Here is a 141,092-nt window from a genome sequence, read left to right on the forward strand (position 1 = left end):
GGTACATTAATTCAATATACTATATTTCGATACATACATTTTGGTACGTACATTTTGGTATTGACGTTTTGTTACATTAATCGGTACATACATTTCAGTACATATATTTCGGTACGTACATTTCGGTACTATATTTTGGTACATACATTTCGGTACATATATTTCGGTACATACATTTCGGTATTGATATTTGGGTACATTAATTCAATATAATACATTTTAGTACATATATTTAGGTTCATTATAATATATTTTGGTACAATTATGTAGGTACAAAAAAGTCAATTATATATATTTCGGCACAGTACAATCATGTATTTATATATTTTGTATCACCAAATTTCTTTTAATATTTTCTCATTTATGTTCATTAATAATTAAAGAACTAAATATGTGGCATATTAATAAAATTAAAATTTTAAATGGAGAGATTAAATAAAAATGCACATTAAATAACAAAAATTGAATATAAATTTTGATAAAAGTACACTTGAAGGGATTAAATTGAATATGTGATCTAGCACCAGATTTTTTTAAAATTTTTTAATCTTTTGCAACGACTAATGTTCAAAAACCCCTTATATTTTCTAGAATTGTGGTTTGCATGTATTTTATGGTTCTCTTATAACAAAATAAATGAAGGAATTCAAAAATTGCATGAGCTATAATGAAAGGTTCTATTTAACTTATTTATGTGTTTGCTTACGTACAATAGCATCTTAGGCGGAATCCTAATTGTAACTGGGTTATATAATGATGATGATGATGATGATTCAATTTCCACAATCACCCACCAAGAGGGTCCCAAGACCCGATCTGTTCCATCCAATCCGTCAACGTGACTGTCATAGAGATGCTGGTCCTAGTGAGCTTTCAATCTCACTTGCTGCTATGGATACACAAATTAAGAAAAGATTAATATTTTTTCCAAAAAATAAATCAATAATGAAGGGATTGAAAAAGAGGAAAGGTGTTTCCAAATGTGTAGTTATATATGCCTGCCTCTGGGTTAAAGGAGGAACTCCTTTTTGAAAACTTACCTGATGCAAAGCCAGTGTAGAATGTGAACTTTATGAGATCATTTTCCTGTAATGCTTTGTGTAATTGGGTCCTTACATTTAATCACACCTTTAGGTTTAGTCTAAGGAAGGCTTTAATACGCGATAGGTGAGAATCCTGCCGAATAGTTATGAATGCATTCACACATTTAAAGAGTTGATTATGTCTCTCTGCACTAAAAAGGAGCCAACATCGGAAGGTTTTAAAAAGAAGGGGCATTTAGAATTAGATGCCTCATTGTGCTATTTGTTAGATTAAACATCTATAGCTTTTAAATTTTTTATTAAACATTTTATTAATTCAAAATTACACAATTTTTCATTATATATAATGTACCAATTAATTAATAATTATTATATTAATATTCCAAATCTCCTAAAATCTAGTAGACATATGTTTTAAAAATCTAAGAACTATTCAAATTTGATCTATTTCTACTTCTAACGTGATATATATTTCTGCCATTTTCTTCCACGACCATTCAACAATCTTTTCGTGCCATTTCTTTGCTCAGGTCAGTTTACACTCTTCCGTTCTCCCTTGTCAGTTATATTCATTTCCTTTGTATTTTCATTTTATGCACCTCTTTATTTGAGTATCCGTACCATGGTACATTTGGGAAAAAGATTATAGTGGTACATGGTATTAGGTATGTTTCAATTTAGCATTGTACATTTGAGGATCCTTACCATGGTACATTTAGAAAATAGAGTCTAGTGGTAGATGTTAAAAGGTAAGTTTCAATTTAGCATTGTACATTTCTAGCCAATATGTTGGTACGTTTCAATTTGGCATGGGTACATTTTTATAAGTAGTGGTACATTTCAATTTGGCATTGGTATATTTTAAGCCAATATTGGTTCGTTTCAAATTGGCATAGGTACATTTCTATCAGTATTGGTACGTTTCAATTTGGCATTGATATGTCTCAAACCAATATTAGTACGTTTCAACAGGACATGGGTACAATTCAAATTAGGCATATGGATAGACGGAGAAACACACATTAACCATATATGCAATCCTCTTCTTTATGGAACCTCCTCTTTGTTCTTCATGAATCCATTTTGAGAGACTCCTTATTTGGGAAAGAAATCAAGATATTTTTTTTCTTCCAAAGAATCAAGATGTTTGTAGTGTTCAAATGGCATAGTAATCGTAAAGATCACAACATGCAAAGCAAGAGTTCTTCTTTCAACACTAAATGAAACAATGATGGATTCTTCTCCATCAGCAAATCCTTAATGCTCTACTTGAACCAATATTTTTATGGTTACACCATTCCTTAAAGCAGCATAACCGATTATTAGGTATACTTGTTGAACCATGAAACGTACCTCAAGTTTTGCAAATCTCTGTTGGAGATAAACAGCATGAGGTACAGATAATATACAAGTGAAAGTGAGCTGTAACAAAAAAAATAAAAATAAAAGAAAAAAATTGTTCAAAATTCAGGAGATAATATTGATGATTTAATAGTTAATATCCATTAATAATCCCTTAAAAAGGGACAGATACTTTTGATGATTTAATAGTTAATATATCCCTTAAAAAGGGGCATAAATTCTGACACGTAAAAAAAAAAAAACTCCATCGACTAAAAGATAAAGTGGGAAATCAACATATAATATTTTTCATTTAAAAGAAATAAACTAATGATATGTAAATAAAAAAAAAATTAAATGCTTAGGTGGCCATTAGTCCAAGCGTTTTGATCAAATCTTTAAAAGACACAAAAGTTTAATTAAAAAAAATGTAGAAAAAGAGCGGGGCATTCTAAGCATTTCTTATCCCAAAGGTAGCTAGACCAGCTAAAATGATGTAGTTTCGTCCTATTTCATTGTGTAATGTAATCTATAAGGTGATATAAAAAATAAGAGAGTATCCTTAGCATTTCTTTAAAAAAATGAGAAGCCGGCTTAAGAGGATCATGCCAACTAGGGGTGGAAATTTTCCCCTTTAATTCGCCAAATTTAATTAGGGTTTGGGATTCTGAAATAGAGATTAGGTTTCAAATTAGGGTTTTTTAAATTGGGGTTTTAATTAGGATTTTCATTTGGGAATTCTCAAGTAGAAGCACATTTTTGTTTATAGATGTATTAACTAACTGTTTTTGTTGTATCGTTGATTGAACATTGTTTGGAAATTGAGAAAATCTTTTCAGACCACGTAGCAATAATTTATGATGGTTAATTATTAATTATATTTCGTGGGTAACGTAATATGTTCTGACTTTTTAGTGACTAATGGAATATTATTGCTGGTGTAAAACATTGGTCTACACTAAACAGTTTGATTCAAATCTGTTTTGTAGGAATTTTCTTATTTAAACTTTCAAGGGGACAAGGTGCAAGAGTCGCCTAGCTATCAAAAGTTTTTCCCTCAAAGTGGTACTGTATTAGCAAGGACTAGGATCTTGATTTGTAGTAGCTTTGTCACAGCTTTAAGACGGTTAAGCAGAAAGAAATAACATTTTGTTCGATTGATTGATTTAGCTCGGCTTTGATTTTTAGGAAAACTAATGAAAATGGCTTGCAAACTTTGAGTTTTAACGATAAGGACGAAATAAATGGTAAAGTGAATAGTATCAGAATTGATTTTTTAGTGTAAAAATGTGATTTTTCGTTAAAATGAATAATACCTGGAGTTTTTCGTTAAAGTTTTTTTTCGTTGGTTTTATACAAAGTAATAATATTCTGACTTCCACATACCTAGGCTTCAAAACTATTGCTCTTGCATTTAACACTTTTACTTTGGTTTTTTCTCTGTTATAAGCAGAAAGAACTACTTTAACTTAGATGTGGATGAGGGAAGGTGGTTCATATATATATATTTTTTATCTTGTAAACTTTAACATCGGATTTTGTTGGAATCAAATTTGCACATCATCGTGTTTAGTGGAGATGTGCAAACTCGACTATCTGTAAAATAGTAAACAACCCAATTGACACTATAGGGGTACAATCAAAAGCTCTCCGACGGTCAAATTAGTAACAACCTAAAACTCAAGTAATTGGTAAGAGAATAAGCAAAGTACGTAAATCCCACTATAAATTGTTTATCTCGTCATCATTCTGTCTCATCTTTTACCAAGTAATTAGGTAAACATGCCCTCAAACTATAAATACTACCTTTCCACCTAGCTGTAATGGCCACTTATCTCTCTCTTCGGCAGTGGTCACATTATACATTTATCTGAATTACTATCATAACACATTAGATAAGAAGATTTAGGAAACCATTGAGGAGGATATATATACGCATTTACCTGATTATGCACGTCTTCTAAATTAAACTCCAAAAGCTATCTTTATATGGGCACCAGAGACAACGTGAAAAAAGAAAGAAAAACCCCCAGTTCAAGTTATTATCGTTCACTAGTTTAAATTGAATCTTATAGATGAAGACCTTCCAAATTTGACAGAAGGGTATTCAAATTATTATTTGTCTCTGGAAAGGTTTTTCCAAATTAAATTAACGCAAGTTAAGAAACCTTCTCAATTATTACGATTGGAAAATGGACGAGTTGAAAATTCATCCAACACAAAAATTTATGAAATCATCTTGTATTTCGAACATACTAAAAATTTTCTCTTATAAAAAACTTTAATATGATACTACGAAAAAATATAAAGTTGTTACACAACGTAGAAATAACCGTGACCGTCAGTGTAACACACGCGCAATCTTTGACAAGGAATTCACTTTGCATGGTTCTTTCAACAGTACAAGTGGGTCCAACACTGGCATCTGCCACATAATTCACCCTTATAACACAGCGCTAGCCGGCCAGTTTTCACGACTCCAATACTCTCATTTCGGAAACTTACTAGTGGTCCGACACTGAATATTGTACCCTATCCTCAATATACACGCGCAATCTTTAGTAAGGAATTCACTTTGCATGGTTTTTATTGAGGATCATATAATGCACCATATCCTTAGTATTGTACTTTTTCCTAATACTACAATGAATATCGTACATTTTCTCAAAAACAATATAAGTGGTCTGACACTGGAAATGTATATAAATAAGGGAAAATTTGATGTGAGTTCAATTTTGCGAACCTTTATGTGGTATAGTCCAATTTTGCTTGATTATTGACTTAGGTCCAATGTCTCATTGTACACATCAACTTATTTTTATTCTCTTGCCAAATTTATCCTTAAATTGACTAATTAAGTAATTAATATATTATTATTATTTTTGTTTTTCCTTAAATAATGGCTAGACTGAGGAATTCGAAGATTCAAATTTTGAAATTCAAATTTGAGTAAATAATGCATAAATTAGGAAATTTAAATATATATTTATTTTTACTATAAAGGGCAAAACGGGAATAAGATGAGATCAATTAAACCTAAACTGGTAAGAACATCTAATTGGATTCAATCCAAAAGTAGCTGATTTTTTTGGATCTGGATCTAAATTGGACTATACCACATAAAGGCTCACAAAATTGGACTATACCACATAAAGGCTCACAAAATTGGACTCACATCAAATTTTCCCTTATTTATATACATTTCCAGTGTCAGACCACTTATATTGTTTTTGAGAAAATGTACGATATTCATGTGGTCTGATCACACGTTATTTGTGAAACGGAAAAGTGGCAAAGTGGCGGCCTTAATTATTTATGTGGATGACATGATAATAATGAGTGATGATTCGGAGGAGATGATGAAATTAGAACAAAGTCTTGCCGCTGAATTTAAGATGAAGAATTTGGGAGACTTGAAATATTTCCTTGGAGTGGAAGTCGCCCGGTCATCTAGAGGTATTTTCTTGTCTCAACGTAAATATGTTCTGGATTTACTAAAGGAAATAGGCATGCTGAGATGTAAGCCTGTGGACACTCCCATCATAGAGAAACATTATTTGGGGATTTATCCAGATCAAGAACTGGTTGACAAAGGTAGATATCAAAGGCTAGTGGGGAGGCTGATTTATTTGTCTCACACTCGTCCGGATATTGCCAATGTCGTAAGTGTGGTTAGTCAGTTTATGCACTCACCAAGTATGGATCATATGGCGGTAGTAATGAGAATCTTGGCATATTTGAAGTCTGCCCCGGGAAAGGGAATTTTGTATGAACATCATGGACATATGAGGATTAAGGGATTTACTGATGGTGATTGAGCAGGTGATGTGACTGACAAACGGTCTACATCTGGGTATTTGACATTTGTTGGAGGTAATTTGGTTACGTGGTTGAGCAAGAAGAAGAATGTGGTGTCACGGTCCTCTGCCGAAACCGAGTATAGGAGTGTGGCACATGGTGTGTGTGAGATCCTTTGGCTACGAAAGTTGCTTTGGGGTCTTGGTTTTAAACAGAAGGAGGCGATGAAATTGTATTGTGACAATAAGTCTGCTAGAGCAATAGCTAAGAATTCGGTACAGCATGACAGGACTAAGCATGTTGAGGTTGATAGACATTTTATCAAAGAAAAGCTAGAAAAGAAGATTGTGTCAATACCGTTCGTGAACTCAGAGGAACAACTTGCGGATATCCTTACTCATGTCATGTGTAGTAGGAGGTTCGATGACTCACTTAGCAAGTTGAGCATGTGTAACATCTATGCTCTAACTTAAGGGGGAGTATTGGTGTAAGTCTATATTTTAGGAGAAAATGAATGTAAATATTTTGTAATTATTAGAGTCATGTTGTAGGAAGGATATTGTGACCTTTAGTTTTGTTTCCTTTTGTAACAAGGATTGTATGTACTTTTATTCAAGATTATGGAACACAAAAAAGTTAAGCCGTAAAAGGGTAGGAAAAAGATTCCTTAGCCTATAATAAGAAAGCTAAGTAATTAATTAGTTGATGGTGAGCCTTGGAGCAATAGAAAGGTTGCTCTGTTGTGACTGAAAGATCACGGGTTCGAGTTGTGAAAATGGTCTCTTTGCAAAGAAAGGGTAAAGTTTGTACCATAAATGTTCTCCCCCTTCCCCCATCCTTTTTCAAAGTGGAAAGCTTTGTTGGCTTGGAACACCTATCTTGATTATATCTCTCTTGTCCTATCCACCCTTATTAGTAGGCGAAATTCAGTGGCTTTATACATGCCACCTCTTTTTTGGTTCTTATGAAAAAGGTTTTTGTTAAGGATGGGGTTGTTCCTGTGTCCATATTTTATGCCAAATAATTTGACAAAATAAGATACTTATATTAATTAACTCCCAATATCCACAACAAAACAAGCTAAGATACTTATATTAATTAACTTCCATAATCCACAACAAAACAAGCTAAGAATCAATTTTATCATTGGTCCATATTGTATGGTAATATAGAATCTTTACGTCGCCAACTAACTACAACATTGAGTTCGCTTACATTTATAATTATATTTTTAGAAAACTTCATTTAATCCTTAAAAAAGATGAGTTTTAGATTATAACTTTGTGTAAGATTAAAATCCAATTTTAGTCCCTAGTACATTTAATCATCTCATTTATTAGTTATATTTTGATGTTTTATTTATCTTTTTATTCCTATTTAATGTATTAATTACATTGAAATTTAATTTTCATTTCATTTATCATAATATGTTAATGTCTACATTTAGGCAACTAATTTTTTTTTTTTTTATAATATATAGTCCGATAACAATTTTGTATGTTCTTCATCTATACAAACATATACATGCATTTCCGTACATACATTTTGGTATACACATTTGAGTTTATTTATTTATTTATTTTAATACAACGATATATTTTACACTAAGGCGAGGAGGGTTCGGCTAAGCTACACAATAGACAACTTAATTTGGTATCGAATTCACCATCTACGAGATTCGAACCTAATACCTCTCATTTGAGTATTGACTTTCAGGTACATTAATTCAATATACTATATTTCGATACATACATTTTGGTACGTACATTTTGGTATTGACATTTTGTTACATTAATCGGTACATACATTTCAGTACATATATTTCGGTACGTACATTTCGGTACTATATTTTGGTACATACATTTCGGTACATATATTTCGGTACATACATTTCAGTATTGATATTTAGGTACATTAATTCAATATAATACATTTTAGTACATATATTTAGGTTCATTATAATATATTTTGGTACAATTATGTAGGTACAAAAAAGTCAATTATATATATTTCGGCACAGTACAATCATGTATTTATATATTTTGTATCACCAAATTTCTTTTAATATTTTCTCATTTATGTTCATTAATAATTAAAGAACTAAATATGTGGCATATTAATAAAATTAAAATTTTAAATGGAGAGATTAAATAAAAATGCACATTAAATAACAAAAATTGAATATAAATTTTGATAAAAGTACACTTGAAGGGATTAAATTGAATATGTGATCTAGCACCAGATTTTTTTAAAATTTTTTAATCTTTTGCAACGACTAATGTTCAAAAACCCCTTATATTTTCTAGAATTGTGGTTTGCATGTATTTTATGGTTCTCTTATAACAAAATAAATGAAGGAATTCAAAAATTGCATGAGCTATAATGAAAGGTTCTATTTAACTTATTTATGTGTTTGCTTACTTACAATAGCATCTTAGGCGGAATCCTCTCTTTTCGGAAACGTGGAAAGGATTTGAAACTCGGTTGGGTTAGCAGGATATCTTAGAGAGAGAGAGAGATACGATGGGGCAGAAACAGATGTGTTGCAGTACTAGTATAGTGCAAGGGTTGAAGCCAGTGATGATGATGCTGGTGGTTCAGGCGGCATATGTAGGGATGAATATATCTTACAAACTGGTAGCAGAGGTTGGAATGAATTTCACCATCCTTGTTGCCTACCGTAACATGTTTTCTGCAGCCCTTATGCTTCCTTTTGCCCTTATATTTGAAAGGTTCGTCAATGATCATGATCTCTTCGAAATTGATATATGATAATATGCTTTCTGTCTCTGTCTCTGTCTCTCTCATCTCTCCCTCTCTCTCTCTCTCTCTCTCTCTCTCTCTCTCCTCATTTCATTTAGCTAACTCTTGTTATTTAACTTAGGGCGCTTTAGATTTTGGCCCTTACAATTCATTATTTTTAGATAAAAACCCATCTATATTTAAAGATCCAGTTTAAGTCCTAATTTAAAATTTGCAAACATATAGGAGCACTATTGACCTATTAATGCAATTTATTTACACTCATGCCACTCATACTTTATGGTCCCTTTTTCAAATTCCTAAATTTATGCCAAATTAAAAGTAGTAGAAAAAGTGAAATAAAATGAAAAAAGTGTTTGCATTAACCGTATCTATGTTAAACTAGAAAAGTAGTCTTTTTTTTTTTCGTGATATATTTTGTAGAAATTTTATCCATATTAATTGGTAGGTAAATTAGTTTGTTCCAATTATTTAAAAAAAAAATTGCTACACCTATATTATATATTTTGAATCAAATAACATTCCTCTAACTTGTAGGTAAACTATTTTCTATGTATTGTTATATATGTTAGACACGTTTTGTTGTTGTATAAACATGAGTGGAACATAATATTGTTGATTTTATACATCAAACTGCATTTCTTTTGTTATAGGTAAATTATTTTCCATGTACAAGTACTTATGTTAGGCAGGTTTAGTTGTTGGTACGTACCTACACCCATGGTATAATTGGTGTAGGTAAATTATTGGAAATTAATTTGTAGTTAGGTAATGAACATTTTGCATCATTGGAAATGAACATTTCAAAGAGTAGGTAGGTAAATTAATTTGTTCTAATTATATAAAAAAAATTACACGACACCTAGTTATATTTAATTTTTCCAATTATTAAAAAAATTTATGCTACACCCAACCAAATAGCATTTCTCTAACTTGTAGGTAAATTATTTTCCATGTATTGTTAGATATGTTAGGCAAGTTTTATTGTTTTATAAACATGGGTGTAACATAGTATTTTTAATACTATGCATCGAACTACATTCCTTCTTAATATAGGTAAATTATTTTCCATGTAATTAGTACATATGTTAGGCACGTTTTGTTGTTGGTATATTATTTTGCATCATTGTAAAAATGAGATATTATATTACACCCATGGTATAATTGTTGTAGGTAAATTAATGTGCATGTAGATAATGAAATACAATGTTCTAATATATTAATAAAAATGGATAAATTCAAAAGTATTCAAGAGTAGGGTGAAAAAACTAAATCGAATAGTTTTATGAAAATTCAAAACCTTTCTAAAAAATTAATATGCAATAAATTTTTAACATTAATGTCTTTTCTTTCTTGTTGCAAAATCATTTACTATTTCCTTACAATTAATTGTCTACATCAAGTATGTAATAGGGGTATTTTAGGAATGTGAAAAATGTAAAATGTGTGAATTAATATGAAGTTAATGAATTTGCTTATGTGGATCCTAGTCATTGGGTTTTCTTTGAGTAAAAAAGTTATGTAGGGTTTTATATGAAGAAAATTGAGTTTGAAGGGCTAAAGTCATATTTTCATTTTAACTTATAAAATAACAGGAACAGGCCCAAACTTACCCTGGGTATCCTGTTTCAAGGTTTTATCTCCGGATTATTGGGGTAAGAATGCTAAAACATATTCAAAAGTTATTGATTTCCCTTTTGCATGATTTTTTTTTTTTTTTTTTTTTTTTTTTTGCTCTTTTATAATATACCTCGGAGATAAACAAGAATTTCTAACATTAAAGTTTAGTTTGATGTGTTTTAGTCATAATTAGTGTATTTCAGTTTTTATTTTTATTTTTACTTCTGTATACGTTGAATTATTGCAGGGCAACCATGGCACAAAACTTTTACATAGAGAGCTTAGGCTTAACATCGGCAACATATGCCGTAGCCTTCAATAACCTTATTCCAGTCATCACGTTCCTCGTAGCATTATGTTTTAGGTACGTAGTTGTACAGAAGTAATTACTTAATTAATTAAACATACTTGTACATAAGTATTTACTTAATTAATTAAACAGCAGTTTCAGATTCGAACATGTAGATTTAGACTAATATGTAAAATTAATTCTCAGAATGGAGAAGTTAGCCCTTGGGACACGCACGGGAAGGGCAAAAATTGTGGGTACATTGGTTTGTGTAGGAGGCACAATGATCTTCACTTTCTACAAAGGCCACGAGATTGTCATTTGGTCGACGGACGTAAACCTTTTACGTAAATATTCCCACCAAAACAGCCACGTCTTGCACAGAAACACTCGCACTCAGTTGCTGGGCTCCGTCTTAGCACTCTGCAGTAGCATCTCTTTTGCACTGTGGCTGATATTTCAGGTTATTAATAAATTAATATATATAATAGTAACCAGCCATGCATTCATAAATTAATCCGTATGATTTGTTTAACATTGTGTTGTAATATTAACTTGGTGTATATACAATAGAGAAGAAAATGACTAGGGATTACCCTTGCCAGTACTCAAGTACGGCCCTGATGTCTATCATGGCATCAATGCAGTCCACTGTGTTTGCCCTCTGCAGGGAGAGGGACTGGAGTCAGTGGAAGTTGGGCTGGGACATCAAACTTTTCACGGCAGTGTATTCGGTAATATGACTGACTAAGCTCTTTGCACCATCTGTATTTAGCTTAGCATGCCCTGCCTTATCTGTATTTAGCCATAAGCAATTTTCTGCTGCCGAATCCTTGTGAGCTACAGTTTCTCCATATCCTGCCTTATCTCTGTATTTAGCTTAGCATCCTCAGTTTGTCAAGACTATAGGTTGAGCTGTTCCACACCTGTGTTTTCTATGATGTAGGGAGTCATTACTTCGGGATTGGTTCTTACTCTGACCGCATGGTGTGTGCGCATGCGAGGGCCTTTGTTTGTGGCTATTTTCAACCCTCTTGGCCTTCTGCTGGTGGGCTTAGCTGCGACGTTGTTGTTAGATGAGAAGTTACACTTAGGAAGGTAATTTACTTTGGTCTTTTTTCTGGTTAAATTATAAGGGAGAAAAAAAACAGAAAACTGCATGAGAAATATTTCTAATATCTCTGTTATGCCCTGCAGCATATTAGGAGGGGTTTTTATCATCTGTGGGTTATATATTGTTTTGTGAAGTAAAAGAGAGGAACTGAAGACGATGACAGAACAGCCACCATCAGTACTTGAAGAGTCCCATTCATCGCCAGTGAGCAGTGAGAGTACTTGTGATGAAATCAGTTAGTTTTTTTTTTGTTAAGTGTGATTATGTTAGTTGGTTTTCCATTAAGAGAGGTTATGTTAGTTTTGTGTTAAGAGAGATTCTGTAGCAACTCTTGGACAAAAGTTTGTAATGCTCATTCAGTTGAGCTTAACGTGGATGATAAACAACTCTTTCTCCTCTACAATCCTTCATTTCTTTTCTTCTGTTGTTCATCTGCTTTTCTAAAGCTTCCACCTCTACTCCTCCTATTCAATTCAAGACAGGTGTTCTCTAAAGCTTGCACCTCTACTACTCCTAGACCCTTGGTGGCCGAACCGAAAAGTATAAACCGAATACCGAACCGATCCCTTTTCGGGACTACATTTCTAAAACCAAACTGAAATAAAATTTGGTATTCCCGATTCCAGTATTCTCGAATTTGTTTTGAATTTTTCAGTACGATTTTGTAAACTGCGGTGGTAGCGATGGCTGGTTCATCGGTGGCTGATTCGTTGTGGTGGTGATGATGGCGGAAAGGAGGGTCAAGAGGGAGGTGAGTAAAAGGAGAGGAGATAAAGGGTAAGTCGAGCCGGTGGCGATGAAATGGTATAAAAGGAAAAGATGGTTGGCGGCTTGTGTCTTAATTAGTCCTAGCCTTTCTGCACGCGCTTTGCGCATGCGAAAGGCTTTTTTTACATCACGGCGCACAACGCGCGGCATTCAGTTTTTTTTTTTCCTTTCACATCTATGCATACGTAAGGATATCTTTACTACAAAAAAAATTCATACGTGTTCTTTATGCCTTGCCATGCGAAATGCCTTTTTTACATCACTGCGTGCTACGCGTACGTAGCATACATAGTTCTTTTTTCCGTTCCACAATTGTGCATGCATAAAGACATCTTTACCATAAAAACTTCAAAAGGCATACAAATTTCGTTTGAAAAAGCTTGGTTATGGTTCGTTATAACATCAATTCATATTTTTTTGTAATCCAATTATTCAACCAATTTAAGGTTGTCAATAGAAGGTTGTTGACTGAAGTCAACTGGGGAAGAAAAACTAATTAGATTTTATAAGACAAATATCAGTACACTGCAATATTCACCACATTGATTTTTGTTTTGTTTAGTGAGATGAATAAGTCAAACAAAAACATTAGAGTTGGAAGTCCATACTCACTCCGAAACCCACTAATTGACCTTACGAATATGAAATGTTGGCTAATTCTACAGATTTCCAAAATGCCATTGGGCTTGTTGACTTCTGAGGATGTTAATCCACACATATATGTTTAGAAATTCACCACTTATGATAAACAAATACCTGCATACTTGAAAAACACCAAAGGAACAAACATAGAATCAACAATTGAGCACTAATTGAAGAAGAAATTGGTCCGGTTAGAGAGAATCACCATTCTTAAACCGAATTGCGGATGTTTGCCCTGCTTTTTCATCGTACTCTTTGTTTGGCTCTTTTATAACTTCAATCAATGAACCTCCTCCTGATCCAAAAAAGAAAGATTTTTTTTACTCAAAAAACAAAATGGTCGCTTAATTCGAAGTAGTAACCTGGAGAAAACAGAGTCATAAGTGTTGTGCTAAAACAAATGACAAATGTTTAGGGCCTGTTTGGTATCCTATTTGAAAATTTTTATCATTTCTCAAAACATTTTTTAAGAACATTTCTTGAAAACAATTTTCTTTAAGACTCAAAAATTTGATTGGTTTGCAATTTAAAATTTTTAAATCTTACGACTTAAAGTAGAACAAAGAGATCTAAAAAGACGGGGGGTTGCAAGAGAGGTAGAAAGAGAAGAGAAGAGGAAAGAAAGTAAGAGATGATTGAAGGAAAAAAGAAAGAAGAAAGAGGATCGGACGAGATAGAGAGGAAGATCAGTGAGAAAAAGAACCTAAAAAATGAAGAGAGCGGGTTGGAGGAGAGACAAAAAAGGTAAAAAAAAAGAAAAAAAATGAGGAGAGAGAAAGAAGAAAAGAAAGAGATAGATTTGAATGAGGGAGAGAAAAGAAAGGAGCGAGTTTAAGCTTAAAAACTCTAAAAACCCACTTTTTATGTTTTCAGAAAATAGACTATATTTTTGAGTTAATCTTGAATTCAGTTTTTTAAAATAGTCTTATCAAACAAGTTTTTAAGACCTAAAACTTGAAAATTGTTTTTAAGTTTAAAAAGTTGGATTCAAGTACATTACCAAACAGACCCTTAGTTTTTTAACCTATTTACTCTTTTACAGTAATAATTGGCAACAAAATATATAACTTGAAATGAAGAGTATTCACAATAAAGAAGTAAGGATGATTGTCTAGCTTTCGAAGGGCTGGCTTAAGTTGTGGTCATAAAAAGCAAGAGGATCGATACATAAGAAAATAAATATGGATTCAATTTGCTGAAGCTCTCAATATGTCAAAATTTGACAAATTAAAGAATCAGCGAAAGCCATAGAAACTATACATATAAGAGGAAAGAGTTATGTATTACGCTTACCACCTCGATGAATAAAAGAAACGACAATGGCCAAAAGAATATCTAACCTAGGTGCTAATCTTCAGCTTCCTCCGCATCCTAGGTTTTGACAGAAAATTTGGCGCCCATAGATAAGCATGCAATGGTTACTTTTAAAAATCATTCAGCAATTCCTTGTGAATTCTACTTCCATTGAACCTCAAAATCAATTAGCGGTCAAGGGTAAAGCAATTAAATAATTAATTAGTCTGAACGATTGTATTAGAAATTTGAGGATATATTAGGTACTGAACCCCACTTATGAAACTCTGAATAAAATTACATGCGCAGATAACCCCATTCCATTCCATACAGATCAAGCAAGCATCTTACTGGTTGTTCTCATAATCTGGTTGCGCATAAGATCACCAACAACAAATAACTCCTCCATTGACGGAGGAGAGACTCCCACCTTTTCTACACAAAAATTATCAACATTAATTAAAAAAATCAAAGAGAGTAACAATTCTAACTTTCGCATGATAAAACCAAAAAAATAATCTGAATGCAATGGCAACTTAAAAGATTAAAAGGGTCAATTTGGTTACCTCTAAAGTCTAAGAAAATTTGAACATAAAGTCATTATTTCCGTATCATCACAACTATACAAATTGAAGAGAACTACGCAACCATTGGCAATATAAAGCTTTAAACTTGAAATCACAGGACTCGAACTTAAAGCGTGGAGCTAAGGCTAAACATACCAAAATACTCATAACACACTACCCCTCGCCATCAATCTTCAGTAACTCATCTCTCTAAAACTCCTCAAGTCCTTCCCACTGCCAAGAACCAGAGTAACCTTCCTCCGCCGCAACCAGAAACTTCACTTCATCACTCCAGAACGCTGACTTTCATCCCTATACGCCAGTATCCGTTCCCTGCGAGTAAACAATAGTTCAGAACAGAACCTCAAAAACCATATATCTCGGGTCAGCTCATAATTATAAGAGTAAAAAAGTAAACCCAAGTTCTGAACTATTACACTTGGAATTTAATACAAACTAAACCCAAGTTTTGAACTAATTAAAACTCAACAAATATCGGGAAAAAAAAAATTCACTTTACGGCAATGCAACAATTTTGCATAATACTACTTTACACAATGAAAAAGACTCAAAATTTCGCTTTTTTTTCCTACATTTTCTCAGTAACCAATCAGGCCAAACACCCCAAAAAATCACAATGAAAAACCAATAACAGGCTAAATTTCTTCACAAAAATTCAAGAAAACTTACTCAATCTGCAGAAGAATTTTCTGGTGATCCGGATGGAGATCCGCCCACTTGGTACCATAACTCGCCGGAGTCTTGTCATTAGTAAACAAAGACAATTGATGTTGCTGCTGCTGCTGCTGAAATCGCGGCTGTTGAAACAGCAGCGTCTTCTGCTACTGCGGTGGTTGTTGGGAGAAGAAGGAGCTGCTTTGCTGAAAGGGCTGCAAGGGCTGTTGAGTTTGAAACGGCGATTGCTGCTGCTGCTGTTGACAGTTGTGGCTGCGGCGTAGAGAATAACGATGTGAACGCCATTGTTGTCGTTACTGTGGGCTGGTTTTGGGATTGAGGTTCGAAAATTGGGAAAGACTGCATAATATTCTTAGAAAAAATAATCAATGACTTGAATTTTGACATAGTCTAGAATGTTCAAGAATAGCAAATCAACCATGAATACTTGGCGTTGGATTCATGGAAGCAAAATTGAGAAAGTAAATGAAATAATTTAAACTGAAACGATAAAGAAGAACTTACAAACCAAAACGTACGGACGATTTCTCGCTAGATTTCCAAGGAAGCAAAATCTTCAGCTGATGCAAAACCTATGTCGTTTGGCTGGTTTTAATGAAACTGTCCTTGATTAAAAAAAAAAAAAAAAAAAACTGAAGTAAGTGGAGCGGTTGTATTGAGGAAAACATGGGAGCGGTTGTGTGTGTAGAGAGACGAAGAGGAAGAAGAGGGGGGTGGGGGGTGGGGGGTGGGGGATTTTTATTTCTTTTTTTAATTTCTTTTTCTTTTTTCTCATTTTTAATTCTCTTTTTGTTTAACATATTTTTCTTTTTTGTTTTTGACAAAAGTATGCCTGCTATTTTGTTTCTATTATTTTCACTTAGTTGTGGATTTTTTTTTGTGAAGCCTTGAGACACCAAACTCGCTTTCTGGCTTTCTAATATTAAAGATTAAAGATTAAATATATATGTTGCATTATAGTTTCTCACTATCAAGATTGCTCGCGCAATGCTACGGATTTTAAAGCTATATAAAAACGTGGCAAAATCCTAAATATAAACATATACTTATAATGAGGAACAACATAGGTTTCCAGGAATGGAGTACTTAAATTTATTTATAATCTTATTTACAATGAGGAACAAAATTGACCAAGGGTGGAGTAATATTTACATGAGTAACAAAATGTGTCCATGGGTAGGGTTGCATTAGGTAGAGCTTTCTCCTTTCTTCTCACATGTAGGTTTTGTTTTGTCAGTTACATAATTGGAAAAAACAGAAAGTTGAACAACGAAAGGAAACAATTAAGGTTTCATCCAAACAAAAGAAAAAGGATAAATAAATAAAAATAAATAAATAAATAAAAAAACCAAAAGAAAACGATTATAAAATATACCTTAGTCGAACCACACTTGTCCCACAGCCACGTGAAAAGATGCCACCCTTGAAAAGAGTCGTAAATCAAACAAAAACCCAGCCACAACCCAGAAATCTCAAACGGATAAAAAGGACAGACAGCAGGAAAGGCAACGAAGAAAGAAGGGGCAAAACGGAAAGAGCAAAGCTGAAATTAGAAAAGGCAACGAAGGAACAAAACCCTAACACGGTAAGAAGACTCTGGAAGTAGAGAGAATAACGAAGAGCGATGCGTGGAAACCAGGGGCAAAATCGTCTCTCCAACGCACGAAGCAAGCGCGAGAAACAGAAGAAAGCAGAGAAGCCAGGGGCATTTTCGCCCTTTTACTATTTCTGAACAGTGCCGGGTTTAACTGAGTTTTAGTATATATAATTTGGGGTTCGAATCTCTCCAGCCTCATTTGTGAGGTAAATTATCTTGCATTATATTTTAATATAATAAATTTATCAGTTTGGTTCATATTAAATCTTTTTTGTTTTTGAACAAACAATATTATTATACTAAGAGAGGGGCTGGCCTTAGACTTATACTGAGTTAGCAATAATATGATTCAAATTCGTCTTTGACGAGAATCAAGCCTAAGACCTCTCATTTACAAGTGACAAGAATCGTATTAAATCTTAAACTCACAAATTCTTTACCGAATTCGAAATCGAACTGGTCGGTTCGGGATTTTCGGGACTTTTTTCTAGCCCCTAGTCCTTTGACATCGATATTGGTTTATTAATTGTTCAATAAGATTTTCTAGTATGGTTGAAGCAAATTTTGTAAACTTCATCAGTTCCATGTTAATCAAAAGACATAACTTTATTTACTTGGAGAAGTCAACATGATGAATTGTTGGATGAACAAGCTCCAATGACTCGGTCGTCCTGTAAATGAGTTTATATTCCCTGTTCCGTTATAAATATCTCATTACTCTTTTTCATACTCTTTTTCATAAATGAGTTTATGAAGCTTGTGAGATCAAAAAATACTATTCATTAGGCTTGTTAGCTTTATATATAAGATAAGATTCTTACAAAACACTAGACGAGTCCAGATTCAGAGACCAAGTTGTAGCCACAAAGTTAACACAACATATTTCCTAAAAAGTGAAAATATAATAAAATCCCAAACAATTGAGTTGTACACTTCTTTTGGTAGGTTCCTGGCTCGAACCTTCACGCTGATATGTAAGATGCTTTCTTATTATTTCACACAAATAATACAAACTTCAACAACTAATGACTTTATTTGCACAAAGAGAAATTTTATTGGAACCCATATAATATGAGAAATTTTATTTGAATCCATATAATATTTTATGCATTCAACTTACTCTTTACACTCATATTACTTTTAATTAAATTAGCAATATCTCTTTATATCTAAATTCACTATCAAAACTACCCTCACAAACCCAATTTAATTTATAAATTTATCTATATACTCATTTTGAAAATAAAAACCCAAAATTTGCAAACAGAAATCCATTACAAGTTAGGACTACGAAAAAATGGACAATTTCTTAGTCTAGGCAATATGATCGTCCTTGCAATCATATTGTGATAGGGTTTCAATCAATAATATTTCAACTTCTGTTTCACTAAACTAAATTGTGAAACTATAAGAATCATGCACTCTAGATTTATTAACCTTTGTCACTTGTATAATCTTTCTAGTAAAACAAAGGTCTCAATTTTCACGGGATGACGACTTATTCATGAAAGGTCAGTGATATCACATCAACTAATACCTGCTTAATATGTGAGGACAAATTGTAATGCCAAATAAACATGGCATGAAACCGGGTCAACCTGACCCAAACCCTCAAACTTAGATCTAAATCTATCCCAGAAACCGGCCCAAACCTTTGGGCCAGGCTACCAAGCCCAAACCCACTAAGCCTAAACCTATTAACCCAAAACCCAGCTACCTAGCCCATTTACCCTAGCCCAGGCCCAACTCTTCAACCCAAAACCCAACCCGAACCAGATCCCGGAACCCAAGCAGCGCATGGGTCTACGCATAGGCCTAAGTGTGGGCGCACGTGTGCTCCTGTCTTGACCGGCGTGTGGAGCACACGCACCTCTACTAGAGGTCCATCCATGGCGATGCCGACGATTTTTCTAGCCAACTTTCCGGCAACCCAACTCGACGCGTGCGGTGGCACGTGACCGTCCGGGCCGTTGCCATATGGCAGCGCATAAGGGCACGTGCGTTGGCTCGTAGGGGTACACGAGGTCCCCCCTTATGTTTTTCGACGTCCTGAATCCGTTTATAACGTCCGTTTCCCGAAATTTAACCGTTTTAGCATAATTTTATTTATTGGTCCCTTTATGTGTTTAGGTGCGTTTGTTAGTGGCGTTTCCATCCATCCTTGTTTGCACGGCTCTTCGCCAACAATGTAAGGTGAGTGAACCCCTTTTAAAATGCATGATTTTATGGCTACGTTTTATGAAATGTTTTTGAGTAAGTTGGTTTCATGCTTTATCGATTTTACGTTCTCTACGGTATATATGATTGATGACTATATACCTACTGATGAACGTGGTTTTATGATATTACGTTTTAGTTACTGAGCTCCAATTTGAGATTGATATATATATATATATATATATATATATTATAAAAATATTATGTTAATGTTTTTATGTGCTTATTCAGTGATCACTTATACAATCTGCCCACGGGTGAATGATACTGCCTACGGGAATGATATTGCCTTCGGGCGAGCGACGTACTGCCTTCGGGCGATTATGATACCACTACTTAGCACATTATATATAATATATATTTATGAAGTTTTATGGCATGCTAGGGTTTTCGGAAAAAGTATTACTTATTATACTATATGAGTTTTCATAAACTTTGGGGGTTAGTATGTTGATGAATAATTGTTTTAGTATTACTTATATATCAACTTGGTCCACTCATGTTTTGTTTTGCGCCCCCTCAGGACTTAGAATCGAGGTGTACAATTCCGGCATCAAGGCACTCCCACATCGGCATCGTCAAGTCCTCTCGATGTAGGACCCATTCTTTTGTTCATTCAATTTAATATTATTCATTTTTAGTGTCTCGGATTGGTTGTATGTTCTGAACACGTTCCTCAAGTGTATAATCATTCCATTTAAATTTATAAGTTTTAATTATGTTCGTTACTTCTTATGCATGTTAGTATGGCTTTGTCACCTTCGAGTGTTAGCCAACACGTGTCTACCTTGTTGTTTGGAGGATATCAGGGTTGGGCATGTCATTTAAAATTCATAACTCTCGGAATCTCTACATGGATTCCAACTTTCATTCCAATTTTTCGGAAACTAATTGGATTTGGAGTTTTCAAATTTGAATTCGAAAGTTTTATTGTTAGAATCGGAAACATCATTCAACTTGCACTTCTAGCTGGAACGATTATTTGTCAGTTTAAATAATATAAAGTAAGCAGTAGTTACTTTTCATATTTATGAAAACATGAGAGAACTTTAAAAACAATGTCTAGTTAACTTTAATTTTGGATTGAGGAAACTTTTAAGACTGTTATTAACACTTTAAAAAAAATATTTTACAGAATATTTACTCTTCATATTTATGAAAACATGAGAGAAAATATATATGGAGGAGTCTAGACTCTAGAATGACAATTTTAAAGTAACAATGACATCTCCCAAACCTTGTTTGCCTATTGTCAGTTGATCATTTTTGAGTTTGAGTTCATTCCGGTCGGACACATTTATTTCGGCCAATAAATTGCCAAGTAATGTGTATTATTTTTATTCAAGTATTTACTAACAACAAATGAATGAAAAAATAAATAAATCCCTTTACGAATTTGTTTATCTCATAATCATTCTCTCATATCCTTATACCAAGCAATTAGGTAAACACAAACTATAAATACTAGCTTTCCACCTAGCTGTAACGGCCACTTCTCTCTCTCTGCGCATTGATCACATTATACTTTCTTAATTACTTTTAGGATAATATTAGGGAGACTAAAATTTTAAACTAAATTTACAAACCAAATGATAGGTTACCAATAAGAAACAAGAATGTCAATCCCAAACCATTTGCCTATTTAATTATCAAGATCAAATTTCATTTTTCTTATATAACAAAGTATTCGTTCATTTCTTTGAACCCAATTAGATGTCTTAAATATTTTCGATTTGGCTAATATTTTGTAAGGATGATCTATGATGTACAACTTGAAAAATAAACAATTCAGATCGTTAAAATTCAATGTGGTGTGAACTCCACAACTAATCCCCATTTTTATAAAAATATAGAATCCCTACCCTTAAAGGCTTCTGTGTGTATATATATATATATATATATATATATATACACACACACAGAAAGCATCTAACTGACTATTGACAGTTGTAACAAATCCTAACCATCTAACTGACTAGCTATTAACAATTGTAACAAATCTAACAGATTACAATACAAGCTAATTTTATCTTTTACATTTTGATCCTTAATAAGAAGCACCGAGAGCTCTAAAATCTCTCAATTTCAATCAATTCCATAATTTATTTCTTTTACCACTCAAACCCTCTCTCTCTCTCTCTCTCTCTCTCTCTCTCTCTCTCTCTCTCTCTCTCTCTCTCTCTCTCTCTCTCTCTAAGTGTGTGTGATATTGGTGATCGATGGAGATGGGTACTGGTCGGATATGTAATGCTCTGCATGGGTTGAAGCCAGTGTTGTTAATGGTGGTGGTTCAGTTTGCATTTGCAGGAGTTAATGTTCTCTACAAACTGGCCGCTTACGATGGAATGAACTTAAGGATTCTTGTTGCATATCGCTTCATTTTTGGAACCGCCTTCCTTCTTCCAATTGCTCTTTTCATTGAAAGGTGATCATTTGCAATTTTGCACCTCTCTCATTTCTTCTTATACATAACATAACTTATTATTTTTTGTTTTTCCATAGAAATATCCATGCCATATAATACCTATTTTTTGTTATTTTGTGAATCTTTTTTCTCCTTACAGAAAAATCATATTATTGTCTAGTTATTAGTTCTCTCTCTCTCTCTGTGTAAAGTAGCTGCATAATCTTCTAATGTATTTACAGTAATGTTTGAGAACATTCAATAAGTTCATCATATATGCACGTACGAGAGGTATCATTGACTTTAAACGCTGTGCAAATTCCAAAATAAAAAGGAGAAAAGAGAGATAGCAAGCAAACCCTATCTGCTACTTTTTAAAAACAGTTAACTGGTGTTTATTTTTGCATGCAGGAAGAACAGGCCAAAACTCACATGGATGGTACTCCTGCAAGGATTTTTATCTGGCTTGTTCGGGTAAGAACCGTTTCCATGTGCAATTGTCTTTCTTCCAAATCATGATCTTCTCCTACGTTAGAATTGGACATAATATTTGTTTGGGGAGTAAGTAATTGTAATCGTACGTATAAGCTATATTTATATTTATTGGTACGTATATATTGGTTGTGCATGCTGTAGATATTAGTGATTACAGGGGTGGTCCACTATAAATGGAAAGGGTGTGATATCCACACACTCCATTTTACTTCTCACACACTCTTCTAATTTTCGACCGTCGAATCAGATGAATTGAAGAAGATCAACGGATAGAAATTAACAAGGATGTGTGAGAAGTAATTTGGGATGTGTGGATAGCACACCCCTAAATGGAATTGCCAACTGTTTATCTCTGTAAATACGCATGTCCACAACGTTTTTACGTAACTCTTGCGCCAATATATATTTGATCTTTCTAGGGCTCATAAGGCAGCATCCACAGTTTTTCCATTTTCAAAAAATAAAAAAAAAAAAAACGAAAAGAAAAGAACTTATCTGGTATATACATACACTACAGCAGTGCCGTTCCATGCTAATAAAATAAAAATATGCGTTAATTGTTTATTTATGTCCTTATTTCAATGAAATGAGATGCCACGCGTGTTCTCCAAATAAATAGAGGGAAAAAAGGCAAGTAATACTATTCATATCATATTTTTATACCACATTTTTATACTACCTTATGTGGCATCTGATGTGGACAGCCACATCATTTGAAAAATTTGCAAAACCTAAGGAAATGAAGGAGAAAGACTCCTCATATACCACAATCATCATTTAATTAAGTATATTTTCTTAATTATTAGTTTATTAAATAATGAACTAAATTTAAAAATCTGATTAATTCAAATGATGTGGTTGTCCACATCAAATATCACCTAAGGTGGTATGAAAATGTGGTACAAAAACATGGTATGAATAGAAGATATGCTAAAATCGTCTTTAATGACTATATATTTTTTTTCCATGTATTTAAATGACTATTAATTAATTAACATTAATTTTGCAGTGGATCGTTATCACAAAATTTGTACATTGAAAGCTTAGCCTTAACATCGGCCACATTTGCTTCTGCCATATCCCAACTCATCCCAGCTATTACCTTCATCTTGGCCATCACCTTCAGGTAAATACATATATATTTTCCAGCTTTATTATTATTTTGAAAAAAAAAAAATTATAGTATTAGTTTTTGAAGTTAAACCTAATTGAAGCTTTGGCCTTCAATTTAAAAGTTTGTGAGTATCTAAAACAATCACCAGATACAATGACCTAAATGGATCGAGGAGAATGAGCAATGAAACTAAGAAAAGTAATATGAAAAGTCAAAAGTACAATCAAGGAGAATTGAAGGCAAAATTAAGCATGAAGATGTAGATAATTGATGATATTTAACATTTTTATTATTAACATTAATCATGATCATTTTTCTTAGGCTGGAGAAGTTGAATTTGAGAAGCCTAACAGGGAAGGCGAAGGTGGTGGGAACATTAATGGGAATAGGTGGAGCAATGCTTCTGGCCTTTTATGAGGGTGTGGAAATCAAAATATGGTCCACGCATGTTGACCTTTTACGTTCAAGTCATCGACAACACAGCCACTTGGCATCATTACCGCATACACATTCTGGTGATCGACTACTGGGTTGTCTACTGGCCTTCGGAAGCTGTATTTGTAACGCTATATGGCTCATTATCCTGGTGATTCTCTTACCAAAGTTTTTTTTTCTTGACAGCATCTTACTAAAGCTTCTAACCCACCATTTAATTTTGGCTATATTTTTAGGTAACCTTTAACTAATGAAGGTTTTTTTTTTAATTTCTAAAAATTTGAGTTTTCCCTTTGAAACTAATATTTTTTCACCTTTACTTAATCCTTCTCATTGCCACTTAGTACTATAATTTAGTGATATTCCTCTTCACTTGTAAGTAAGAGATCTTAGGTTCGATTCCTGCCAAAGGCGAATTTGAACCATATTATTGCTAGCCAATTGTGAGGCTAATCTCATCCCCTCAAGCCCCTCTTCTTAGTATAGATAATATATTTTGTTCAAAATAATAATAATCCGTCTCATTTCTTTTTCTAAAGTTAAACCCAATGACTAGAATCCAACTAAGCAAATTTTTATTTATGGCTTAGTGACTCGTATTGTTACATCCCACATCACTCAGAGGAGTGGATCATGTAAGCCTTATATGTATATTCTCATCTCTACCTAGCACGAGGCTTTTTGAGAGCTCACTAACTTCGGGTTCTGTAGGAACTCCGAAGTTAAGCGAGTAGCGCGCAAGAGCAATCCAATGATGGGTGACCCACTGGGAAGTTCTCATCTGAGTTCTCAGAAACAAAACCGTGAGAGTGTGGTAGGGGTCCAAAACAGACAATATACGGTGACGTCGAGCCCGAGTTGTGGTGGGGGGCCCGGACCAGGATGTGATACATATTCTATAAACTTTTCATCCTAAAATGCCCCTCATTATTTTAAAACAAATTTGGTGGAATATATTGCAAATCTGGTAACGATTTCATAAATGGTGTTTAAATTTTTTAATTGATTGGTCTGTGTAATCTCATCCTGTGGGATGATAGGTCCAGTTTTTTTTCCCTTTTTCTTCTAACAAATTTCAAATTTTATAATTGATTTTTTTTTTTAAGACAATACTACACGTTGCTGCTCTTTTTAACATGTTCTTGCTCTTTACATATGTTTGTGTTTGAAAATTAATTTACTTGTATTTTCTTGAAGCTAGGTAAATTATTGTACAAGCAAATATAGATAATTTAATATACATTTAAAGGCAGGTGATTAGTATAAATATAATCATAGGTAAATCAATTATATCAAAAGAATGTAGATAAATTATTGAATTTTTAAAATATAGGTAAATTAATCTATATGTGGATATATTATATAGTATAATATATTAGTAGTTATAGATATTATTTATATTTGTAATACGTGGTTTTAAAACAGAAGCTCATTGCTCATGAGTGCTACTAAACTCACCTCATTGTCTTATTTTCCCACCCACTTTATAATTCTATTCACTATAAGAAGTTTAAAAATTAAAATGTTATTTCTTCACCCATTGTTATTCCTAAAATATCCTCTATTTTTTTTAACAAACGATATTATCTACACTAAAGGAGAATTTATAAAGTCAAAGCCAATGTCTATGCAAGAGATTTGCAATTCAAGTAATTAAGAGCACTCATCATTGTATCTTGTCTTCCATCGAATTTCTCCTTCTTCAACATCTCCTATGAACAAAAACATAAAAACAAAACTCGTCTTCCCATAAATAAATTAATTAAGAAGAAGCTTTTCATTTATAAATAAATTAGCATTTGTCTTCCTATTAATTTCCGTTTCATCCTTCCACAAGATGATGATAGTAGCTAGTATTTACATTTGGGATTTATTTAGCTAATTATTTGTTTTGTGCAATTCATAGACTAAAATGAGTGTGTCATACCCTTGCTATTATTCAAGCACTGCTTTAATGTCAGCAATGGGGTCAATCCAGGCCGTTGGTTTTGCCCTCTGCATGGAGAGGAAGTGGAGCCAATGGATGCTAGGTTGGAACATTAGGCTTCTAACAGCGGCATACTCGGTACGTCACACCCTTCTTTTACTAGCTATTTATTGTTTTAACATTTTCTTCATCTTTATCTAGAGTACTTGAATTTATAGTCAATTATTAACTAATTTAATCTATCTATATCTATATATTAATAATTGGATCTATCTATATATGTTGGTGACTTTATGCTGTAGGGAATTATGGTCACTGGGCTATGTGCTACATTTATTGCTTTGTGCATAAGCATGAGAGGCCCTTTGTTTGTATCTGTTTTCAACCCTCTTATGTTGGTGCTCATTGCCATCGTTGGGTCTTTGGTATTAGATGAGAAGTTGCATCTTGGAAGGTATGTACGTACTCTTGACTGAAAAACTCGATTTTCGAATTCTAACATGGTCATCTTGCATTTTCTCGAATAATAACGGTTTTGTTAATTGATATAGCTCTAATTTATCATTGATTATTCTCTAAAATATGTATATTGTTGAGAATGAATTATACATTAATGGAAAGAGGGATCTTACATGATTTGGTCCCTCACCTTTAATGTGGAACTTTGTCGTCGCATTCTCACTTATATTCTTAAATACACATGTCCTTGCTTGTCTTTGATTTTAATTATTTACGTGGTATTTGTTTAACTGGAAAATTATAACAGCGTTTTGGGAGCAGCGTTGATAGTGTGTGGCTTATATGCGGTGCTGTGGGGTAAGGGCAAAGAAATAGAGAAGATGAGTAATTCAGTACCGTCGACAAGCTTTCATCATCAGGATTCTGGCTCAATTGATATTGTGATAATGCCTCTAGATAACAATAAAGGTAACAGCAACAACATTGAGAGCCGTACAAATAATAATGCTTCAAAGGCTACTAGTTCTGCAGTCAGCATGATTCATTGATTCAAGGAGACGGGAGGAATAAAAGAGGGAGTATGATTCTCTCCCCTCTTTTTTTTCCTCCTCTTCCCTCCCCTCCTATTTGAACAGTCACAGTTAAACCACGTCAACATCTTATATTAATTTTTTATAGCAAGAGAAAGACAAAATAAGAGAATGTGAGAGGAGGCGATGAAAGGAGATGGAAAGAGGAGGGGAGAGAATCATAGTCCATAAAAGAGACTTTTAAATTGAACTAGGAAAAACAAGTGATAAAGGCATTTATAATTTTGATTATCTTTGGACGACATTGTATATAAATATTCATATACATGTATGTAGTCCAACATTCTAGCGGATAGGATGTTGAGTTTCTACTCAAGTGTCCCATGTTCGAAACTCTTTCATCCCTTAAATTAATGTAATAATTTTAAATTCTCCCCACTCTCCATTGCGTATCTTCAAATTAAAAGGCATAACTTGTATATTTTCTTTTTTATAGAAAACTTTATTTTAGTACTTAGAAAAGATCATGTTTTCAATAATACCATGTATAAGATGAAAAACTAAAAATAGTCCTTTGATTCGTCCACGTCACCTTATAAATTATTTTTTTATGAATTTATTGTATTTTTAGTTTGTCTATATTACCCTTAGGGAGAATTGCTTTAGGGAATCAAACATAAAAAAAAAAAATTGAAAAGCATTAGGTTTGCAAATCATAACTAACGTATGAGGCTTAATGAGTAATAATGTAAAAATTATCGGACCTAATAAACTAAAATATAAAAATACAAACCGTACAAATTGACCCTACCTAATGAACTTAAACATTAAACATACAAACAGTAACGATCAACGTACCTAATGAACTAAAACATAAAAATATAAACTATACCAAATTGATCGTATTGAATCTATTAGACCTAATGACCTAAATGTTAGAAAATACAAACTGTATCGATTTGATCATACTTAATCGATCAGGCCTAAACTATAAAATGTACCTAATTGAAATCACAAATTGATTGTATTGAAACTATCGGATGTAAACTAGTACAAAGTACCTAATTGTTATTTACAACACATAACCAAACGTATCGAACCAACCGACTGAACCAAACAATGCAAATCCCCACAAAGGCCTTTCAACAAACACATGGTATGCATCGTAAAGTAATCAAGTCTTTGGCAAGATAATTTTTGGACCTAAATTAGTGCATTTTCCGCCCAATATCATTATGAGAGCTTTCAAAAGTATGACAATGAAACTGGTTATACAATATTCCAAAGTTGAATACGTATCAAAACAAAATAAAAAAATAGGCACATGATGTCATGCTTTTAGACAATGATGATGGATGTGACGCTGATTGTTAATAATGAATTTATGGTTACATTTTTAAAACTTTGATGGTGGAGGTTACATTGTAGACAATAAATATGGCATTCTTGTAAATAGTACTAAAATATATGATTTTGTTATAAGTGATATGTTATGGTGCATTATAATAAAGATCTATTTAGATATATAGAAAATGGTCCTTAAGATTTGCATAACTCATCACTTTGGTCCCTGAGATTTCAAATCAATAGAAGTGGTCCCTAAGAATGTCCACCATCCATCATTTTGGTCATTTCGTTAAAAACTCCGTTAAGTGTCCCAGAGCTCTTGACCAGAAGTTTGGGCAATTTTTAAAGTTTCATAACTCAATCGTTTCTTAACCAAATTCAATCCATAATATATCAAAATAAAGATATGAAAGTGTAGAATAAGATTATACCTATTTGAAAGCCCAATGGTTGCTGGAGATGGCCGAAAAATAACCTCAAAGTTGACTGGTCCAAGGGAAAACTGGAAAGCTCACCAGAAACTGGGTAAACTTTAAATGTTCATAACTTCTTCAATACTCAACGAAATCAAGTGATTCAAAAACGAAAATCATACTTCTCGACAAGATGAAGAGAATGGTACCTTTTTCGATGGCTAACTCGTCGTGGTTTGTAGGGAAAACGGCTCAAAAGTGGCTGTCTTGGTCTTGAGTTAGCCACTTTTGAGCCATTTTCGCCCTTCACGTTCGTAAATCTGTAAAATCTTCATCGTAACTCCAAATGTGATTCTGCTTGCGCCTACGCATTTGTTTCGTTGAGTATTTCTAGAATACGGTAAAACAGTAGCTCGTACGTGTCCCAAAATAATGGTCACTTGAACTAATACATTTTTGGTATTGAGAAAGACAGATATAACTATTAACCATTAATGGGGAATTTGGTACCCAGTGGGTATGGTTATGGATAATCCCCGATGGTTAATTTGCAGTTATAGATATGGTTAATTTTCATAGTTATCGGGATGCATATGACATTTTCGTCACCAAACCGAACCGTTGTCATCCATAATAACAAGATTAAGGAAACCATTGAGCACGATACCCAATATACCTGATTATGCACGTCTCCCAGATCAAACTCCAAGAGCTATCTTTATATGCGCACCAGAGACAATGTGAAAAAGAAAGAAAACCCCCAATTTCGATTTATTATCGTTTTTTTTTTTTTTTATGTCAAACAATAGATTTTGTTAGATTAGATATTAGATTAGCCACCAATAAGGTTCAAACTCACGTCATCATGTAAAAGCGCAACACCTTTCCATCACTGTGATAAAGGGTCACTTGCTTCCATTTATTATCGTTCACTAGTTTAAATTGAATCCTATAGATGGGACTTTGAGTGCAGTATACATCCTTCCAAATTTGAACAAAGGGTGTTGAAATTATTACTTGTCTGGAAAGGTTTTTTCAAACTAAATAAATACAATTTAAAGAAACCTTTTCAAATGCCTTGCAAATCATGGTTCCTCTTTTATTGGTTTTGTTCGGTGGGAGTCTCCTCTTGATTTCATTTTTCTATATTATCATCGTCATTATGTAGGGTTTCCACACTACCACTTTAGATAGGTTATCTTTTGTTGGGCTTCTTATATCTTGTATTGGTTATTGGAGATTTTGTTTTTATATATATGGTGGTTAGGTTTTATGTCTCCCTTAACATATTGTATTTTCTTTCTTTTTTAATAAAGCTACATCATTGTCACTTCCTATTATAGCAACGTTGAAGTGAAATTGGCTTTGTGATTTTACCAGAAAAAAAGAGAAAAGAAAAGAAAAAAAGAAAAACCTTTTCAAATGTTAAGATCGGAAAATGGACAAATTGAGAATTCGTCCATCACATGAACCTACGGAAGGCTTTAATATGCAACTACTAAAAACTAGAGAGTTGTTACCCAACGGTACAATACACGCGTAATCTTTGAGAAGGAGTTCACCTTGCATGGTTCTCTCAGCCGTACAAGTGGGTTCGACTGAGGCATCTGCCAGCTAATTCACACTTATAACAGAGCGTTAGCAAGCTTGTTCTCACGACTCTAATTACTGTCTTTTCGGAAACGTAGCCAGGATTTGAAACTCTGGTGGGCTAGCTGGATATCTTAGATAGAGAGATCATACGACGGGCCGCAGAAACAGATGTGTTGTAGTACTAGTGCAGTGCAAGGGTTGAAGCCAGTGATGATGATGCTGGTGGTTCAGACGGCATATGTAGGGATGAATATATTTTACAAACTAGTAGCAGAGGTTGGAACGAATTTCACCATCCTTATTGCCTACCGTAACCTGTTTTCTGCAGCCCTAATGCTTCCTCTTGCTCTTACATTTGAAAGGTTCATCAACGATCATGATCATCTCTTCCAAATTGATATATGATAACGCTGTCTTCTCTCTCTCTTTCTCTCTGTCTCTCTCTCTCTCTCTCTCATTTCTTTCTCTCTCGTTCATTTAGCTAACGATCATGCTTATTTAACTCATAAACTAACAGGAAGAGCAGACCCAAACTTACATTAGATATCCTTGTTCATGGTTTTATCTCCGGATTATTGGGGTAAGAATGCTAAAACGCATTCAAAAGTTATTGATTTCTCTTTATGTTTCTTTATGAATCAGATATCTCAATCGTTTTATTGGATTTATTTCCTAGTATGTTTTTTTTTTTTTTTTTTTTTTTTGCTCTTGTATATATAAGTACCTCCGAGATAAACAAGAATTTCTAGCATTAAGTTTTGACGTGTTTTAATTAACTAATGTATTTCAAAAACGATGCATTTTTAATCCAATTTTATAAAATCTTAGCTTTTTAGTTTTTTTTTACAAACACCCACAATCGTAACTTCTCATCTGATCATACTTGTACTAACCAAAACATTCAAAGAAAAAAATAAGGCCATGATTTTCGCACTCTCATTTTCGTCTTCTGTTGCAATTATCTACTTTTTTTTTTATTGTCCCTTGAGTTTTTTATTTTTATTTTGTTATTTTAAAGAAATGTACAAATTAACACCTTTATATATGTTGAATTATTTGCAGGGCAACATTGACACAAAACTTTTACATAGAGAGCTTAGCCTTAACATCAGCAACGTATGTTGTAGCCTGCAGCAATCTTGTTCCAGTCATCACCTTCATTATAGCACTATGTTTTAGGTACTTGTACACAGAAGTAATTAAACCGCAACTTTAGATTTTCGAATGTGGCTCAATCATGAATTATTTCTGAAAAAACTCATTTAACTTGACTAAAATGAAAATTTTGGTAAAAATTAAATCTCAGAATTGAGAGGTTAGCACTTGGGACACATACAGGTAGGGCAAAAGTTGTGGGGACACTCTTGTGTATAGGAGGGACAATGCTCTTCACCTTCTACAAAGGCAAACATATTGGCATCTGGTCAACACACGTTAATCTTTTACGTAACTATTCACATGAAAACAGTCGCGTTGCTTCATTGCACAGACACACTCGCACTCAATCGTTGGGCTCCTTCTTGGCACTTTGCAGTAGCACCTCCTTTGCATCCTGGTTGATATTTCAGGTTCAAATTTATTAATTAATTAGTATATATTATGTATATCTATATAATAGTAGCCGTGCATGCGTAAATTAATGCATGTGATTTGTTTAATTTTGTGTTTTAATAAAACTTGGTATATACAGACGAAAATGACTAAGAAATACCCTTGCCAATACTCAAGTACGGCTCTGATGTCTGTCATGGCATCAATCCAGTCTGTGGCTTTTGCCCTTTGCAAGGAGAGGGATTGGAGTCAGTGGAAGTTGGGCTGGGATATCAAACTTTTTACTGCTGTGTATTCGGTAAATATGACTAATCTCCCATTACAATATTCCTTGCTATCTTTTATTAAGTGAAAAGCCACGTTAACTTTGTCAGCTATAAGCACTTATTTCTTCGCACCATGCATGCATGCATGTACCAGTGTGTCAGGCTAGGTTGAGCTGACAACTAAATTGTATTCCACACCTGTGTTTTGTGATGTAGGGAGTCGTTACTACTGGATTGGTACTGACTCTAACCGCATGGTGTGTACGAATGCGAGGGCCACTGTTTGTGTCAATTTTCAACCCACTTGGCCTTTTGCTGATAGCCCTAGCAGCGACCTTCTTGTTAAATGAAAAGTTATATTTAGGAAGGTACGTGGCTATACCCCCAATGGCGGAAGTTTCTTCAACATGCTCACTAATCCTTGTTGAAGAGTGCATAGAACTTCTATGTCAATATATACGACACACAAGTGAGGGTTCACAAAACTCACACGCGTATATTTATATGATTATTGATTATTTTGTTATCCTTGTGCTGGTCAAATTATAAAAGGAGAATAATAAAAAACTGAACGAGAAGTTGGATTTTTAATGTCTCTATGTATGTATTTTGTTATGCACTGCAGCATATTAGGAGGGATTCTAATTGTGTGTGGATTATACATGGTGCTGTGGGGTAAAAGCAAGGAGATGAAAATGATGACTCAACAGACACAACAGCCACCGCTTGAAGATCAGTCCCATTCCATTGACATGGCAGCATCTCCAGTTAACAGTGCTGCTATTTGCGATATCGCTGCTCCATCGATCTCAACTCCTCCGATAAACAGACTCAAGGGAAACATTGAGCATGAACTAGTTACAAAATAATAATAATTAATGGGATGTTGAGACGTAGTAAGAGGATCGGAAGAATACTGATTCCAGTTGTGTACTATTTTACGTATCGATTAATAAACAACAGAAACAAAAGTGATAATATGCTATCCTTATGAATCCAACCTAGTAACTCCTTAATCGCCTTAGCTTCGTATATAAACAGGCCATATACTGCACGAGCGTACGTGCCAACACAAAACTAGAATTTTTGTTTACAACCAAAACTAGAGATTTTGGTAGAATGACAGAAATATAAGATTGATATGTGAATCAAGAAAAGCTTCATGGAATGATAAAATCGAATAGGAATATGCCCATCAAGAATTCCGAACTTTAAGCAGCTGCACACCGTCATACTTTAACAGGCCAAGTGTTTGTGGTTACGTTCTGAAGCTTCCACCTCTACTCCTCCCAGTCCTTTGACTCCGATATTGGTTTATTAATTGTTCAAGAAGATTTTCTAGTATGGTTGTTGCAAATTATTAAACTTCATCAGTTTCCATGTTAATCAAAACACATAACTTTACTTGGAGAAGTCGGCATGATGAAGTATTTGACACATTCCGACCCTGATAGACATCAAACTAGGAGGAGAGATATGGTGGCCATCACCAACTTGATAACGTAACATATCACCAAAATAATGACAAAGTCATAGGTAATAAATTAAAGAAGTGAATAAATTTGAAATGAAAATCTCGATGCTACTTGAACACGAAAAATTATCCTACACGTCACTACAACAACCTCCTTACTTGGGGACACACTCGGGGTTCAACCCCCTTATTATCACATCAATTGAGAGCATAACATTAGTGCATACAATAAAATAGGTGCAACTTGTTCATCTTCAATTATGCTTTGTTGCAGTGTGTTTATTGTATTTTACATGTATATACAATACAATTAGAGAATTTATCAAAATTCATCACTTACATTTTTTTAGTCACTAATAGACAGTGATATTGAGACCGAAAAATTAATCAGTCGATCGCTAAAAAATTTAATCGAACTGTCTCGAGAAAAAGTGGGCCGGTCGAAAATTGTGGCATGACTAATTAAGTGGCAATCGTGGGAAGGTTGATTTATAATAGTATTTATAAAATTGTTTTGGCTGATTTTTTTATTGACACCTAAACTAAAAAATTTCTTAGAATTCGTATATAAACCACAACATCCCTTTTATATATCACTTGATATATCGGTATTACCTTCTCATTGTCAGTTTTACAAGAAAAACATCACTCTTGTTGAGAGTTGTCACACATCGATGAGAAACAAGGTTTGCTATATGCTTATATTATATGATCTTGGGCTACTTCCCATATTGCCAATTGATTTTATGGTGGAACCTCAATTTTATCATGGTATCAGAGTAAGGTTGTCCACGTGTGAAAAGGCCAACGGCCACAGATGTTCCACGTCACCCAATTGTTGTCCACGTGTAGGCTTGAAAATCCACCACACGTGCGAGAGCGTGTTGAGAGTTGTCTCACATTGGTAAGGGACAATGTTTGCTATGTGCTTATATGATCTTGGGCTACTATCCATATTGTCAATTGGTTTTATGGTGGAACCTCAATTTCATCAACTCTTAGATCATCATAAATCTGGTATTTTCCCATTATATATATATATATATATATATATATATATATATATATATATATAACTATCTGCCGTTATAGTTTTTTGTTTTCTTCGTTTGCAGGAATGTTTAGTTGTTGGACTTTCAGGCATGAATACAGAATTAAACTTTAAGCCTAAAATGCTGCGTATGAAAATTCGAGGAAGGCTGCAGATATTTCCTACATCTCATGTCACGAACGAACAAAAGTGACATGAAGAAAGGAAATAAAAGTGTACACAAGATCAAAAAAGGAAATAGAGAAGTCAACTTTTCGAACCATGTACTTTGTAACCGAAATATAAAATATATAGTTTACTATTTTCTCTGAAAAAACGAAAACTATATATGTAATCTTGAAATAAATGGTGATGATTCGTTTTTTTTTTTCCTTTTTCTTTTTCTGATAAGTGATTTTCGTATTTTATCTTGATAATTAAAATAGTTTTATTGAACGAATAATTAAAATTGTTATCAACCTATCATGATGCGATCACACACGTGTAGGGTGGCTTTCCTAGTTCCTACAATTCGTGATAGTCAAAAATGGCCTACTGCCCTAGTGGCTTTTGCGTATTTCCATTGCAAGGTCATGGCAGTTTGTAACCACTGGTGACTTGTTTTAAATTAGGAAACCAACCGACCAATGACCAGAAGTCAAGAACTAGATCACCGTTCAGTCGCAGAAAGCAGAGAAGGAAGATGGTCATGTTGATGATGAAGAACGTCGACGTAGTGTTGGTTTTGTGCGTCATCTTCTCTGGTATGGAGAACGTCGTTGTAGAATCTGCTGATATTGGCTGCTATGCTGCTTGCAGCACTGGCTGTGTCCAAAGCGACAGTACTTTTTCTAGCTACTTAATTACTTTTTAATTTATAAAATTATGATTAATTAGTTTGGACTTAGACTTTCTGATTTAAATTATCTGTGTTTTAACGAGTTTAGATTGTATATTAGCAAATTGTGGCATTTAGTTAGTGAATCGGAGGATTAGTGCATTGGTTTCATGTTAGATTTATCGTTTAATTTAATTTTGACTGGATTGAGGAAACATAAAATAATTTCTTTTGTCAATGCAATAGTCTAAATTACTCTATTTTAAGGAAAAGGAGACGAAGACGAATTTTATAAAAACACTTCAACTGCCATAACACACATCTGCGACGATAGTCTATTGCTAACACACTCAATTGCTCATTATTATTTGTAATTTGTACGTAGTAATTCATTTGTTAATTTGGTGATTCTTGTGTGTTCGTGTATGCATCGAGATTTATGAAACGCTATAATTCATGTATTTGGACTTTCTTTAATGAATCTTGTCCACAATTGATTAAAAAAAAAATTCAACATTGTGATCGCAAGTTCCCGGTCTAGGTAAACCCCACCACCCTACACAATTACACATTACAAGTGAGAAATTTTTATGTGTATTCAAAATATATACAAAGTTGTAAATCACATCAGGTATTATGTTATAACTAAATGACATAGTTTATATATTTTTCTAATGACTCTTCATTTCTAGTGTACCGTTTTTTGTTCCGAGTATATTAAAAAATATCTCCATTACACGCCTTCTCCATATCACATTGGAATGGATTATGGAACTAGTCGTGTTCAATGGGCTGGTTCTTGACTCCAGCATAGGCGTATACTAATTAAATATTGATATTCACACACTCATTTTATCTCTACTTTTATTAGATTTTGTTTATTAATCTTCTTCAATTCATACGATCGGACGGCCAAAAACAAAGAGATGTGTGTCATGAGTAAAAAGGGTGTGTAGATAGCACTACGCTACTAATTTTGTTTTCCATGTATGTGTGTAGATAGCACTACGCTACTAATTTTGTTTTCCATGTATGTGCAGAATCTCAAGTTGAGCAGAATTTCCATTTTCACTTCTCACACAACCTTATTAACTTTTGTCTATTCATCTTCTTCAATTTATTGACGGTCGGTTATTAAGAGACATGTGTGTGAAGTAAAAAATGAGTATATGAATAGCACCGTTCCACTAATTTTGTTTTCCATGTATATGCAGATTCTCAAGTTGAGCAGAATTTTCCATTAAAAATGGTGAAAAAAATTGACGACCACATGAAGAAATAATATGTAACTTATGGTACTGGATATACCTAAGCCAGTAAATGAAAACAACTCTACTTTGGAAACTATGCGAGTTATTGTTTGAACAACGAAACTACTTTAGTCTGAATCATGCTCATACTTTCTTCCTTACCTCTTCTTTGATAATTTCTCAATAGATTTTTAATCAAAATGGTCATTGAGATTGGCATAACTTTTCACTTTGATTCATGAGATTTAAAATCGATATAAGTGGTCCTTGAGTTTGTTCACCGTCAACTATTTTGGTCATTTTGTGAAAAATCTCTATTAAATAATGGAAAATGACAAAAATATCCTCATTTTTTGTCAAAACATTTTGGCTCATTATTTATTAAAATTAAGGATATTTTTGTCATTTTGGTTCTTACTCAACGGAGATTTTTTCCGGAATAACCAAAATGATTGACGATGGACAAACTCGGGGGCTACTTTCTTAAATCAAATTGTATCGCATTTGAAGGAGTTTGTTGCAATATATGCACAATTGGTTTTTTTTTTTTTTTTTTTTTTTTTTTTATCACCACCAATACTAGGACATATCTACAACTGCGAGCTGGAATAACTTACATGTGACAACTAATAGCTGTTATAAATTTATGTAGGAATTTACATATTGCGCAATTACGAGAATTGCTGGCAACAAAACTCAAACCCTAATGTAATGACACACAAGACAAAATCTTTCTAACTGAGCTAACCCTCGTTGATAGAACTCTTTGCTTTTGTTGCCTCATTGAATTCAATTTTTTTTCTATATAATCTTGTGGACACATTTGTGGTGTTTTTGGAATCTTGTTGTCAAATTTGTTAAAAAGCGATTTTTGCACACCATTTTTTCTTTTTACAAATCGTTTTGTTTGTGGTACTGATACACCGCTATGTGAAATAAATAAGAGAGAAAAAGGAATGAAAAGATATAGGCCACATGGGGTTTCTTTGTGGTGCACCATTTTTCTTTGGGAACTTTAACGAAAAAATATCGATATTGTTTATTTTAACGAAAAATCATATTTTTACATTAAAAAGTCAATACTGGTACTATTTAATTTTATTATTTTTGTTAAAACTCAAAACTTTCAAATCATTTTCATTATTTTTCTTTTTCTGCAAATCGTTTTCTTTTTCCCCAAACACTGTAGAACTTGTTCCGGGTTCCGCTCCTCCGTCAGTCGTCAGCGAGTAGGGAGAGAAAAAGAGAAAGTCAAACACCCCATTTGGTCTTCATCTTCGGCGAGTGGGAACATAAAATTCCACTCCAAAAGTATACAGATTACAGGAAAATTCCATTTAATATAAAATTAAAATACCCAACCAAAAAAAAAAGAAGAAGATAAAAAGATAAAAGAAAAAGAAAACTGTCTCTCCCTTTTCTTACTTCTGGTTCGTGAACTCAATTTAATGTGGGCTTTGGAGCCCAAATATTAAGAGAGAGAGTAACAATGGTTTTTCTGCTTTTCTGACCTGACCTCCTTTTTCTTCCTTTTCTTCTGCTCTGCTTCCTCTCTTTGTGTTTTGCAGACCAACCCAGAAAAACAAAAACAGAGGAGAAGGTTGTCTGATTGTTGTTTGAGGTTGTCTTTGGTCAGCTGATGTCTGAGGTGCAGATCTGTTATTTGTTTGGTTTTTCTGTTAACATTTGTAACAATTTATGGGTTTTTTTCACCTGGGTTAAATGCCCAGGAAAATCACAGGGTTTAACTTTAAGTGTAAGCTGTTCAAGTTTTGTGCTTTTGTAATTCTGATGTGTTCTTGTTGCTTGCAGATCTTTGACTTTTTGTGATTAAGCCATGGAGCAGCTTTGACCAGCTTAAGCTCTCGGATAATTTGGGGGTTTTGGTCAACTGGTAAGTACCATGATATGTTTCTGTTGCAAAAAAGTTGTATTGAACAAATTATGACAAGGTAATTGTTGTCAAAGGTTGAGTCTAAATTTTGAGCCTGCACTTGTTTACTCTCGAAGTCGATGATGTAGAAATGATTTAGTAGTTTTGTAGTTCATGGTTTGTTTATGATCAATTGCTGTAAGAATCCGTTTTCCGGTTATGCTGTTTTTCAAAATATGATCTTTTGCAACCTTGCATTTCTTTCTCCACTGTGAACTTGTGATTGAATTTCGATTGTATGAAGTCAACCGGTTCTTCTAACGCCGGTATTTGTTTCTAAACTTACATGTTTACAGTCAAGTATATCATTTTTTTTATTCTTTGTTGATGGTTGCTATGCACATTCTTAGCTTATATGGCTCATGGATCGTTACGAGCTTTTTTGGGTTCAAATTAGGGTTTGCAGTTCCAAAAACTTATGTTACTAAAGTTTGGTTCTTTATGCTACTTTATAGCCCATATGAATGTGCCTTTCCTACTTTTTTTTTCTCTTCGATTTTAGTTACCTTTTCTGTATCATGTTATGTTTTATTCTCTGTTAAGAAGATTGTAGGTGGCAATTGATTCACTTTCCATTTGTGGGCAGCCATATGCACAAGCTGTGGAAATCAGAAGATTTGAAGAAGATACACAATTGTTTTTGGTACGGTTTACCACCACAAGAATGTCATTCCGTAGCATAGTTCGTGATGTTAGGGATGGCTTTGGGAGCTTATCTAGACGGGGTTTTGAAGTCCGGCTGACGAGCCATCATAGAGGAAAATCTCATGGCTCGTTAAATGATTTACATGACCAGCCTCTCATTGTTCAGAACAGTCGTTGGGCTAGCCTCCCCGCAGAACTATTATATGATGTAATTAGGAGGCTGGAGGAGAGTGAGAGCACGTGGCCTTCTCGAAAGCACGTTGTTGCATGTGCCTCAGTTTGCCGTTCTTGGAGGATTATGTGCAAAGAAATCGTTAAGAAGCCTGAGATCTGCGGGAAGCTTACTTTTCCTGTGTCGCTGAAGCAGGTTTTTCCTTTTAATTCATTTAGTGTGATGTGCACCATGATTTTGCGTGGAAACAATTTTTGCTTCCTGAAGTTTATAATGAAATCAAAGTTACAGAAATCAAAGTTACAGAGTTTTTGTGTATGGTGCATGGAGATTGTAATGATAATTTTTCTTACCGCAGCTACATCATAGTATCTTGAGAGCAACACTTAACAAATAATTATTTTGTTTGGTTTTTCAGCCAGGTTCACGGGATGGACTCGTTCAATGCTTCATTAAAAGGGATAAATCCAATTTAACATATCATCTATTTCTGTGTCTTAGCCCTGGTGAGCGTCTTTTCCAACCATTTGATTGTGTTTGATTGTTCCCTCTAGTAGCCTGTCAACCCATTTCTTCGATCAAATATTTCTCAATATGAGTCACATTTTATTTATTGCTATCACTGAATCCGTGTTTATTTATCAATGAATATCACATTTTCAGACTAAACAAAAATATCTCATTTAATGTTTGTCAATTATTGAATTTCCATTGGTCTGCTAGTCTGTTTTAGTTAAACTGCCTCATCTAGCATATATGTGAATGTTTACGAAGTTTTTAGCTTCAAGTAGTCTTGTTATGAAATGTAGGAGTTCTTAATTAATTCTGGTTGACTTGCAATACCTTGTGGTTGTGAAAGAACTATGCTGAAATGTTAAAACTAATCTATCAAGTCTATATCCTTTGGTAAGTTTTCTAGCTTCATATTGATTGAGATAGCCTTTCCTTCCTTCAGTGGAGGATGAATTTAATTGGATAGTAGGCATTTGGTGTAGATGAATGCGGAATATTCATGAAGAGTCTTCGCATTCCAAATGAACCTATATTAAGTAAAGGACAATCATAGTCAGAATGAGTGTTCACGATGATCCAACCCTCTTCTCAAAACCTATATTATAACACCCATTTCCTTCCTCATTTCACAATCCGATTATTCACCAGTTAGTTTGAAAGAGAACCCACACTTAGAGTGAGAAGAAGAGTTAAAATTTAATAAACCGTCTTGAGATAATCCAAGAGAGGACTTGGTATAGGAGCTTTATTGGAATTGTTTGTTGTTGTACAATTATCGTGCACAATGAAATATTTTGGTTCTGCTGCCCGTCAACATAGGTTTAAAAGTGGAACTGTTTATATTCTGATGTCTCTAAATCACTTGCATAGTTGCTACTGCTTACCTATTTAAATCACACAAGGGTGGGAAAAGTTCAGTCCAGGGAATACCAAATCATTTACTGACTCACACTAGGCGTCATCTTTACCAACAGCCTTTTGGGCAACGAAGGCAGTCTACAGCTGACTGACCAGTTGTTATTGATGCTGAGCATGTCAAGCTCTATCTGGAATTTTATCGTCCAACTCTCAAATTTTGTAGATCTTGAGAATGTCAATTGAACTTTCCTACTATTTGTTTTGTATTCTTTTCATATGATACTAATGTTATTCATTAGCAAAAGTTTATGGGTTTCTTGGTTGTAATGTAGCTAAGAGAATATCTAATGTTTCTATTCCCGTTTCATGTGTTCAGTATAATAGTTTGCAACCCGATTTCATCAGCGAAAAGAAGTTAATAGTGGTGATAGCATTAATACATGAATGTAAAGTTGATTTAAAGGTGGCTTGAGTAATGGTGTGGTGTGGTGTGAAAAAGCTTTAGTTTGTTAAGGTTTTACATGGTTAGAAACTTATAGTGTGTAAAAATGTTACTTTAGGTATTACATTTTTTGTAATGTTTTCTTTTATTTCATTATAACATAATAATGGCAAACCCTAATGGTATGTTTGGGTGAGGGCCTTCCAAGTCCCAAGGGATTTAGGCCAAGTGAGGAAGAAATACACTACAAACATTATATAGGAGGGATTCGAAATGCACTACATGACCAATACAAAGGTATGTAGAAATGACTCCGTCGAAGTAGTCATCGGCAAATCCCTGTAACATGCCTTTGTGATGCTCATGTGGTGCATTTTTAATTTGCTTATCTAACATTTTGTAATCCATTCTTTACTAGCTTGGCCTCAATCCCTCAGGATTTGTAAGTCCCTCACATAGCGTAGTGTCAATAACAATAGCAAACTTCTAGATCAGGAATATAGTTGGACGTTTATAATGCATCTCAATGCATGTTTTGGTCTTTTTAGCATGGAAAATTACAATAGGTACTACAGCAGTATGAAACATGCAACAACTTAAAGGTCTGCAAAATTAATAGATAAGTTAAATACTGGCGTACACATGCACCGCCTTTATGTCAGACATTGATTCCACTAGAAGTGTCCAAGAAATCATGGGTCATATGCTATTTCAACATATTTTAGAGGTGCTTTCAAGATTCTTAGATTATGTTTACTATTTTTTGTAATGAATAGTTATGCTGGCATTCTCGAGATTAGGCCCATAAATGGTTCACCATTCTGTTATGTCTGCAATTCTGCAGCTTTGCTAGTTGAGAATGGGAAATTCCTTCTTTCTGCAAAGAGGACTCGAAGAACTACTTGTACAGAATATGTTATCTCTATGGATGCTGACAACATCTCTAGATCAAGCAGCAGTTACATTGGAAAGTTAAGGTAAGAACTTGACGCAAAGACACCGGAAGCCTATTTACAATTCACAAGCATACACGATTAAAGTAACATATAGTTTTTCTCATTTCTCAAACGAACAGTTGGTATGATATCTATTTATTCTAATCCTCTTATTATTAGTTAGTTTTTCTTTTCTTTCAAAGAGCTCGTTTTGCTTACTATGGAACTCCATTGACATTCTTCCTTCAAAGGAAGCTTTGCCAGATAGAATGAATAGATTTGGTACAACCTCTCTTAGTAGTGCAAACAATTTTTTCTATTCAGAAGACAAATATCGCGCTCTGTGTAGGGGAATGGATGCATGCATATGGAAGTGAGGCCTTAACATGGTATATTTGTTGTTATGAAATCATTCCGTTGTGATGTGCCGAGATGAATTAATGTAAAGCATGGTTAGATGTGTCTTCTATTATTTAGTTCTATTAGGGATGACTATGACACGATGGACTTACAAGACAAGAATAGTTGATCTCGTAGTGATTAATCATCTATTATTTTACTGGCGTTTACAGCTGATAGAAAATGTTGTTTTGAAGTATTCAAGTTTTGTTTCTTTTCCCAGGTCAAACTTTCTTGGCACAAAATTCATTGTATATGATACGCAGCCTGCATACACTTCTGAACATGTTCCCCCACCAGGGCGGTCAAGCCGTAGATTTAATTCCAAAAAAGTCTCACCAAAAGTCCCGACTGGCAGCTATAACATTGCTCAGATAACATATGAGCTAAATGTGTTGGGCACTCGCGGTCCTAGAAGGATGCATTGCATCATGCATTCTATCCCGGTCTCATCTCTTGATGCAGGAGGTACTGTCCCTGGCCAACCAGAACTCCTTACCCGAGCCCTGGAAGACTCATTCCGAAGTATCTCTTTCTCAAAGTCTCTTGACCACTCAGTAGAATTCAGCAGTACACGGTTTTCTGAAATTGATGTACCCCGAGATGATGAGGATGGCAAGACAAGACCCTTGGTTTTGAAAAACAAACCCCCACGATGGCATGAACAATTACAGTGTTGGTGCCTGAACTTCCGAGGCAGGGTAACTGTTGCTTCTGTTAAGAACTTTCAGTTGATTGCTGCTACTCAGCCTGCTGCTGGTGCACCTACTCCATCACAGCCAGCGCCGCCAGAGCACGACAAGATACTCTTGCAGTTTGGCAAGGTTGGTAAAGATATGTTCACGATGGATTATCGCTATCCTTTATCTGCATTTCAGGCTTTCGCGATCTGCTTGAGCAGCTTTGACACGAAATTGGCTTGTGAATAGAAGAGAGTAAGTGGACGGTGGTAAGCAGAAAACACCGTTGACAATCACTCTCTTTCTCGCCTTTATCTTCACTTTTTACCCGCTCTTGTTTGCGTTTGCGTTAGGGTAGGAAATTGTCTGTTTTGTTCAAGAACTCAATTGCTACCCTAATAACAAAAGGTGTAACAGCATTTTAATCTCAGATCTTTAATGTTGCCTTGAGTTTCTGCCAATTAGTTTATAAATTGTCTCCCGCCTTCTGGTCTGTTGTTTCGTGTTTTCTTCGCTGTCAAACGTTTAGTTATGCTATGATTTTGCCAACCCGATTGGCTGTGAGAATGTGAAGATAGAAGAGTTTATGGAGAAACCTTGCGAGGGTTTATAAGAGATTGGTCGTCTACTTATATTGTCAATTAGTTTTATGGTGGAACCTCAGCTTTCTTCATGGTATCAGAGTAGTTTGTCCTGCGTGTGAAGCCTAACAGCCACATGTTTGGCTTAAAATTTCGTCACACGTGAGAGGGGCGTTTGAGAATGTAAAGGTAAAAGAGTCTTACATTGGTCCCCATATAATATTTCGGATGTGGCTTAGCTCGCGTTATTATGTGGTGGCGAAAGGCGACGGGTGGTCACTGGTTGCCCATGACCCCTTTGAAGGTGGTGGATGTCACAATCATGTCATTGGGAGGGATGGCATTCTGGTAGTGATGATATAAGGTGTAGTTTTGGTAGGCTGTCAACTACATTGCATTCGTTGGCATATAATTTTCACAATTAAATGCCAATTTCCTTTTAAATTTTGTCAAACAATCAATTTTTCACAGCTCTGCATTGCATGCATGATTTGGCAAATAATTTTAGTGGAAAATCATATCCAACTCAATTCGACCAAATTAAAAAACCCAATATTATTATCTGTTTTAATTAATTGAATTAAGTTTTTATTTATGGATGTTTCAACCCATATTAAAAACCCAATATTTTACAAAAATTATCCTATGGGATTCGAGGAGGCCGTTATTGACCATTTTGATTCTCAAATCTACACGGAAAGGTACGCTTTGGTATAATGTCTCACTTGAAAGTGATTTTAAAGAAAATATTACTGGATTTCAAAAATGTTTTTCTTGCAAAAAGCACCAATTATGCAAGAAAGACTTAATGAGGTATGTCATGTGACAGCTCAAATTACGGGCCATCGTAAGAAGTCTTTTAAACTTAACACGATATATGGTTCGTTTGAAAGTGTTTTTAAATTGACTGAGAGTGATTTTAAACAAAATCTTATAAGGTTTCGAAAATACTTTTCCTGCAAGAAGCACCAGTTATGCGCTTTTAGTAGGAAGCACTTTAAGTATATTTCTGTGATTCACTTGTATTTTTACTAAAGATCGATTTCAAAAACATTTTCACAAAAAAAAAAAAAAAATACATTTAACCATTCTAGAAGTAATTCCAAACGAATCGCTAATTAAACAAGCAACTCATCATGGTAACCTGATGGGGAGCAATAACTCCATAACTCTTGGCCCATTCACAGGCCTAACTAGCAACCGAGTTAGCTGGAATAAGATTCTCTCCACTCCAAATCTTCTACTCGTTGCTTCCCTCCTCTCTCACTCTTTTTTTTTTTTTTTTTTTCTTTGTTTCTTTATAAAGAAGTCAACACAGATGTTGACATAATTTAATCGTGACCGTTCAAATAAGGAGAGAAATTTGAAAAAGAGAGAATCCTAATCTGAGTTAGCTACCTAAAAATCATAAACTCTAAATTGCGTCGTCTATCTCGTCTCTTCCACTTAAACGGCTAATTAAACAAATCAACGTGATAATCGCCCAAAGAACACAAGCTGCATATACTTCTATCAACTAGGATCACACTCAACTTAATCATTATAAGTTTAGTGGATCAAAATCAAGTTTTATAGAGTAAAATATCGATTTTTAAGTTTCAGGGAACAAAGTTGAATCAAAATCGAGTTTCAGGGGGTAAAATGTCGGCTTTTGAGTTTCAGAAATAAAATGAGATTGAAATCAAATTCCAACTAATGTAGCTAAAAATAAACCTTTCAAAAGCGTATTTTGACAATTCGTGAAATACATGTCGAATTATCACTTGCATTCGTAATCAGCAAATTCGTATATAATACCTGCATTACACAACATGCGTACGTAACATTTCAAAAATACTTATGATTTTTCAGACACGTGGTCGACTTGTCAAATTTTCCTTTTGTTTTGTTCTTAAAATATATTTCCGTATCTGTCGCTCCTCGATTTTGGCTTTCGAAGGAAGCGAAGCGAGAGGGCTGAGCTCTGAAGATCCACTGTTTATATTGTTTGTCCGAGTCCGAGTCAGTGATTCAGCAGGCGCGCACATGTCTGCCTGTCTGTCTTCAATTATTCTCAACAAAAACATTCCTGGAGAGCGTTGAGAGTTGAGCTTCTGAGTTCTGAGCCTCCCTTCCAAGCAAAACCAAAGGTACTTTTCTTTTCTCTCACTTCTTCTCAGAATTTAAAATTTCGATCCTTTGCCTCCTGGGATTTTCTGGATCTGGGTTTTTCGTGTTATTGCATTGTAGAGGTGGGTTTGTTCTTCGATTTTGTGTTAGGGTTTCAAATTCTTTGCATTCGGTTGTTTTGAGTAAGGGTGGAAGAACAAAGCTTAAATTCGCGAGTTTTTTAGCTGATAAACCTGAATGAATTGTAGGTGGATTTTGAAATGTTGTCGATTTTTCGCGGTTTGGTGCATCGAATTTAGCTGAATTGGAGGTGGGGTTATGTTGGTTTTGTGAAATCTGTGAGTTTTGTGAGTATTCAGTGGGGTTTGGTGTTGGAATATTGTGGCAGTGTCACCATGCCTTCGACGCACAATCCGGGTTCTTCTTCGCCGTTGACTTCGATTGGTCGCTCGATTTGGAGCCGGCGAGAGCCATTTCAATCAGAAGAAGCTAATCAGGAGTTGAGTGAGCTGGAATTAGAGGTTCAATCTTTTCAAAAACTTGTTACGGACCTGTTTCATGACTTGTCAGCTGTTGGTGCTGATGAATTGCTCTCCATTGCGTGGATTAGGAAACTTTTGGATGTTTTTGTTAGCTGCCAAGACGAGTTCAGGGTTTTATTGTTGAAAAACAAGGTGCAGGTTTCTAAACCGCCGTTGGACCATTGGGCGGATGAGTACTTGGATAGGAGCTTGAAGGCACTTGACATTTGCAATGCTGCTCGCGATGGGATTGACAAGATTCGTGCGTGGCATAAGCATTTAGAGATCGTTCTGTGTGCCTTGGAGTCTCGCCAGAGGGCATTCTCTGAGGGCCAGTTCCGTCGAGCAAGAAAGGCTTTGGTGGATTTGGCACTTGAAATGCTTGGTGAGAGAGACTCTGGGTCTGTTTTTTCCCACCGCAACTGGTCTTTTGGGCGTAACAATAACACAAGAAAGGATGCTCGCCGTCGGCAACACTCATCTGGGAATCCAACTGGGCATTCCCGCTCTCACTCGTGGAGCATATCCCATTCTTGGTCCGCAGCTAAGCAGCTTCAGTCAATTGCAAGCAACTTGGTAGCACCTCGTGGAAACGAGGTTATTGCAACGAATGGGCTTGCAGGGTCTGTTTTCACAATGAGTTGTGTTATCACGTTTGTTTTGTTGTCTCTTGTGGCTGCGATCCCATGTCAGGATCGAGGTATCAGCACTCATTTTTCGATCCCGCCGCAGTACTCCTGGGGCATCCCGTTATCCTCACTTCACGAACGGATAATAGAGGAATCTAAGAAGCGAGAGCGCCAGAACTCTCACGGGTTGCTGAGGGAGATTTATCATGTCGAGAGATGTGCCCGCCACATGACAGACTTGATGGATCTGGTTCAGTTCCCGTTAACAGAGGAACAGAAAGTGGAAGTCGAACAAGAACTGCAGGAGCTAGCATCGATTTGTGAAAGTTTTAAGAATGGACTGGATCCGCTGGAACGCCAAATCAGGGAAGTATTCCGTCGGATTATGAACTGCAGAACTGAAGGTCTCGAACTTTTGAGTCGCGCAAACAATCCGGAGTAACGTAAAAGACAGAGTTTCTACCGAGCAAGAAATGTACAAATTTGCGAATACATTCGTTGTTTTGCATATTTCCGAGTTTGCAAGGAGAGTAGAGGTATATCGGTCAGCAACAATACAGAGGTTAAACAAACACCGTGAAAAAATCTCTTCGGTTTCGCGAGCAACATAGTATTTTTTGTTTCTGGGACTTCCGGTAAAATGAGGTATGTATGTCACAGTTTGGTTTGTATATGTTACGTTCAAAAAGTCCTTTGCAATATTCTTACAGTTTGGTTGTAACTCCGGATCGTTTGATATATATAACTCAGTCCTATTCAGTTACATACATACAAATCGAAGCTAAAACATTATCGGAACTTATCAAAACGAATACTGATCAGCATCGCTATATCACATTCGAAAACAGATCAACATCGGTAAACCAAATTCGAAAATCAAATCGTGAACGGGTTTTAGTATCATGTACCATATGGTTCCTCACTCGAGCATATCATTTACGAGTAAACAGCAACATTAGTATAAATTAGTCTGTCGTCTAGCTCTATCGGTTTGCCCTTTAACCGGCATGAAGGGCAACCGGGCTTTCTGTAAATGAGAAGGTTATTTTCTACAAATACTAATTACAATGAACCTGTCAAGTGTTTGAAAACGATCTCCCACAAGCCTTCAACTGAGAGCATCCACCGTTACTTGTATTGAAATTGATCCAAAGCTTCAGCTGTACCTGCATCTCTTTACAAAATCCGCTTCGACTACCAAAAGATCAACCACCAGCTAATCGACCATTAATCTGTTTTCCTTCTTTAAGTATTTATCTACCAAATTCCTTTTATGTATAACCGCAGACCACATGGTAGGTACCGCATCTACCAGTGCACCGAATGTACTCTCCGAAGAACACGTGGTGGCCTCCGCTTCTCTACAACAGGAATGAGGTTCTCCATGAGCTGCAAGTGCAGACAGAGTGAGAGAGAGTTAGATCATTTACTAACACTTGTATGCAGCTTTAGATGTATATAAAGAAGATATGATCAAAACAAAAAGATGCATATAAAGAAGACAATGTAATCAGCAAGTTCAACATCATTAACATCGTCAAATTAGACCTAAATCACGGACTGCAATGCGTTGTAGTTTTGGAATATCTTCCCGAACAAGATTGTTGACTTGTAAGCTATACATCTCATTACTAAGCAACCAGATGGCATATTCTACGAGTGATCGCTAAGAATAGCGGTGTGTAAGTGCAACCTAGTCTGTTTTCAAAAATAGTATAGGGGTACAGCAAAACAGGACCTTCGTTTCATTGATAAATCCTAGATAAATCAGGAGAAAAATCCAAATTATGAAAATCTTGCATCTTCTTGTAAAAAATTAACATATAATAGATAGTGTTAGAAAATCAGACCAGAAGATGAAAGGGTGGCATGCAACTTAGGTTCCAGATATAGGCCAAACTTCAGCCTGATCAAAATACCAAAAGCTTTGGCTGATATCACCTTTTTTTGCAGTTAATTCAGTTATTTAACGATATGTTAGTTGACTGGCCACGTACAAGTTCCAGTTCACAAACCAAACAACTAACAAACTAGGTTGTATGCTCGCATACTAACTGCAGCATCCGCATATCAAAACCCAGTCCCAACTTTCTTCTTATGGTCAAACCACAATATCATGATGCTAAAATACCAAAAGACGTTTGAAAACTTCAGTTAAGAGTTGACATTTAAATATAATGATAACTTAAGCCTCTCTGATTTGATTATACGAAAAGCCGTCATGCTTCTTACTGAGAAAGCATACGGATGTGGCCATAGAGTTGTCACCCTCATTTCTCTTGCATCGGAAAGACCCCGAGGAGCAAATGAATACTCTTTTAATGGATTTTGTTGCATTTTATGAAAACTAATCCTAATCTTGTTCAGCCATAATGATTTTTTCTACCTATCCCAAGAACCTCCTAGGTAAGTGATGGCAATATTTGTAAATCAAATCTAAACTTTCGTTCTTCCCAATTGAGGTATTGTTTCTACACAGAAATCTTCTCAATGCAAGGTCAAAAATCAGTAAAGCTAGAAAATAACTCTTATCAAGTTGATTACGTATTTTAAACTTAAAGCTGATTGAAAAGGAAAGTTCCAAGCTTGTGAACTGGAAGCTGCTTATGTTCAACATGATCACACCTACGAATCATTTACGAAATTGAAAACCATAAAGAATAAATCGGTACACACACGAAGGCAGTTCACAATTCATAGATGTAAAGTACATACCAGCTTAAACCTCTCCTTCTTTTGCTCAGCCTGCATTCAGAAATCAGAATTCATACGGAATTAGAGCGAAAAACTTTCTTTTAAACAGAATGGTAAAAGCATATGATCATATTTTAAGAAATGATTGAAGAATTAATAGACCTGTTGTCTGAGGAGCCGCGCATTTTCCTCCTCCAACTGCGTTACCACAGATTCGAGCTCTACGGTGTAAGCCTAAAATCGCAATTAAAACACGGCAATGTCAATAAACGATTTCAGATTTCTGTTTACAATCAATTTAACATTTTCTCAGAAACCAAACAAACATGGTCAAGCAAAGACCGAATCCAACCTGCTTCCGTTCCCTGGACCGGGCAGCGGACTCTCTGTTCTTGATCATCCTCTTCTGCTTCTGCTGCGTTGCCTTATCGAGTGGAGCTTCCTGCACGGCTCTCCTCTTCCCAGCCCTCCCTCCTCCACCACCACCACCTCCGCCTCCGCTGGTGCTTGTTGTCCCGTTCGCGTACACCAGCTGACCCTGAGCAGCCGGAGGTGGAGGAGGAGGAGGAGGAGGCTGCACCTGGAACTGCCCGTACCCAATCGGAACTCCGCCGGCATTCAAGCTGACGTCCTCTTCCCTCACGGCCCCAGCCCTAGTGAGATAGTCCTCCAAGGTCATCTCCTCCATCCCACCCCCACCACCATCTCCTCCTTCTCCTCCCCGCACCTGATCCCCGCCGTCTCCCTCCGCCACTCCCACCTCCTCCTCTCCCACTCCCACTCCCACTCCACCGGCGACGATCTCCTTCCAGACCTCGTCGACGGACCTGGCCTCGGCGTGATGATGAAGTTGTTGATGGTGACCGTTGTCGTGTATCTCGTTTCCGGTGCCAGTCCCGGTGGAGCTGTAGATGTTCCTGAGGATGTCGTCCATGCTCATGGATTGGTGCTTGTGGTGACGGTTGTCGTCGTCGTCGGCCAGGAAAGTAGAGAGTGAACATATAGACGACTCCCTCCGCGGCAGATCCGAATTCGCGGTTGAAACCACCGCCATTTTCGAAGACGTCGCCATCATCCTCGCAACTCTCCCCCGGATTTCTAGCCCTCTGATTTGATTTTTCACCTGATTTCTTTTTCTTCTTCGGCGAAGAATTCCGATGAATCTTTTTTTAATTTAAAAATAATAATAATTAAATTGCTTTGGAATTCCTTCCCAAACCAACAAACAAAACAAACCAAAAGTCGTGATGCCGTAGGCTCTACTCTCTCTGTGTGTTTCCTTTCCTCCCACTTGCACTGCTCGCTTTACCATTATTATTATTATTATTAAAATCAATTAAGTAATCCTTATCCAATCACTAATCCTACTTGATTTATTTTAAGAGAAATTATTTGAAAATTTTGAATTTTAACAATAAGAACAAAATAAAGGGTAAAATAAATAATATTATGATTGACTTTTTAATGTAAAAATTTAATTTTTCATTTAAGTAAACAGTATCATAAACTTTTCGTTGAAAGTTTTTTTTTATTTTATGTTTTGCCTTTTTACACTTAAGTCTTCTCTTCTTTTTTTTTTTTTTTTTTTTTTTGGGAAAACAGGTTAAAGAAGTCACTTAGCATTACATATTCGAGTATATAAGCTCACACTAACCCGTCAATTTGAGATACAATTTGGAATTTTCCTTGGATTTGGGCATTTAGGGCTAGCCAGCCCATCATAAGGACACCCTTCGGCTCCGGTGTAGAGTTCCCGTTAAAACTGGTTCGTATTTCAAAAATAAAATTTCAAATTAACATCTACACTACTGGATTAGTGCTTATATTTTATATATCGTTAAAAATGCTACCTGTATCACAATTAATTATTGGCGTTTTAATCAAAATAATCCTTAAGATTGGCATAACTCCTTACTTGGTCCCTGAGGTTTAAAATCAATAGAACTGATCCCTAATTTTGTTCATCGTCTATCATTTTGGTCATTATGTGAGAAATCTCTGTTAAAGTGAGGGTATTTTGTCAAATTTACCTTTCCCTCTCATAACACTAAATGATAAAATGACAAAAATACGCTTAATTTTTTTGTCAAATTAATTTGGGTCATTGTTTATTAAATTGAGGATATATTTGTCATTTTGGTCTTTATTTAACAGAGATTTTTCATGGAATTACCAAAGTGATTGACCGTGAACAAATTGAGAGACCAGTTTTATCAATTTCAAATCTCAATGAACAAAATAAGAAATTATGCCAATACCAAGGACCATTTTGACTAAAATGCTTTTATATTTTATTTTTTTTTACAAGAAAACAACACGAACACGGCAACACACGACCTGTTTGCCAAGCTATATGTGGGGTCCACAAGAAATGGCAACAATAAAAGGAGTTCCCAAAGGAAGAGGATCCTCTCCGGATCCACTTTGTGGGAATCCTAGAGATTCCCACATCTTAGCCATTTATCGTATATCATGTGGCCAGTTTTCGTCAGATACTATTTGTGTTTAATTTTAAATAAAAAAAATTAAATAATTTTCTACCGTATAATACACGATGAATGACTAGAATCTTGACAAAATGATTCTGGATGGGATCCAATTCCATTCCCAAATTTGGGGTCGTACGGATGAGATAATGAAATTTAGTAACAATTGGGCTCGAGTTGGGAGTGGTTTTGGTTCCTAAATTCTAAATTTTGGGTTTTAGCAACACGCATTAGAATTGGTCTAAAATGCCTTAAAATTTGGAACCCAAACATACCCTTATTTCCTCTAGTGACGTTTAATATTGTCATGTAACTCCGTTTATCATTGCTTTTGATATCCGCATCACTTATAAAGAGACACACTTATCATTTATCAAACACATTATATTTTATTTCACAACTGATTATTCGAAATTGACTACAATACTTATATGTATTTGATACAATTCCCATTTAACAGTAAAAAAATAATTCATGTGAATATACGTATTTAATACAATCACAATCTACCACTTAGTATTACATCTTAGTGATATTTTTCTTCACTTATAAGTGAGAAGTCTTAATCTTATGTTTGAGCCAATTCTGACCAAATCATCATGTTAAGTCCATGTGAGACTTAAAGGTGGTTTAGCATTGCTTAAAGTTTACCAAACACTCTGACATTTTTTTTTTTTTTTTTTTTTACTAAAAAGTACTTTCAACATTGTAGTTCACCAAACACTTACCTGTTTTTTTTTTGAAGGAAAACTAATGAAAATAACTTTAAAACTTTGAGTTTTAACGATAAGGACAAAACAAATGATAAAGTGCATAGTACAAGGATTAACTTTTTAGTGTTAAAATATGATTTTTCGTTAAAGTAAACAGTACTATAGATTTTTCGTTAAAATTTTTTATTTTTTTTTTTGCAGAAACAATTTTGAAAAAAAAAACATAATAATCCCAAACTGGCCCGTGGCAAGGCCCAAACTAACCCGTACGGAGTTTGGCCCTGTGGGCTCGTCACTTAAACCTTACTTGTTAAACAGAAAAGCATGGTCTGCATTTGCGCTAGCCAGCAGCGAATAGTCATGGAGGTTGAAACGGAGAGGACGAAACCTGCTGCTGTGTTCATGGCCTTCGGTACCAAGGGCGATGTCTATCCAATTGCTGTAAGTCAACATTCCTTCCTCCCTTTCACTCTTTCCGTTTGGTTCCCGAGAAAATGCAAGAAATTGAAACATTGCCAAAATTTAATGACGGTTTTTGCTTCTGTGGTTTGCACTTTGCAGGCCATTGCGGCGGCTTTTGCTTGTGACCAGAGCCAGTACGACGTTGTCCTCATCACGCATTCAGCGCATGAGGTTCGTTTGAAAATTACTTTTGTTTGATAGTATACTATATATGTGTGTGTGTATGAACACTTCAAACTCAATATTTAGAGAAAAAACCAATACTTTGAAACAAAAGGAATTTTAGAATTAAGAATTAATTAGAGCATGGCGATTCGATAGGTGAGGGTTTAATTTTTTATTTTTTTCCCTCCAATTGAGCTTTCGAAGTGTTTTTCTATGAAAGCTTATGATTGTAGGGGTTTTTTTTCTTTCTAATTTACTAATTGTTTTTGTAATTGGTTGGTTGTTGTTGTGACTTGTAATGCAGAACTTACGTTGTCATTTGGCTGAAAAGCATGTTTCGTATCTTCCAATTTCATCAGCACCTGTTGTCCCAATCCATCAGGAACATGGTAGTACAGAAGAACCAGGTTCAGATTGCTCCGCTTCTCTCTCGTTGTTCTTCTCTCAACATGTGTAAAGTTGTCATTGGATGTTTTGTTTTACCAGGTTCTTTGGAGAAAATCATGTTTTCTGCTGAACACAGACAAGAATGTTGTTTGGCAGTGGAGACGATATTTGGATCAGGCCCGAGCATGGAGGGTGATTTTATACTGATCAATTTCTTTGCTTTGGTACTTCCCTATTGCTGGTTTTTTCTCTCTTTTTCCTTTCCGTACCTTACATCATAGGCATCTGTTCTATGGATTAATACATTGTGCATGAAAGAAGAATATATTTTGAAAGGCTATATGCAGGGATGTCAAATATTAACAAATAGAAGTTTTGTATGGTTATCTGGTTTGCCATTCAAGTTCTTATGTAGGTTTTATTGCCGGCTCAAACATCTTGAACATCTGCATCTCAAGTTAGCATTATGTTAAATTTTATTCGACACTAAATAAGTATTGCATCCAACTAGACTTTCTGACAGTAGGTATAATGATGAGATATCTAAATTGGTTTCAATTGCTTGATGGTCAAGGAAGGATGGAGTATTGCAGAACTTTTTCGTGTCCGTTGCATAGTTGCTGCTCCTTATGTTGTTCCATATAGGTACTAAACCTTTGTTTTATTTTATTTAAGTTGAATCTTGATCTTATGTAACAATCAGTGTATATATGGTGACTGGCCACCCTCAACTGTACTCTTTTTAATTTGGAATCTGTCATGTTTATGAAGATCTTGGAGAGGCGGGGGGATTAATATTAGGGCCACTTAGAAATTCTACTGCATAATGAGTTCCACTGATCATATAGAAAGGAAATCAGTATTTGACTTTGTGTTTAATTGTATGAAGATGCATATAGGGTAGTGCTATCCACACACCCATTTTTACTTCCCACACACCCCTCTCAATTTTTCGGTCGTCAAATCGAATGAATTGAAGAAGATCAATGGCCAAAACTTAACAAGGGTGTGGGAGAAGTAAAAATGGATGTGTGAATAGCCTACCCTACATATAAAGTCAGGAAGCAATTATTCCATATCCTCATTATCAACTAACTAGAGCAACACTATTGTGTATAGGTATATAGAAAATCCAAGGAATAAAAATTTTATTGTATTCAACAATTTCAACTGCAAGTGTACACTAAATGCATTTTTATTGTTGAGAGTTTCGAACGAGATTTATTTTGTAAGAACTTGTAAGTAGCTATAATGTTTTGAAGTTCTGGCTTGATGATTTGTTGCTGCTTCAAATTATGTTCCAGTGCACCTTCGTCGTTTGAGCGCCAATTTGAAAAAGAACTTCCACTTTTATATAAATACCTACAGGAAGCTCACAACACTAAGGTACTTTATTGTTTGTAGAGTACTATTTGAAAATAATGTTGATGTAAATGGTATTGGTCTGCCTTAGGAATTGATGGTGTACAGCATCGCCAACAAGTGAATTTCAATTTTAGCCTTGTCTATGAAATATAAATTAAGTTTGTGACCTGCAAAAATAACATTCTTCTTTTCAATTTTTATATGCACATAGGTTTGTTGGAAAGATGTGATCCACTGGATGTGGCCACTTTTCAGCGAGTATTGGGGATCCTGGCGATGTGATGATTTGAATTTGAGTCCTTGCCCTTTTACGGTTAATATCTTTGAATTGAAACTCCTTAATGCATTCAGTGTATTGTAACAGTGGTTCTTGAGGACCAACGTTGACACATTTGGTTTTTTTCTGCAATGAGTTCTTCACTCATCAAAAGAAGTTTGTACCACCTGAGCTGAAAATTGTCTATCACATATCTGCTGTAATTATATTTGAACTTGTGTAATTGTTTTGTTGTCAAACGCAGGATCCAGTAACAGGTTTGCCCACTTGGCATGATAGGCCTCCATCTCCGCTTCTTTTGTGAGTTCCGAGTTTTCCACTTGCACATAGGGTACAAGTAAAAAATTTACAATTCTGGAGAGAGAGGGTTTACCCACTTGGCATGATAGGCCACCATGGCTCCATCCCCCCCTTTTTCTTTGGGTTCTGAGTTTTCAACTTGCACATAGGTATAGGTAACAAAATGAACATTCAAAAGCACAGAGAGAGAGAGAGAGAGAGAGAGTGAGAGTGAGAGTTACCCACTTGGCATGATAGGCCTCCATGGCTCCATCCCCCCTTTTTCTTTGAGTTCTGAGTTTTCAACTTGCACATAGGTATAGGTAACAAAATGAACATTCAAAAGCAGGACCCAGTAACAGGTCTACCCACTTGGCATGATAGGCCTCCATCCACCCTTTTTCTTTGAGTTCTGAGTTTTCAACTTGCTCATAGGTATAGGTAACAAAATGAAAATTCTTGAGAGAGAGATTTAAAAGTGTTGATCATCTTTCTGCAATTATCTGGTAAATACTGTAGATTTTAAAGTTCCATGTGAAAAATGGCTAGTTTTCCATGCATCTATTCAAATAAATGTGTGTTATTTATTTAATTCTTTGCTGGAAGAAGTTATTTATAGTTTCTATTCTGAAGATTTTCCTCACTGTGTGACAGGTATGGATTTAGCAAAGAAATAGTCGAGTGCCCTGGTATAAATGTTTATACAATTTTAAACTTGTACAAATTTCTTTCATGTCTACAGTTGTACTACTGAATTCATAGGTTTGATATAGGATACTTGCGAAGGTGATGGTTTTGCACATCATGCAACTAGGTAGAAAATCAATCTCTAGCTAACATTCTCAAATCCCTTTTATTTACTGCTCTTGCTTTAGCCTTTTAAAATCTCTTACCTTCTAACTTTGTTGTAGCCCTAAACTTTTTACACAGGTTGCACCAAGGTGCTCTTAAACTTTCTACTTAAAAAAATTGCCCAGACAAGTTTTGTATTGTTTCATTTAGTGGGATGAGAGGAATTCAGTGATGAGAATGAATAATAGTCCCTTTAGAGATTAAGTAGAAGCATATTCATAATGCAGTCATCGTTGAAGGCTTGGAGCCAACACTTATGGAGAAATCTGAGAAAAGCCTAAGAAATGACAGAGGTAGATTTTGATAAACAGTGAAAATGGTGCTAAAAACTCTGTTAAAGGCTTAAAGCAGAATAGGAATTGGTCAGACGATATTTTCTTTTACTTCTAAGGTCTCTATATTACGAGTTCTTGCATACTTCCCTAAACAACTCATTAATTACATTAGCCCATAAATATTACTCATGGGAAATATAAAAGGCTCTTGAACTCTTTTCTGATTTTCAGACACTTATCTGGCATCTTTAATTTGTTATGTGTCATTTTCTCTGTGAAACAACTCGTCCCTGAGTAATAGTTTGATGATAGCTTCTTCATCTTCTCTTTCATCGTGCTGAGAAAATTTGTCACTAGTTTGAAGCATAGAGGATGGAGTCAATCCCCAACTTTTGGGTGCCTACTTCATATGTAGTTTTATATTTAATAAAGACAAAGATAATGTTATTTTCCCGAGGTGCACTGCTTTGTTATCAGACTTACATGGTCTTTCCAAGAGTAGATGGCAAGATTCTGTGTCAAGCACATCACACAAGGGATTGTTTGAACTACTGTGCGAAGCTTACTTTGCTTGCTTTCTTGAACTTAGTGATTCTGTATGACCATGGATACGATTGCACTTCAAGTTCACTTTTTCTATGTCTTCACAGAAAACCTCAGAAAGGTCTCTTGGCATTATGACAATGATTCTACAATCTCTAGATTCTAGGGTACGGATTCAGTAAGGATATGTCAATAAGATAATATTATTAAGTTCAATGCTAATCATACATGACCCCTTCATCCAGGCACCCTATCTATGTTTCCTCACCACACAAAAGAAAACACAAAAAGTTGCGAATTCTACTATTAACATCATTCATAATACTGTCTTTGCTCTCATTTTCCTCACGTGTAAATAATACAGCATCCCATTCTTGTTCAGCAAGGAAAAGATTTGCATTTTCTTATATGGTTTTCCCATATATCTTGACTGTAATAGTGGTGTCACGCTAGAGTGTCGGCGAAAATCCTTAAGTGAGAGTTGACAATAGCCAAGGGATATTCCAATATTGGATACATATAGGGGGGGTATCAGGATACTCCATACCTAAAATTTAGGAGTGCTTCACAGCTTAAATAGCTTCCCCCGGTCATTTTATGCTGAATGATTTTTACTATAATCAATGCATGCGACTTTATCATTTATTAATCTTTCATAAATGCTACTTTAGATCCTGTCTCTTCTTTTGAATGTGGTCGGTCTGGTCAAGTGGTCAGTCACGTTTTGTTCCTACTATGTCAAAATTCTCACTGGTTTTTAGCACTTTGACAGGTTATTGGCCATCAAATGTTCGGGTTTGTGGCTTTTGGTTTCTCCCAAATGAATGGCAGTTTTCATGTAAGCAGTGCAGTGAACTTTCCAGAATTGTTTCTTCAGAGCGTCTTTACACAAAAGATGAAATGTGTTCAGCTCATGTTCAGTTAGAATATTTTTTGAAGACCCCAGTGTCTATGCCACCTATTTTCATAGGCCTGAGCTCAATTGGAAGGCAAGTTCTTTCTCTAATTGGTTCCTTAGCTACTTCTTTAATGCATTCTCAGAATTTACTTTACAAGAATATGGGGGACTCTGGATGTAATTGAATTATTACATGCTGTAGTCTTGCCCTATATATAAATAGCTTTCTTTGTTCTCCTTTGTACAGGTTAATGCACGATCAACTCGTATGATTTACTGAAATACTGATATCTGAGTTTCCCATTGTGCATGCAGCATGGGATTTTTAAAAAACGCTCAAGCGTTTCTTCGTCTTCTCCAAACAGTCTTAGAGATAACAAATTACCGCTTTATCCTCTTTACAGCCGGCTACATACCTTTAGATGCAGCAATCCGAGCAGTTGCCGCTGAGTCATCACCATATGCAACCCACAAGCAGTTTAATGACGAGTGCATTTCTCTCTTCAATGACCGACTCTTTTGCTTTTCTGGGTGAGCACCTCGTATTTATAAGAATATAAAATGAGCATTTTTTCTCTTGAAACTTGTAATGTTTGTGAATGTTTATTGGCAAACTTACTTGGAAACAATAACCTTGTGAGGATATTTGGAAAGAAAAAAGTATGTAAGCTATTTCAAAACTAAAATTAAAAAAAATAAAAAAACTATGCAAAAAGCTTCTTGTATGACCATCTCATTCCGATCTGCTCCCACCTGAATGTGTTTGTGACAGCAAAATCACATTTTTTTCTCTTAACATGTTGCATGTAGTTACAGTACTTTAATATTTGATAATAACATAATTACCCTTCACTGTGTTTATACTTAGTGTATGCAATAGTTAACTAAGGTTGACTCCTGTGTACTCTTGGTATTAATCTTAACAGTTAACACCAAGATACATAGGAGTCTACTACATAAAAACCGCACAGCTTTTATATAGAAAAGGCATATTACCCAAAATGGTCCTTGAGATTGGCATAACTCCTAACTTTGGTCCCAAAGATTTGAAATCAATAGAAGTGGTCCCTGAGTTTATCCACCGTCAATCATTTTGGCCATTCAAATAAGGACCAAAAGGACAAAAATATCCTCAATTTAATAAATAATGGGCCAAAATTGGTTTGACAGAAAAATGAGGCTTTTTTTGTTGGTTTGGTCATTCTTTAACAGAGATTTTTTAGGGAATGACCAAAATGATTGACGGTGGACAAACTCATGGACCACTTCTATCGATTTTAAATCTCAGGGACCAAGGTGAGGAGTTATGTCAATCTCAGGGATGATTTTGGCTAAAAAACCTATAGAAAAGGCTAAGTAACTGAGGTAACTGGTTCTCATAATAACTTAATTTCAGGAACATCTTTTAAGTTGTTTATGACTAGCACTTATTTGGAACTTTATTAGACTATGGATTGATATTTTAAAGGAAAATTTAGAAAGGTTGTAGTGGATCATATTTGTTCATCCAATCAATTAAGTAGATTGTCCAAACCACTCGAGTGTTAGAATGAGAGAATATGGAAGGCAAAGTGTGTGTGAGACAGAAGAAAGGGATAAGAGTGTTCCTTGTTTTCTCGTTCTTGTCCTTTCTAGTTGTTCATCAAGTCTTGAAGCTTGATAATATATTTTTGCTGCACCGTTGATGATATAGTGGAGATTCGTTGTTGCTGCCCTCTTAAAGTTATAGCCTAATGTACTTAATTCTTGGCGTTCTTTATCTTCTCGCTGCTTTTTTTTTTTTTTTTTTTTTTTTGTGTTTTTTGTGTTTTTTGAGTTTGATCTTCCCATCCTTAAATTTCAAAACACAGTAAGTTGCAGTGCGTTGGCCTCTGGTTATTCTTTACCTCTGCTAAATAATATTTTATTTCCTTGTTGAATAGAACTGTACCGTACAAGTGGCTGTTTACTCGATGTGCTGCTGCAATTCATCATGGGGGAAGGTGAGAGTGCTCCAACTCTTATTATATGTTCGCTTAGTTGCTGATTTTGTCAATGCCATTTTAATTGTTCTAATTGAGCCTATCAATTTCTTTTTTCCTCTCAAATTACTTCAACATTTTGTGGTAATATGTAACAAGTGAAGTATTGACTTTTTATTTCCTGTTTCCTGTAAATGCGGAAGTGGCACTACTGCTGCAGCACTATTGGCAGGAATCCCACAGGTTATTTATGGAAGTACATGCATCTCTATATTCAATCATGCACATATGTTTTCTTTTGTTAATCAAGTATATCAGTTATAACAGTCAAGAGGCAAAAACAAATTGCAGGTAGTATGTCCATTTGTGCTAGATCAGTTTTACTGGGCTGAAAGAATGTTTTGGCTTGGAGTAGCACCTGAGCCATTGAAAAGAACCCATTTACTTCCAGAAGCAAGTGGTGAGAAAATAGCGGCAAATTTTCTATCGAGGGCCATACAGGATGCATTATCCCCTGAAATTAAGGAACATGCTGTAGAAGTTTCTAAGAGAATCTCTCTTGAGGTAACACTTACTCTTGAATTATGAAATTAATAATTGTTGGTAGAAAGACCACACATGTAGATTTATATGTCCTTGAATTGGAATATTTATATGAGTTATGTCCCGTTCTGTCACTCTTAGGATGTGCAAAGTTACTGTATAATTCCTATTCCTAATCCATCACCTTCCTCACTCCCTTTCTGAAGTGTCATTATGGTACTGTAATTTTAAATAGATTTGGCAGAAGGGGGAGGAAGAAGAAGGGGACTTTATAGTTTATCGTGGCATGCAACGTGATTTGTTTATGTTTTTCAATATTCAACGTGATATGTGTAATCTGTGATGCCATTCAATGCGTCTACAAAATTCACATTGAAATGTTTTCTTTGCATGGAAACAAATATTTTCTTTGCATTTGTAATTTTCTACTAGGTTGGATATTCCTAGTTTTCAATCACTATCATAGTTTGGAGATCTGACTTATATATTTTGTTCTAAATGTTGTGGTTCTGAAATTTCATATTATATCTGAGTATCCCGTTCTCAATAGGGGGCAAAAAAAAAGCTCCATCTGGTTATTAAGAATGAAGAATAGAACCTATTGGCAATCCCAAACTAATTGTGGTTGTTCTCTGAAAATCTGACTTGAGAACATGAATAAAAGGTGTTACAAATCTAATTTACCAAATAATGTTTTACTTTTCAGGATGGTGTCTCAAATGCGGTCAAATATATCAAGGAAGAGATCGTTGGTGGTTCAAGCTGATCATTCGCAATCTCTTGCACTGGCCTTCGGACATAGTTTTCAGCAATGCGGACAGTCGAGATTCTGAAAATGGTGGAAATGCTTACTGCTTGGATGGAAGCTTGTGCACAAGGGGCACGGTTTGCTTTGGAGAAGTTTTCTTCTATACAAAGATTTGGAGGAACTAATGATGTCTGTAAGAAGTTTTCTTACTAAGGATGCCTAAATCGCGTCGTACTTGGTAACCCCTCCTTCAAACTCAACATTAGGAATCTGAATTAGGAAATCTTTCAATCACAATCCTTTTCATGTGTAGAACTTGAAACATAACGTAGTGTAAAGTGTAAACACAACATTGTCCAGGTAGGCTCACGTGTGCCGCCGGTGTGTCAAATTTCCATCTACTTTGAAAAGTGAAACAGATGAAAGGGTGACATGTTTCTAAGAAAGAAGATATATGGAGCATATGAAGTAGCTTGTGTTTGATATTTGCTACTTTGAAAGAGATGGTTGTACATCTAACTCAGTTGAAAGGTTGGAGCAGAAACTGTAACTTGACGGAGAAAGATAACCGCTAGTTAATCTCTACGAGTGCTTCTACCATACACCGGTGTAGAAGATGCACTGATTATCTCTAGGAGTGTTTTTACGGTCTGATGATATTCCTCTTCATTTGTAAATGAAAGATCTTAGGTTTGGATCTCATAGATGACGAATTTGATACCAAATTAGGTTGTTCATTGTGTGGCTTAACCGAACTTCCCTTCTCGTAGTGTAAAATATAACGTTATACTAAATAACGTTATATTACACTTGAATTACATAAGAAATTCAATATTTTATTACACTTGGGATTTTTTTTTATTTTTTTATTTTTACATGAAGTAATTGCGGATTCAATAATCTAATCTTTTACTTTTAGCACTGTAAAAACAGAGATTAAAAGATAAACCACGAGTGAAAATTTAAGGGTAAAACTCATGAGCTTTGCTCTCGGGCGCATGAAAGGACAAAAGATTGATTGTTTAGCGTTCCAATGTGCGGAGAAGAATTTCCGTAAGACTCATCAACCCAATGACTATATTTACAAGGCTGTATTATTTTATAAGCTCAACTTCAATTAGGGGTTAGGGAGTGATGCTAGAGAAACTATCTACTTGAATCATTTTTCGTAGATCACTGACTACATGATGTGGCAATTGACGGTCAGATTCATTGTTTAAGGGATAGTGATATTCATACACTCTTCTTTACTTCTCACACACCCTTGTTAATTATTGTCCATTGATCTTCTTCAATTCATTTGATTTGCTAGACGAAAATTGAAAGTGGTGTGTGAGAAGTAAAAATAGGTGTGTAGATAGTACCACCTTATTAAAAAAAAGTATCCAACTATCAACGACGCATCACTTGGTCTACAAAATATAGTTTAATAATGTGATCTTTCTAGCATTTTCAGACAGTGAAAATGTATTTAAAGCTTTACCATTTTTATTTTTAAGGAATATGGATTTCTAATATAGAGATTGGTACAATAGGTGGATCGAGAGAGATAAAATCATATCTTTCTCTCAGGAAATAAATATTATATTTCCAAATGTGATTTCGAATAAATTAAAATCATATCATTACAAAATCTTAACGCATTAAATTCCAGATTGAACTTCTGTAATAATATTCATCTTTATTCACCTATAAAAAGTGAACAAAAATCACATAATTGTATGCAAACTTGTCCGATTTACTGTAAAAATATTCATCTTTACTCTTTTTACATTTACCGTCTGTCATTTTTCAACCTGCAACAGTCAGAAAATGGCCACTCAGGTTAGAGGCAGCGCAGTTGTAACCGCAGTAATAGTGATAGGGTTGTGCATGGCGTTGCATGGTGGGATTGCTCATGCCAAAACCTTCACCGTCGGAGATGATGCTGGCTGGACCTTCAACGTCGAGGACTGGCCTAAGGGCAAGACCTTTGCTGCCGATGATACATTGGGTAAATTCTAATTTAACTTCACGCCAACTTATATTTTTGTACGGGTTTGTTTGATAATCGTTTTGGTTTTGAGTTTTAGTTTTTACTTTCTATTTTCGACGTATGAGAAAAGGATTATTAAGGAAAGAAGAAATTAAAAAGAGGGGTGAAGATAGCAGAAGAAATCTAGAGGAATTGATACAAAATTGTATCACAATTTCGAAAGCGAACCTGTTGAAATGGTTATTTTGTTTCGTTTTGTGCGTTGTTTCTTATATATATCTTCTGCATCTCTCTTATTTTTCATTTTTGCTCTCATTTGTTGTATTTGCAGTGTTCAAATACAATAAGGACCAGCACAATGTGGTAGTGGTAGATGAAAATGGTTACAAAACATGCACAGCCAGCGGCAAAGAATTCTCGTCGGGAAACGATGAAATCAAACTTGCGCGAGGACAATACTACTTCATCTGCGGTGTTCCTGGCCACTGCGATCGTGGCCAAAAGATAGCAGTCACTGCTAATTAATAATAATAATTAATTACTTTAATAATTATAATGTCTTACCTTAATAATATATTAAGAATTGTATGAGGCAAAAGCCTTGACTCAATGTCTTAAGTTAAAATAAAATTAATGAATTGTGTTTGTTGTCTGAATCGTATTTTATGACCAATCTCTCTTTTTATTTGATTTTTCTACGTTTCCAACAAAATTTGTATTTTTCCATGGAAAAAAAAAAAAAAAAAGAACATATGCATTGTTGGATTGAATAATATTAGTCAATTTACCCCCGAAACTTGTAAGACACTACCAATGTTCTTCCTCAATTTTAATTTTTGCCAATTTTCCAATGAACGCGTACAATTGGTTAAGTTTTGCCCCATAGTTAAATTTTTATAACTTCCATCTAGTCTTCCGTTTAATCTTCCATGTGATCCTCTTCAAAAGGCAAAACAGGTCATTTTCTTCCCTAACCTCTTCTCTTTTCTTTTCTCCACCTACGTGCCCAATAACACATCATCTCTGCAACGGTAACAATATAACCGTCGTCAACTTGTCGCCACCACCGTCATCAACATAGTCTATTGTTCTTGAGAAATGCTTCAGTCTATCTCGTTCCTCAAAAAAAAAAAAAAAAAAAAAATTTGGATCCCTATCAACCAAACTAATATTTAGTATCTATCAACCAAACGAGTAACCATTACCTATTTTCAGACAACAAAATCACGATAATTGTGCATTTAGGTGCTAGTGTGCTACTACCTTACTACCAAAAGGATGAGATGCCAAATGCATCTATCAGCAATGGATCCTTTAGATTCAACATGAATCATGCTCCAACCTTGAATCCTCAATGAAAAACATTAAGAAACTGTGCAAATGGTTAAAAATAGATATGACCAAAAAAAAAAAAAAAAATTACAAAAGGTGGCTATTATTTATTTTGCTTGTCCAAATAGGGTAGAAAATAGTTGAGAAAAATAAAATTCAGGTCAGCCGTCAATTCCGGGGCTACGTGCCAATAGATTTTTTAACGTGATCGATACACAAATCACGTGTTATTATATAAATAATAAATAATATGCGTTAAAAAGTTAATAACTTAACAAAAAAAATTTAACAATTTTTCTAAAAACAATATACCTCCTGTCTCGTCATAATAAAAAATTTCTCATATGGCGCGTAACCACCTACAGCCTGACCGACAGCAATCAGCAGTTGCATCCATCATCGACACATTGCTTAGGTCTCACTCACCCTTCACAGTTCGCCAACTCTCTCTCCCCTCCATTTCTCTCTCTAACCTCAAACACCAGAGCTCAACGAGTCCAATCTCCAAAGAGTATGGATTTCACAATCCAGGTTAGAGCAACGAGGAGAACAAGAAGAAGCAACGGCATTCCCCATGGCATTTTCTTGACGCTGTCTCTGCTCCTCCTGCTGTCATTCCTTCCAAACCCCACAAACGCCTCGATCCACGTCTACGACAACCAAACCTTCAGAGAAGTCGGCAATGCTAACCTTCTCTCCGGCGGCAGCGAAGGCATCGCCGCCACTCTTTCCGCCCGTTCTTACATTCGGTAATGCTTTCGCATTTGCATTTCTTTCAGTTTATTGCTAGACCTGTGTACAATTTGCTTCATTCAATTTTATTGGGTTTTTGGAATGTTGGACATGTGCAAGATTTTAGATTTTTGAATTTTGAAGTGGGTGATCGATTTGGGTATTTCTACTTTTGTTTGGGTAGCCAATAAAATGTGTTCTATGAAAAGGGTAAAGCTTAATTCAATGTATCTGAATGTGGGATGGAACAGAAGTGGGGAAATTTAATACAGTATAGTAATATTCTCAATGAAGGGTATAGTATAAACATTGGGTTTTAGTTAGTAGCATCCAACTACGTTTTCGATGCAAATTAATGATCAATTAAATTTACCAAGTCACTAGTTTATGATGACTGACATAGACGATGAATGCGAAATATGGTGTAACTATGATCCTGCTGAATCCATGGACATGAAAGAGAATAAAAGAAGGATTTCTAGAAATTGTTTCGCGGAAAGTATAGTGTGCAAAACTAAATTCACAAAAACTTTTTCTTGAAGCAGCTGAAGTAGATCTTCTAGTTTTATTTATTGTAAGCATCATTTCTTAGTCTCAGAGTGTCCTCACATTGCCATTCACCAAGTGCATAATCATTCTTTTTGGCGGGGACCTGAATAAGTATTAAGGACACTGCTTTATATTGTGTAGACAATGTAACTGAATTCATAGTCCGATACATTTACATGGTGCGATTTATTTGACAGCAACATAGTCTTGTTGTATGTGCAAGTTGCTCCGTCATTCCTGCCTCTCCTCACCAAATAAATTTTTTATCATCACTTTTGTCTCTGACATTTCTGTGTGGAACAGATTCGAGAATATCACCTTCTGGAGGAGCAAGGATGCTGCTGAGAAGCTTTCAGACATGGAGCATAGTACTGGGTTGATACAAGTTATAATATTTGAGACAGCTGATAGGAATAATATCGGTGGTTCTGCTTATGGCGGACAAAGAGCTATATGTTGCACTCCTGATCTTGCTAAGATGGAAGGTTGTAAGCAAGGTGAAGTTATCAGGAGACCTTCTGCAACAGATAGTAATTGGCCTATTGTTATAAATGTACAGTCTCGTGGGAACTACCTGTACACAAACATGGATTATCAAGAGATTTTAATCCCAAAAACTGGGATGTATAACTTGTTTTTTGTAGCATGTGATCCAAAACTAAAGGGACTAACTATGAGCGGGAAGACTTTGTGGAAAAATCCTGATGGTTATCTACCGGGTCGAATGGCTCCACTAATGAAGTTTTATGTGTTTATGGCACTTGCTTACGTGTTGCTTGGAATAATTTGGTTCACTCAGTATGTGAGGTTTTGGAAGGATATTCTGCAACTTCAGCACTGCATCACAGCTGTTATTGCTCTTGGGTTGTTTGAGATGATTCTTTGGTATTTTGATTATGTAAATTTTAATAATACAGGGATGAGGCCAATTGTTGTTACAACATTGGTTGTGACAGTTGGAGCTGTGAGAAAAACAGTTTCCCGGCTTCTTATCCTCATTGTTTCAATGGGTTATGGTGTGGTGCGGCCCACTCTCGGGGGCCTTACCTCAAAGGTGCTTCTCCTTGGAATAACATTTTTTCTGGCCACAGAGTTGCTTAATATCACGGAGTATGTGGGGACAATCAATGATGTATCCGGAAGAGCAAGATTGTTTCTAGTTCTTCCTGATGCTTTCTTGGACGCATTTTTGATATTATGGATTTTTACTTCTCTCTCAAAAACACTAGAGCAGCTACAGGTATAAAATTTTGAATTCCTCTATTTAAGTTACAATGGCATTGTTGTTTCTTAATTTCGTGCCTGACTTTTATTTTATTTTCGCTGTAACATAGCAGTTATAAATGTTGAACTATATATTCTTCTCAGGCAAAGAGAAGCTCTGTCAAACTGGATATGTATAGGAAGTTCTCAAATGTATTAGCAGTTACAGTCATTGCCTCGGTTGCATGGATAGTGTATGAGGTATGGTTTTATTTATCTTAACTAGGCCCAGGTAAAGAATGAGTTCCTGCATCCTTGGCTGACTAGAAAATTTTTGGTCAAGTGTTTCATATCTTCAACCTGCACAAATTTGACGTACAAACACTGAGGATTCTGAGTGTTTTGTCTATATTTGAAAATATACTCATATAAAGGCTTCAATTGAAGCCAAATTGGAATCTTAGCAATTCACCATATGAAATTAAATAGGATTGCATATGATTATGTACTCACCACTGTTCCTTCATGGCCTCTGATTTTGCGCCGGGATCCCCCTGGTCAAGATTATGAGGTTACTGAGTTACACCAAGAAATCTTGCAGTTGAAAAATATCACCACCTTTTGTCTGGTTAATGTAAAGAAGGCATTATGAGTAGCAGACTAGCAGATTATGTTGGCAGACAGACTAAGTGATACTCATATGGTGTAGTGTCTATATACTGTACTATTATTATGCATGCTGCTCACTTTTTCTCATGCTTTTTTTTTTTCGGTTGTGAACTTGGGTTCTTTGTATGCCTGTGTCTTATCCTTTCAAATTTTGATCTTTTTCATGGGTTTGAATATCTACTAGACATTTGACAAGCCTCTGCTGGCAGGTGTACTTTAAAGCAACAGATCCATTCAATGAGAAGTGGCAGAGTGCTTGGGTCATCACTGCTTTCTGGGATATTCTTGCATTTGCATTGCTGTGTGTGATCTGCTATCTTTGGGCTCCATCTCAGAGTTCTCAACGGTGCGTTATACTCTTTTATTCCTATATAGTCAATATAATCCTTAAGTCGAATCCTTTTGCTAGGGAAATAAGGTGTCCTCAATGGAGAGTATGTTGCTTACTTTGGATCCGCTTGCAACTTTTCTGCAATTTGTATTGTCACTTATTGAACCAATAAATGCCAGAGTATACGGAGTTAAAGCATCATGTCAAAGTGTCAAGCATCCACATGCTTTTTTAGGTTCATTATTGTTTGGATTTTAATGCAATAGATGGAATGTTTCCCTCATTCATGACATCAGGAACTCTATCTGTAACTGACATCGCTCGTTAGATAAATTCCTTCATGTTATAGAATTCTTAGGTTCCCTTGTACCCGACTGAGCTGATTTGAACTGCCAAATGTCCATAGGTATGCTTACTCAGATGAAGTGGGAGAAGAGTCTGATGACGAAGAATCTCACTCTCTTACGAGGGCCAAGCTAGAGGGTGATATCAGCTTAGTCAAGCAAGACAACATTGAAAGCACGGAAGATTTTGATGAAGATGATACAGAAGAAGACAAGAAGGAATGATGATTCAACGATGACCTTATATTGAACCTTTCTCTTCATACAAGTTCATGGAGGCCGGCATGGCTTAACACCCCTCAACTAACTTAATCAATGTCCCGTTGGCCCCATCAACTTGGCATGCAAAGAGGTGTTGTAAAATTTTTGCTACCTTCAACTCGGTCGAGTCAAAAGGATCCAGGTTTGTTTCCCCTGTTCTCGAAGCTAATTTCGTTTTGTTGTGTATGTAAAACCTTAGGTTGTCCACAAAGTTTTACAAGAGTAGATGGAGTCGTGAAAAGAAAGAAAAGGGCTGTGTATTGAAAAGCACATTTAGCAGTTGTAATCTTGATTAGTCATCGTGTTTTGTAATTTTGCTCTAAAGGATGAATCAATGTCTCTTCTTTTGCACGTGTCATCTTCCTTTTCATTTCTTTTCTTTTACAATATATCTCTTCTATTAAAAGAGAAATGAGATAATGAGATAAATTGAAGAATTTAATTTTTAGAGGCATTTGTCGATTTTCCCTTTGAACTGTAATTTTAGCCGATTATCCCTCTGAACTTTTATAATTAGCCAATTTCTCCCTAACGTTAGATTTTATAATTTTTCTTTCAATTTTCAATCTGTTTTGGTCGCATGACAAATGTTTGAGAGTAATAAAATAATTTTATTCCTAATGTGGACAACATATTGCTTTTTTCTTCCCTTCGCTAGTTGACTCTGTACACTTTTTGTTTGAATTAGTCATGGGTATCTAATTAGCATAAAAAAGCTTTAGAGAATGCGAGTTACAAAAATAGAAGCAGTCGTATTCAATCTCTCACAAAACTTGCTGCCTGATGTACCTAAATACAGAGGTTTCAAAGGAGCTTCTTTTCTTTATCTACCAAGTTGGAGTCTTTAAGCAACATCCATTGTTTTGCATTGGCGTACAAAGTAAGAAACACGAACTGGGTGAAGCAAACGAGCATTATCAAAGCTTCAAAAAGGAAAGGATATCGGGCGGGGGGATGCATGTTTAAGTAAACAACATGAAGAATGACCGAGCACAAGACAGAGACTGTTGTCACAGACGATCTCAAGGCACTTGTGTCCCTCGTAGCCCGTCTTCCATTTGGCACATGGTTTAAAAGGATAAATAGAGCAGATAGCGCAAGATACGGTAGAACCAGTTTGTCACGGTGCAGAAGAGGGAACATTGAGAATAAGGCGTAAAGTGTCATCCAGGTATAAAGCATTGGTTCTTCCATTGCCAAAAGACTCGCTGGCAGGAGAGGCAGCAAAATAGACTTCTCGTGCACTGAAAGTTCAGAACAACGAGCATTATGCACTGTAGTATCACGAAATTATGAACAGAAGCTGAAACGATGGGCAAACTGCACTTACCTTGGAATGAGAACAGATAAAACGAGAAAGCACTATTCAGCAACCCGTAAAGGAAACCCGGCTTGCTTGGAGCCCATATCTGCTGAATCATTGAAGGTAGGAAAGTAGAAACAGTTGCACCCAAGCTGATAAGCTTCAGGGACTGTGTTGGAAATAATCTCTTCCATTTTACAAGAACCGAAGTGGTGCACCAAAAGTTAGCCACATAATCCTCAAATATCCCTCTTTCAAAAGGAGCAAGACGAGAGAGAACCTGCACAATTGACCAAAACTAATAAGGAAACGAACATCTGTTGTGCGTAAAGTGTAAACAAAAGAAACCAAGCATGTCTTGATTCTTTTTACAAAATAAAAGAAACAAACAGAAGCTCAAAATTATGCGAGCTGACAAAATTAACTAGTGCCTTACCCCCAAGAAGTCTTCCTTTGAATGAACATATGGCCACCAGACAACAATAAATGTTCCTAAGACCACAATGCCAAGTTTTAACACTTCCAGAACTGGATATCGACGCCTTAGGCATTTACCCAGGAGATGACTGAAAAATGCAGGGGCAAAATATGCACTCATCTGCAAAAAATAATATCATGTTCAACAAGTAGATATCACAGAGCAGAAAGACAAAGATGCGATCATATTTAACTGGATAGGAAAGGGCTCATAGCCTTCTACTTTGACTGTACTTAGGAATTAAATCGGATTAAATACCCCATGGGCCACAATATCACCCTCAACCCCATTGTAATTGGGATTAAGAGGGATGCTAGCATCAGTCATGCTACCATCGTTTATTCAGTCGCTGATTGCCAAGTCGACATGTGGCATGTGTTTTGCTTTTAGAATATTAACATAATTCGCTCCACCTCTTAAACCTTTGTTTACCATTATTTATAGTGTCACTCCCTATCTATATTCCCCCATTTCCCTGCAGTTTCTATTCCCCAGTTTCTCAACACCTCCTCCATCACTGCCATCCTCAGCCAATAAACCTCAACTTGATTGAAGAATCCCTTCGTGCCAGACATGCAGGCCAACTCCCTCTTCTCTTCTCTTCTTTTCTCTGCCCTTAATTGTTAATGAAATATCGTCATACGATGTTTTACTTTTATTTTTTGTAATTTCTGGTTAGTGTGTCTATTTCTCCTCCGATATGCACCTCCCTATTTTTTATGCATCTTGTGATTTCTGATAACCACCAGAGCACCACTTTTTCATTAGATCACATCACCTATCACCCCTATTTCGATTAATGACAAAAAAGAAGATGCATTAATTCGAACCTTAAATATGCAACATGATCCAGCCACTTATGTGTTCATAACTAGAAATCTATTTGCCAATATTGCACACTAACATCATCCAATTCCTTTGAGGCAGAGTTTAAATGTCCCAAGACAACTTCAGTTCAACAATTTCATTTTGCAAACCATAGTTCAGTGAGGAAATACAACTGTCGCTATTTGCTAAGAATATAGAACGAAACTTAAACATCCATTATGCAGATTTAAAACTGAATTAAAAGATACCTGTTTGTGGTTGAGAGCAAGACTGTATAGGACACAGGCTACAAGATCTTTGTCCGAAAGAACAGAGGCAATAGCTCCCACGGTCAGACCCAAGCTGATGCAATTGTACTGGCAAAAAATCAATAAGAAATAAGATTGTAAATTTAAACAGTTCGGAGTAACAACTACAAAAAAATTCATGGACGCCGAATATGAAGAATGCAATGGAAAAATGAACTGTAAACCTGGAAATGACCATGGTCAATTAGGATGAGACACGGATTAAGTAAGATAATCGCGATATGCCATGCTATGTCACTCCTTCGGCGACTTGGGTTTTGACCAGCATAGTAAACAAGAACAAAGTATAAAACAGCAGGAAAGAACACCAAGGCATCGGAGGACAACACTGTCCACCTCATGAGAAGTTTTCCCAGATAGGACTCATGGCCACGGGAAGCGAAAAGTGCAACCGATTCAGGGCTGAAAAATCTAAGGAAAAGGCCATGAACATAACTCTGATAGGCAGTGAGAGGAGGGTAGTCAAGACCCCAGTATCTGAGATCATTGACCGTACTGTTTCGATACCAATCCTTGATTGGCAGATTGAGTGTGATCTCCATCCAATGCCTCTGAGCTTCAAAGTCCCCATATTTGGGAGGATTTCCAGCACCAGAGTAAGGATGCAGCGAGACCGCGACTCGAACCAACAACGAAAACAATGCAATGGACAAGAATGAAGCTGTGATTCCCCTGTGGATCAACCACCACCAACCACCATCAGATTCAACAATCAGCTTTTCTTCCTTGCCTTTTCTAAAATTACCCTTCTTTTTGGAGCTCTTCTCCATTTTCTCTACTTCTTTCATTGGGGACAAAACACAAACACTTGGCCTGCAGCCAACAGAGAAAGGAAATGAAGGAACGCCGATCAGTTCAATCAACTGACAATCACGAACACCCACACCCACTGCCGGCAGAGATCAGCATGGTCATAGAGCCCAACCACACCGCCACTTCAGCCGCCACCACCACAGCCGCCACACAAACTACAACCACGACGAGGATAAGACCCGCTGTATCATCTCCTCTTCCTCCTAAACTGTAAGCAGCCCAATCCCTTCCAGTTGGACCTAATCAGTTGCTAATCACCAGAAACGCCATCATCACCTCCAATTAGCTACGATCTGATGGCCGGCGAATTTGCTGAACTCCGTTTGGCTCCGATTGGTAAAATCTACAAACGAGGATTTTTTTTTTTTTTTTTTTACCAAGGGGCATGTAAAAAGTAAAATAAAAATTGCGGGACAAACCTTGGGAGCTTTCATTCAATAACAATTTGACAAGTGTTTAAGTTGTTAGTTCAAGTTTTAATTTTTTAAGACATTTGTCAAATTGTTAGTGAGTGAGAGCAGGAGCTCCTGCTTATTTTTAAAAACATCTTTAAATGAGATGTTGTCAAATTTTGAATATAAAATTTAAATTTGATAGCTCATGTGGTATTTTGATATTTTTTAAAGTTTTATTGTCTACCAGATATGTTAAATTAAATTATTATTTTATTATATTATAAAATAAATTATTAAATTAATAAAAACTTAATAAAAGGCATTTAATAATTATGAAATCAGGACATTTCACCATTTCTTTTTAACAAGAGGGGACTGTTTACTTACCTCAATTGAACAAAAGGGGAATGGATCAATAACAACATTAATTGCAATGATGATTAAACCAATAAAAAATTAATAAAAAGCATTAATAATTAATTTTGAAGTTGCTGTCAAATTCGACAACAACTTTCTTGCTGCCAATCCATGTCATCAGCACATAGGATTTGACATTTCGGTTGGAGTACATTAGTGTGGTCTTTTGTTACTGTTATAACTTCTGTGGACATTTTGACATCTCCTTTGGAGATGCTCTAAGCAGCCAAGCTTTGTTCAAATTGGGTGGATAGTATTAATTATTTATTAATATTTATTTTAGGTTGATGATATTGGCACACCTTTCATTTTCGATTGTCGGATTAAGTGAATTGTAAAAAATCAAAGAGCAGAAATTAACAGGATGTGTGAATGAAAATGGCTTGAGCTAAATTTATTTTAACCAAAATTCATCCAGTAACTTTATGTAATGAAACTAAACAGTACTATACTATTTCTGAAACTGAACACTATTTCTGAAAACTAAACACTAATAATATTGAATACGTCTAGGAACACATACCCTGTCTGTAAGAGAATCCAAACACCTATAACCCCTGTGAACCAAGCTGTAACCAATAAACACACACATTTTGCTTTTGGGTTCCAATTTTGAAGAGGCAGGATTTGAGCAAGGGAAAACATCTATAGCCAAAAACCTTTAGAGTAGCGTAATCCGGGGCTCTCTGAAAAACTTGTTCCCATGGAGAAGATGTATAAGCTATAGGCATTCTGTTAATTAGATAGATTACACTGAGGAAGGCCTCTACCCAGAATTGATGAGGAACCTTGGAAGCAATCAAAAGTGTTCTAGTAGTTTCCATAATATGTCTGTGATTCCTCTTAGCACAACCATTTTGTTGTGGTGTGTATGGACAGCTTAATTGTTGTTGAATACCATGAGGAAAAAGATGACTTTTGAACTCAAAACTGTTGAATTCATCCCATGAGTTAAATCTTAAGGTACCAATTTTGTTACCAAATAAATTATCAACTAAAGCTTGAAATTGGACGAAAGTGTAAAACACATCTAATTTATTTTTCAATGGATACAATCATGTATATTTGGTAAAGTCATCAACAAAGATGACATAAAACCTATAACCACTGACAAAATATATAGGAGTTGGACCCCAAACATCTGAACAAGTTCTAAGATTCTAGAAGTGGTACACATAGAATCTTGAAATGGTAATTTGGCACACTTGCCTAAAACACAATTTGAGCAAAGCATTCGCTGCAAGTATTCAGAGATGGAAGAGGTGCCCTTGTTCATGGATCACAAATTCGATCGCCATTGATGAATGTGAGAGCGAGAAGCTCCACCAAAATGTCGCTCCTTACTATTTCACTCTCTCTCTCTCTCTCTCTCTCTCTCTCTCTCTCGTATCCTTACAATTTCACTCACCTCGGACTCACACCTCTCTCTCCTCTCCTTTCACTCACCTCTCACTCGAATCTCCTTGCAGCCATCGCCACCGCCACCGCGAATCAGCTACCGCCACCGACTCGACTTACCCTTTATCTTATCTACTTTTACTCACCTCCCTCTCGACTCTTCTTTCAGCCATCACCACCACCGCAGTTTACCGAATAATACTGAAAATTTCAAAACAAATCCGAAAATACTGAAATAGGGAATACCAAATTTTGGTTCAGTTTGGTTTTAGGAATCCCGTCCCTAAAAGGGATCGATTCGGTGGTCGGTTTATACTTTTCAGTTCGGCATTCCGAACCGAACCACCCCAGTGAAATGACTAGGAGTAGGAGGAGTAGAGGTGGAAGCTTTAGAGAACACGTGTCTTGAATCGAATAGGAGGGCCTGTTCTTACCACTAAAACACAGATTGGGCTTTTCTTGGTTCACATATCGATCTTATATTCTGTCATTCTACCAAAAGTTCTAGTTTTTTTTATGAAGGTTTGAACATTAATTTCGACTAGTTGAGATTTGTTAACGTATGAAGGTTTGGACATTAATTTGCAGAAGAAGCAGAAAAGAAGAAGAACAACAGAAGAAAAGAAATGAAGGATTGTAGAGGAGAGAGTTGTTTATCATTCACATTAAGCTCAACTAAATGAGCATTACAAACTTTTTGGTCCAGGAGTTGCTACAGAATCTCTCTTAACAGAAAACTAACATAATCTCTCTCAACGGAAAACTAACATAATCACTCTTAACGGAAAACTAACTGATTTCATCACAAGTATCACCGCTAACCAGCGACTTTGCCACGTCGATAGAATGGGACTCTTCAAGTGGTGGTGGTGGTGGCGGCTGTTGTGTCATCGTCTTCAGCTCCTTACTTTTACTCCACAAAACCATATATAATCCACAGACGATTAAAGCCCCTCCTAATATGCTGCAGTGCATACAAAATATAGAGATATTAATTAAAAATATTTCTCATGCAGTTTTCTATTTTTCTCCCTTTTAATTTAACCAGAAAAAGAGCATAGTAAATTACCTTCCTAAGTGTAACTTTTCATCTAACAACAACGTCGCAGCTAAGGCCACCAGCAAAAGGCCGAGTGGGTTGAAAATTGACACAAACAACGGCCCTCGCATGCGTACACAGCATGCGGTCAGAGTAAGTACCAATCCAGTAGTAACGACTCCCTGCATCATATAAAACACAGGTGTGGAACAGCTCAAGCTATAGTCTTGACAAACTGAGGATGCTAAGCTAAATACAGAGATAAGGCAGGATATGGAGATTAGTCAGTCATATTTACCGAATACAGTGCAGTGAAAAGTTTGATGTCCCAGCCCAACTTCCACCGACTCCAGTCCCTCTCCTTGCAAAGGGCAAAAGCAGTGGACTGGATTGATGCCATGATAGACATCAGGGCCGTACTTGAGTACTGGCAAGGGTAATCCTTAGTCATTTTTGTCTGTATTGTATATATATACCAAGTTAATTATTAAAACGCAATATTAAACAAATCATATGGATTAATTTATGAATGCATGGCTGGTTACTATTATATATATGTTAATTAATTAATTAATTAATTTGAACCTGAAATATCAGCCACAGTGCAAAGGAGATGGTACTGCAGAGTGCTAAGAAGGAGCCCAGCAACTGACTGCGAGTGTTTCTGTGCAAGAAGTGGCTGTTTTTGTGGGAATATTTACGTAAAAGATTTATGTCCGTCGACCAAATGACAATCTCATGGCCTTTGTAGAAGGTGAAGATCATTGTCCCTCCTATACAAACCAATGTACCCACCACTTTTGCCCTGCCCGCGTGTGTCCCAAGGGCTAACCTCTCCATTCTGAGATTTAATTTTAACCCGAATTTTCATATATATTAGTCTAACTCTGCATGCATATTCGAATCTGAAATTGCCGTTTAATTGATTGATTAATTACTTTTGTACAAGTACGTACCTAAAACATAATGCTATAAGGAACGTGATGACCGGAATAAGGTTATTGAAGGCTACGGTATATGTTGCCGATGTTAAGCCTAAGCTCTCTATATAAAAGTTTTGTGCCATTGTTGACCTGCAATAATTCAACATATACAGAAGTTAAAATAAAAATAAAAGCAAAAATAAAAAGGGGTTTTTGAACATTAGTCATTGCAAAAGATTAAAATTTAAAAAAAAAAAAAACTTGGTGCTAGATTACATATTTAATTTAATCCCTTAAAGTGTACTTTTATCAAAATTTATATTCAATTTTTGTTATTTAATGTGTATTTTTATTTAATCTCCCCACATTAAATTTTAATTTTATTAATATGCACATATTTAGATCTTTAATTATAAATGAACATAAATGAGAAAATATTAAAATAAATATGTGATACAAAAATATATAAATACATAAGTGTAAAGAAATGACTATGCCAAAATATATAAAATTGACTTTTTTTGTACCGAAATATTTGTACCTACATGATTGTACCGAAATATATTATAATGAACTTAAATATATTATATTGAATTAATATACCTAAATGTCAATACCAAAATGTACGTACCGAAATATAGTATATTGAATTAATGTACCTAAAAGCCAATACTCAAATGAGGGGTATTATGTTTGAATCTTGACACATCCTGACCCGGAATGTCCACTAGGACCCCGAATCACATCCTGGCCCGGGCCCCAACCACATCTCGGGCCATGATGTGACAAATTTACTGGATGGCGTATTCGATACCAAATTAAGTTGTTTATTGTGTGGCTTAGTCGAACCTCCCCCTCCCCCGGGCCGTAGTGCAAAATATATCGTTGTACTAAAAAACAAAAAAAACTCAAATGTATGTACCAAAATGTACGTACCAAAGTGCATGTATATGTTTATATCGATGAATTAATGTAACTATATGTTTGTATCGATGGATATACTAAAATATTCAAATGTATTAATGTATGTAAATGAAGAACATACAAAATTGTTATTGGATTATATATTATAAAAAAAAAATGAGTTGTCTAAATGTAGACATAGACATTAAAATATATTATGATAAATGAAATGAAAATTAAATTTAAATGTAATTAATACATTAAAATAGGAATAAAGAGATAAATAAAATATCAAAATATAACTAATAAATGAGATGATTAAATGTACTAGTTAGGGACTAAAATTGGATTTTAATCTTACACAAGGTTATAGTCTAAAACTCATATTTTTTAAGGATTAAAATGAAGTTTTCTAAAATAAAAACTAAAGAGAAATACACTAATTATAACTAAAACCTTTGTTCTAAAAATCTCCGTCTAGATGCTAAACGGCTGGCCACTACCCCGATTAGTCTCTAGGTTTTTGTAAATTAAGAAATTATGTCTAGTCCCGCTTAGGCGTCTGCCTAACCCGCCTAACCCGCCTAAGCCTGCCTACATCGTGACTCTCACTTAGACGAAAAATCGATAGCTTTCAATTTGTATTTGAATTTTTCAATAAAATATAAGAAACTTGTTGAATACTTGGATAAACACTCATTCTATGATTGTTCCCTATGTTTTCAATATGTTCTAATACTTAATAATTTATATAACATTTTATTTTGTAATTTATATATCTCAATGTAATTATGTGCGTTTTTTAAGTATAAATATGCATTTATTTATAAATATATGATTTTACTTAAATCCGCCTAATCCACTAAAGCTCCACCTAGCTGCCTAGTCGCTAGGCCTCAACCCGTCACCTGACTAGCACCCAACTTCTTCTATAACCTTGACTAAAACACATCAAACTAAACTTATGTTAGAAATTCTTGTTTATCTCGGAGGTATTTATAAAAGAACAAAAAATAAAATATCATGCTTGGAAATATAAAATAACCTAAAAAAGAGTAAGATATGTGATTAATAGAGAAGCACAAAAGGGAAATCAATAACTTTTAAATATGTTTTAGCATCCTTACCCCAATAATCCGGAGATAAAACCTTGAAACAGGATACCTAAGGTAAGTTTGGGCCTTTTCCTGTTATTTTATAAGTTAAATAACAATAGTTAGCTAAATGAGAGAGAGAGAGAGAGAGAGAGAGAGAGAGAGAGCATATTATCATACATTAATTTCGAAGAGAACTATCATGATCATTGACGAACCTTTCAAATATAAGGGCAAGAGGAAGCATAAGTGCTGCAGAAAACATGTTACGGTAGGCAACGAGGATGGTGAAATTCATTCCAACCTCTGCTACCAGTTTGTAAGATATATTCATCCCTACATATGACGCCTGAACCACCACCATCATCATCACTGGCTTCAACCCTTGCACTATACTAGTACTGCAACACATCAGTTTCTGCCCCATCGTCTCTCTCTCTCTCTCTCTCTCTCTCTCTCTCTCTCTCTAAGATATCCTGCTAACCCAACCGAGTTTCAAATCCTTTCTACGTTTCCGAAAAGAGAGTAATTGGAGTCGTGAGAACTAGCTAGCTAGCGCTGAGGAAGCATAACATCCAGTAACCACAGTTATTTCCACGTTTCCAGTGTCAGACCACCTGTAGTGTTTTTTGAGAAAAAGGTGGAAGAGCGTCAATCGGTGCGTCTTTCACTTCCAAAGCCTTCGTCGTTGCCCATTCTGCACTTCTCTTCTGCATATTCATTGAAGTAATAGGAAAAAGTACAATACTTTGTCCTCAATAAAAACCATGCAAAGTGAATTCCTTTTTAAAGATTGCGCATGTATATTGAGGATAGGGTACAATATTAAGTGTCGTACCACTTGTACTGTTGAAAGAACCATGCAAAGTGAATTCTTCTTAAGATTGTGCGTGTATACTGACAGTCACAGTTATTTCTACGTCGTGTAACAACTTTTTAGTTTTTCGTAGTATCATATTAAAGTTTCATAGATTACGGGAAGGTTTCATAGATTTTTGTGATGGATGAATTGTCAAATCGTCCATTTTCCAATCTTAATGTTTGAACTAGTGAACTATAATAATTTGAAGGGTAAATTGTAGCAATGGTCCCTCAACTAAAAATTTATTACCATTAATCCCTCAACTTATCAAAACGTGCAGTTATGATCATTTTCATCAACTCCATATAAGAACTTCCGTCAAAATGAGTCACGTGCCATGCACGTGAGGCTAAATTAAAGGGCAAATATGAAAAATCAAATAAGAAAAATTGTATCAATGGTCCCTTAACTTTAATTCAATTAGAGAAATGGTCCCTCAATTTTAAGCCAATTGGAGTAATGGTGCCTCAACTTTAACCTAATTGTAGCAATGGTCCTTCCAACGATTCATTTGGACAGAATTTTGACGAAGTTGACTAAAAGTATCATAGCTACACGTTTTGATGAGATGAGGGATCAATGGTAATGAATTTTTAGTTGAGGGACCGTTACCCCAATCTGATTAAAGTTGAGAAACTATTGCTATAGTTTACTCTAATTTAATTGGGGTTTTCTTTCTTTTTCACTTTGTCTCTGATGCCCATATAAAGATAGCATTTGGGGTTTAATTTGGGAGACCTGCATAATCAGATATATTGCGTATATATCCTCCTCAATGTGTTATGATAGTAATTCAGATAAATGTATAATGTGACCACTGCCGAAGAGAGAGATAGGTGGCCATTAAGCTAGGTGGAAAGCTGGTATCTATAGTTTGAGGGCATGTTTACCTAATTACTTGGTAAAAGATGAGAGAATGATGAGGAGATACACGCATTTTGCTTATTCTCTTACCAGCTGCTTGAGTTTTAGGTTGTTACTAATTTGACCATCGAAGAGCTTTTGATCGTACTCTAATGGTGTCAATTGGGTTGTTTACTATTTTACAGGTAATCAAGTTTGCACACCTCCACTACACATGGTAATGTGCGAATTTGATTTCAACAAAACCTGATGTTAATGTTTACAAGATGAAAAAAAAAAAAAAAAGTTAAGCTAGGTAGACTAAATTTGTAAACTAAATGATGTGTCACCAATAGAAATAAGCACGTTAATCAATACTTAAATAATAATCTAATTATCAACTTTCATGTTATTTAGTGTACAAGATTTTATCCATAAGCATTACCCAAAAAAAGATATGAACCACCTTCCCTCATCGACATCTAAGTTAAAGTATTTCTTTATGATTATAAATGAGACAAAATCAAAGTAAAAGTGTTAAAATGCATGATGAATAGTTTTGAAGCGTAGGTATGTGGAAGCCAAAATATTATTACTTGGTATAAAACCAACGAAAAAAAATGAGAGAGTTTTCATGAAAAGAGCAATTAAGTTTATTTTAACAAAATACTATGGTGTAAATTTATTTAATGAAAATAACTTAAACTTTAATAAAAATGACTTAAATATTAATGAAAATGACAAAAGTTTAATATAATTAAAAATAAAATAGAAAAAAGTAAAAAAAAACTTGATGCGTAGGACCCCGCGCGTTTATCACACATACAATTTCTGAAACTAAATTGTACTACATTATTTTTGAACTAAACGATACTATACTATTTCTAAAACTGAACGGTACTACATTATTTTTGAAACTAAACACTATTTCTCAAAATTGAACACTAATTATTTATGAAACGTACTACACTGATTCTAAAACTAAACACGAGTAGATTAAGGAATTGTTATTAGCACTCCAAAAATCACATTCTACACTTCAAACTTTCTATATTAGGAAATAAAAATACACTTATAAAGAATGTAGAATGAGATTTTTTAAGTGCCAATAATACTTCTCCGTAGATTAAGATCATAATTAACCTCTCCTCTCCAAGTTTCTTTGATTAAACTAACTAACTAATTCTTTCAATAAAGAAAAAGTAACTAACCAACCTAACATAATTAAGGCCAGCCCCAAAAAGTTTAGGCCAAATCTAATGAAAGGTCCAGCCAGAGCGGGCCCCCATCTTCACCTACTACTGAGATGGACACACATGCGACTTTCTCTAGTCGCCATTTTTAGAGAGAGAAAGCTTTAAAGAGAGGAAAAAAAAAGGACAAAGATTGTCTGGCCTCCTACTTCCGATGTTCTTCTGTGTCCTTCTATTTTGTGTGGTCATGGTTAACGTGGCTTAACCATGACCATACAAACAGGAGGGCACTGAAAATGGGAGGGCAGACAATCCTTGTCTGAAAAAAAAATTGGGCTGTGGGAATTTCTTCTTCACCGTACTCATGACCTTCCACATCAGTACAAAATCATCATCTCAGCCATTTCACCACTCCAGCAAGACCTTCCCGGTCCGTCGAGATCATCATCGTGGAGAGAAATTTTTAGTTGTGAAGGGAACACGGATGGTACATCACGTGTTTTTATGCAAGTGGTGAAAATTTTTAATTTTTAAGTTATTAACCTTTTAATACACATAACCCACCATTTATATAGGAACACGTGGTGTATCACCTCGTGTGATGGTCACACTGAAAAATCTCTCTATCGTCAATTGTTGTGGACCCCATCATCCAAATGCCAATGCACAGATCGAGAGGCAAATCAGGGAGCTCAAAGCGATTGTCCCACACCACGGTGACAGCCTCCGACTCCGTCTGCAACACATGGCAGTGCATGATCATGTACTAATGGAGAGATTTTTCAGTCTGACCGTCACACGATGTGGTACACCATGTGTCCCTATATAAATAGTGGGATATGTGTGATAAAAGGTTAATAACTTAAAAGTTAAAATTTTCCACCACTTATATAAAAACACGTGGTGTACCATCCGTATTTCTGTCACTACTAAAAATTTCTCATACTAATGGTTCAAGAAGTTTCAGAACGAACCCGGTTCGAAGATGTCCTTCATCTCCCTTACCTTCCCAGCCAAGACAAGAACTGGGCTGAATATGACCGGCAGGGGCATGCTATTATTGCACACGCTTTCATTCTCTTGTTTTTATTATTAAATAAAGTTATAAGATGATTTTTTTTTTTTTAACTCAAAATTTTGAAGTCATTTTCATTGATTTTCCTTAATAATAATGCTTGTGTCCTTTCATGGGAGGGCTTACTTGTTCCCCACTTATAATTAACGAACATTTATCATTCGAACATCATAATTAGAACTACTTATTCTTTTTATCATCATCTAAATATCATATCTAAAAATAATCATTCAATTGGAAGACCGTTTAGCTATTCATATGATTAAAACCAATGGATAGTGCATCATAAGGATGTTACTTGTTACCAAAATTGTTAATTGATTTAACACGTATAAATGACTAAACAATTTTTAAATTGAATGATTTTTTGCAAATATGATTTTTAAATCATGATAAAAAGAAGAACGGTTCCAATTATGATGTTCAAACGGTAAAAATTGATTAATAATAAGTGGGAGACAAGTAAATATCTCATGAAAAAAAAAACCTATACACGACCATTGTGATCATCCACCACTTGCTCTTTTTCAATAGAATGTATTTTGTATTATTTTATTGGTGTGTCATTATTTAGATTCCATAATTCAAGAAAATTGTGGTTGCCTACCATTTTATTCATGTCAAACGGTAGGTGGTCGTTTAATTATTTATGTTGAACTTTTTTCATCCATTGTTGAATTAAGATCGACTAAAGTTGCCTATAATTTGCTTGTATCATAGAGTCTAAGAGAACGAGATTTTATTTTATTGACAAAATATTTAATAAAAAATCTTGCAGGGCTCATTTACCCAATGGGGCCAGGATGTTAACTGATTTCCTGCATTAGTACTTTTGCTTCATTGGATGTTGGAAGTAGGGGTGAACATTGGGTGGGTTGGAAGTAAGGATGTGCATTGGGTGGGTTGGTCGGATTAGACCTTAATCTGTTGGCCAACCCTAAGCTCGGTTTGGAGTTGTTCAAACCCATTGTTACCCAGGAACATTGGCAACCCAACTCACTCAAATCATTCTTAGGCAGGTTAGGTTGGGCCAGTTTTATAAATTGGGCTTAATTGATGTTATTCTTATTCCTAATGTAAGTATGAGAGACAAATAATCAATCCTTATGTCAAATTAGACCCAAATCATATGAATCACCACATGTTGCTATTAGAGCAAGCCCAGCGTTGTTGGTTGCTCGGGGGACGGGGGAGAGAAAAGGGGCCCGAGGCCTTGTGGATCGGCTCTAGCGTTGGAGAGCCCGAGTGGAGGTGGAGGCCTGAGCTCCAAGCCCGTGGAGAATTGCCAGCCCAAGAGCCTGAGGCCCTGTGACGCCAGCGCTGACATCAGCCTGGCGTCAGGCCTTTTTTAATTTTTTTTCTGTCAAGCGCGTGCACTCCACTCGCGCGTGGGGGCGCGTCGCCAACACAAAATCAGAAGAAAAAAAAACTGCTTTTTCAGTTACCGTTGGGAAGCCACGTGACTTCCCACGGTCCGTTCGATCTCAACGAATCTTTAATTTGGACCGTTCGATCTCAACAGTAAAAAAAAAAAAATCTTATTTAATATTCACTGTTCGATCTGAGATCAACGGTGGATATTAATATGCTTTATAAATAAATAAATAAAAAAAGAAAAAATAGTTTTAAAATTAAGAAAAGTTAATGTTGTGACACGTGGCACAATCTGGAGTGTTGGAATTCAAATTTTTTTATATCTAACGGCAAAGATTAATTAGTTGAATAAAAAATTTTAAAAAAAATGTAAAAAATTGTAAAAAATTCAAAAAAAAATCTGAAATTTTTTTTTAAAAAAATTGTTTTTACTTTTCTATAAATACCTTCTCATTATCATCTACCTTACACAACAATTTCATATTTTCTCAACTATTCCTTTCTTTGTCTCAAAGTTTCAATCCATTTTTTTTCAACAAAATGACCACTGGTGCAGGTACGAATTGATCGCTTCTTGAAGATGTTGCGTTGTGTACTAGCTGGGCTGAAGTTACTTATAGTTCGCTTACAGTTAATGAGATGCAGTTGCGAGAAATGTGGAGTCTTATTCATACCAATTGTCTTGAGAAAATTGATGGGAAAAGAACCAAAGAATCGATGTCTAGTCGTTGGAAATTACTTAGCCAATCGTTTAGTACGTGGAGAGACGCCTTGGCACAAGCTAGTAGTAATATTCGAAGTGGGGAAAATTACTCGGATCAGGTAACAATATATTATTTATTTGATACCCAAATTTACATTATAATTATTTGTTTGTATTATTTATTTGTTACGTACTTACATTATAATTATTTGTTTGTATTATTTATTTGTTACGTACTTACGTTATAATTATTTGTTTGTATTATTTATTTGTTACCTACATAATTTATTATTTATTGTTTATATTATTTATTTGTTACCTACTTACATTATAATTATGTTGCTTGTATTATTTATTTGTTACTTATTTTCATTATAATTATTTCTTCTCCTGCATTGTGTAGGAACTTCAAGCACAAGTTTGGTTAATAATCTTATTAGAAATCCATCACCAATAATTGTATTTTCGGATAATGACACGTGACATAACGAATACGATTAAAAAATTTATGGGAAATCCATCCCAATAATTATCTTTTCGGATTTTATGACAAGTGGTGACACACCCCGTCCCGAAGGAGGGCATGCTGGCCGTCACGTGAGAGTGACGTAACCATTTACACAGTACGGAAGCTTTAAAGATACAATTTCTAAGATGAAACACCCAAAAGTGAGTCCTAATTTTTGTCCATTCTGTCAGAACACCGTTGGATTCCTCGTAACCACCAAGCTCTGATATCTTAAACCTGGAGGGGCGCAAAACAAAGTTGAGTGGGTCAGTAAAACAAACTTATTCAAAACCTTCTTTTCTCTTTGAATATACTAACCCCTCGCCGTAAAACAAGTATACTTCCCAGAAAATAAACATATATACGTATGTATAGATATGCCAAACATGCTCAAGGGTATATCATTCATGCTCAAGAATATGCCATGTCGGAAACTCATAATGAAATGTAAGTGCTCAAGCATAACTCATATCAATAACATATAATCTGGCAGCCGGGAGTCACCTAACGTGACCTGTACGGCTGCATATAGAGCTCCAATCTCAACTCAATAACTGAATCTGCACACGAGTCGGAACCACCTAACGTGGTCTGTACGACAGGCTTGGTGTAAAATATATATACGCTCTAGTGCTACGATCACGTGAAGCTATGCGATAAATCGCAGGTCACCTACGAGTCGGAACCACCTAATGTGGTCTGTACGACAGGCTGTGCACCTAACTTGGATCCAAGCTGAGCGTGTGGTGCGGGAGGTGAACATCACGTGAAGGCTATGCCCTGGCCACGGGCGGGAGCACTAACATCGGGGTGCAGATTATGAGCTCTCTAAGCATCTCAAGCTACTACTGAATACAAACATGAATACCACTTACCTGGCACTTACCTGTGCGTCCACATCACCCAATACGCATATATATATGTATGCCACTACTAATACATGTGATGATGCATAAACGACAAACATATGGTGCATGGCATGAAACAAATAACATTTTCTAACCAATTTCTGGAAATATAAACGTATATAGGTATATATGTATTTCCATCGTAATTCAATCGTATTCCAAATGTATTTCATACGTATATCAGATGTATACCAAATGTAGCTTACCTGGGCCTCCTCAGCACCATGCAACAGTATGCATAATTATGGTAATGCACATATTAAAACATGATGCATATATGACAGGATATTTAATTCGTATTTCTTTTAAAATACGTTTTCTGGTAAATACGTCAAGCATACGTATATATATATATATATATATATATATATATATATATATATACTGAAAAATAACTGCCCACTCACTGATCACATCGACGTCTCGTGGGTCCCTGAGCCTCCCCTAGGTTGGTTACATTCTTCTTCTGTATAATTTTCACCTATACAAAAAGTAACCAAATTATCGTTATTTAACGCGCATACACCAAACATTCGTCAATAACTTTCTCATACGTTACTCGATTTGGGTGTGTGAATATACCACAGTGATCTACACGACGTCACGAACACGTGACAATTTTCAGAATTCAATTTGGAGCTCTCACGCGCCCCCACGCGCCCCGTCTATGCGCTGCCCACGCGCGCGTCTTCTTCCTCGCGTCGCCAGACTGGTTTCGCCGGAGTTGGTGTTTTGCCGGAATTTCTGGGTAAATTTCAAAGTGTCATAACTTCTTCATTTCTTAACCATTTTCGACGTTCTTTATATCAAAATGAAGGTATTGACGAGACGAACACATCCATACCTTCCTTGACCCCTAACTCGCCGTGGATTCGCTGGAAAAAGCCTCGAAAGCTCCGGCCAAACTTTGAGCTTGTTGTTCTCCGCGTTCTTACGTCCATTTTTCACGTAATCTATACCAAAATGAAGCCCTAATCATAATCTACCACGTTGGACTAGTTTTAGGGCCTAAAAACAACAGAATCAAACTTTTCCAAAAATATGAAAAATTCGGCCAAACTTACGGTTCGTGATCCCGACGTCCAAATCCTTCAAACGAAGCACTCCGAGCTTCCTTAGGACCTCACCAAGCTTTCTACAAGCTTCAAAATCCCAGAAAACATCAAGTTTTACGGGTGCATGAACAGTGCACACGCACAGTGAAATTGAAATCCATGTTTTCCGAAGTGAAACTCACCTGAAATTGGTACCATCGTGATCGTGTGGTCCTCAGGAGTACGATGGTGGTCTTAGATCCTTCGTTGGTATAGTTTTAGGGTGGTTTTGAGGGTGGTCTGCGTGAGTTCGAAGGAGAGAGAGAGAACTGAGAGAAAGAGAGATTTGTGAGGGAGGAGAGAGAGAGACAAGTTACAGAAATGGGGGAGGGATTTGAGGGATGTGGGATCCTACCCAATCCCCAAATCATCAAGTTACAACATATTTTACGCCCCTTAGTCCCGTTTAAGGGCATTTTCATAACTTCACGTCCTCGGAATTAAAATTCCGGGACGGGTTGTGACAAGTGGCGCAACGACAACGATTAAAAATCTTATCCGAAATTACAAATAAAATTATTTTGTATTTTTTAATAATAATTTGGATAATGGCACGTGGCGCAACGAGAACGATTAAAAATCTTATCCGATATTATAATTAAAATTAGTTTGTATTATTTTATAAATAAAAAAAATACTAATATTTTATTGCCTATTGCCAGGGCTATTGAAGTGTAACGGTGGAGATGTAAATGCTATTGCCAGGGCTATTACTGTTCATTACGGGCAATTACTATTCATAAGGTGGATTGAATAGTGCATAGCTTGGGGGGAGGGCTCCAACGATGGAGTTACTCTTACATAAATTTCACTATTCAGATCACGAATTGGTATATAAATGTATGTAAAAGTTACTAAATTTTATGTATAGATGTACATAATATACATTACATTTTAAAGAATTATTGTCCTTCAGTGAGTTAATTTTGGTTGAAATAATAATACTTCAAGTCAACATAACCCACTTATTAAACGGACAGTTAAATTTTGCTAAAAAGTCAAAATGATCTATAAGATTAGTATAATTCTTCATTTTGATCATGAGATTTGAAATTGATAGAAGTGGTCATTGAGTTTGTCTACCATCAATCATTTTGGTTATTTCGTGAAAATTTTCCATTAAATAAAGATAAAATGACAAAAATACCCATAATTTTTGTCAAATCATTTTGACCTTTTTTTTAAAAGGAAAACTAATGAAAAAAGTTTGAAAACTTTGAGTTTTAACGATAATAATAAAATAAAAGGTAAAATGAATAGTACCAGGTTTGACTTTTTAGTGTAAAAATATGGTTTTTCGTAAAAGTGAACAGTACCACATGCTTTTCGTTAAAACTCCTTTTTTTTTATAATCAAATTGAGGTTATTTTGGTCATTTTGATCCTTATTTAATAGATTTTTTTTCACGGAATGATTATAATAATTGATGGTAAATAAACTCAAGGATTACTTTATCGATTTCAAATCTTAAATATCAAAATGAAGAACTATGCCAATTCAAGTTTTAAAAAAATTTTGCCAAAAAATAAAATTTTTAATGTGTAAAATCCAACCAATATGGTAGACCCACTAAAACCTAGTTGGAGAGAAACCTGCGAAGTAGCCACCTAAGCTTAAAGTATCAGCTGCTCTCTCTCTCTCTGTGGAAAAAGGAAAACAAGCCCAACCCATCATATCTGATCACTGGATTGTTTGTGTTGTGAATCAGCATGGCAAGCAGCAACAATGGAAGCGGAGGAGAAGAAGGTCAGCCGCTGGAGAAATTGGCGGAGCTTAGCAAAACCCTAAAAGAAGGGGAGAGGCTTCTGGCGCCAACCCGACGACCCGACGGTACGCTCCGTAAACCCATCCGCATTCGGGCTGGATATGTTCCCCAAGAGGAAGTCGCCATTTACCAATCCAAAGGTGCTTTGGTATGATATCATTCTCCCTCTTTAAACCCTTATTCCTTTTGCCCACAAAACTCTAAGTTGCAATGTTTGGCTGCTTAGTAGAAATCATAGACAAGGTGAGAAGTTTGAATCTTTTGATAAACCAGCGTTTTATTTCGTTTCGGTTTGATTATTTGTGGAAGTTGGGAATGTTACAAGTTAGTTGTTTGAATTTAGTGAAGTTGGGTTTTGAATGGAAGCTCAGGGTGGGGTTTTCATTTTTGTAATGCAGTGGAAAAAGGAGATGGCCTCAGCGGCTGGACCTCCGGGTTATGATGTTGCTTCCGTTGATACAGCGAAACCCAAGACTAAGTCTGTAAAGAGGAACGAAAGAAAAAAGGAGAAGCGGATACAGGTATGTCTTTTATTGAGCTGCCATTGCATAAAACTTATTTACTGCTCTTCGGTTTGTTTTGTTTGTTGATCATTGTACTTTGTTGCTAAATCGATTTTGTAGAGTAGGTTTTAGCGAATTTCCTTTGTTCGATTTTCTGGTGCAAAGTTCGAAAATCTACTCATTAGGAGGGGTTTGATATCATAGTTTTGCTGTCAAGCTTTGCCCAAAAGCCTGAACTTTTTTTGTAACTTGGGAGCTATTTTGAATTACAAACAAAAGCAAAGACAACATTTTATTCTCTTCACATTTCTTAGCTATCTACCCTTTAATGAGTTTGCCAACATTTGAAGAACTGATACAAGTTTCGCAATGACAAAAACCAAGGCTAAGCATCTGAAGTGTAATGCCTTATGGATGAACGGATGCTCTCTTAGACTAGTCTTACAAGTAGCATGTCATTGGAAACGAAACACTTCCTAAGAGGACATTGTCCACTGTTCGAACACGATTAAAGGATAATTGATTTAGAGGGTTGAATTCTTTTATACGGCTTTGTCAAGGTGTCTGTGCTCTTCTCCTGGGAATGCAATTTGGTGCACCTACGTACCTCCCCCGTGTGCCATTTTCTGTCATTTGAGAAAGATCTTAAAGTTGGATCTGGTTCTTGATTGGTGTTTGTATAAATGTGCAAAGGAGATTCACCGGCTCTGCAATTTCTTTTCATTTGGTGCTTGTGGGGCTAAACTTTGTTCCTTCTCTCTTGTGAAACCAACGTGAATAGGTAAACAATTATGAATTGCGTTCTTCTGCCAAGCTATTCTTAATAGCTCTGCGAAGGATGCACAAGGAAGGCCATGCATGTTAACATCCTATATAGAAGTTTTGAAATGATGGAGTTTTTTCTATTTCTTCAATTGGACAGCTTGGGGGACTTTCTGGTACTTTTACTCCAACAATTAGGAAAGTCTTTTACTTATATTTTCAATAGATTTTTCCCACTACGTATTTTTCTTCCTTTTATTTTGTTTCTGTTTTTATTTTGTTCAAAAGATTTATGGTTGAAGGTTATGCTTCTTCCTTTTAAATGCAATCGATGTGATTTTTTGAGGAGTGCTTCTATTTGTATTACTAATGATTTTTAACGAGGGTTTCATTGCATCAGTATATGAACATTAACTACCTAGGTTATTGATGCAAGCTTTAGGAAAGTAAGGGTTACAGTGGTGCTGGCCACGAGAGAGAGGAGTTTAGAATTTGTAGCATATGTGGGGTGTGAATAAAACAGGATTAGAGGCAAAGAGGGTGCTGATATTGTTTAAACTGGTTGTAGGATTTATTAAGTGGCAGTGAAGTCAGCTTTTTAGGGGTTTTAGAGCTAACGATGAGAGCGAGAGATCCCCTTGGTTTGTTCTTGTGTATCATAATGGATTTGACTGCTAGGATTCTCTCCCACTTTTACTACTGGACCTGGATTTTCATGCCTTCAGGCTTAACTGCTCAGCACAAAGAGGCCCAGAACAGACAAGATTGTGACAGAATATACAAAGCAGTGTTCTAATAAATAGTTATAAATGGATTCAGTTCCTCATGAGGACATCTAGGTTGAGATGACAACAGCAGTCCACCGTAAACCATGTTTTGATCTATAAACCTTCCCAAGCTTTCAAGACCAGCTTTGCCATCACCATATTCAATCTATGTCCATAGGAGCTGTTTCGGTGCTTACATCAGTGTTTAATTGAATGCTAAAAGTGAATTCACGCAGTTGTTTTCCAAATGCTAAATTAAATAGCTACAAGCATAAAACTATAGCTGCCACCATTGTGGAAGTATATGGTAACAACCAAGGTGCCAACGTCTCTAGGAACAACCCCACGGCACATGGTAAACACATTAGGGACAGAGACTGAGATCTACACATCCCATGTCACTGTATTTCCTTTGATCGACTCTTTATGAATAATGTTCCTAAAAACATAATTGGCATCCTGTAAAATTCTACATTTCATGTAGGTATCTATTAATCCACTAACCAAGAACTCATTAGTATCTAGCCCACAACCCAAACATTTGTCTTCCATTAACTAGAGACTGAAATGGATAGCATGAGCTGAAAGGAAAGTCACTTGATCCTGTAATACTGAGTGACCCAGTGATCGTGAAACAAATTGAATTGAAATAATTTTCATAAACTTGAAATGTTGAGGCGTAAAAGTTTTGAAAGTTTGATCAGGTGACTGCGTGATTGATTGCTCCCATTCTAGATCCACTTGTGCTGCTCAAAGTTAAATGTTATACATTGCCATCTCACATTCTCAACTTATTGACATTACGATATCGCCTTCCAAGGCAGAAATTATGATGTAACGATGTTGTAAAGGAGCAAAAATAATAGGTATTAATCCCTTTTTCATCATTGTGTTGATGTTGAGGTTTATCCATGTGTTGGAATAGCTTATTTATGAAGTAATAGATGTGTTTATTCTTGTTTGCTAACAAGGCAGAAGATATACAAAGCACAAATATGGGGATTCTTGATTTTAGACATAGCTTTGCTTTTAAGTTGAGCAAGAGATTTTCAATATAGCAATGGTTTTAATTTTCTGAACTCAGGCATTGCTGTCATTACTGTTATGTGAAATTACAATTTTTTGGAACCGATGTTTATCTGTAATTTGAAATTCCAGTTTATTTTTGCAAAGTTACTAGTTTCATTCAAGCTGCTTGACTCCCTTCCTTTATCTGTGTTCTGCAGGCTGCTCTTGAAAAGGAGAAAACCTCGGAAAGTGGGGAAACTAAGGAAGAAGTTGAAAATTTAGGTCATGTATCAGAATATGTCGAGTCATTGGCAACACAGATGAACGAGCTAGGTGTTTCTTCTAGTCCTTTAGTTACCCCTCCCTCTGATTCAACAGAGGATTCGAATCCAGCGGGTCCAGCTCAAGACATAGATAAAAGAATTCGAGCTCTTAAAAAGAAGGTATAGTTTATTAACTCATCGGCCTTGCCTTTAAATGATATAGACCATGATTTGAAAACATATGCAGTACGTTTTCTCTTACCGTATGGTTCACCGTTGCAGATTCGACTTGCAGAAGCTCAACAGCAGAAAACTAATCAGCAAGATATCAAGTCAGAACAGTTGGAGAAGTTGACGAAACTGGAAGGTTGGCGTAAGGAGCTAAAGCTTTTGGAGGATAAAAAGAACGCTGAGGCGGCCGCACTGTGAACAAGGGTTTGTGTTAGAACCAATAGACCACGTTTCGTTTTCAGTTTATGTTTTTCACTCATGAAGACATGAATGCTGATTTTAGAAAGAGGTTCATCTCTTCATACACATTATTTGGAATGAACCTACTGGTCCAAATCGAAGCCCTGCACGTGTACAATGTGTGTTCGCTCCCTTGCATCGATCAACCTCTAGGCAATAGTCATTACCCTTATTTAGTAAAAACACTAGAAATTTATGCTTGCTCGTTGTTGCGGGATTGAAAATTATATGAAAGATTATGCAACTTCATTCTCTTCATAAGCAATGTTTGAGTCAAGAACTAAGGTTTACAAATGCTAAAGCAAGCAGCAGGCCTTGGCAAGTGATGCTCAACATGCCTTGGCAGGTAATGCTTGACATTAGGCTTTCGAAGCTGTTGATAAAACTAGGAACATAACGACATTTTCACCACGTGTTCGACTAAATGCTTTAATGAAAAAATTGAAAAATTCCCCTCAAGGGTAAATCTCTGGATTTGCCATTGTATAAAACCATCAAATGAAAATCCTAAGGTCTTCTACAGTGGTTCAAGTGAGTGTGATACTTATATATCTAATCAAGCTACATGAGTTAAAATTACACTAGTGAGTTTAATAAAAGTAGCTGTTGGAAGAAGATGGACCATTGATCTTCAGCAGCTCATAAAATCTAGGTAGTCAATTTAAATTCAAAAAGCGACCCGCTGACTTTTAAAAAAAGTGAGTTGATTATTCATTAGAAATATAACACAAAAATAGCGGTACCGTGCTCATTTATATTATAACTGTCACACTCATGAGTCTAATATTTATATTATAACTGTCATACTCATGAGTCTAATATATTGCTATCACACTTACTATTTCCGAACTAATGTGGAAGGCCTAGAATCACTCCAAGTTACATATTCTCCTCCAAAAACGTAAGCCTAAAAGCAGACGGCTCCACCTTTTGAGGGCCAAGACCTTCAAGGAACATTTTTTTTTAACAAACAATGATATTGACGCTAAGAGGATGTGAGAGTGAGCTAAAGCTCACAATGGGCTAGCAATAATGTGATTCAAATTCACCCTTAACGAGAATCGAACCTAAGACCTTTCATCAGTGAAGAAGAATACTACTAGACCGTAATACTAATTGACAACCTTCAAGGAACATTATTTCGGGAGAAATGCCAAGGAGACTCAAAACTAAGACTATTCATGTACCCTACCATCTCATGTTTTTGACACAATGTCTAAAGCTAGCACAAGAATTAATGTTAAACTATAGCGTGGTAGAGTCGAAGGAGAGTAGTATTCTGAGAGGGCTCTTATTTCTGATCACTTGTAATAACTAGGAAACCGTAATTTGGGATTTTGCAGAAATGGCAATATTTCTTATAAATGCTAAGTGGTCTACTGCAAAACCAGAGCATGCAGCAGCAGGTCAAAACATATGGATTAAAATTTAAAAGTGCATAGGTTACAGACTACGGCCACAAACCAAAACAAACTCAAAAATGGCCCGAGGTTCTACAAGTGCCATTGTATTCCTTAGTAGTACAAACACATAATAATTCCACATAAATCGTCACATTAGTGTTGTATTCAAATGCCTATGGATCTCATATCAGCATTTACGAGGATTCGACACCTGAATCGTCTGGTCCTGGAGCATATTGCTCAAAATCACCGGGGCTCCATCTGCAAATCAAGTGAAGTCGGAAGCTAGCCATCTTGGTTCCCAGCAAACGCTGCATACAAATAGGTACATTAGGTCACACGTATTATTATCATTACTAATTTGCATAAAAACTTGTTGGGACTGGAAAGGGACAAAAAAACAACATTTCATGGACATGAAATACAAACTAAATAAAAATACGAGCATGAAATGAACCAGTATCCTAGCTGACTCAGGTGACAAGGGCTTTCCTTCATCACAGACAAGGAAGTCTGAAACAAGCTCTATGACACCTGCAAGTATGAATAGTAGACTCAAACGGTTTACATTGTCTTCTCTTACATGCACAGAGACTAGCAAAACAAAAAAGAAAATAGATACCTTTGTTTAATCGAACAGGCATCCCTTGTTTTCTAAGGAAGGGCTCCATCTCATGACTGAATTGCTCCAAGGGACCCTCCTTGAGCGCCACCTAATACATTTGAAAGAAAATTCATGAGTTAATGGTAGGATAGTTGAAAGCTAACAACTAAACCCAAAAATATAACCCCCAGAAGATAAGTCTAGTGTTTCAACTAAAACCTCATGATATGCAGATGGCGCTTTACTGCGGTGTCAGAAAGCAATCATGGCTATGCACCCTAGTATGGGTTTGATCCCCACCAAACCCCCTCCCCCCTAACAACTAACAATTTAACCCACTACCAGTATTGTTTGTCCAAAAAAAAAAAAAGAAAGAACAACTATTAACCTCACTAACAACACATAAAAAAAAATCTCAAGAACCTTTTCTGTCGAAATGCTTCCTGTCCTTGCAAAGTCATATTCCTCATATTCATTGAATAACCTGGAAAAAGAATGAGGATTTTGAAAACGTAAAAAATAAAACAAGTATAATGTACTTGGAAGAAAGGATATTTTCAAACTTTGAAACTTAAAAAGGAAATGAGCACAATTTTCGATACAATTCTCAAGGTACCCTACAAGATTAGAACAATTAATTATATGTGGCAAAATAATGTAAGCATCAAAGCTCTGCACCAGAAAGATTCAATTAACCATTCTTCTGGGTGGCCTTGGTTTTATACACTTGAATATATTAACTACCAACAAACTTATGTTTCTTCCTTCAAACTGTGTTATATTCTTTTTATTTCAACTATTTTTCCAGGGGTCCGGTGCATTAATAGAGTATTTGTAATGTCGATAAAGATGGATGTGTTTTGTAATCCGTAAAATCACAGCAGGCATCAATCTCACAGAATTGACCATCATAGACTCACATATTTTGAAGTTCTATGAACTGAGTTATAAAGCTTCATATCAGCCATCTTCTATACAAGTAGATAATCCAAAATTCCACACATTTCCCGAGCTTGTAAACATGAGAAAATGTGAACTTTTACCTTTCAACCTCTTCCTTGGGCAAATTGGTAAAACATAGACCAGCATCTCCATGTAGAACCTAATAAAAATAAACAAAAGGTGTAAGACAGTTTCAACTAAAAAAAGACAGTAGAAATCTTGGGTGCATAAAAGGAGTACCTTAGAGATTTTGTGGAGGCCCATTCTAATCTCATCGGATTCAGACCGACCTAAGGCAATTTGCATGACTTTGTTTGAGCCAAGGAAAAACCTAAAAACAACAATGAAATCCCTTATGATACACATGCTCAAATTGTAGAATCCATGACTAAGAAACTTATCTTTCCACAAAATAATTACATATTTACATGTACAAATTGAAATTACCATATTTGGGGCACAGTTAGTTTACTCCAATACAGGATTTACCTCTCAAAGCTCATCTTTTATAGGTTAAGATCAATTCCTGGGCAACAACTCGCTTTTAATTGTGATTAGTTGTCCACAGGAAAGTGATCTTAAATCGTTTCAAGGCTTTAAATTTTGATTTTGAAAAGGCAGGCAGGGTTTTGTAAAAGATGCTTTCTCATGCCTTTAAAAAGTTTCCATCCCCAAAGCCACAAGAAGCATCAAATTTTTTTGGCCCACATTTTAATTTTCTTTGAAAGTTGAGAGACGAGAAAAAGATTTTGAAAGTCTTGCATCGTTCAAGATTACGGAATACCCCACACATGGAAAAAATACAACTAATTTCTTCCTAGGCCAACCAATCAAAACACAATAAAAAGTTGCATTTCTCTTCTCAATTTTTATCTGTAAAGTCTCTCCTCTCTTATAGCTTAAATTGCAAAACAAACTATAGATACCGATGCTTTTCTCTAACTTTCACAGCATACATACTGAGTTACCAGTTACCACTAACACAAATGGAGCACCTTGAAAATGAACTTGCCTGCTGTTTGATTTAAGCTGCTCTCTGAACTCCTTGAATTTATGATTCCGCATATTCTCAAAAGAGAACACATAAGCAGAACTGTAATCTTCCGCAGCCTGCCGAATCGTATTTACTATTGTTTCTTTATGTTCCCTTCCCTTCTTCTTTGTCTTGGATAATGTAACTGCAACCATAAACTCAATAAATCACAAAACGGACCATAACATTATTCATACAATTCTCCAATCCATAAGACCAAGCTCAACGCTTGCGATATGTACAAGAAAAAAAAAAAAAAAAAAAAACTTCCTTCATATGCATCTCATTTCAAAAATATGAACTTCATTTTCTACATATTTAAATTTCTGTTAGCATCTCACAACAAACATTTAACAAAGGAAAATAATATGAAACAAAATTCAAACCATATAATTTTAGTTTCCAATTTGAAACACACAAACATAATATTCAAGAAAATATAAACAAAATTCAACAATTCAAACCCACAATAAATTATACGTATAACAATAGAAAGCAATCTCTTAACTCATGAAAAACAATCTGTTTTACAGAGATTTCACCTGAAAGTTCAGAACATATATATACATATATACATATATATATGTGAAAATTTAAATAAAAAGAATGGAATTTCTTGGTTTTCTGCAAGTTTTCTCGGCAACCAAACAGAAAGGAGAGAGACGGCAGACCTTGTCGATCGCGCTTAGACTTAGGCATGGTGAAGGATAGGAAGCGGGCGGCTTCTGGTTAGCTCTCTGCCCTTTGCTCTCAGCGACAGCAGAAATCCCAACGAGCAGCTAAAGAGGTTCGTCGTTCTTTGTTCTAGGGTTTTAAGTTGCCAGTTGATGGCGGGTCGGTTAGGCCCGGTTTGGATGGGTCAATGGGTCATGTCTATTTTTTTGTGTCCCACGGTTATATTTTTCCAAACTCCAAAACAGCCCATGTTTAGAAAATTAGTAAACTAAAAAAAATTCATTTAGTAGAATAGGTCGGTGGATCGAATTTTATTCCGATACGATCCGAATTTTTTAGGATAAATTACACTTTTATACCTTATGTTTAGGGTATATTTCAATTCCTTACAATATCTTTAAAACATTTCAATTTCATACCTTAAGTACTATTTTATTTAAAAATAATACATCTGTTACATTTTTCATCCATTGATTCGTTAAGTGCTGACGTGGCTGCTAACGTGGCACACCACATGACAAAAATAATAATTTTTTAATTAGAAATTATCTGCTACTAATTCATATGCATCATGAGGAACCATAACCCACTGTTAAGCCGATTCCCGCAGGAGATAAAAAGTTTAATTAGAGCTCTGCGTAGTCCTCAAAATCATTCCCGTGGTACATTATAGAAGAAAATTACTAAAATGAAATCAAAATATAAAATATAGAACTTAAATCCTATGGAAAAGTTCTTCTAGAGCACGTTTACGTAAGGGTAATGGAAATAAAAAAATGGGAATTAAATTCCGATTACAGATTACTCCAGTGTTTACTAGATACTGGGGAATCAATAGTGTATTGGACCCCACCCAAAACAATGAATGCAATTCCTGAAATTGGAGGAGTGGAATTCCCTGTATAGATGAGATATTTGAATTCCAGGAGGGTGAGGGAATTAGGAATGCATTTTTTCTTCCTATTATGTCCTCATTCACATTATACACAATTCCATGCACATGTCGAAGAGAAGAAACTACAATTTGAGTGAGAAAATTTAAATATTAAAGTAAATATTTAAATTTATAAATAAATAAAACGAAAACAAAAGCATTTACGTGTATCTATGAAATAAATAAAAAACAATTTAACTTTTTCTTACTATTATATATTATATCAAATTTTACTATAAAAATATATAAAATATTTGATTTGGGACAAGGGCATTTTAGTAATCATAATTGTTTATATTCCGATTCTGTTGAATTAGTAAATAGTTTCATGGAATTAGTGCCATTTTTATTCCGATTCCAGAACATTTAAGTAAACAACTTCAACAAGAATCTGATTCTAACTTCTTCCCATTCCAACTCATCCTCAATTCAATTCTCCCTCAATTTAATTCCTCCTATTTTCATTATGGTTACATAAATGCACCACTAGTGTTCAGCAAAATGCAGCAAATATGAACGGTTGTGCATGCCTTTCTTTAAACGAATACAAATGTAAACAATAACATTTACAATTCTAGGAACCTTTAATAAGAGGGATCCCCATTTTTCAAAAAAAATAGGGACACCCTCTTGACCGTTAGATTTGGTGTCATATCCTAGTTTCGGCTTCGCCGTAGCACGATATGGTCCGTTTTAGGCTTACATTTCCCTCATAGTTTTGTTTCTGAGAAATCACACGAGAACTTCTTAGTGGATCACCTATCCTATGAGAAATCACACGAGAACTTCTCAGTGGATCACCTATCCTAGGATTGCTCTCGCTCGAATTCGCTTAACTTCAGAGTTCTGATGAAACCCAAAGTCAGTGAGTTCCCAAAAGGTCTTGTGTTATAGGGAGGAGAGCATGTACATATAAGCCACATCACCCACTCTCTGTTGGTCGATGTGGGATCTCATAATCCTTCCCACTTAAGGGGAACCCGGCATCCTCACCGGCACCTTCGTACCAAAAGGCAGAGTGACTCTGATACCATTCTGTCACATCCCAGTCTCGGCTCTGCCGTAGCACGATATTGTCCGTTTTAGGCTTACCATTCCCTCACGGTTTTGTTTCTGAGAACTCACACGAGAACTTTCCAGTAGGTCACCCTCCTAGGATTGCTCTAGCCCGAACTTGCTTAATTTCGGAGTTCCGATGGAACTCGAAACCATTGAGTTCCTAAAATGCCTCGTGCTATAGGGGAACACGTACATATAAGGCACATCATCCCTCTCTCCGTTGGTCAATGTGGGATCTCATATTTGGCTTTAATGAAATTCTGTGGTTGACATTCTGTGGTTTATAATTTAATCTTAACCATATAATTTTATTAAAGTCAAATCTAACAGTAGTGGGTGCTTTTTTTTGAAAAAAAAAATAGCGATCCCTTTTATTAAAGGGCCTATGCAATTCTAATACTTTATCAATAAATATGAATTCCATTCGACTAACAACAAAATTGAATATCACAAAAATATACATTAAATAATCTGTAATTTTTGTTTTGCTTTTTCTTCTTCTACCTTGATGAGCAGTAGAGTAGCCCAGAATTTAGATCATGGGTGAATTTTCTCAATCAAGATTCGATTGAGGATTGAGATGATTTTAACTATGTTTTTGAAATTGGATTTTTTTTTTTTTGTTTTTTTTTGTTTTTTTGTTTTTATTTCATGATAGTTGGAGAAGATTGGCTTTTTCCATATTCTTATGTAGGGGTGGTTCGGTATAGGATACCATACCGAAACTAGTATCCCGAATCCCAAACCGAAATTTTTCGGGGCGGGAATTTGAAGACCAATCCCAAACCAAATTTTCGGGAATCCCAAATTTCGGGAATCGGGAATCCCAAATTGAAATATGAAATTATGAATTGTTTTTCAAATATATAATTCAAGAACACATTTATGAACTAGGAATTTCATTTCATTCACACTACCATTTAATTGAACACTGGCATGCTTGACTCTTTTTATCATAGTCAAAATTCAAATTAATTAAACTCTTTTTGCAATATGTTGAGAGACAAAAGAATCAAGCCTTCTGAAATCATCAGCCATTGCAGCAGCAATAATAAAATCCACATGAATATCAAACAGAACATGAAAAATATGCAAGGTGAAGGGCATTCTAGGTTGCTGAGCATGAATTAGAAACTACTAGCATCAATTATAAAAGAATAATATATATATATATGTATAAATATATATAATAATTAATACTATATATTTTCGGTTTGGTATGGGATTCCCGAAATATCGAGAAGCCAATCCCGAATCCCATACCGAAATTTTGGGATTGGTTCGGGATAGCATCCCGAAAATTTCGGGAATTTCGGTTTGGGAAATTTTTGGTTTGGGATCGGGATTTTTTCGGTTCGGTTTGGGATTTTCGGGAATTTTTTCCACCCCTATTCTTATGAAGAAACGAGAAAAACGTGTGGGGAAGAAGACTGCAACGGCAGGGAGGGAGGGAAAATTAAAAGGAGGGGAGGAAAAAATATGAACTCTTAGATCAATCTTATGGTGTATATTAATTTACAAAAAAGATGATTATGAAAAATTTTAAATAGAAGAATGATAAATATTATATTTAAAACTTACCACATGACGAGTTTTGATTACGTTGTAGCATCACTAAGCAAAATTCAGTGACAAACCAAGCCCTACACAAATTTTCCTCTCAAGGGACACATATTTTTACACTTCTCTATAGTCTTTAAATTTTATAACATCCAACGGTTTTTATATATCAATAAATAACATGGATGCTTATGTGGATTTTAATATTAAAATTGAAAGAGCATAAAATATGGAAAATTAAAAAAAAAAAGATTTTTTTTTTTTAACAAACGATATTATCTTAATTAAGGAGGAGTCAGTGAGCTTAGCCTCACAATGAGCTAGCAATAATGTGATTGAAATTCGCCTTTGGCGAGAATCAGATCTAAAATCTCTTACTTACAAGTGAAGAGGAATACCACTATGCAAATTATTGCTTGCCCATTGTGAGGCTTAGCGTATCCCACTCCCTTTTAGTGTAAATACTATTGTTTGTTCAAGAAGAAAAAGTGTAAGTATGTAAACCTAAAAAGTTAAAAACACATAATATATATATATATATATACTTTTTTTAATTCTACATAATTGCAATAACAAGGAAACATGAGACACTACAAGACCAATAAAGAGGATCCACAAACCTAATTTATTGAGGGAGTTTTAACGAAAAATCCGTGAGTACAATTCACTTTAATGAAAAACCACATTTTTACACTAAAAAGTCAATTCTGGTACTATTCATTTTACCATTGATTTTATCCTTATCGTTAAAACTCAAAGTTTTCAAGCCATTTTCATTAGTTTTCCTATTTATTATAAAAGGCTTAATTACTCAGTTACCTCTTGAAAGTGTTTTTAAATCTCACTTTGCCCTTTGAAAATTGTCCCAATTTGCCCTTCTTGATGGTTGAATGTGACCAAGAGTTGAATCAGTTGTCGATGGTCTAAAGCATGTTTTGTGTCCCACACTATCCTATGTCGTTTAGTCTGTTAATTTTTTTCGTTCAATTTTCTTTTTTTGGTTCATTTATATAGAGTTTAGGTTTATGACCCCCTTCTTATTCATGTTCTTTTTCTCCTTTTTTTTTTTTTTTTTTTTTGGTATTATCAAGGGTAGAGTTTATGTTCTCCTGATTAGGTGTAAATTCCTTTTTCATTTATCAATAGAATTTTCCACGTCAAAGATTCCTAAAAAAAAAAAGAACCTTTTTTTGTTAAAAATGCAAATGTGGCATGTGGGGGCCCAATGCTTTGCTTATGTGCATGCCATGTCAGCACCACGTGTAAAGAAAACAAAAAAAAATAATTCCATATTATTTGAATTAATTCTAAAATTTTATATTAAGAAACAAAAAAATATGAGTGGCCGGTCAAGGAGATGGGGGCAGGGTTATTGGGATTTTCACGGACAAGGAAGAAGGAGATGGGAGGTGGGCACGGGAAGAAGGAGGTGGAGGGTGAAGGATAGATGGCGGTAGTGTAACATCGTGATCTTTTTTTCTTTTTTCCTTTTTGGTTTTGTAATATTATATTTATATTTGAAAGATGCTCTAAAGTTAATCATGAGATGATATTTTACAGACATTTCATATGTTAAACTAATTTGGATTAATGTAAGGGCAAAGATTGTTGTTTAAAGTAATATCATCAAATGTTATAGGCTTAATCAATAAGTCCAAATAATATATACCTAAAAGAATGTGATCTAAATATGTATAATGATTGAACAACAAATTGTAACTTTCCTAAATGATGTGTGGTGTGGGAGTTAAAAGCCCACTAGTTTAGCGTGAGAGAGATATCATTGATGGTTGCTAGTTTTGGAGTGGCTAATTAGGTTTTCTAATGTGTTGGTAATTTTGAAGGACAAGGGCGGCGTAGAATGAAGGAAAAGCTAAGGCTCAAGAATTAGGGTTTTCCAGTACCCATAGATTGCTTGCTTTGCTTGGTGCGTTCTGCCTTCCAAGCATGATGATGGCTTGAATTTAGAGCAACTCCACCGTTAAAAACTAAGTTGGGCAAGAGTCTATTCAATCCACCCAAATGAATAGTAATTATCCAAGTGCATCTCCACCTCTAAACTGAATATCCTAATCAATTTGTATTAAAATATTATTAATTTTTTTTCATAAATTATTTTTAATTTCAGATAGGATTTTTAATCAATCTTGTCACACCACGTGTCATTATCAATCTTGTCATACCACATATCATTATCCCAAAGTACAATTCTTTTGGAAGATGGTTATGTGTGTGTGTGTGTATAAAATAAAAATTCGTTTTATTTTTTCTGTATTTTTAAACAATTTTTATAATTTTTTATTAAATTAATTGATCTGGACCGTTTGGATTTCCAAAAGGTTGAAATCCAACAAACCAAAAGTGGACACGTGGTCAACGATAAGATTCTGATGAACACGTGCCCACGGCCAACCGTGAAAAAAAAAGTGAAATTCACATGGCTGACGTTAGTCTAGCGTCATGTAAGATGGTCTCTTGCTAAGTCCATTTTGTGCTAAGCTCAAAGCTGGCCTCCACTTTGGGCCAGCTAATTGGACAAGGTAGAGTGGATTTTTGGGGGGGGCTAGGGGGGAAAATGAGATATTGCCCAGCTCATTTATTAGGGGTGAACTTGCTCTTATAGGCGCATGAATTCCTCAAAATCTCATATGGAGAATCCCTTTGTTCTCTCATCTTCTTGTTTTTTAAGTCTTCATTTTCCTTTCTCTTTTCCATTGTCGCAACTACACCTTACTTCTTTGGGTTAGAATTGGAGCGAGTTGGCAGCCTCATGAAGGCTAGGTTGAAAGCTCTGCCCAAAATCCCTCATTTCATGCGCCAAATCTCTCCTTTCCTGCACCAAATCCCATAACAAAGCTCCATCTTTAGCTACGCTTCTACTCCATTTTCTTCCTTGGTTTCATGCACGAGCTTAAAATGGTATGTTTCTTCATGCACATTAAAACAAGGTGCGGGACTTAAGGTTGGGCTCTGTCAATGCATGAATCTAGGCAAATTAGGTTTTGAATCTGGTTAAAACGTTATATTAATATTATAAGCTTGTTTCGATATGACTTTGCATAATGAATATGTGTGATGCATGGGCTTAGCATGATTTTCCGAATGTTCGAATTTTCATTTCTATTGTTGTGGCATGATTATGAATTTGCATACCCCTTGTTTTGCACTCTACACATGAATTCAAGCTATGTGACAAATATATAATGACTGTGCTTCCAAATATAAGTGGCTTCTTAGTAAATTTTTGGGCCCTAACAAGATGTAATAAAGTTAAAACAAGAAAGCGACATTCAATGAAGAAAAGTGATTGGAGAATTGAAAATTTTAGGGTTAGAAAATTATTTGTTGTTGTCATATCTCGAAAGTTAATGTTCTGGACTTTTTAGGTAGCTTGACAAGCCAAAAAGAAAGAAGAGTCAGTTTTAACAAATCTCTAGGTTTCTAGTCTCAGAAGACTTGTTCACCAAAAACTTGCACCTAAGTTTCGGGATTATTGGTCTTGGGACCATTCTGCTAGAAACATTTCTTCCGTATTTTTTTATGTTTTAGGAAGTCTTCATAATTTTAGTTGTTCCTATTTTATTTTCCTTTTGTAGCTAGTGTTTACTAAGACTATATAAACAACTTTTAGGGCTGAATTTCAACACTATTCATGTGATTGTCAATTCAACTTTAGAGTTTTCTCTGTCTTCAGGTGGATTCCGGACTGCTGGTGGACTTCAGCTTGTGATCTAGGATTTGACGATGATCGTCCTAGCTATTCCGTTTCTCCTATGTTAGTTATCAACTCTCTGATTATCTAATGACCCATTTTCATTTAATACCAAGATCAAAATCTATTTATGAATAATACTTGCATCCCCCATGAGGGAAATCCACAAAACTCACCCTTGCGAATAAGGTATTTTCACCATATACATTCTTTAATCAAAACCGTTCAAACGTAATCTTCATTTGAAAATCATCCTTACAAAAAAATTAATAAAATGAGAGATCCTTTTTACGGTTTTGATATGTTTACTGTACCAAAAATCTCATATCAATTGCCATATCAAACTTTTGTATATCAAAATTTGGCATACCAAATGAATTGATTGGCATGGTTCAGACTATTTTATTTAAGTGCGAATCTTTTTTTTTCTTTTCTTAAAGTCCAATTAATTTATTACTTTTTAGGCCAAATCCGACGATTGGATTTTGACACACCTAGACCCGGAATGTTCAATTGGACTTCGAATCGAGCTATGCTGGCCGACATCAAGAGGGTGACAAAGCCATAAAGTGTAGTGATGTGGAAAATGTGAGTAAATTTAAACCTAAAAGTGCCCAAATGGAAGAGTGCGCGTGTGAGCGGGAATGAACCCATTTCGCACGTGATGTCAAAGCATAAGTAAAGTACAGTAAAAGTAGAATGAGAATTATACCATTGAAGGTACTCTTCCATACCAACTTTTGCCAAGAATCCTTGTCGGCACAAAAGCTCTGCTACTAAAATCTGGAGAGGCGAAAAATAAGGGTGAGTGGGCCTAAAATAAAACTTCATAAAACCTTTTGGAAAACGTAATAACCCCTTGCTGTGAAACAAGTATAGTTTACAAATATATATACTACATATAGCATGAAAATATTTACCATAGCCAACAATATCATAAGAATGCAATACATTGCAATATTGCGTAAATAAACACATAACAACTGATATCACATAATCTCACATAAACAAACATATAATAGCGAGTGCTCATCGACATATGCGGATACACGAGTTCATGCAAAGATACTCTGACAATAACAAGACTGGGTGTAATAATGATTTACGCTCTAGTACTACAATCACATAAAGACTCACGTTATGAGCATCACATACAAGTCTGAATTGCCTATAGCAATCTAGGATAGGATTGGTACCTACAATGGATCCAAAGTGAGCGTGCGGTATGAACATACACGTGAAGCTTGGCCTTGGCCCGGGCGAGTACTAACACTAGTGTAATATACAATGAGCAAATAACGTAAAATATGATCATGCCACAATAATTCAATAATTCTAGTCAATATAACACTATTCTTGGTCATAAATATAATTAAGGCATCCTTTTATGGTACACTTACCTGTGCATCCCATAAGATTATAATGATTTCCTAATTCTCATCATTACGACATTTCTTATAAACGTTAATTAATTATGTCATCACATAGAAAATTCGTTATTAGATGTATATGCGGAAACTACACATATATATATATATATATAAATAAAGGAAAAGACTCACTCATAGATACTTGTGAGGTTGCAGCCGTTCGGACAAGAAAAGCTAGAGTCTCCGATAGTAATCGCACCGAAACATAATATTAGGTCTCATTAGTAAAACTCAACTGAAATGATTAAATTTGGGAAAAAGGAGCCGGATTTGGAATTAGAGCATCGAAATATGCTAAGAAGGATATCGGGCAAATTTCGTAAAAAATCAACAATCAACCAAAAAGTCAACCAAGATACCGAGCCGGTGAACTACGTTAAAACTTCGAAATTTCACTAAATGGATGTCAAAAATGGACTCGAGGTGTCGAAATTAGCCTATGAGGGTTTCCAAGAAAATTTCAAAAAAGTTAACATTAGGAATATTCTGAATTCTTTTTGGAAATGGGCGGGGCCAGATCCCGAGTTCAGATTCGAATCTGGGTTTTGGCCCAAGTAAAATAAGTGGCCGGAGAGGCCTGAAAATCGCCTGCAAGAATCGCGGCTCTTGCTAGAAAATTGGGAATGAGTTTCCCCAAGTTGGTTATGCATTCAAACATCACTAAAAATTCTCAAATTTGGCCTAATCGTACTCCAAAACAAGATCTATGAAGTTCTTAAGGGTTTTCGAACCTTACCTTCGTCAGGAAAGGAAGAGCAAGTGGTGTTGGTTCGACCTGGGGAAGAAAATGTCGAAGGTGGTGCCGGCCTGGGTCATCGAGTAGTGCCACCGGAGCTGGGGAAGGCGAGGGTGGTCCGGTGTTAGTGTTCGCAGAGATGGAAAGAGAGCTAAGGGAGTCCGAGAAAGTGAAGGGAGAAAGAGAAGTCGGGAAAAGAGAGAGATCCAAGTATTTTTTTTTGTATGAGTGACACGTGGCAAGAAAGGAGATGAGAGTTTGGTTGAGGTATGGGTCCCCCGGCCTAAAAAAATATTAAAATAATAAAAATATCCTACCGAAAAATAGTAAAATAATAATATAATAATTATGAGAAATATATAAAATACAAAATAGTAATTTTTACAAAAGTATTTTCCAGATTCCTAGTTCTGCAAAACCTCAATCGTAGCTCCAATTTCTATTCCGCTTGTGCCTATGCGTTCGTACCATCGAATACTTCGAGAATATGGTAGAATAATAGCTCATACGAGTCATGAAATGATGGTCAAAGAAAGTCAACAATCTCGCCTCTGTGGCATTTTCGTCAATTAATTCACTCTTTTAAAATTGATAAAATTGCAAAATTAGGGAGAGGTTGTTACAGATTTAACTGTAGTTGCAAAAACAGAAATAGAAATGCATATGTTGAAAAAGAAAATCATTTTTGCATATTATGAATTTCTAGCCAATATAGGTTTTGCCCAAGTGCTCTTTGGAATGAGGTTATAATACTGCTTAAGATTCTAGGGACAGATGTAGTCAAGGGGATGGCAAATTACTAATTAGAAAATAAAACGATCGAATTCGAAACAAGGCCGGCCTCGAGATTTCAGCAACTCTGAGAGAAAATTTACCAATTTTTGGTTGCCATATAATTGTTTCTCGCTGCGATAGTTATCAACACTCTGATTATCTAATGACCCATTTTCATATACTTAATACCAAGACCAAAACCTATTTATGAATAATACTTGCATTCCCTATTAGGGAAATGCACAAAACTCACCATTGCAAATAACATATTTTCACCGTATACATTTTTAATCAAAACCATTCAAACTTAATTTTCATTTGAAAATCATCTTTACCAAAAATCAATAAAATGAGAGATCGTTTTGGTGGTTTTGATACGTTTACTGTACCAAAAATCTCATACCAATTACCATACCAAACTTTTCGTGTATCAAAATTTGGCATACCAAATGAATTGATTGGCATGGTTCGGACTATTTTATTTAAGCGCGAATCTTTTTTTCTTTTCTTAAAGTACAATTAACTGATTATTTTTTAGGCCAAATCTGATGGTTGGATTTGACTGCAGTTGCAAAAACAGAAATAGAAATGCATATGTTGAAAAAGAAAATCAATTTTGCATGTTATGAATTTCTAGCCAATATAGGTTTTGCCCAATTGCTCTTTGGAACGAGATTATAATACTTCTTAAGATTCCAGGGACAGATGTAGTCAAGTGGATGACAAATTATTGTGTTATTTGTTTCTTAAAAAACAATCTTAGCTTTACAACACATTTTTATACTAAAACAAAATACGAGTTGATATTGTTATACCCGAAAGCAAAAATTAAAATATATTGTCATACTAAAAAAAAAAAAATTGTAAAATTAAAATGAATTACATGCATACATTGTTAAAAAACCAGAAAGATCTTCGAGAGACTGAGAGAGAAGGAAGTTCAATACACACTTGGTTTCTGGGAGAATAATCTTATTGAATTCAAAGATAACATAGACTACTTATAGCCTTACAAGATAACTTAATGAAAGTAACAACCCACGATTTTACAGCACCTAGAATCGTGGTATCTGACTAGGGTTAAAGACTGAACGTGAAACAATACTGGTTCCTTAATAATAGGAATTATTAACGACTACAAAGTTGACCTAGAAACTAGGAAGCTTAACCTTAGTGTTTAAAAGACTCCCAACAAGTTTAACATCCTCCCTTAAACTGAATGTTATCACCATTGAGTTTATTCCCAGATAAGCACAGATGCCCAACAAGCCTCGCAGCTTCAAGAAATCTTCAAGCTTCAACGGTTTTGTGAAAATATCTGCAATTTGCTCCTGGGTTGAGCACTGAACCAAATCTACAACTTCTTCCTTTGTAAGATCATGCAGGAAGTGAAAGCGGACATCAATGTGTTTGCTTCGACCATGCAGAACTGGATTTTTTGAAAGTTTGATAGCTGATACGTTGTCACATAGTAGTACCGTAGCCTTGCACTGATCATGACAAAGTTCCTTTAAGATTCTCCTTAACCAGACAGCTTGACAAGCACTAGACGCAGCGGCAATAAACTCGGCCTCAGTGGTGGAAAGAGTGACCACTGGTTGTTTCTTCGAAGACCAAGACACAACTCCTGAACTCATTAGAAATACATAACCTGAAGTACTCTTTCTGTCATCTTGATCCCTTGCATAATCACTGTCCGAGTATCCCAGAAGCTCCTGATTTCCTCTCTTCTTGTAAAACACCCCAAGGCCAATGGTTCCCTTCACATACCTTAACGCTCTTTTTGCCGCCTGTAACTGCATTTCAGTAGGGCGCTCCATGTACCTGCTGATCAAGCTTACTATAAATGCAATGTCAGGGCATGTATCAGTTAAATACATGAGGCTTCCTACAATTTGTTTGTAGAAGGTGTTGTCCACCCTTACTCCACCTTCATCATTCCTTAACTTAAACCCTGGAACTGTTGGATTATCCACTGGATTGTATTGATCCATGTTGAACCTGTTAAGCACCTCTTGTGCATATTTACGTTGGCCAATGAATACCCCATCTGACCGTTGCAACACCTCAATACCCAAGAAGAACTTCATTTTTCCAAGATCAGTCATATCAAATTCTATCATCATGGATCGTTTAAATTCTTCAAACATAACTTCATTGTTTCCAGTAAAGATTAAATCATCTACATACAGACAAACAATCAAAACTTTACCTCCATCCGCTGCTTTGATGAACAAAGTGTGTTCATATGGACACTTCTTGAAACCTTCATTGACAAAGTAAGTCTTTATCCAGCTGTACCAAGCTCGAGGAGCTTGCTTGAGACCATATAAGGCTTTCTTAAGCTTGTATACTTTGTGTTCATGTCTTATTCTCTCATATCCAAGAGGCTGAGCAATGAAGACTTCTTCATTTATCTCTCCATGCAGAAACGCAGACTTGACGTCTAGTTGATAGAGCATCCATCCCTTTTGAGCAGCAAGTGAAATCACGACTCGAATGGTGTCGAGTCTAGCCACCGGTGCAAATACCTCAGCATAATCTACCCCATACTCTTGACTGTACCCTTTTGCAACGAGTCGCGCCTTATACTTATCTATTTCCCCATTCTCATTGAGTTTTGTCTTGTAAACCCACTTAACACTGATAACTTTGCCTCCATGGGGTAACGTTGTAAGTTCCCATGTTTCATTCTTTTCGATAGCCTCGATCTCTAAGTTCATGGCCTGCCTCCATTTCTCATTCTTAACTGCATCTTCATAGAAGATGGGGTCACTATCAGGAAACTCAACCATGCCTACAACATTGGAATCTTCTGAAGCTACAACCATGCATGCAACGTTGGAGTCTTCCTCCTCGGAGCAACCTTCCCCACTTACATAGTCTCGCATCCATACTGGTGGTCTTCGTATCCGTGCCCCATGAGGTAAGTTCTCCATAGTCTCTTCATGAAGTGAGGCTTCACTGCTTTCACCCTCCTCAGTGCTGCTAGCTTCTGAACCCTCTGCATTATCGCCATTTTCTGGACCATCTTCCTCATCTGATTCCCACTCAAGGTCTGCTGCAATATCTCCTGTGTAACAGGCCTCCCACTTCCAACTTTGATCCTCGTCAAAAACAACATCTCGACTCACAATTATTTTTTGAGAAATCGGATCATATAATCTATAGGCTTTTGACTCATCACTCACCCCAAGGAATATGCATTTCAAGCTCTTGTTGTCAAGCTTTATTCTTCTGTTATCTGGTACATGGACGTGAGAAATACATCCAAAGATTCTAAAATGACTCATTGCTGGTTTCTTTCCACTCCATGCCTCTTCTGGAGTCTTGCTCCTTACTGCAAGTGTGGGACTCCGATTAAGAATATGCATAGTCCAATTTACAGCTTCAGGCCAAAATGTTTTTGGGATGTTCTTTCCAGAAAGCATGCTTCGGACCATGTTCATAATTGTCCGATTCTTCCTCTCGGCAACTCCATTTTGCTGGGGAGAGTATGCAGTTGTGAGTTGTCTTCGTATGCCATTCACTTCACAAAAGTTAGTGAACTCTTGTGATGTGAATTCTCCTCATCTGTCAGTGCGAAGAGCCCTAATGTATACTCCTGTTTCTTTTTCAACCCTAACTTTGTAGTTCGTAAAAACAACAAAAGCTTCAGACTTTTCTACCAAAAAATACACCCAAGTTTTACGACTAAAATCATCTATGAAGGTGATGAGATACCGTTTCCTCCTATGTGATATTGGATTGATTGGCCCACAGATATCAGCATGAATTAACTGAAGAATACCTGACGCCCTCCACGTGTTTTCCTTAGGAAAAAAGTCCATTCGTTGTTTCCCCACCAAGCAATCTTCACAAACCTTCGAAGTAACTTTGAGCTGTGGCATACCCTCCACCATCTTCTTCTGTTGAAGAACTTTGAGACCACTCCAGCTTAGATGACCATATCGACAATGCCAAAGTTGGGACTGTTCCGAGACAAGAGATACGAGACACTTTTGCTCCCTTATCTGACATCGTACAATGAGAATGAACATCCTGTTATGTGACATAGCAGTTTCAATGATTAAGCCCCGCTCAGGATGAAAGATTTTGCAAGCTCCGTGTTGTATGAGAACTGCAAGACCTTTCTCTTGTAGTTGTCCAATACTCAGTAGGTTATTCTTCAAATCTGGTACATAGAATACCTCAGTAATCACATGCATAAGTCCATCTATCTCCATTCGAACACTGCCCTTTCCCTGCACTGTCAGGCTTGCATCATTTCCTAGTTTAACAGAATCTTTGAAGCCTTTATTAAGATCACAGAAAAGCTCCTTCTTGCCACTCATACGATTGCTGCACCCTGAATCTAGAAACCACACACAGTCACTGCTAGTCTTGTTATCATCCACGTACGCCATAAGTAGCATCTCTTCACTTGTCTCGGCCAGGTTTGCTTGTTTCTCCTTTTTAGGGCACTCCCATTGAAAATGGCCAAGCCCGTGACAGTGATAGCATTCCACTGTGGATTTGTCAAATCCCGATCGACCACGTCCTCTTCCTCTTCCGCTCCTCTTCCGCAGTAAGAGCTACGACCTCCTCTTCGTCCTCCATCATTCGTGACTTGTAGTGCTTGTTCATCCTCAGTATGCCTACACATTCTTTGCTCATGAACCAACAGACTGCTTTGAAGTTCGTCAATGGATAAACTGTCTATATCATTTGATTCCTCAATGAAGCACATAACGTAATCAAACTTTGGAGTCATGGACCTTAAGATCTTCTCGATGACCACCACATCACCCATCTGTTCACCGTGCACTCTCATCTTGTTGGCAATGGTGAGAGTTCGAGCAAAGTACCCATTAACAGACTCATCCACCCTCATGTGGAGTACTTCAAACTCTTTGCGAAGAGCTTGCAGCTGTGCACGTTTGACTCGAGCCGTGCCTTGATATTTTTGCTTCAAGGAGTCCCAAATGTCTTTTGCTGTATCCTTTTTCAAAATTGTCTCCAAGATCGATCGATCGATGGCTTGAAACAGATAATTCTTTGCCTTAAGATCCTTAAGCCTTAGATCTTCGATTGTCTTCTTCTGTACCTCTGTAGGATCCACTCCTTCTGCTATTGTAGGGACCCCAGTTTCTATCAAACTCCAGTATTCTTTGGATCGCAGAAAATTCTCCATCAGCATGCTCCAATGATCATAATGCCCATCAAGCTTAGGAATGGCTGGCTGCACAAAACTACTTTCTCCTACCATATCGCTGCTCCTTCTCACTGCACTCGTGTTTACTGTCAGACTTTAAATCAAGCCTCGTGGTGGGGCTCTGATACCAGATGTTAAAAAACCAGAAAGATCTTCGAGAGACTGAGAGAGAAGGAAGTTCAATACACACTTGGTTTCTGGGAGAATAATCTTATTGAATTCAAAGATAACACAGACTACTTATAGCCTTACAAGATAACTGAATGAAAGTAACAACCCACGATTTTACAGCACCTAGAATCGTGGTATCTGACTAGGGTTAAAGACTGAACGTGAAACAATACTGGTTCCTTAATAATAGGAATTATTAACGACTACAAAGTTGACCTAGAAACTAGGAAGCTTAACCCTAGTGGTTAAAATACTCCCAACAAGTTTAACATACATGCCACAGATTTAACTAATAAAAAACTTCATGCCCGAGGAGAATAGTATTGCGCCATGGTGTATCCAGTCTGGAAACCGGTGAGAATCAGAAGGATACTTGCTGCAATCCAGGAGGTGGTTTTCCATGGATCTGAACAATAGTTACGCGCGAATGTTTCTCCCCACCTCCTCGATTTAGTTTGGTGTTTCTTTACTCGAGTACAGAGTCCATCATAGTAGAAATAAGTAAGCACCGTGTCGCAGTAAAGCTTGCTGAAGAACTCAGAACCATTTTCAGCGCTCAGCCAGTTACCTATAATTCCCATGTCGCAGAGAAATTTAATATCGTTGCTAGAACCGAGGAGGTTATCCATCAGAACGGCATAAGATGTGATTTTATGCGAACGACCATAACAGCACTGCTCCAAGGCGATCAGGTTCCTGAATATCGATTCAGTTAACTCTCCAATTTCTAGATGCGGAATCATAATAACCCCATTCTTGCATTCTATGTTCATTATGCTTTTACATTCATCGGAGCTCATTTTGAATCTAATGCCGGCCTCAGAAAGAGCAGTTGCTGAAGCTATCGATTGTGTATTTGCATTGAAGGAAGGTTTCTCATCTTCATAGCATTCAGTGAATGAGAAAACTATGGAAGTTCTTATGAGATCGAGAATGTGGAGCACACTTTCATCCTCTTGGTCTAAGATGTGGAGCGCAATTTCATCCTCTCTGTCATCATTTCTTCTTAGATGATCCAGATACCACCAGCAGTTATGGGATGGTTGTGGTTGTGAGTCATCCTCATTGTCATCATTTCTTCTTAGATGATGCAGATACGACTTGCAGTTATGGGACAGTTGTGGTTGTGAGCTGAGCTCGGTGAGGATGAGTCGCGAGAGGCTGGGCTGAGGGGTCTGGTAATACTTCACGGTGAGCTCATATATGTCCTGGAGGACAAACCAAGGAATCTGATTTTCTAAGAGCAAGAGGTCATGACATATGTACTGGAACATGCAATCCATGTTGAATAAGGGGTCATTAGTGTCCCTCTGGTCCTCATCCATACTCTTCCTAAATATTTGTACCAGGAAGCAACCATCAAGTATCATCATGTGGAGAAACTCCATTTTCATCAGAGGATCAAACGGATGTGCATAAAAATCACGAGCTTTTTTCTCAAACTCAGCCATGTATTGTACTTGCTTGTGATCTTTAATGTAATTGATGAGTTTATTGATCGATGTTTCTAACTCCATATCCCTGTCATGTGACCTATCCATGTGTAAGAGAAGGTCGCGCAAATACTCGTATTTCAGATTTTCCATAGCTTGAAATTGTACATTGTTTCGTGGATGATAGGGTCCGATTGAGACAATGTCAGGTGCGTATGCCAGTACGTTATGTCTGCGGAGAACTTCAGGAACTCTGAAGATGCACCTGGGAAGCTGTGGCGTCGAGGTGTTCTTCGACGCTTCAAGTAAAATGTCTACGTCCATAGCGATTACTTATGATTCCAATCCAATTAATTTGTTCGTGGTCCTGAAACGCTGTAAACAAATCAAGTTAACTGTAGAATTAAGGGGATTAACATGACATTCTTCCAAACGTAATGAAATAAAACTAAAAATACTTTCAATCTAATGTATCTGAAAATTGACTACAAAGCGAACAAGGATTACAGAGAAACAGTTTGCGCCTTGAGTTTGAGTTTGAGAGCAGTTTGCGTTGGAATTTTTAAGGGTATTTCATAATACAACTGTTAATATCATATAATTGATATAGATATTTTCTCTTCTTAACTGCTATTCCAAATGGTATTTATAAAGACTCTTTATTATCAAATTCAAGGTATTTTAAGGTCCTTAATTCCGATTGGACCATTTTATTCCAACACTGATATTGCATCCGTTAAAATCACTTGTAACGTTATTGATAAGTATTGAATATAAGGGTTTGACTTCCTAACGTTACGCCCACACACACACACACACACACACACACACACACACATATACATAAATATACTTGTTAATCTCCATTGACACGTGTGCCGAATGGCCGGATATGCATCAAGTATGATCTCCTGTACCGCGCAGCTTCTACGGCGAAGGTGCACAGCACGCTGGTGCACCACATAAGATCGATAGTGCAAAACTTTTGCCCTAAGCGGTGGCTATCCCGGAAAAGCTGTCGGAGGAGATGAATGCGGTGTGGAATGTGCTATCAGTAAGTGTCAATTCAAATTTTAATAATAATTTTTAATTATTACTATTACTATTACTAATAATATTTTAATAATTTTGATAATTGTAGTTGGACTATGATGTTGAAGAGCTCAATGCCGACACGATCACCTACATAGATGATATCGTCAAGAAGCAGTACGCCGAGTGGAAGATCGCTCGAGATCGTGTTGTCCAACATGGAGTTGTTGGCGCCATGTCGAGCCCATTTCCAGTCATCACCACCGCGTTAACTATTTAATTTGTATTAGGATTGTAATATTTTATTTTGTTTGTATGTACACTTTTAATATAAATCTATTCCATTTGGTTATTATTTTTCATATTTATTTGTATTTTAAATATGTCAAACTAAATTAATTAAATTAAAAAACAAAAAGAAAATCGAAATACAATTGCATTGCGAAAATTTCTTTGGCCAACATAACCTTGCCCGACGAACCTTCCAATTTTCGTTGGGCATAATGAAAAATAAATAAAAACTAAGTATTTCCCGACGAACCTTTCAAATTTCGTCAACTAAAGTGAAAGCATTCGTCGGCCAAAGATATATTTTATGATTTAGGGTTTACACTTCACCGGCAATATGCATAAGATTGCCCGACAAAAAAACACGTTCATAATACATGTGTCACATTTTTTACGTTTGCCCAACGAATTGATTGGTCGTGCAAGGGTCCTGATGTTTTATAATAGGCCCGAGAACCTTCTTTCTTCCTGCGTTGTTTCTCTGATATCTCTCTCTGCAAATTCCCCTCCCCTCTGCAAACTGCCATCCCCCTCTCAACTCTTTCTCACTCGCCATCTTTGCCCTCTATCTCCCTCCCTCTTTCTCTCACTCTTGAGCTTTCACAAAGGTATGATATAAAACTTTTTCGAATTTAATTTTTTTTTTTATATTAGAAATTTTATACTACGAAATGCTTTAATTTATATGTGAAATGCTTTGTATATTTGCGAATTTGTATGGGAAGGTGGTGTGGTGGGTTTAGGTGGATACGGAGAAGGAGGGTGGGGTGGTTTTAGGGTTTAGGCAGGAAGAAGGTGGCGGGGAAAGGGCTTAGGGAAGGGGACGGTGGGGTGGGGTCTCGTCGAAGGTGGTGGGGGTGCGGGGCGGCCAGGTGGGCGTGGCGATGGGTAGGTAGGTTGGGTTTGGGTTGGTGGGTGGTTTGTTTTTCTAATGTTCGTTTGTGGAATATTATAATTTTTAGAATAATTAGAAGATTTTATAAATACTAGAATTTTTAGGAAATTTTTGAGATATCAGAAATTTTTAGGAAATATTAGAAATTTGTAGGAGATAATAGAAATTTTTTGCAAAATTTATTTATTTATTTTTGTAAATTTTATGAAATAATGCCATTTAGTAAATTTTTTAGAAATGACTATATTTATTAGAATTAATGTAAATTTTATGAAATAATGCCATTTAATAATTTTTTTTAGAAATGACTATATTTATTAGAATTAATGTAAATTTTTGTAAATTAGTGTTTCTTTATAGTGATTTTGTTTTACATATGTCAGCGTGGTTGATCACGGTACGTTTCAAGAATGTCTAATCCATATAATCACATAATCAAAAGCCACAACAGTAGATCGTACATGATTGCTGAAAAACAATATGGTAGGGCGGGTAGGTTGGGTTTGGGTAGGTGGACTTGGGTTGGTGGGTGGTTTGTTTTTCTAATGTTCGTTTGTGGAATATTATAATTTTTAGAATAATTAGAAGATTTTATAAATACTAGAATTTTTAGGAAATTTTTGAGATATCAGAAATTTTTAGGAAATATTAGAAATTTTTTGCAAAATTTATTTATTTATGTATTTTTGTAAATTTTATGAAATAATGCCATTTAATAAATTTTTTAGAAATGACTATATTTATTAGAATTAATGTAAATTTTATGAAATAATGCCATTTAATATTTTTTTTTAGAAATGACTATATTTATTAGAATTAATGTAAATTTTTGTAAATTAGTGTTTCTTTATAGTGATTTTGTTTTACATATGTCATCGTGGTTGATCACGGTACGTTTCAAGAATGTCTAATCCATATAATCACATAATCAAAAGCCACAACAGTAGATCGTACATGATTGCTGAAAAACAATATGGGAGGGTAAGAAGATGATGCAGGACTACGGTTTAGGAGATACATAGGATTTATTTTGGTTCTTTAAATATTTAATGTACTAATAAATATTTTTGTTATAAATTATAAACAATATATATCCAAGGCACTTAAAAATATCCAATTGACCACATTGCTTATATTTTTATGTACGTATTCAATGAAGAGAATATCAAGTGGAACAACTCATAGATATGGTGTCTATATATGAGTTCAATTTATTTAATGGCCGTTTGAAACATTTCGTTTTTATTTTTTAGTTTTTACCAGACAAGTTTTCACTTTTTAAGAAATTGAAAACCAAAACTGAAAACGATTAAACGATCAGCAACATTTGCTTGGTAAACTCAGGGACTAAGCTAAACCAGGATCTGTTCTAACTAATTTGCAGCAATACATTTCATTTGAAACTAAGATTGAAAAATAATCAACATTTAGAAACTTATCACAATAAGCTACAGAAAGTTCTTGAGTTTCGTTGTCATAGACTTACAAGTTGGATTGGGTCCTCAGAAACGAAAACCAGGCAGCAGATCACAGAACCTCCACCACGCTAGGATTGTGCTGAACTACCATAATCATTCTCGGCAAATATTGTTTGTGCTTTTGAGTTTCTTCTACTGCTTTGCTCAAGTATTGAGATTATTATAGTACTCGTAGAGACACAATACACGACTCTACTTTTAATTTATTTCCTGAAATATCCTTGCCTACCGATCAGGGGCATCTCGGACATTTTGAAGGCCCTATGCAAATTTAATAAAAAGGCCCTATTTATTTAAAATAATAATAATTTTTGGACAATATATTCATACAAAGTTCAACAAACAATATTCAAACTTAATTGAAATCAACATCTCACTCCTACTAATTGCATAATCTCCAGTTAACGTGAAATCATGATTTAGGGTTCATCCATAGAAAAAAATGGAGCACAACTGAAAGAGAGAGATGGAAATAGGATTGTGTTTGTAGAAAAAAGTAACGCACAAGTTAGTTTTTTGTTACTTAAGAAAAGTGGAAGAAAGCAATACACAAGTTATTTATTGCTAGATAAAATCATATGATGACGATTTTTCTTTTCAGTTAAAAGCATTTTTATTAGAAATTTATACACATATGTAATATATAGGAGGATCCAAAAATATTGGGACCCTTTAAAAATTCGAGGCCATGTGCCAGTGCGCATTTTGCACACTCCCAATGCCGCCTCTGCTACCAATACCATCCTAAACGTAAATTTCATATCTACGGTTGATCGACTCTTATTGTTCAGTTGTATAACTTGTATTTTCAGTTGTGGCTCCCATGCCAATACCAGCTTTCATCTTCCATTTAACTAAAAATAATGTTAGGTTTATTGTTTTAACTTGTGAAACTTGCAACGTCCAAAATACTGGCTCGAGTTCATAACTTCACTGAAGTATTTGGAATTTGGGACCATTATTTATTACAAATCTAGCTAATACTTAGCTCCACAGCATCTTTTGTTGGTGGTTGATACCCGTTAGCTCCATCAGAAGTGATGGCCTTTACATCACTTCTGACGTACTTGTACAACGCCTTCATCTCCTTCTTGTACGATTCCATTATTGTATACCAACTGGTATAAAAGCCATAATGACCTATTCTAAATGCGACTATATTATTGTCCTAGCGAACAATAAATAGGTTCGTACGTATTCACATTTTCATACGCATAGCACAAAGTATTTTTTTATACATCATGAAAAAATATATTTGAATACACACATGTATTACTTCAATCAAACTACCACATAAATTCAAAAACTAAATCACAACAACATAAACTACTTACAAAATTAACTTCAAATTCGATCTCCAACAATAATTGTATACAACAAACCTATAGGAAAGAAATTGAATTTTGTTTGTTGGAATTCATAATTAAAAATATAAATGGCAAAATCAAATTAACCATTATCGCTTACCAGATAGAGAAGGAGAAAGAAAGGGAGAGGAGACGGAGATAGATATGGACAAATGCAAGAGATGGAGATGGAGATGGAGAGGGACACACTTGAAGTGAGAGAGAGAGAGATAGAGAGGGAGATAGAGAGAGAGAGAGAGAGAGAGAGAGGATGACACACCCCGACCCCGAGGTCCTGGGGACATTGAGATGGTCACATGCTAGCCGACACCCGAAGGGTGACGAAAGCCATTTAATTTAACCAAATGCTGAGAAATAAGCTAGAACATGCAATAGGGGCTAATTACACAAAATAAAAGTACAACTACTAAGTATTGAAATTAGGGAAAATACATAACACGTCCAGAGCATAAGTCTATTACAGAGTACAAGCAGAAACTAAGATAGAGAAGTGTTATTACAATAGATGTCGAAGCAGAGAGAATATAGCACAATATCACTGGTAAGGGAATGCCTCGTAGCTCAGATCGTATTCCTCGTTCATAGGTCCTGAAGGGGGCGCAAAACAAACATGAGTGGACCAAGTTGATATATATATATATATATATATAGTAAAATAGTTATTAACGTACTAACCCCCAGGTTTTATGAAAACACATATATTATGATAAACATAGATTTTTCGAAATTTAGCATGCCATGCAATGTCTTAAATCGTAATTTGTATAAATAATAATCACTAATGAATGTCCGATAACTCTTCAGGCCCCATGCCGGCTCCCCGTCTCTGAGCAGACAGTTAGAGGAAAACACACTACAGGCCCTATGCCGGCTCCCCATCCCTGTGCTAAATAGCCAGAGGAAACACACTTCAGGCCCTATGCCAGCACCAAACCATCGTCCGGGACGGACCAGAATCTATCCCTACGTCCCATAGCGGAAATGACCACTAGGTAAGTACAAAACCATTGAACATACATATATTGAAAAACAACTTCATAGTATAAAGTCATCCATCATCTATAGTATAAAGAGGTGCTCTAAATATGTTCTAAATATCATATCGTCATCCATCAGATATTCTATAAGAACATGGGTTATAGGAAAAATAGTAACAATTCAAAATAGCCTCAGTAAGCATGTTATCTCATAAAACGTTTCATAAAATATAGTCATCAAATCATGCTTTTCATGTATGCATTTCTACTATCAAAACATGCATTTTTAGATGGGGTCTACTCACCGTACACCGTTGGTCCAAGCCGTACCAAACAGGAATAATAGAATCACTGCTATGAATCGCACCTATTCACACAAATGGTACCTTCAATCAAACTCTACTCAAACGATTGAATTTGGGAAAACGGACTTCAAAAACGGGTCCAGAACGTTGAAATTAGCTTAGGAGGGGTCCCGCACGTAAACCCAAAAAGTCAACCCCGAGGTCAAAGTCAACGTTGACCGTTGACTGGTCAAAGTCAAAAGTCAACGTTGATCGTTGACCCAGTCAATGGTCAATGGGTCAAAGTCAACAGGTCATGGGTCAACCCGTCAGAGTCAATCCGGGTCAACCCGATTTAGGGTTTGGGTATTGGGTCCGGGTTTGGGCCCTAGGGTTTGGGTTAGGAAAATGGGTTTAGATTTTAGGTGGGTTGGTTTAGGGCTTAAACCACACGGGCCCAAAGGCCCAAATAGAAAGGGTTTTGGGTTTGCTAACACGGCCCTAAGGCCTTTGGGTCTTAAAGAAATTAAATAAATATAAAAAAAAGGAAAAGGGTTAAGGTTTTGGGCTGAAACCAAAATAGGCCTAAGGCCTGTGGGTGGAGAAACGGTCGGAAGGGCCTGGTGCGAACCGGAGGAGAACGCCGGAGCTTCTACAACTCTGGCCAACTGTAAATATGCACTCTAGACCCCGATCTAGGTATCAAAATGAAGCACTAGACAAGAGGAGTATTTTTATACCTTTGGTTCGCCGTAAAACGGCCTGTGGTGGTCGGAAAACTCCTTGACATCCACGAAACTCGCCGGAGATAGGTGTGCCTTCACCAGAGCCGATCTCACTCTAAAACCTTGGAAATAACGAGCTCAAACTCAGTAAAACACATTCAGGAAACAACTAACACGGATAGAGGAAAAAATCAAAGCTTACCAAATCGGAAAAAACAAAGGAAACTCGCCGGAAAGTTCTCGGTTCTTACTTCCTCATGGCCACGAGAGCAAGGGAGAGAAAGATGAGGTTTGATGGCGATGATGATGATGATCTCCCCGAGCAGGTGCAGCTATGGGTGCGTGTGTATGGTCACGGTGTAGGAGAGGGAAAAAGACGAGAGAGGGAAGAAAGAGTGTGCAGAGAAAGAGAGAAGAAAGAAATAGAGAAAGAGAAAGAAAGAGAAGGGGTCACGGCAGGTAGGGGACAAAAAGAGAAAAGAGAGGTGGGTTGGGGTACTGCCACGTGGCAGCTTAGGGATGGGAACAAATCTCTTTTCCAGATCTTGATTGGGTGAAGAATTAAGGACTAAAGTGATAATTCTATAAATTTTTAGGGAGAATTACAGAATTACATTTATAAGCAGAGGCGGGTGTAACAATCTACCCCCTTATAAAAATTTCGTCCCCGAAATTTACAACCTTAAGCAAATAAAAACGGATACTGACTTCTTATCAAATCCTCTGTTTCCCACATCGATTCCTCAACAACGTGGTTCCTCCAGAGCACTTTCACCAACAGAATAACTTTGTTCCTCAACACTTTATCCTGCCGATCAAGGATAGCCACTGGTTCTTCCACATAGCTAGCATCCTGATTTACCTCCAGCGGCTCTAATTGAATGATATGTGAGGGATCTGGTACATATTTTCAAAGCATAGAAACATGGAAAACGTTGTGAATCAGCGACAACTCCGGTGGTAGCTCCAATCGGTAGGCAACTGCACCAATTCTCTCAGTAATCTGATAGGGACCGATATATCGAGGACTCAGCTTTCCTCGTTTACCAAAACGAACAACACCCTTCCAGGGAGACAACTTCAAAAACACAAAGTCACCAACCTTGTACTCACAATCCCTGGAATGTTTGGCCGCAATACTTTTCTGTTGATCCTGCACTGTCTTTAGATTTCTTTTAATCAGCTGGATGTTAGCATTTGTGGTGTCCACAATCTCTGGTCCTACTAACACCCGTTCGCCGACCTCTATCCAACACAACGGCGTCTGACACACTTTTCCAAATAGAGCCTCATAAGGTGCCATACCGATGCTCGAATGATAGATGTTATTGTATGCAAACTCAACCAACGATAGATAGCTATCCCAATTACCCTTCCACTGGATAACATACACTATCAACATGTCCTCCAACGTCTAAATTGTCCGCTTATACTGACCATCGGTCTGTGAATGATAAGCAATGTTGAATAGCAACTGAGTACTCATAGCAATATTAAAAGCTTTCCAAAACCTGGAAGTAAACCTAGGATCTCTGTCTGAAACAATGGAGACAGGTACACCATGAAGTCTGACAATATTATCGATGAACAACTTCGATAACTTCTCCAGTGAATAGGTTTATCAAACTGGTAAAAAGTGAGCAGTCTTAGTAAGTCGATCCACAATTACCCAAATGCCGTCCAATCTCGACTGTGTCCTTAGCAACCCATAAACAAAATCCATGGTGATGTCTTCCTACTTCCACGCTGGTATCGGAAGATTTTGCATAAGTCCTCCAGGTCTTTGCCTCTCGCCCTTCACCTGTTGACAAATGATGCATCTACTTACATAATCTGCCACATCCTGCTTTATTCCAACCCAGTTATAGAACAGACGGATAGTGCGATATAATTTGGTGCTTCCCAGATGCATGGCATATGCTGAAAGGTGCGCTTCATCCAGGATTTCCTTTTTTATTGCTTCGTTATCCTGAGGCACATACAGCCTTTTTTCTAACATTAAGGATCCATCCTTTCGAATACTAAATTCTTTCCTTTTTCCCTCTGAAATCAAACTCTTTATGATAGCACACTCCGGATCAAGTTCCTGAGCTTCTATAACCATGTCCACCAAAACAGGTCTAACTTGGAAGTGTGCCAACCAAGCTCCCTGATCACCCGCGTTCACTGTAACACTGGTTTCTTGAAGAGAAACTAGTAGCGGAACATGGATAGCTCTAAAGGATGTAAGTTGTCCATGATATTTCTGACTGAGCGCATCCGCCACTACATTGGCATGTCCGGGATGATATTCGATCGTGCAGTTATAGTTACTGATGAGCTCCATCCACCTTCTCTGCCTCAAGTTCAAGTCTCTCTGCGTAAAGATATATTTGAGGCTCTTATGATCAGTGAAGATGCGGCACCTCTCATCGTACAAATAATGTCTCCAGATCTTCAGAGCGAACACAACTGCACCGAGCTCCAAATCATAAGTAGGATAATTTCTCTCGTGGGTTTTGAGCTGTCTGGAAGCATAAGCAATGACTCTCTCATACTGCATCAATACACAACCAGACCTGAAACAGATGCATCCGTGTAGATTTCAAACTCATCGCTATTGTCCGGAAGAACAAGAACGGGAGCTTCAATGAGACGTCGTTTCAGCTCCTGAAAACTCCGCTCATAATCTTTATCCCACTTAAACTCAACCTCCTTCCGAGTTAACTTACTCAAAGGCAAGGCAATTGCTGAGAAACCCTGCAAAAAACGTCGGTAATAGCTAGCCAGACCTAGAAAACTCCTCACCTCAGTAACATTCCTCGGTTGCTTCTATGTAGTTATTGCCGACACCTTCTGAGGATCTACACTAATTCCTTCAGCAGCTACTACATGTCCAAGAAAGCTGATCTGATTAAGCCAAAACTGACACTTGCTGAATTTAGCATGCAGCTGCTGACTTCTCAACCCTTCCAGCACCAACCTTAAATGTTTCCTGTGCTCATCAACACTTTTGGAATAAATTAGAATATCATCAATGAACACAATCACAAACCGGTCCAGATATGGTCTGAAGACTTTGTTCATCAAATCCATGAACGCTGCAGGAGCATTCGTCAATCCGAAAGGCATGACACGAAATTCAAAGTGTCCATACCTAGTACGCAAGGCAGTTTTCGGTACATCATCCTCTTGAATTAGCAGCTGATGATAACCTGAACGAAGATCGATCTTAGAGAACACCTGAGTGCCCTTTAGCTAGTCAAACAAGTCATCGATCCAAGGCAGAGGATAACGATTCTTCATCGTCAACTGGTTCAGTTGCCAGTAGTCGATGCACAGTCTCATCAATCCATCCTTCTTTTTAACAAAAAGAATAGAAGCACCCCAGGGAGACATGCTGGGTTGGATATAACCTTTATCCACTAACTCCTGAAGTTGAAGCTTCAATTCCCTCAATTCTGCTGGTGCCATTCGATAAGGTGGTAACGAAATAGGGTCTGTACCTGGAAGTAAATCGATGGTAAATTCAATTTCCCTCGCAGGTGGTAACCCAGGTAGATCTTCTAGAAAAACATCGGTGAATTTCTTCACCACTGGTACATCTTTAGGACTCAATGAAGGTTTACCCCTCGTCACTATGTAGGCTAGGAATCCTACAAATCCCTTAGACAACAACTTAGGGGCTTGGATAGTAGAAATAATACTATTATGAAGGATTCGTCGCTTACCCTGAAATGTGATCGACGGTCGTCCAAGCCGATTGAATGTCACAGATTTCTCCCAACATGCGACATAAGCACGGTGCCTGAAGAGCCAATCCATTCCCAAAATAACATCAAACTCCGCCAATTTGAAAGGAACCAGGTTAGCCTCCATTGCTTCCCCTTCTATCACTACCGGGCAACTTTTATACTCCCATTGTGCACAGAACAAATCTCCATACGGCATTTGTACAAGCATATCTTAGCCAAGCGGTGTAGGTTGCGAATTTAAATTTGGTGCAAATGATGAAGACACAAATGAAAAAGTATCACTTGGATCAATTAGGACTCTCGCCCAATTACCACAAATAAGTAATGTACCAGTAATAACTTGAGGATCCTGATCAGCCTCATACTGAGTCATGGCGTTGATACGTTCATAGAACTGACGTCCTGCACCATCGTGACGGCCTGCTCGATTTCTCTGAGGGCGGCTACCTGAAGTTGTACTAAACTGTTATGGCTCCCTCTGAGTGAAAAATTGAGTATTTTGGCTTCCACTCCCACTATAACTCTGAGCATAATTGTCGCCATAACTAAAGCTCGGGTTACTCCCTCTATTATAACTCGGCATAGATGCATAACTCTTGGCAGGTCGTTTAGATGTGCAATATCTGGCAATATGCCCCGTACCTCCACACCTGTGACACATGATTGGTGATCTGAAATGACTGAAGGATCGTCTCCCAGATTCATTGCCTGAGCCTTCACTAGAAGAACCTGAACCCTGGCCCTGACGTTTGAAGGAATAAGAATGTCTAGGGCCAACAAAGTTAGAAGAACTAGCAGCTTCTCTCACGCTCCAAGATCGAAAACCACGACCCCTCTGGTTCTGGTATCGAGGTCAGTCTTGATTTCTTGGTGGTTCTTGAAACTGTGATTGCGCCTGATTATGCGTCTCCCACCTAGACTGTTCAATTCTCAAGCAAGTCTCAATCATCTTCTCGTAACTCATGTGCCTTATTGCTGCCCCTGGTTCACGATAGTCAGGATTCAAGCAAATCAATAACTGGACCATCATTTCACTCGGGTTTGCATAAGTCCCTGCATAATGTCTCGACAAGTGCCTAAAAATACTATTTACCTCCGTGATACTCAGGTCGCCTTGGCGAAACTCCATGAATTGTTGTCTCATCGTTAACTGATAATTGGGGCTCAGGAAATGTGCACTGAAAAATCTCCGTAATGCAGCCCAAGTCATCGAAGTATTAAGTGGATGAGAATTCTTCACTGATTTCCACCAGCGCTTAGCATCCCCTTTTAGAAAATAAGTTGTAGTCTCCGCCCATTCACCTGGTGGGCATCTCATACTCTCCAGAGTGTCCTCCACCTGTTCTAACCATTCCTCAACCTCCGGACAGGCCCCAACTACTTGAAGGTCCGAAATACCATGACTGCGAGCAATCTCAATGTAAGTGTGATTCGATCTATTACCACCAGTAAAAGCATTCCGTTTGACATTAGTCAGTTGTTGGATTCCTCCCCCTACACTAGAACGGGCTCGACGAGGTACATTTCCACCAGCGGGATCCATAATTCTGAAAAGAGACAGGAAAGATTTAAAACAACTAGAGATTAAGAATGCAATGAGAATTAATGTTACCAAATGGTGGAATGAAATCCTAAGTATGCTCTGAACTAACCATGCTCTGATACCAATCTGACACGCCCTGACCCCGAGGTCCTGGGGACATCGAGATGGTCACATTCTGGCCGACACCCGAAGGGTGACGAAAACCAGTTAATTTAACCAAATGCTGAGAAATAAGCTAGAACATGCAATATGGGCTAATTACACAAAATAAAAGTTGACATCGAGATGGTCACGTTCTGGCCGACACCCGAAGGGTAACGAAAACCATTTAATTTAACCAAATGCTGAGAAATAAGCTAGAACATGCAATATGGGCTAATTACACAAAATAAAAGTTCAACTACTAAGTATTGAAATTAGGGAAAATACATAACACGTCCAGAGCATAAGTCTATTACAGAGTACAAGCAGAAACTAAAATAGAGAAGTGTTATTACAATAGATGTCGAAGCAGAGAGAATATAGCACAATATCACTGGTAGAGGAATGTCTCGTAGCTCAGATTGTATTCCTTGTTCATAGGTCCTGAAGGGGACGCAAAACAAACATGAGTGGACCAAGTTGATATATATATATATAGTAAAACAGTTATTAATGTATTAACCCCCAGGTTTTATGAAAACGCATATATTATGATAAACATAGATTTTCCGAAATCTAGCATGCCATGCAATGTCTCAAATCGTAATTTGTATAAATAATAATCACTAGTGAATGTCCGATAACTTTTCAGGCCCCATGCCAGCTCCCCGTATCTGAGCAGATAGTCAGAGGAAAACACACTACAGGCCCCATGCCGGTTCCCCGTCCCTGTGCTAAATAGCCAGAGGAAACACACTTCAGGCCCTATGCCAGCACCAAACCATCGTCCGGGATGGACCGGAATCTATCTCTACGTCTCGTAGCGGAAAGGACCACTAGGTAAGTACAAAATCATTGAACATACATATATTGAAAAGCAACTTCATAGTATAAAGTCATCCATCATTTATACTATAAAGAGGTGTTCTAAATATCATATCGTCATCCATCGGATATTCTATAAGAACATGGGTTATAGGAAAAATAGTAACAATTCAAAATAGCCTCAGTAATCATGTTATCTCATAAAATATAGTCATCAAATCATGATTTTCATGTATGCATTTCTACTACCAAAACATGCATTTTTAGAAGGGGTCCACTCACCGTACAACGTTGGTGCAAGCCGTACCAAACAGGAATAACAGAATCACTGTTATGAATCGCACCTATTCACACAAATGGTACCTTCAATCAAACTCTACTCAAACGATTGAATTTGAGAAAACGAACTTCAAAAACGGGTCCAGAACGTTGAAATTAGCCTAGGAAGGGTCCCGCATGAATACCCAAAAGTCAACCCCGTGGTCAAAGTCAACGTTGACTGGTCAAAGTCAAAAGTCAACGTTGAGTCAACGGTTAACGGGTCAAAGTCAACCCGTCAGAGTCAATCCGAGTCAACCTGATTTAGGGTTTGGGTATTGGGTCTGGTTTTGGGCCCTAGGGTTTGGGTTCGGAAAATGGGTTTAGATTTTAGGTGGGCTGGTTTAGGGCTTAAACCACACGGGCCCAAAGGCCCAAATAGAAAGGGTTTTGGGTTTGCTAACACGGCCCTAAGGCCTTTGGGTCTTAAAGAAATTAAATAAAAATAAAAAAAGGAAAAGGGTTAGGGTTTTGGGCTGAAACCAAAACCGGCCTAAGGCCCGTGGGTGGAGAAACGGCCGAAAGGGCCTGGTGCGAACGGGAGGAGAACGCCGGAGCTTCTACAGCTCCGGCCAACTGTAAATGTGCACTCTAGATCCCGATCTAGGTATCAAAATGAAGCACTAGATAAGAGGAGTATTTTTATACCTTTGGTTCGCCATAAAACGGCATGTGGTGGTCAGAAAACTCCTCGACACCCACGAAACTTGCGGAGATGGGTGTGCCTTCACTCGAGCCGATCGCACTCTAAAACCTTGGAAATAACGACCTCAAACTCAGTAAAACACATCCAGGAAACAACTAACACGGATAGAAGGAAAAATCAAAGCTTACCAAACCGGAAAAAATGAAGGAAACTCGCCGGAGAGCTCTCGATTCTTACTTCCTCACGGCGACCAGAGCAAGGGAGAGAAAAATGAGGTTTAATGGTGATGATGATGATGATCTCCCTAAGCAGGTGCAACTATGGGTGCGTGAGTATGGTCACGGTGTAGGAGAGGGAAAGAGACGAGAGAGTTTCGAGAGAGGGAAGAAAGAGTGTGCAGAGAAAGAGAGAAGAAAGAAAAAAGGAAAGAGAAAGAAAGAGAAGGGGTCACGGCAGGTAGGGAATAGAAAAAGAAAAGAGGGGTGTGTTGAGGTACTGCCACGTGGTAACTTAGGGATAGGAACAAATCTCTTTTCCAGATCTTAATTGGGTGAAGAATTAAGGACTAAAGTAATAATTCTATAAATTTTTAGGGAGAATTACAGAATTACACTTATAAGCAGGGGCGGGTGTAACAGAGGAACAAATATTGAAAGAGAGATGGAGATAAATAGTGTGAGAGACAACTGTCAGAAATTTGTGATTTTTGCAGTTCTGCCTCTCGCGACTGAGCAAACTGATTAAAAACACAAAACTTTTGCATAAAAAAGCAGTTTGTTGCCTCAGGTAGACCATCGTCGCCTAAACACAAACAAAACCCTAATTGCAATTGGGCTTTAGGCGATGAGACATTCGTTGCTTAAGGTACCTTTGGGCGACGAAACAATGTTCACTGCATAAGGTATCTTTGGTCGACAAAAGTAACTTCGCCGTGCATTCTCTTTTAATCTTGTTTTTTTTTTTTTTTTTGTAATTTTCTTGATTCACTTTTTCAGTATCAAATTAAGCAAATAAAATATTCAAAGCAGATATTTAAAGCATCGATAAAAGCAAAATCAAATTAAGCAAATAAAACATTGGCCAAATTTTTTGAACCACATTATTGTTAACCTATTGTGAGGCAGCCCACTCCCCCACTCCTTTAGTGTTGATAATTGTGGATGCAAATTTCTTCCTCCTTGATCTTAGACAAAATTGCACCTACAAAACAAATAACTCCTTAGGTCAAGGCCAAAAGCTTTATGCACCCACGATGAATTTGGGGGGGGGGGGGGCTTTGGCCAAAGAACCTCCGATGCCAAAGTTAGAATTTTGAGGGAAAAGTGTTTGGAGAATTTAGAGAATTTAGCAAGAGAATTGGAATTGAGTTTTGGAGAGAATGATGGTGTTTATATAGGGGTATAGCCGGCCCCCTTCGGAGAGCCATCAAGTTCCACCCCTACTATTTTGTGTTGGGGTTTACTTTTCCTATGCCGAGTTTCTTCTAAGAAGTGCTTTGCTCTATGAGATGTGCGCCTACCCAATGTTCTCTGAATGTGGTCCACGTGATGGTGGGATTTCATAATCTAAGCCAATTCTTTGACTTAGATCTAACCGTCCACGAGTTTTGGTACTTCTTTGACATAGGTCACATTGAGGGAGTTAGGTAGTTACGATCTCGCCATAGGCTTTTCGATAACTCAAACAAGGAAGATCACGACTGGGCCAAGGAGACTTTAGAGATAAATGGAGAATGGGAATCTGATTCTTCCCCTAAGTTGCGTGTTCCAACGGTCTTCATATCCGGTAAGTAAGCTGCTTAATCTCTCGGCTGCTTTGTATTTGTGCTAAGCTGCTCTTTAATTAATAAAATGTCTCATACTGCTTTTGTAGATTCGGAGTTTGGGCTAAACTCCTAAGACTTCTCCGGACATAAAGAAAGTGCATGTTGCTCTAGGTATCCCTTTCGAGTATCGTGAGTGGCTTTGGCTACTTAGTCTTCTTCGTAGGGAAAATGTGCGTTACCCTTGAGAGAGAGATAAAATTGAATCAAGGCTGAGGCTTTGGCTTATCCTATCACTATGGTGGAGCTTTCTACAAATGAAGGTAGGAAAAAGGGACTTTGCCCGCCTGCTCAAAAGACGCTGCTGAGAAGAAGCCAAAGACTTCTTCTACTACTCATGGGGGTTCACCAGCTACTCAAGAGACACTTGCTGAGAAGAAGATGAAGACTTTTTCCGCTGCTCGCGAGGGATTACCGGCTACTCCCAAGCTTGTGATTGACTTGACTTCCTCCAATGACAATAAAGAGGAAACTGTTAGATCTATGCTGGTGGAGCCTGCCGTTCCAAAGGCTACTAGTTTGATTACTGATAGTATTGCCCAACGTAGAAGTTCCTCTATGCCTCCGGTGCCGAAGTTTGTGACAAATCGTCTGCATGAGACTAAGTCTGGGTCACCCTTGAAGAGGCTTGCTACTATGAAGAGTGACAAGGTGCCCCTGCCTGCTAAAGTGGTGCCAAAACCCGTTCCCTATACTGCTGAAACCAATTCGTCTGTTAGGAAGAAGGAGACTGCTCGTGCAGGCAGTCGTGAAAAATCCACCAAGTCTGCTTTTGGGGAAGTTGCTGAATTTGTGTGCTTTGAAACCAGATCTGTTTGAGGATATAGATGTAGGTGCCAAGTTTGTTGATGGCTTCAAAGGGGTTGTTGGCCCAAGTTTCTTTACGAAGTATACGATCGAGTATAGGAGGATTGCTCTGCTGACCATGATGCAAAATCGGCGATTCTGGCAGCCGAATCTATGCTTCTTGATTAAAAGGATACCAAGGCTGCCAAGGAGGTGGCAAGAACTGTGGCAACTGAAGCTTACTCCTCAGCCGAGAAAGTCAAGAAATTGGAATCTGAGCTTGCTACTTTGAAGGGGTCTAATATCTCTGCCTCCACTTCTTTGCAACTTGAGACTGCTCACCAAGAGATCGTGGATTTGAAGACTAGTGTGAAATCCCATTCTTGGATTTCACTGTTATAATCTACGTATTTGTATTACTGAGGTTTTATATTAGTTTTCGGGAATTTATATTAATTTATTTGAAATTAGGTTTTAATTAAACTAGTTATGAGGGTAGAAGTTTGGAATTTAATTATCTAAAATCCGTATACCTTTCGATGTCACGGTTTATATTTTTGAATAGATCTCAAAGCCACAAGCGCATAGGTGAAAGCCGTTTGTGAGTCTGGATTATAACGGTATAGTTACGGACATTTGAAGTTGTTCTACTAAACTATAGTTTTTAAATTAGTTAAACCCCCACCATGTGGGAATTTGGGCCGAGGAGATGTGAGTAAATTTTAGGGACCAATCAGATTTGAAAAAAAAAGGTGAGGCAGCAGCCAAGGAAAAAGAAGAAGAAAAGAAAAAGAAGGATTTTTTCCCTTTTCCATTTGTCAACCCGTGCACCTACAAACCTAACTTCAACCTAGCCGAATTCTGGCCAATCTCAACCATTTTTTAGGCCATTCTCACCCCTTCTCCACCTACAACTTATTCCACAACCTCTCATTTACCATATTTGCTCAAATTCAAGGGTTTTTAAGGCCAATTTTGAGTAGAACCTTACCGGAGAACTCAGAGGTTCTCGATGGTGATTCGCCGTTCTGGTGAGTTTCACCACCCACCACCCCCCTTAATCAACTTCCCTTCATCCAGGAATAAGACCCAATCATTTGTAGGGGCGTTGGAACATCGAGGAAGTCGAATCGAATAACACCCATCTTAGGGTTTTTGGCGGGTTTGAGTGAATTTGGGGTTTTTCCCGGCCGAATTGGACTTTGGCTAAGGTATGACAGTTGCTTCTCTCAATGAACTCTACTTGCCTGTAAAAATTGGTAATTTTTAAAATAGATGAATTTTCCGGCGAGTCAGGGCTGCCAACCGCCACCAGTGGGCCTATATTGGTTAGATAGTGACTTGAATATACGAGATATGATTATTATCTTAATTTCTTTTATTGGTACCAATTATGAATATGAATTGGTTTTATAAATATGATTTCTATTGAAATGTGATTTTTATATATTTAGCCATAGACTTATGCTTATTAAATAGGATTTGACTTGTGTACAAATGATGTTTGTGATATATATGTGTTTAATTATCTTTTTAATAATGTGATTGATAATTATGATGAATGTTATGATAATTATGGGATTTAAATATTGTTTGATAATTATTTGGATATGAATGCCAACTGAATACCTATTGGAACTTGGCATTACTACCTAGCATGAGATGGAGATGGAAGTCAGGAGATGAGTTAGGTACTTTATTAGATTTTTATTAGAAATAGTAATTAAGGGAATTCCTTGTGTTGTGCTTCATATGACTAGATGTTGGTTGATATGTGGAATCGATAGCATGTATGCATATAATTATGTTTGATGTGTGATGATGAGATTGCACCATGTAGTAGTGGTACATGGATGGTCCTGCTTGGTATATCCGCGATGAGGGACCATATGCATTCTAGAGGTGATGAGGATTGGTTGTACTTGGTACATTTTTATAGGCAATCATATTTGGTTGGTTCCGTTGAGTGGTCCGGAACCCGAGGTTGTTGAATTTCTTGGAATGGCTAAAATCCCATTATTTGGAGAAGTAGGCTTAGCCTAACTGTGTCACTTTAGCCTTAGTTTTATATATTTGTGTCAATGGTTTCAAGAGTCTTGTGAATTGAGTTAGAAAAGATGTTGGACGTCTAAGTGACTCTTTCAGGATTTTCCATGATTCAATTATGATTTCATAAGGTATGAATTTAGAAGATATGGGAATGATATTACTTTGAGCAAATTAATTAATTAATGCGGCTAGAGAATGGTTTTGTGTTTCGTCGGTTCTTAACTATGATGTATGATGTGAATTGCGATATCATGATGAGACATAATGATTTATATGTTGGATGGGAGAGAAATCATGTTTTCATGGGGGTTGGTTATGTAGCCTGAGTCTGGTAATTACATGTCAGGTTATAATAAATGATTGAGGAATGCTATGTTTTTCTGCTTGAACTTAGTAGAATAAAAGTCTGATTTTGTGATAATGAACTACGAATGGCTTGATCCCTATTTAGGGTATGTAGGCAGCCTAATGAGGATGTTAGATGCAGCCATAAAGTCTACGAATAAATATTGCGCAATTGGATCTTAACTTGTATTTTGCCATTATCCGGTGGCGGGGTATGTTAAAGATACGGGTATTTGGTGACGTCACATGTCGATCCTGGACGTATGTCGGGATCGGGGCGTGACAACTAGGCTTGACGCGATCCAAGTGTTACATACCTCAGATTCAAGATTTTGAGCGTGCCATTTCTGAATTCTGCTCCGATGCTTATGCAAAGGATGAAGAACTGATCGCTGCTTTCAACCAAGTGATCTACTTCAAGAAGGCTGTTGATAGGCTTGAGGCTCAAGTGTTGGAACTCCAAGGTACTTTGAAGATCAACGACAGTTTGAATAAAGAAGTAGAGGAGCTGCAGCGGGTTCGTGCTTATCTGCTCGAGAAGAATGAGCAACTGAAGGGTGAAAGGCTGGGTTTGAGGCTTCGCATACTCAGAGTCAAGCTGATTTCTACAAGCTAGGTTATGTAGACCATATCTATGGGGGACCGTCCGACTTTGAGTTTTCTAGTAAAGACTTCAAGACCTTCTCTATTTCTCCAGAAGATTTACTCGCCTTCACTTTTGAGTCTTCTATTGGTGAAGTAGTCGGAAAGGTTGGTGCCCAGGCTGGGGCAGCTAGGGGTGAAGCACCAGATGGTACCACTACTAAAGGCATCGCGATTGCTGAAGGTATGATGACCGAGTAGTCGTTGGATGTCCAAGCTGCTGAATAGTAGTATTCTAGGTAGCCTTTAAGATTTTCTTTGTTTTCCTTGTTTTTTTTGCTTGAACTCCTTTGGTCTTTACTAGTTGTTTATCAATTTTGCTAGAAAATTTAATAAACTTGTTTCCTTCACTTTTCTCCATCTTCCTTTTTTTTGTTCATGCCCTAACCATTAAACTTTATAGACTAGTGGCAGACGTGCTACTTTTCTATAAGTAAACAGGCCTGCGTAGCCTACATAGCCGTAGGTGTTGGTGTAGAACTTTGCAAATTTGTTAGCCATAAGGTTGGCAGCCAGATGCCTTGCTTACAGAGTCTGCGTAACCACTAGGTTATTAACCTTGGCTTCCTCCAATTTCGTAGGTTCGATATCAAGTACCACAACACTTGAGGACTTGGTGTAGGTTGTTCCGCGCTTGGTAGTGGTGAAGCTTATCGACTACGTAGCATATCGGTAGTGGATAAGCTTCATATATGCATGCTAGCTTGTTTAACCTTTTACAAGAATGTGCAGTTGTATTAGTCTAGCGCAGCTTTACTGTTCTAACGGCAAACTGTAGGCTAACTTAGTGCACTCGGTAGCAGCTTTAGGTGTCTAGGGCGTACTGCGTAATTTGCCCCCTCCGTCTCTAGAGGCCGGTTCCCCGCAAATTAAGCCAAGAGACCCAAAATCCTTCAGTTTGCTAGGCCTTGAAAAAGACCATTATGGCTACTTCTAGGAATCCCAGCACAAGTCATTGTGTATCTATTTATACTAGGGTAACCCAACTCATCCATGTTTGGATATTCGGAGTGTATAGTTTATCCTCCTGCCTTGGATAGCAGACCTATTTGGGTGTCGCAGAATTAGTTTACCCTCTTACACTAGAAAACATGATTGGTCCCTCGGGAGGTGCAATTCCTGCGGTGAGTATCTAAGAAAGGTGCAATCTTTTTTTGAAGTGCAAGAGAGATAAGTTGTTGTAGACATGTAAGCGAGCCAAGTTGTAAATTACTTTTGAATTCCTCATTGAAAAACGAGTGAAACGAAAGAATAACTTAGCTGTAAAAGACTGCATAACAACTGGATAGTCCTTAGCTTGCGAGGTGGTGCCTATTAAGTTACTTGAGTCTTCAGGTCTTGATATAGTGGGAAGTCACACATGGTACTTCCTCAGGTTGTAAGCCTTCCATTTCTTCTTGATCTCTTTGTCGTTCATAGTGGCGATGGTGTAATTACCTTTGCCGCTTACTCTGTTGATCTTGTACAAATTTTTCCAAATGGGATCCATATTTTTAGAGCCTTCTCTGCGGGCAGTAATGAAGGCCTTTCTTAGGACTAGATCTTCAGGTTAGAACAGCTAGATCTTGGCCCTTTTATTGTAGCTGGAGAAAAGATACGGCTGGTAAGCTGCGATGTGGGTGATGGTCTACTTGCGCTTCTCCTTTGCCATATCTAAGCTTATGAACATTTCCTTACTGTTCTGCTCAATACTTGCAGTAGAGTGTTGATGCTTGGCTCGATGATATTGGGAGGAATGATTATTTCTAAACTAAATGCCAAAGAGAAAGGAGTCTCAATAGTTGCTCATCTTTTGGTGTTGAGATATGCCCATACATATCTAGGGAGTTCGTCTGGCCATTTTCCCTTCTTGCTGGTGAGGGTTTTCTTGAAGCAATCGAGGATTGTCTTTTTGGATGCTTCGGCCTGCCCATTGCCTTTAGGATATCCGGGTGTGGACATGTGTTGCTTGATGCTATATTTTTGGAAGAACTTCACCAAATATTTGCCTACAAATTGTGGGCCGTTATCAATGACAATGGACTGAGGAATGCCAAATCGGTAAATGATGTTCCTCCATACGAAATGCTCTATGTCCATTTAAGTTGTGGTCGTCATGGGCTCGGCTTCTACCCATTTGGTGAAGTAATCAGTTGCCACGATCATCATGTCTCTGCCCCCAGTAGTAGGTGTCATAAGTCATACCAAGTCGATTGCCCACTGCATGAATGGCTAAGGACTCGTCTGCGGGTGTAGTTCACTGACAGGCAGTGCTAGTACCGGTTTGTAGTGTTGGCAGCGGTCGCACTTTTATACTACCTCCTTAGCATCTTTGTGCATAATAAGCTAGTAGTAGCCCACGTTAAGAACATTCTATGCTAAGGATCAACCCCCGGAGTGATTTCCACAAACGCTTTCATGGATTGAGCTTAGAACCTTTAGGTCATCAGGATGCGCTAGGCAGCGGAGATGTGGTCTGGTGTAGGACTTTCGGACGAGAATGCCGTTCCACATGTAGTAGTGTGCTGCCTTTATTTGGAGCTTTCTAGACTTCAACCTTTCCGTGGGGAGCATGCAATTGATCAGGTAGTCTATAATAAAACTTTGCAAGTTAAGAGTTGTACTAACCTGTGACACCTCAGCTGCCGGCTCAGCCTCTATGCTTAGCTTGTCTAGGTACTCCACCGGAATAGAGCATTTGAGTTGATGGTCAAGGGCGGAGCCTAAGCTGGCTTGTGCATCCAAGTGGGCGTTGTCTACTCGTGAAACTTGAGTGTAAGTCTGCTTGCGTACTTTCTCTAGGTATTGCATTATCCTCAGATGTTTTGCTGTGTACTCCTTAGTAGCCTGGCCAGTGATTAGCTGGGAATCAGAATAAATTGCGAGCTTTTTTACTGCTAAGTCTTTTGCCATTCGGATGTCTACTAGTAGGGCCTTATAGTCTGCTTCATTGTTGGATGTTTTTAAGCCTAGAGTGATCGACTAATGAAGCATTAAACCATCTGGGGTGACAAAAACCACACCTGCTCCCGAGCCTTTGTAGTTGGATGCGTCGTCGACATACAAATGCCAGAAGTTTCTGTTAGGGGGAGTAACCGTGGCTAAGGTATGTTTGGCTATGTCTGGGGCATTGTTGGGCTGCTCTGTAGCGTCGCTTAAGCTAGGCATGAATTATGCTTTGAAGTCCGCCAAGGCTTGGGCCTTTATCGCCGTGCGAGGTCGAAAAACTAAACCGTATTGGCCAAGTTCCAACGCCCACTTCATCACTCGTTGAGAAACATCCGGACCATGTAGGATTAATCGTAAAGGATATTGAGTCATGACGATGATTGTATGAACTTGAAAGTATGGTCTAAGTTTCCGAGCTGCGACAACTAGTGCCAAAATTAATTTTTTGATCTTCAGATATCTTGTTTTCACATCGAAAAGAGCTTTAAAAGTGTAGAATACCAACAGTTGGGCCCCTAGCTCTTCTTGTATGAGGGCAAAGCTCACTGTTACATCTAAGACTGCGAAGTAAATGTATAAGTCATCCACTACTTCCGGCTTGGATAGTAAGGAAGGTGATGTGACGTACTTCTTCAAGTCTTGGAAAGCTCTTTCGCACTCTTCATCCCATTTGTCTCGTTGTGCCCTTTTGATGGCCTTATAAAAAGGCTTGCATCGATCGACGAACCGCGAGAAAAAGCGATTAAGGGCGGCTACTCGTCCGATCAAGCTTTCGATCTTGTTCAAGGTAGTGGGAGATTTCTTCTCTAGGATCGCTCATATTTTCTTAAGATGTGCTTCGATTCCTCGTTGGGTTTCTAGGTACCCTAAGGCCCTGTTTGGCATATTGTATAAGGCACCAGATAGTACTAATAATACGGAGTATGGTGTTTGGTGTCCATTTAGATTAAATAAGCACCGGATTAAATAATCCGGGCCCACCTTTTTTATACGGTGTTTACCTTTTTCCTTATACCATCCAAAAACACAGTATAATTTAGTCGGGCTTCTCTCGCTCTTTCCTTCCTCTCCAGACGCACTCATCTCTTGTCTGAATCCCAGGTTCATCTTCTTAAATTCTTCTTCTTCATTTGCATCACAGTTCGTCTTTTCATTTTTCTTCTTCGTCTTTTTCTCGGGTTTCTCTTATTCTCTCCTTCCTTTCGAGACGACGGTCTCCAAACGCTCTCTCTTCCTCTCCAGAAGCGCACTCTCTCTCCCCTTACTCACTATCTCCTCGCCACTCGCCCCCAACTTTCTCCTTGTATTTATCGTTACGCTGTTAATTTTTTTCGGCTACCCAAAAACCGCAGCGCTTGCCCAATATGCCTCTTCGATTTTGAGTATAAAGTTCCAATTTTTTATTCATATGGGTTCTTATTTTTGCTGTGTATGTTTAAGATTTTGCACCCACTGGGATCAAATTTTGGTAGGTTTTGTGAATTGGGCATTGAGTTTCTGATGCTTTTAGAGAAATCGGTTGTCAGTGACGTTTTGATATTTCAATAGTTGGACTTATGTGGCTGCATGCGTTTTTTGATTTATGCTGGGTTTAGCTAACTGGGTTGTGCGGTTAATCTGTTTGTTCTCCAACTTTCTTACGATTTAAGTGCTTTTAGGTGAAGTGCTTCATGTGCCTATTTGTTTTGTCTTAGTACTTAGTAGCTCTGAGGTATGAAATTTGATAGTATTTTGTGTTAATTTTTAATTGAACTTGAAGAATGAGGAATGCATTTGTGAAATTTGATACTATTTTTCTTTTTTATATTTGAAAATTTATGTGGTTTTCAAAAGGTATAAATATGAGAAAAGTTCAACAAACAAACAAAGATTTGTCAAATTGTTTTTACCATTGTCCTATCTGGTTCAATACCAAACACAGTATAAATAATATGGTCATTAGTCTGATACTGCACCAAACGCCCGACTAATTTAGTCAGTACTATCCAATGACTATTTATCCTATCCGACAGAAATAGTCAGTACAGTCCGAGCTGCCAAACGAGGCATAAGAATTTGCCTGAAGATACTCTGAATGTGCATTTGGTGGGGTTGAGCTTCATCTTGTACTTTCTGAGGATGTTGAAAGTTTCTGCTAGGTTGCGGATGTGGTATGACCGTTGCTTGCCTTTTACCATAATGTCATCAATATAGACTTCCATGGTTACCCCAATTCACTTCTTGAACATCATGTTTTCTAACCTTTGATAAGTGGCTCCCACGTTCTTGAGGTCAAAATGCATGACCTTGTAGTAGTAGGTGCCTAACTCGATCACGAATGCGGTTTTCTCCTTATCAGGCTCGTACATGGCTATTTGATTGTAACCGGAATATACATCCAAGAAGCTGAGCAACTGGTTCTCGGAAGTCGAATCTACTAGTAGATCGATCCAGGGAAGCGGATACGGATCTCTTGGGCATGCTTTGTTTAGTCTACGTAAACTATCCATTTTCCTTTATTTTTCTTCACGACTAGCACGATGTTAGCAAGCCATGATGAGTATGCTACTTCTTCTATGAATTCGGCCTTCAGTAGCTTGTCAATTTCTACCTCGATGATCACTGCTCGTTTGGGTGCGAAATGTCTTCTTTTTTGGATCACCGGTTTGGCAGCGGGGTCGACGTGCAGCTTGTGGCAAGCTATATCAGGATCGATGCCAGACATGTCGGAAGGTGACCATGCAAAGACGTCTCGGTTTTTTTTAAGAAAAATTATGAGTTCTTCCTTCTCAGCTGGGCTTAGACTTGAGCCTATTCTAACCGTCTTTTTTGGCTATTGGGGATCAAGAATAATGTCTTCAGCTTCCTATTTGGGTTTCCATCCTATCTCATCTGCTTGGGCGCCATCTTCTTGATCCGCTTGTTGTAATTGCTAGTTGGTAGCTTTGTTCATTTGGACCTTGGTAGCCTCTACGGGGGTAAAGGTCTTCTTCTTTGATTCCTTCAACACTTGCATAATGCATCGTTGAGATGCGGCCTGGTCAGACTTGATTTCTCTGACTTCTTCTCCCGGGATGTGGAGTCGGATCTTTTGATACTTGACGGAAATGATGGCATCCAGCTTAATCAACCAAGGTTTTCTAAGAATCCCATTGTAGGGATATAGGTCGCTTACGATCGTGAACGTCTACTTTGAGACAACTGGTGGTGTTTTCACGTCAAGTGTGATGTGGCCGATGGCAATTGAGGTATGCCTGTTGAATCTTGTGAGTACCTCTACTCGGCGTAAGATTGTG

General features: G+C 36.6%; 14 protein-coding genes and 1 long non-coding RNA gene across 21 annotated transcripts; 9 read left to right on the forward strand and 6 right to left on the reverse strand.

Annotated features, from left to right (window-relative positions):
- The first annotated feature begins 8,661 nt into the window (after positions 1-8,661).
- On the forward strand, positions 8,662-12,384 carry LOC103933357 (WAT1-related protein At1g25270-like). 2 transcript variants are annotated; one of them, XM_048581825.1, is made up of 7 exons: positions 8,662-8,914; positions 10,541-10,600; positions 10,813-10,929; positions 11,062-11,317; positions 11,430-11,588; positions 11,801-11,952; positions 12,052-12,384. In XM_048581825.1, the coding sequence occupies exons 1-7, from the start codon at positions 8,706-8,708 to the stop codon at positions 12,098-12,100; spliced, it is 1,002 nt and encodes a 333-aa protein (XP_048437782.1). In that variant the 5' UTR covers positions 8,662-8,705; the 3' UTR covers positions 12,101-12,384. The 2 variants fall into 2 exon arrangements, with proteins under 2 accessions (XP_048437782.1, XP_048437783.1); XM_048581826.1 differs by lacking the exon at positions 10,813-10,929.
- Positions 12,385-13,220: 836 nt separating this feature from the next.
- LOC103933340 lies at positions 13,221-16,622 on the reverse strand. 3 transcript variants are annotated; one of them, XR_665109.3, is made up of 6 exons: positions 16,438-16,622; positions 15,928-16,272; positions 15,394-15,570; positions 14,719-15,106; positions 13,584-13,673; positions 13,221-13,492 (listed from the first exon to the last, which is right to left on the reverse strand). It is a non-coding gene; the product is annotated as an uncharacterized LOC103933340 (long non-coding RNA). The 3 variants fall into 3 exon arrangements; XR_001951879.2 differs by having other exon boundaries at positions 14,719-15,101; positions 15,928-16,622; XR_001951878.2 differs by having other exon boundaries at positions 15,928-16,622.
- A 5,344-nt stretch (positions 16,623-21,966) lies between these two features.
- LOC103933358 (WAT1-related protein At1g25270-like) lies at positions 21,967-27,129 on the forward strand. The gene is made up of 7 exons (XM_009343045.3): positions 21,967-22,172; positions 22,563-22,625; positions 23,656-23,772; positions 24,082-24,346; positions 26,102-26,260; positions 26,425-26,576; positions 26,889-27,129. The coding sequence occupies exons 1-7, from the start codon at positions 21,967-21,969 to the stop codon at positions 27,127-27,129; spliced, it is 1,203 nt and encodes a 400-aa protein (XP_009341320.3).
- A 3,443-nt stretch (positions 27,130-30,572) lies between these two features.
- Positions 30,573-33,150, forward strand: LOC103933359 (WAT1-related protein At1g68170-like). Its single transcript, XM_009343046.3, has 7 exons — positions 30,573-30,826; positions 30,982-31,044; positions 31,527-31,643; positions 31,771-32,032; positions 32,155-32,313; positions 32,498-32,649; positions 32,907-33,150. Exons 1-7 carry the CDS (start codon positions 30,633-30,635, stop codon positions 33,148-33,150), a joined length of 1,191 nt encoding a protein of 396 aa, XP_009341321.2. The 5' UTR covers positions 30,573-30,632.
- A 5,089-nt stretch (positions 33,151-38,239) lies between these two features.
- On the forward strand, positions 38,240-43,900 carry LOC103933344 (tubby-like F-box protein 8). The gene is made up of 6 exons (XM_009343032.2): positions 38,240-38,521; positions 38,686-38,767; positions 39,393-39,818; positions 40,042-40,129; positions 42,281-42,413; positions 42,994-43,900. Exons 3-6 carry the CDS (start codon positions 39,471-39,473, stop codon positions 43,697-43,699), a joined length of 1,275 nt encoding a protein of 424 aa, XP_009341307.2. The 5' UTR covers positions 38,240-38,521; positions 38,686-38,767; positions 39,393-39,470; the 3' UTR covers positions 43,700-43,900.
- A 2,046-nt stretch (positions 43,901-45,946) lies between these two features.
- Positions 45,947-48,053, forward strand: LOC103933342 (protein ROH1-like). The gene is made up of 2 exons (XM_009343031.3): positions 45,947-46,160; positions 46,389-48,053. Exon 2 carries the CDS (start codon positions 46,536-46,538, stop codon positions 47,730-47,732), a length of 1,197 nt encoding a protein of 398 aa, XP_009341306.2. The 5' UTR covers positions 45,947-46,160; positions 46,389-46,535; the 3' UTR covers positions 47,733-48,053.
- A 92-nt stretch (positions 48,054-48,145) lies between these two features.
- Positions 48,146-51,272, reverse strand: LOC103933341 (bZIP transcription factor 12). The gene is made up of 4 exons (XM_009343030.3): positions 50,337-51,272; positions 50,147-50,218; positions 50,006-50,035; positions 48,146-48,679 (listed from the first exon to the last, which is right to left on the reverse strand). Exons 1-4 carry the CDS (start codon positions 51,057-51,059, stop codon positions 48,599-48,601), a joined length of 906 nt encoding a protein of 301 aa, XP_009341305.2. The 5' UTR covers positions 51,060-51,272; the 3' UTR covers positions 48,146-48,598.
- Positions 51,273-53,484: 2,212 nt separating this feature from the next.
- On the forward strand, positions 53,485-62,782 carry LOC103933345 (sterol 3-beta-glucosyltransferase UGT80B1). Of its 3 annotated transcripts, XR_665113.3 has the most exons (16): positions 53,485-53,624; positions 53,745-53,816; positions 54,115-54,217; positions 54,297-54,421; positions 54,772-54,842; positions 55,502-55,583; positions 55,774-55,875; positions 56,084-56,139; positions 56,773-56,807; positions 58,561-58,777; positions 59,002-59,217; positions 60,609-60,668; positions 60,851-60,890; positions 60,999-61,211; positions 61,897-62,176; positions 62,299-62,782. XR_665113.3 is itself a non-coding variant. In XM_009343034.3 (15 exons), exons 1-15 carry the CDS (start codon positions 53,508-53,510, stop codon positions 61,954-61,956), a joined length of 1,569 nt encoding a protein of 522 aa, XP_009341309.2. In that variant the 5' UTR covers positions 53,485-53,507; the 3' UTR covers positions 61,957-62,782. The 3 variants fall into 3 exon arrangements, 2 of the variants coding, with proteins under 2 accessions (XP_009341309.2, XP_048437558.1); XM_009343034.3 differs by having other exon boundaries at positions 61,897-62,782; XM_048581601.1 differs by lacking the exons at positions 60,851-60,890; positions 61,897-62,176; positions 62,299-62,782 and having other exon boundaries at positions 60,999-61,140.
- Positions 62,783-63,690: 908 nt separating this feature from the next.
- On the forward strand, positions 63,691-64,438 carry LOC103933360 (basic blue protein-like). Its single transcript, XM_009343047.2, has 2 exons — positions 63,691-63,931; positions 64,245-64,438. The coding sequence occupies exons 1-2, from the start codon at positions 63,751-63,753 to the stop codon at positions 64,436-64,438; spliced, it is 375 nt and encodes a 124-aa protein (XP_009341322.1). The 5' UTR covers positions 63,691-63,750.
- A 1,141-nt stretch (positions 64,439-65,579) lies between these two features.
- On the forward strand, positions 65,580-69,788 carry LOC103933346 (transmembrane protein 87B). The gene is made up of 5 exons (XM_018644021.2): positions 65,580-65,994; positions 66,830-67,766; positions 67,895-67,990; positions 68,608-68,744; positions 69,136-69,788. Exons 1-5 carry the CDS (start codon positions 65,759-65,761, stop codon positions 69,296-69,298), a joined length of 1,569 nt encoding a protein of 522 aa, XP_018499537.2. The 5' UTR covers positions 65,580-65,758; the 3' UTR covers positions 69,299-69,788.
- Positions 69,789-70,128: 340 nt separating this feature from the next.
- LOC103933347 (probable dolichyl pyrophosphate Man9GlcNAc2 alpha-1,3-glucosyltransferase) lies at positions 70,129-73,486 on the reverse strand. Its single transcript, XM_009343037.3, has 5 exons — positions 72,416-73,486; positions 72,192-72,299; positions 71,074-71,235; positions 70,665-70,917; positions 70,129-70,578 (listed from the first exon to the last, which is right to left on the reverse strand). The coding sequence occupies exons 1-5, from the start codon at positions 73,037-73,039 to the stop codon at positions 70,139-70,141; spliced, it is 1,587 nt and encodes a 528-aa protein (XP_009341312.2). The 5' UTR covers positions 73,040-73,486; the 3' UTR covers positions 70,129-70,138.
- A 1,953-nt stretch (positions 73,487-75,439) lies between these two features.
- LOC103933361 (WAT1-related protein At1g25270-like) lies at positions 75,440-79,675 on the reverse strand. Its single transcript, XM_009343048.2, has 8 exons — positions 79,452-79,675; positions 79,267-79,326; positions 77,270-77,386; positions 76,899-77,154; positions 76,612-76,770; positions 76,344-76,495; positions 76,097-76,238; positions 75,440-75,475 (listed from the first exon to the last, which is right to left on the reverse strand). The coding sequence occupies exons 1-8, from the start codon at positions 79,658-79,660 to the stop codon at positions 75,440-75,442; spliced, it is 1,131 nt and encodes a 376-aa protein (XP_009341323.2). The 5' UTR covers positions 79,661-79,675.
- Positions 79,676-89,384: 9,709 nt separating this feature from the next.
- On the forward strand, positions 89,385-93,590 carry LOC125476009 (partner of Y14 and mago-like). The gene is made up of 4 exons (XM_048581602.1): positions 89,385-89,706; positions 89,957-90,079; positions 92,817-93,041; positions 93,144-93,590. Exons 1-4 carry the CDS (start codon positions 89,503-89,505, stop codon positions 93,288-93,290), a joined length of 699 nt encoding a protein of 232 aa, XP_048437559.1. The 5' UTR covers positions 89,385-89,502; the 3' UTR covers positions 93,291-93,590.
- A 1,119-nt stretch (positions 93,591-94,709) lies between these two features.
- On the reverse strand, positions 94,710-98,143 carry LOC125476010 (mRNA turnover protein 4 homolog). Its single transcript, XM_048581603.1, has 8 exons — positions 97,986-98,143; positions 97,294-97,459; positions 96,522-96,612; positions 96,383-96,441; positions 95,763-95,823; positions 95,358-95,448; positions 95,193-95,269; positions 94,710-95,046 (listed from the first exon to the last, which is right to left on the reverse strand). The coding sequence occupies exons 1-8, from the start codon at positions 98,011-98,013 to the stop codon at positions 94,930-94,932; spliced, it is 690 nt and encodes a 229-aa protein (XP_048437560.1). The 5' UTR covers positions 98,014-98,143; the 3' UTR covers positions 94,710-94,929.
- A 15,445-nt stretch (positions 98,144-113,588) lies between these two features.
- Positions 113,589-118,853, reverse strand: LOC125476053 (UPF0481 protein At3g47200-like). Of its 2 annotated transcripts, none has more exons than XM_048581773.1 (2): positions 118,694-118,853; positions 113,589-115,359 (listed from the first exon to the last, which is right to left on the reverse strand). In XM_048581773.1, exon 2 carries the CDS (start codon positions 115,314-115,316, stop codon positions 113,862-113,864), a length of 1,455 nt encoding a protein of 484 aa, XP_048437730.1. In that variant the 5' UTR covers positions 115,317-115,359; positions 118,694-118,853; the 3' UTR covers positions 113,589-113,861. The 2 variants fall into 2 exon arrangements, with proteins under 2 accessions (XP_048437730.1, XP_048437729.1); XM_048581772.1 differs by having other exon boundaries at positions 113,589-115,367; positions 118,694-118,852.
- Positions 118,854-141,092: the final 22,239 nt, after the last annotated feature.

This window comes from the organism of the source record quoted next, unplaced genomic scaffold, assembly GCF_019419815.1.
Source record: "Pyrus x bretschneideri cultivar Hongxiangsu unplaced genomic scaffold, Pyrus_bretschneideri_v1 Contig17, whole genome shotgun sequence".
In the NCBI taxonomy this organism is placed as follows: domain Eukaryota; kingdom Viridiplantae; phylum Streptophyta; class Magnoliopsida; order Rosales; family Rosaceae; genus Pyrus; species Pyrus x bretschneideri.

Bases quoted from the DNA above. Each gene is read 5' to 3' on its own strand.
- LOC103933360 (XM_009343047.2), top strand. From the start codon at position 63,751: ATGGCCACTCAGGTTAGAGGCAGCGCAGTTGTAACCGCAGTAATAGTG. The intron at 63,932-64,244 runs GTAAATTCTAAT...TTGTATTTGCAG, and splicing joins TGCTGCCGATGATACATTGG to TGTTCAAATACAATAAGGAC.
- LOC125476010 (XM_048581603.1), bottom strand. From the start codon at position 98,013: ATGCCTAAGTCTAAGCGCGATCGACAAG. The intron at 97,460-97,985 runs GTCTGCCGTCTC...TTATGGTTGCAG, and splicing joins GTCTAAGCGCGATCGACAAG to TTACATTATCCAAGACAAAG. The intron at 95,270-95,357 runs GTATCTATTTTC...TCATACTTGCAG, and splicing joins GCCTGTTCGATTAAACAAAG to GTGTCATAGAGCTTGTTTCA.
- LOC103933346 (XM_018644021.2), top strand. From the start codon at position 65,759: ATGGATTTCACAATCCAGGTTAGAGCAACGAGGAGAACAAGAAGAAGC. The intron at 67,991-68,607 runs GTATGGTTTTAT...CTCTGCTGGCAG, and splicing joins TTGCATGGATAGTGTATGAG to GTGTACTTTAAAGCAACAGA. The intron at 68,745-69,135 runs GTGCGTTATACT...AAATGTCCATAG, and splicing joins CCATCTCAGAGTTCTCAACG to GTATGCTTACTCAGATGAAG.
- LOC103933345 (XM_009343034.3), top strand. From the start codon at position 53,508: ATGGTCTGCATTTGCGCTAGCCAGCAGCGAATAGTCATGGAGGTTGAA. The intron at 58,778-59,001 runs GCAAGTTCTTTC...TTGTGCATGCAG, and splicing joins GGCCTGAGCTCAATTGGAAG to CATGGGATTTTTAAAAAACG. The intron at 59,218-60,608 runs GTGAGCACCTCG...CTTGTTGAATAG, and splicing joins CGACTCTTTTGCTTTTCTGG to AACTGTACCGTACAAGTGGC.
- LOC103933342 (XM_009343031.3), top strand. From the start codon at position 46,536: ATGCCTTCGACGCACAATCCGGGTTCTTCTTCGCCGTTGACTTCGATT.
- LOC103933341 (XM_009343030.3), bottom strand. From the start codon at position 51,059: ATGATGGCGACGTCTTCGAAAATGGCGGTGGTTTCAACCGCGAATTCG. The intron at 50,219-50,336 runs GTTGGATTCGGT...TTGCGATTTTAG, and splicing joins GGTCCAGGGAACGGAAGCAG to GCTTACACCGTAGAGCTCGA. The intron at 50,036-50,146 runs GTCTATTAATTC...TTCTGAATGCAG, and splicing joins CGCGGCTCCTCAGACAACAG to GCTGAGCAAAAGAAGGAGAG.
- LOC103933357 (XM_048581825.1), top strand. From the start codon at position 8,706: ATGGGGCAGAAACAGATGTGTTGCAGTACTAGTATAGTGCAAGGGTTG. The intron at 10,601-10,812 runs GTAAGAATGCTA...GAATTATTGCAG, and splicing joins TTTATCTCCGGATTATTGGG to GGCAACCATGGCACAAAACT. The intron at 11,318-11,429 runs GTTATTAATAAA...TATACAATAGAG, and splicing joins CACTGTGGCTGATATTTCAG to AAGAAAATGACTAGGGATTA.
- LOC103933361 (XM_009343048.2), bottom strand. From the start codon at position 79,660: ATGGGGCAGAAACTGATGTGTTGCAGTACTAGTATAGTGCAAGGGTTG. The intron at 77,155-77,269 runs GTACGTACTTGT...ATTAAATCTCAG, and splicing joins CTTATAGCATTATGTTTTAG to AATGGAGAGGTTAGCCCTTG. The intron at 76,771-76,898 runs GTTCAAATTAAT...TATACAATACAG, and splicing joins CACTGTGGCTGATATTTCAG to ACAAAAATGACTAAGGATTA.
- LOC103933347 (XM_009343037.3), bottom strand. From the start codon at position 73,039: ATGAAAGAAGTAGAGAAAATGGAGAAGAGCTCCAAAAAGAAGGGTAAT. The intron at 72,300-72,415 runs GTTTACAGTTCA...ATTTTTTGCCAG, and splicing joins TTGACCATGGTCATTTCCAG to TACAATTGCATCAGCTTGGG. The intron at 71,236-72,191 runs GTATCTTTTAAT...TATTTTTTGCAG, and splicing joins TTGCTCTCAACCACAAACAG to ATGAGTGCATATTTTGCCCC.
- LOC103933358 (XM_009343045.3), top strand. From the start codon at position 21,967: ATGGAGATGGGTACTGGTCGGATATGTAATGCTCTGCATGGGTTGAAG. The intron at 22,173-22,562 runs GTGATCATTTGC...TTTTGCATGCAG, and splicing joins ATTGCTCTTTTCATTGAAAG to GAAGAACAGGCCAAAACTCA. The intron at 23,773-24,081 runs GTAAATACATAT...CATTTTTCTTAG, and splicing joins ATCTTGGCCATCACCTTCAG to GCTGGAGAAGTTGAATTTGA.
- LOC103933344 (XM_009343032.2), top strand. From the start codon at position 39,471: ATGTCATTCCGTAGCATAGTTCGTGATGTTAGGGATGGCTTTGGGAGC. The intron at 39,819-40,041 runs GTTTTTCCTTTT...TTGGTTTTTCAG, and splicing joins TTCCTGTGTCGCTGAAGCAG to CCAGGTTCACGGGATGGACT. The intron at 42,414-42,993 runs GTAAGAACTTGA...TTCTTTTCCCAG, and splicing joins AGTTACATTGGAAAGTTAAG to GTCAAACTTTCTTGGCACAA.
- LOC125476053 (XM_048581773.1), bottom strand. From the start codon at position 115,316: ATGGACGTAGACATTTTACTTGAAGCGTCGAAGAACACCTCGACGCCA.
- LOC125476009 (XM_048581602.1), top strand. From the start codon at position 89,503: ATGGCAAGCAGCAACAATGGAAGCGGAGGAGAAGAAGGTCAGCCGCTG. The intron at 89,707-89,956 runs GTATGATATCAT...TTTGTAATGCAG, and splicing joins ACCAATCCAAAGGTGCTTTG to TGGAAAAAGGAGATGGCCTC. The intron at 93,042-93,143 runs GTATAGTTTATT...TCACCGTTGCAG, and splicing joins TTCGAGCTCTTAAAAAGAAG to ATTCGACTTGCAGAAGCTCA.
- LOC103933359 (XM_009343046.3), top strand. From the start codon at position 30,633: ATGTGTTGTAGTACTAGTGCAGTGCAAGGGTTGAAGCCAGTGATGATG. The intron at 30,827-30,981 runs GTTCATCAACGA...ATAAACTAACAG, and splicing joins CTTGCTCTTACATTTGAAAG to GAAGAGCAGACCCAAACTTA. The intron at 32,314-32,497 runs GTAAATATGACT...TTTGTGATGTAG, and splicing joins TTTTTACTGCTGTGTATTCG to GGAGTCGTTACTACTGGATT.